At 39.6% G+C, this 131,937-nt stretch overlaps 3 protein-coding genes across 10 annotated transcripts; all 3 read right to left on the reverse strand.

Moving 5' to 3' along the window:
- Positions 1-14,289: 14,289 nt before the first annotated feature.
- On the reverse strand, positions 14,290-54,191 carry tmem8b (transmembrane protein 8B). 2 transcript variants are annotated; one of them, XM_020652246.3, is made up of 13 exons: positions 53,087-54,191; positions 48,417-48,606; positions 47,708-47,915; positions 43,564-43,697; positions 42,572-42,840; positions 39,205-39,587; positions 31,029-31,125; positions 30,424-30,547; positions 26,811-26,953; positions 25,259-25,437; positions 24,396-24,542; positions 18,527-18,643; positions 14,290-15,413 (listed from the first exon to the last, which is right to left on the reverse strand). In XM_020652246.3, exons 1-13 carry the CDS (start codon positions 53,169-53,171, stop codon positions 15,078-15,080), a joined length of 2,412 nt encoding a protein of 803 aa, XP_020507902.2. In that variant the 5' UTR covers positions 53,172-54,191; the 3' UTR covers positions 14,290-15,077. The 2 variants fall into 2 exon arrangements, with proteins under 2 accessions (XP_020507902.2, XP_065804820.1); XM_065948748.1 differs by lacking the exon at positions 53,087-54,191 and adding an exon at positions 48,855-49,005.
- Positions 54,192-57,515: 3,324 nt separating this feature from the next.
- mccc2 (methylcrotonyl-CoA carboxylase subunit 2) lies at positions 57,516-73,971 on the reverse strand. The gene is made up of 17 exons (XM_020652259.3): positions 73,757-73,971; positions 71,244-71,310; positions 71,007-71,091; positions 70,582-70,683; positions 69,874-70,001; positions 69,445-69,557; positions 68,443-68,556; positions 68,134-68,198; positions 67,493-67,592; positions 67,297-67,392; positions 65,918-65,990; positions 65,740-65,816; positions 63,024-63,090; positions 62,071-62,227; positions 60,156-60,270; positions 59,187-59,272; positions 57,516-57,962 (listed from the first exon to the last, which is right to left on the reverse strand). Exons 1-17 carry the CDS (start codon positions 73,886-73,888, stop codon positions 57,845-57,847), a joined length of 1,695 nt encoding a protein of 564 aa, XP_020507915.1. The 5' UTR covers positions 73,889-73,971; the 3' UTR covers positions 57,516-57,844.
- Positions 73,972-81,913: 7,942 nt separating this feature from the next.
- On the reverse strand, positions 81,914-119,960 carry LOC109997670 (TLE family member 4, transcriptional corepressor). Of its 7 annotated transcripts, none has more exons than XM_065948770.1 (20): positions 119,330-119,960; positions 118,863-118,960; positions 116,918-116,981; positions 116,716-116,760; positions 105,917-105,979; positions 102,673-102,714; positions 102,023-102,221; positions 100,516-100,532; positions 94,139-94,261; positions 92,770-92,823; positions 92,499-92,651; positions 90,589-90,721; positions 90,253-90,440; positions 89,727-89,803; positions 89,326-89,575; positions 88,982-89,229; positions 88,455-88,602; positions 87,228-87,378; positions 86,200-86,276; positions 81,914-85,288 (listed from the first exon to the last, which is right to left on the reverse strand). In XM_065948770.1, exons 1-20 carry the CDS (start codon positions 119,372-119,374, stop codon positions 85,181-85,183), a joined length of 2,283 nt encoding a protein of 760 aa, XP_065804842.1. In that variant the 5' UTR covers positions 119,375-119,960; the 3' UTR covers positions 81,914-85,180. The 7 variants fall into 7 exon arrangements, with proteins under 7 accessions (XP_065804842.1, XP_065804833.1, XP_020507888.2 ...); XM_065948761.1 differs by having other exon boundaries at positions 102,023-102,224; XM_020652232.3 differs by having other exon boundaries at positions 102,640-102,714.
- Positions 119,961-131,937: the final 11,977 nt, after the last annotated feature.

Raw genomic sequence — 131,937 nt, forward strand, 5'->3', positions numbered from 1 at the left:
TTAAATATCCGGTTTTATTTTTTTATCAACATTCGCAATATAAGATATTCAATTTAAGATACTGTGCATACATTACATTTTCAGAGTGATCTTACTTGTCTCTGTGTTTTTGCCTTTTGAATAATGAAACTGTCTTCCTGTTTTCATGAAATGACAAGAATACCTGAATAAACTAAGAGCAGAGACACATAAGAGGAAAACTAAATCTAACGGAAGGGAAACATAAAACAAGATAAAAAAGAAGATGAATCAAATTAAAGAAATACTTGAAGGTGAAATGCTTTCTAATTTATTGAAGTGCTGAAACAAATTCAAATGTGAGAGTATAAAGTGTTTTCAAATGATAACTGTTGGTACAAAATGCTTATCATATCTGTCTGAGTAGCACTTCCTGTGATTGCAACCATCCGATGAGAGCTCAGCTCACCCTGTTGGTTTTACATCTGTGACTATCTCTCCATCATGCCACCTTAATGACACTCACAGATGGTACCAGAGCTGTGTAATGTGCTGTTACCTCGACTTTGTCTACAATCCTCCCCTCTCATCAGGACAGCTTTCTCACTAGACAATAACATGGGGATCTTTTTTTAGTTGTTACAGAGCTTGTTTAAAGCAAAGACATGTCAGGTCAAAGGGTATTCAAACTCCCGATATACACCAGAACTTCCAACAATTATAGGCGCACGTGTTTCCCTTTCAGTCAGACATAAGCGCCTTAATCTTATGGCCACTGAAATCAACTTAGTTTTCACTCCACCACTCTTTAAGTCTCTCAAACTCGTCTATTTAAAACAGGACTCATCATTATTCTGAATTCACTCTATCCCATTTTCCGCTCACAAATTTAATAGTGTAGTCCCTATCATATTTTGAAATGCAGCCATGAGTGAAATGTGAATCTAGAAGTGGGAAAAAAGGAAACACCTCTGGGGTGCACCTGCGTTCATTACCGCTGCAGAAGAAGTGGAATTATCTTTTCCCACTGCTTAGTCTTTCCCAGTGAAAAAAAGAGAGGCTGATATCCAGGCAAACAAAATGTCTGTATTCTGTGATTACTAGTTAGATTTTAAAGCATACAATGATTGATAACTGTGTTTAATTATGTCTGGCTGTAAAGTAGGCAGTTTTAACAAAATGCTGTGTGCATCTAAATCAGTAACAGACATGTTTAGTAGAAGAACTCCCTGCTCAAACACATATTTTTCAAATACATCTCCATTCTCTAAAAGATGTTGCTGCATATTTTTCAACCCCCAACTTAAAATACATCACCGTTACATTTCTCATTGATGCTAGGAAGATAGATGCTGCAAAACGGTCTGAAAAACAAAAATTACTTTTCAGCTTGACAATAAGTAGAAGATACGATTTGGTCCGAGGCTTCATCATTTTTAAATTATCTCAAACTCTGACTGTAAATTACTCTTTCTGTCTGACGTGACTGGCACAATGCAGAGTGCTGAAGCGTCAGTATCAATATTGGGAGTGGTTACCTCTCTCTAATGTCTTCTTTTCAGACTAGATGTTCAGCTGGTGGGAACAGTAGCATGTATGCTTTAGACAAAGGGTCTCCAACATATTGCTTGTGAGCTGCCATTAAGCCGTGGCTGGGTTTTCCGTAGCTTGCCAAGAAGTACAAAAATCCGACAACAATAACCAACTGAAAGCCTCTTCCCACTTCAGTTCAATCAAATAAATAGATGTGCCACCCCTCCAATACAAAATAACAGGATAGACCTATCAGCTGTTAATAGGAAAAGGTGATGTCCTGTCATGTTGTTCAACAGCTGAATCTAACCAATCATAGCAATCCAATCAATGTAGCAGCAACCGCCATTGACATGTTGTGTCACCGTAAGCTAGCTGAGCTACAGTGAGGTGTTTGGTGCTATTTACAAGCCTGTTTAGGTTTGTGATGGACAATAAAGATGGCCAAGTGCCATCTTTATGGCAGTGGTTTACACAAATGAATGCCTCATTTGTGGTGCCAGTATTTCAGTCAAAACAATACGGAGCGTCATCATATTGAGTCCACAATAAATTTTAACAGGACTTTCCCGCAGGGAGCACAGTATAAAATCTTGCTGGAAGCAACTCTAAAAATAGAGCGATCTTTATCTATCAGACAAAAAAGGTCAATGCGGCAACAGAGGCATCAATTGAAGTGGCCCACAACCAATGGCAAGCCATTCACCTATAGTGGGATGGTTATAGGAAGCAATGGCAGCAATGGCTTAGAGTGAGACATTATTTAGGGACCATAAAAGTAAGACTGAAATAATGTCTGCTACTCTGATTTACAATTTGGTGCTAACATGGTGGCTTTGGAAATGCTTTGGGTATACATTTGACACGTGTATACAAAAAGTAGCTTAATTCAGCTGGTACTTTTGTTTTGTTACATAATGTGACTAAACATAAGCAATGTAACATACGTTGCTCTCAGCTACATTTTCAAAGTAGCTCGTATCTGAAAAAGGGTTAAAAAGAAAAAGGACCCCTGCAGTAGAGCTTGGTCCCTACCTTTAAATAACTACGTAGCATTACATACTGCGATACATCTGTCTGAAGAAATGTTTTTCCTGCTAAACAAAACAATGCCTATTTTTGTCTGATTCTTTTCTAAAATATATTTTCTTGCATGTTGCAGTGGCTTTGGCAAAGCTGACCACAGAAGCAGTCAGTACTTGTTAATGTAAAACAAATAGTAAAATGTAGACCTGCTCCTCTGTTGAAGCTTCTTAAGATAACATTTGTTTTGAAATGGCGCCTTAAGAATAAAGATTGATTAATATTTGTTTCTTTCTCTTTAGTCACCTCATTACTTAACCTTAAGCAAATTGTTATTATTCTAAACATGATGAAAACCATCACCTTGGCTTGGAGTTCTAAAGTTATCAATAGCCAACTTCATTAACTTCTCTTCTTCTTTTTGTCTAAATCTTAACCATAGCAGTAATGCACATCACAGAAAACAGATTTATTTATCATCAACTTTTCAGGACACAGATAAATACATGGCTATTTCGATAGGGGCATCTGATCAGAAAACAGTTTTTCTGCTCTGAAGGATAGTGACAGAAGGCATATTTTGCTGTTCGTACAAGTTTTGAGTGCTTGTTGTAATTCCTGGATAGTTTTAATTTTTTAAAAAGCTTCTTTAACTAAAATGTATTCATATGATTCTGCCCTGAAGATCACTCTTGAGCTGCTCTTAACGGACTGACATATGCACGTCCTTGTAAGTAGGGGTCTCTATCAGACTCTACTTTGATTTAAGGGCTCAAAATTGAAGAGGCTTCGAGTACTCCAAGAGAGAGGAGTTTGGCAAATTCATCAGCAAAGTCAAACATTTCAGACAAAAAAACTATAAGCATAGTTTGCAGGCTGACAAGCCAACTTTAAAAAAAAGAAATCACACAACTTCTTTCCCCTACAGCTTATCAGTTTCATGTAAGCCGTTGCATCATGTTGATAATTAACAGGTTTTGTCCTCATTTTACGTGTGCCAGTCAGTTTGACTTTTTTTTAGGCTGCAATCCAATATCCTTTCCACCTGCTCATCCAAACCAGATGTCTAACCCTGAGCAAATGTCTGCCACGAAACATGCTGAAAACCACAGGGAGCCAATTCCAGGTGAACAAGGTGATCAAAACCTGCATGGGATGATAATGTGGAATGGACTCGGTTCCCTTTTTTATTGCAGTTACTAAGCTCCACATTTCAGATCATTAAGCAAATGTTTTTCTGGCTCACCATTTTCATATTTCACTTTTTCCCAACCTGAAACTAACTGAGTATGAACAGCACATCCCTAAGTGTCAAAAACTAAGCGGAAATTTGCTTTACAAAACACTGTACACTTCCAGTGTAACATCTACACACCATCTTCCCCATGGAAGAGCACACTGACACAGCAACAAGCCAACCAGACTCGACCCGGTGATTGACCCAAACTTGCTGGGCTTCCTGTCCCTCAACTCCCAGAGTAATATAATTGGAAATACTGCAGGAATGAGCCAATCAGGATGTCTTCCTCTCCACAGGAGTGGAACTGCACGCTGGCTGTGCACCTTGTTATGGCATAGTTACTTGTGGCATCATTGAGCAACACACACACACACACACACACACACACACACACACACACACACACACACACACACACACACACACACACACACACACACACACACACACACACACACACACACACACACACACACACACACACACACACACACACACACACACACACACACACAGCTACACCGTTAGAAAGTTCCAGGTAGAAATGTAATGTCCTACATTTGAGGAAAGTACATATCATCATAGTCAAGTGTTTTGTAATTAATCTAATACCACTCAAATAAATGACATTTGTGGTAAGTTTTTTACATTACAAAGGGAGACGGCACAAATACAGACTTAGACATTTATGTTACACAAACAAAACAGGAAAATCTTGTGATCATAACAGAGTTCAAATGGTGCGAGCAGCTAAGAAAATATCCCTGTATAAAAAAATCCCCAAAAGTCCAGTTAACAGGTAAACCAACAGGTAGAGCCATAGGCAGCATGAGTTGAAGATATAAACAAAAAGAAAAGAAAGGAAAGACAAAGTTTATTTCAGAAATCACACACTTATTCCCTACTCCCTACAAAGGGAGCTCTCTGTAGTGGACTTTATAGTGAACATTTGGGACACTATTCGCTGTATCACCGGCTGACAATAATGACCTCATTGCACTTTTCATAGGTTATTTTAGCTATTTTCATTGTGGTAAGCATGTCATTGCTATTATTCTGTTAAGTCCAGGCTTACAGATCATAGTGCTGTGTGATTTGTTGTTCGGCATGGTGCTTCAAAAGATCAGATTTACTATTATTTGCGATGGACAAAGTTTTCTTTCCTGCACATAGACTACATTTCACATGTTGTTATTTAACACGCGCAGGGAAAAATTATGTTGGTAATTCCAAGATAGAAATTAATACTTTAAAAAAAGTTAACATGTACCAAATATGATCACTGTTTTCCATAAAGCATGGCACACTGTCCATTAAGGGGTTAATTATATCTGCAAACTTCACAAACTATATGATAAAGACATCAATCACTAATGTCTGACAACCTCAGCAGGTACAGAGTTTGTTAACAAAGTTTTTAAACGTAATTGAGTTTTTAATCATATAATTTAAAGTGATTTTCATAATTTCATGACACTCAGCAGCTGGCACAGGCCTGCATGTGGTAAGCTGATAAGTTTGAGTATTTAGCATAATGCAGAAGCCCCTGGAGGCGACTGGAAGGCCAGATGTGCCGGATGAATGCTTTTTTTGCTCTCTTAAAAATCATAAAGAGGAGAAACGTTTGGAAACCAGCAATCCAAAAGCAACACGCTTTACAAAGAAAGAAAGCTGAGGTGCCAAATTATATCTTACTGTGTAATAGCATGTTGCAACACAAGTGAGAGCTGGATTGTACATTTTGGCATGGAAGTTAGATTCGAAAACACAAGTTAAAAATATTTTTGGACCTTTGAATGGCCTCTTCATAAAAAGAAAACAAGGAAAACTGTGCCCTTTGCTCCACTTTCTGTAAACGTATATGAGTGATAGAGCGTAAGATAATGTGCCTTTTCAAAAACTGAGAGAAAATGAATGTTATTAGGAGATTTTAAAGACATTTGCAACCATTTTCCATTCGAGTCCCTGCCTCGCTCACTCTCAACATGTCACAGATAGTCTCTGCGAAGGCAAACCTGCAATCTTACACACAAAGAGATTTGAGGATGGTTGGGAGATTTAAAAAAAAACTTTTAGTCAATATGTTTAAGGCAACTTTGTCAAGAAAAACTGTAAAAAGTACAACTACATTATTTCCATGTTATATATTTTTTTAGAATTTTACTCAATGCATGTCAATTATAGCTACAAGTTCAACTTTAGATTTACAGTAGATTTATCCTAAACAATTTTCATCAGTGTTTAAATTAAGATTTAATTAGTAAATCAAACAAGCCAACACCGTTCAAAGTACTCGTGAAAAGCTCAACCATGGAACACAGTTATGTAACTGTTACTGTAATCCATTTATGGATCCAACAGGGAGTGAAAACCTTTTCAGAATCCCATTCCCATTGCATTATTTTGGGAACTTCCTTTAAAAAATATATAAGTGATTTTGTAAAGCCCTAACTGTGTTTCAAGTCATTAACTTGCAACATGCTGTATTTATTTTTGTATCATACCTCATATATATAAAAGTAATCTGGTTACACAGCAGTGTTTTGTTTTTTTATCATCCTTTCCTCTTTATTTCACGTTTGCCTTACTGTCCTGGAGAGCCCTTTAAACTGGACTCAGAATCCTTAGACGTAAACAACAATCTCGGCTAGGGCCCGACCGATACGAGTTTTTTGGGGCCAATACCGATATTTGGGTGGAGCAAAAATCCGATACCTATAAATTGTCCGATGTCTTTCTTAGATCTGTGTAAGATCTAAAGAGATTGATATAGATATTGACATTTATTATGTTGATCCCTCAAATTCAGTTATCAAAAACCTGTGGAAAAAATATATAACGAAGACAAGATGGTCACTCAACTGGAAAGTACTGAGCATGTATGTGCACCAGCAAAATCAGCAAATATCAGAGATAAAATTAGTCGATACAGATAGTCACTTCATATGCTAGTATCGGCCGAAATTATTGGCTGGCCGATTAATTGGTCGGGCTGTAATATCGGCCAATAAAGCTGATTCTGATATTAATTATGAAATTGCAGAAAATGTAACCCAAATGAGAGATTATTTCACTTATAACACTAACAACAGAGTGTGGACTTTGAGTGCTGATAATAAAGCCCTCGTCCCTCTGATCAGCTGCAGTCAAATCTGGGACTGAACTACAAGGACAAGAGCCCTTGGAATTGAACTTGTAACATCATTGCATCTTAACCAGCGAGCATCATTAGCGCTCTCCAACCCCCAAGGCCTTTCTCTGTTTCAATATCTTGTCATCATATAGTTCTGTTTATGACAGTTGTCTGAGTGGGGGATACACACTGTATCAAACACACGACAGACCTCATTAAATCTCCCAGCTCCAACATTCAGACGATCCCTCTCTACACGGCATCTGAAATGTAGCGTGACCTTTCGGGTCCCGTCAGACTGCCAGGCTGTCTACGTGATGTGTTTGGGTCCAGTGTGTGCTGACAGGAATCCGGAGGAGGATCAGATCGCAGCCAAATCAGAGATGTGAGGCGACTTACTCACATCTGCCCTGTTCTGACAGTTTTCATCTCTTTCTATAACTCTCTATTTAGGACTTAATTCAGAAACCTCCTTACTTCAAATTGCATCAGACATTGAAGGATCAACATTTAAAGATAAAGTCAGAACATACAGAACGCCTGGTACCATTACATATATGTTGATCTTAAGAGTCAGTTCATCAACACTCAGTATGCAAACATGTCAAATAAGAATACATACTAAGACCCCGGCTTTCTTTTTATGTGTAAATCTGATGGAAGAGAGCACACACACTTTATTTTACTTTCTAGTATTTGCAGATGTTAGCTCACTCCCCCCCCAAAAAATACTGTGGACTGATAATCTAATAAAATGCTGGTCGAGGAAACGTTTGTGCTTTAGTTCTGTGCAAACCTTTCTCCTCATTAGGACTTCTAGTGTAATGTCATGATGTCTGTAATAATTATAACATGGTTGTATATGTGGACCCGGCCTGCTTCCTGTACTAATAAACAAAATCCAGAGGCCATCTGAATTATTAATATCACAGCAGACAATGTTATTTGTAGAACAGTATCAGCTGAATAAGAATCCATGAGTAGAAAACCTTTCCTCCTTTGCTCCTTTTCAAACTTGCTAGTTTTCAGGTTCAGGCAGCCTTGTATGTTTATTAAATGTCAGCATTTAAATATTTGTTCTTTATTTCAACATAAAGTACTTTTTTTTTTCAGAACAAGGTCTACAAACAAGAATACAGCAACAGCATGTTTGCTAAACCTATAAGGCACAGCACAGTTAATGTTAGCATGCTATCATCTGTCATCACATCATGTTTTCACACTTGCAGAACATCGACTAGCTAGCACTAAACACATGTGTCTTAAGCTTTTCAGGTACTTGCATGCGCTCTGTAGCTCAGACCAAGGTGAAGGAGCAAAAACACTAAATGCCCTTTTACCAAAGACAGAGCGAGTTTGACTAATAACATACATGAAGTGACCACGAGAACACCTAATGGGCCTTCTCTTCTGGCTCTACTGCCCGGGTTCACACGAGTGCAGTGAACAGATAGCATCTTGTAGGAGAAGTCAGGTTAAACTGGCACATCACTCAGAGCGATGTGTAACCACATTTTACACAGGCATGTGGATGTTATGCTGCAGAGGATCAAAGTCTGGTGGTTAAAACCAGTGGTGCAGTGCAGTAGAGTATACCCACTTGTTTTTTTGTCTCCATAGGGTATACCCACTTTTAAATCCTCTCTGATTCAGACCATTGATTGGCTGACAATATGCGGTAGTTTGCTACAATTCTTTTTCCTATTCTGGTGAAGGGATGACCTTCCTACACTGCCTCTAATTGACTAGTACATACTAACTGAATATGCATGAGTAGTCTTACATGGCACTGTTTATAACAAAGGTCATTTTCCTCTGCTACATTGAGTATACCCACTTCTTCAGCCACCACTACACCACTGGTTATAACAATGCTAACGAGCTAGCCGGACTTATTACACTAAATAACATAGCTAACCTTAAGACACATTTAAAAAAACAGGTGCTCAATTTTGACTGTTTTCTGAGGGTTTTCTTACCAATGGACTGGACTGAATTTAAATGTCAATTTAACTTATTATGAAATTAGACACTATATGAGCATCCCTGTTAGCAGCAAAGACTCCTGAGAAACATGAGCACAGTGCAGACTGTGTGAGTGTGTGTGATCAAACCCGCAAGTAGCAGCTGTACAGTGTGAACTAGTTTCCATTAGATAGGTCAGATTTTGGTTAAACAGTCATGTTCCTGTGCAGTGTGTCCAAACTGTGACTAAACATAAATGTAAAGCCTTTTCTACGACAGGAGAGTTTGAATGTTTACTGTCACTCTTTCTTCCTCATTTACATTTACTTGTTGGTGAAAAATGTATTTGTTCTTTCTTGAAGGGTTTCATTGTACAGAACTTCCTACTCAAAACAAAAGTTATTTCTCCTTAAAATAACTACTGATACATTATTTTGAACGCCTGTACTGTCTACTAAGACGTCTTACGGCTACCTCTTTGATGACTCAAGGTGGATGGCAGCAGATTATCTCCAGAGCATGCACTGTCTGCCTGTGCTTGCAGACTCCATACAACAGGAAGTGGCATCATCATATGGCAAAATACAAACTTAAATGAATGAATGAATAAAGATATATTTTACAAAAAAGTTCCAAGATAATAACAGAAATGTAACAACACCACAGGTAAGTGAACCCAAAAGCACGACTCACGACGCAGTCTTTGATGGGGGAAAAAAAACAGTCTTTACTCTTGAAGAAGATACAATCCAAAAAAGTGATCAAAGGGGAAACAAAAGGCTTGAACGCTTCTCACAGGGGTCGAAGACGAACTGGCACAGAAGGAAGGGAAGCTACAGACTAAATAGTAGGGTGAGGGGGAAGACAACGAGATGCAGCTGGGAACAATCAGGGCGGGGCAGACAATCACACAGGTGGGAAACACATGAGGGCGGGAAGTGACGGATCTGAAACGAGAGGAGAAGTTAGTGACCCAAAACAGAAAATAAAACAAGATAGAAATAAAAACAACCTAAGACCCTGAGCTGGACATGACAAGAAATGGCAACACACACAAAGTTAATAGTTATACTTCTTGTACTTTCACCTTAAACACACTCAAAAACTCACTCAGTTTTAAATGCATATATCCGTTTAACAATTATATTCAAGGTTTGAAAATCATTAAACCTCCTCCTCCTCCTCCTCCTGTTATCTGCCCTGTTCACCGCTGGCCTTGTTCCCCTGTACAGTATTTAACCTGCAGCCCTCACTTTAGCAGCAGAGATAAACTCAAGAGTCTCCTCTTCCCCCTCGCTCTCAGTGCTGTTTGCTGCTGCACTTTAAAAAAAAAACATCTTCTCTGCATCCTTTAGCTGATAGAGCTACAGAAGCTGCAACAGCTTCATTTCTGGTTTTTATGCTCTCTTTCCTAATCTTCTTCATGGACTTTCACTAATCTCTCATTTATATTTAAATCACAACTTTATGCAGCATGTCTGGCTCATGAGGCAAATGAGGCTTGTTGCTTTTGCAACTTGATTCAAGCGAGAAAAAGATGGAGGAAAATGAGGAGAGACAAATTTTTGCCCTCTATGATTATGTGAGACACATTTGAGAGGTTTTGACCTCACGCTTAAAAATGTAATGAAGACTAAAAAGAAAAAAAGAAAATGAGAAATAAACAACCATCTGTGTTTCATTCCTCTAATTACATTGACCTGTCCGAGCTATAATTAATTATTCATTAACCTACTGCATCATTATGGACAATGTTTGCACCCTAGAGTCCATCTGGTCACATAAATACCCTGATATTTCCTGGTTGCTATGCAGTTGTGCAGAACAAACATTAGGACTGTGACTCTCACCAGCCGGATGCCCAAACCATTACAGATTGACCAACATGTCCAATAATGGGCAACGGACAATGAAGGTTAGACACATCCTTTGGCTTTCTTCAAATCCAAACTGTTCTCGTTGAGCAGAAGGGTGAAGGATGACTCATAGTTAATTTTCCATTAGCTCTTCAGCTCTCCCGCTCCTTGGACCACGTAATTCATGTTTGTGAGGTGACCTTCGATACAAGTAGTGCACAAAATGTTTTCATGTTAGAAGATCTAGCTTTGGGGGTACTTATGATGTGAATCTTTGTTGACATTGAGGTTAGAAATTAATTTCATATCAGAGTGAGCAGACAGTTTGTCAATATGTTTAATATGGTGTTTGTCATTTTCAAGAGCATTTTCACCAAAAGAGTCAATACTGTTTATGACAGATGCTGTACACCTTTTCATCTGTTCTTACTTTCATATACTGTCACCTTTTATCAGTAATATAACAAACATGACTAGTCTGTGGCTGTTTTAACTGGTTTCAGCCTACTTCCATTAAAAAGAACCTGGAAATTTAAAGCATTATGTTCACCCTTTTAACTTTTCAGCATCAAAAATATTCATTAAAGGGAAGCTTTCACTGTCTTTTTTATGTTATTATATCTTTTGTTTTTGGCATTGAACGTAGGCTATAACTTCATACAGCAAATCCTTTGTAGTGCACACACACACACACACACACACGCACGCACGCACACACACACACACACATGCACACACACACACACACACACACACACACACACACACAGTGTCTCCCACCTTACTAAAAAGGCTATTTTTAATTAGTCTGAAATCTGCAGGTGTTATACAGATGTTTGATACTATATGAATGTTAAGAATCACGGTTCGATCACAGTATCTTAATGAATGGTTTTGAGAATGTGAGTGCTTGAATTTCTATGCAACCTTCTTTTTACATCAAAACATCAAAATGTCTAATGTCCAGAACCATTGTTTTTTTCCAATACTTCCAATAAGCTATCTACTCTTCTGTAGGCCTCTGCTGAATTTTACTTTAAATTTAGCAACCTATCATTTAAACATATACTTGCCCATAGCATTGTTGCAAGTATGATTGCATATTGAAATTAGCATTAAGTTCAAACGACTGTATATTGGGACTAAGACAGTCTTGTGGAGATGCTTGCAAAGACTTATTTAAAAAAGGACTAAGACTTATTTATGACTGAGGTAGACCAGGAACATTTGGATGCCAGAATAAATACAGCAGGATTGCACTCAGACTGAAGGATTTACATAAAGAAAAACAGGCATGCAAATAAGCGGAGCTGAAATTGCTGGAGTGCTGTAGGTTATGATGTGTCAGACAGAGTAATAATCCTGTTATGTACGTTCACCAAGAATCTATGAATACAAAGACGTTACTTGCTTTGATTTCATGTGTGGTGGGCGAACAGGAATATCCACTGTTTGATATTTTAATATCTAAGACCTTGTCATTTTGGTCTAATTTGTCTCATTACGTACAGTCACAGTCCTTTTATTTCCGCCAAGGGGTGCACTCTGCACTTGGAATATTGAGTCCCATATTACATGAATTTCCATTACTTGGCTTTTCATTAAAGTGGTAGCGCAGTGACTTAGAAATGCCCTGAAATATATGGAGCCTCACAAAGTTTTGTGTTCATTTCATTTTGGATTTCAATGGCACTCCAATTATTTTTTTCAGCATCTACTGAATCTTTTCGAAAGGGTTCCTTTAATTATCTGCCTGCGTTGAAAAAGGACGAGACGAGAGACAATTTATTTTCTTTTGATAAGACGGAAAAAGCAACAAAATTATCCTTTTAATGTACAGGTTGATCAGTTTGTACTGTATAATCTTTAATTGTACAACATTATGTAATGGCCTATTATAAATTCAAGTATGATTCAACAAATGTAACATTAAACTGGAAGCATTTCACTGAGTATTAGTCATACAGCCGCTTGACTTAAGACATCTTTTTTTTCTTGTGTGTTTGCAATTGATGGCAGAGATTAGAAAAAAAAAAGATAGCAACGAAGAAAAGTTAATGTAAGGGCTTTGAATACCTTCATGTGACCTTCATGTGACCTTCTTTGACCGCTTTTTCAAAGCTCAATAGAAACACTGCAAGCTAAGAACTGATGCATAATAAGCTGCAGTAGGGCAGTTCTGGTCAAACTAAGGAATACATGTTTTTCTCTGTTATCTTACCCTATGAATAAATACTTTGCTCACAAACCTTGAATAATAAATGTTGATATAGTCCTCAGACTGAAGGTGTGGGTGTAAGCATTCTTACATATCACTACAATTGACCTGTTCTTTCCCTTTTTTAGATATAAAATGTCTGCCTCTTAAGTAATGTTTATGTGGATACCCTCAAATAGTAGTTGAAAATTCCCCTTTAAGCTTATAATGTTTTCACACTTGCAGAAATCTCCAGAAAAACTCAGGATATTTTCCGGAGGAGCTGTATCTGTGGACGCCCTGGCAGACCTCTACTGTTTTTTCTGCAGAAAGTCCTAGTGGGCTGATGGGAAAACGCCGCAGGATATTCTTGTTCGCCAGTATGTTGTTCTCTGCTCTTTTGTTGATGTTGTCGTTCTGTTGGACCACACATAGCATTCATATAAAGGCAAATATTGTCATTATAGCGTCGTGTAGCAGACTCTGTTGCTTCATCTGCTACTTCCACGTTGTTTTTTTACATCACGTCTTATCTTCTGAATAAATTGATGAGCACAAAGATTGGCACAGATATCCCAGATGCTGTGCGATGTTTCTTTCTGACCTTTACTTACTTTTAATGTGATTAAATATCTACTCAAAAATCTAAGGGGGGATATGAAGGCTGGTACACATATCCATGGTCCTCTGAAGATGAACTTTAATCACTTTGATGCTCATCCTGCCATCATCAGGTAACAGTATGATTCTATCTTTTGCTTTAGCTTATTTTTAAAAGTGCCTGAAAAACATGTCATTCCCATCAGACTCAGTTGTAGCCTGGGTTATGTTTATGCTAACTAGCTGATCAAATGTTAGCAAGCTAACATGTCAAGCTAAGACGTCAAACATTCTTCAAACATTTACATGTTAGCTTTATCACTGTGAGCCTTTCATTTCAGTTTTTGGCTTGAGTACAGCCAAACCTTCAAATCTTAGTGGTTTAGTGTACATCAAAAATAGAATGGAGTTATTCATCTATCTTTTTTTCAATAAATTGATAAGACAGTGACTGTCCACAGGATGAAAAATACTGAGCGCTTGCTAATGGATCCTGTCTAATACGGCACAAAGCAAGGAGTCTTAAAGGTCCCTCTTTCCTCATGTAAGAGAGACACCACAGATTCTCTGAAGCAACCTTCATACTGCTGCTCCTAAGGAGAATTATTTATCTCTCGCTCTATTCCTGGGAGGACGCTGTTGACAGCATTTCATCTCACTGTCTGAGTACCACACGCTTCCATTAGGGCAGGAATTGCAATATGATGTCTTTGTGGGAGGTTCAACAGTTGCACTATGTTTAAAAGCCCAGAAAGCAGAAGTTATACTGAAGCAAAAGGCATACTGAGGCAAAGAAAGAAAACATTTATTGTTTATGAATGTGGTGTCACACATGGTCCTGTCAGGAAAGAACAGGGAGGTGAGGTCTTGGTTTGAGGTCTCAGGAATAATCGTGCCTCCCCTTCTTCTCTTTCCACAGGCAGCTGGACTTTGGATTTGTTCCCCATGAGAAAAATCAGCACATTCGTGTAAAAGCGATACATTGCATTTGCAAAAAGACATGTCTAACATTCCACATAACAACTAGGTTTTACATTTGTGATGCCCACTGTTCATATTGTTATAAAAATGTACAGAATAACATTTTTGTGTCTCAGTGCAAAAGATATATATTTCAAAAGAATTTCAGAAAAGCCGTGCCCTTGATAACCCTCCCTCCCCTCCCACGTCTGCCCCTCCTCTGTGCCCCCACAGTAAAATAATTGGCCTGTTTACAAGACCACCAATAAATAACCAACAGAAGCAGTTTTACAGTCACCGTCAGATAGCAGCAGTGTTTCAGCTTTGACTTTAAATACATATTCACAAACATCAGTGTGTCACTGTACACCCACAATTCATCAGAACAACTTTAGATTATAATAATTACAGTTGTATTGATAGTAGTTACCATGACAAGTACAACCCAAAGAAGAAAGAAATCCAATGTGTCAGATCTGCAGTAAAGTATTTACATTGATATTTCAAGTTCTGTGGCTTAGTTTCCCGTGTGTGAATTTCCCAAGTAAAAGAAGGCAATGAAGTGTCCGTAAGGTAAAAGGCGGGGGGGGGGGGGGGGGGGTGTGGAGTTTATCAGCTGGTGCAGATGCTGTTGATGGAGATGATGGCAGGGTCCACCAGGCCCAGCTCCTCATGCTCGTTCACACACAGCTGATAGCCACAACCCCGCCTTCGCTTCAGCGGGGTCACCTTGGCGTCGGGTTTTGCGCGAGGCGGCAGAAGGAAGCCTACGCTTCCCGCTATCAGCATGTGCCAGATGCTGTGGATGTAGAAGTAGTTCTCCTCAGTCTCCACGAAGGCGTAGAGGGCCACGGCCGACGTGGCGATCATGGTGCCCGGGAAGAGGAAGAACACCCAGCGCTTCCAAGTGGGCGGGTAGCATCGCCGCCGGCGGATGGTGCGCACAGTCTGACAGGAAAACAGACGCGCAAAACAATGTTTTCAACTTCAACATTTAAGCTTGTTTATATAAAGTATGCAGAAAAAGAAAACTGTGGCTTAAATAACTCTGTTTTCAAGGAACCTTCACTTTTTTATTCAGCATGGAAATCAAACCATTGCCTTTAAGGAGGGTTCTTAAAAAAGCTCATTTTATGTATGAATTTCTGTTGGTAAATACATGGACAGTTAAATTTTCTACAGAAAGTTATTGTACCATTAAAAAGGGGAGTAAGCGAGGGGAATTGGTTTAAGAACAGAATAATTTTCCAGAAAAAAATACAGTACAGTGCCAGTAATTTAAAACACAGAGTTTAATTGACCTATTTGATCCATATTAACCTTATTTATGAGCACATAGAACCTGTTGTTCACTATAAAGTTAAGCTGGAAATAAACTCCTCTAGGCTGCAAACAGGAACATGTAAAAAGGTGATGTCCAGACATGTCGGGTGTTTCTTTTCGAGTCTGTACATTATAGCATAACTCTTCCTCTTGAGCTTTGTCTATTCAGATAAAATGTCGAAGTTAAGTGCAGAATAATACAGAAAAATGTCCCTAGGAGAAACTGTGAGATTCAGAAATGCTGTCTTTGCTATTATGACAAATTAAGATAAAATAAAAATCCAGTTGATTGGTTATGCAATAAGCCCTGTGATCAGTCTCAAATTAAACAGACTGTTCTATGAAACTTGATGAGAAAGACTTGGGTATCAATTTATCTCGATAAAGTTATTAAAGAGCTAAGGGACCCATTTAATAAAGCAGTATTCACTTTATTTCTTTTGCAATTAATCCCGAAGGCCTTGTGTTTAATGTTCTCATTTCTTTAATTTAATCAATGCATGTCATGTAGAAACAGGATATTGAAGTGGGCGATCATACAGGCAGCAGTCATTCACACATGCAGACTGATGGGATTTCAGTGAGGGAGCAGCAGGCGGTTTGCTTTGATTGCAGGAACAGAGGGACAGGATTCTTCATAAATCCACTTTTATTGTCTGAAATTTGTATTCATGCCTACTGCTACAGCATAAAAGTCCATCACAATGATCATAATCAGCTGATAGATGGTTTGAATTGGTCATCAGTGACTTGATAGCCATTGCTTTGGCTATTTTGCAATCTATGCTCATGTTGTGTTTGGCAGTAACTGGATATGATGTCTCTATTTGTTTAATACAGAGAATGAGCTTGTTTTTTTTTTCAGGAAGTGGCCTAGAGTTGCTGGCACAGAGAGACTTGGACATTTCATTTCCTCCTAAACAGTGTTCAGAGAGTGCTTCATTATTTCATTCAGTCTCTGTTTTCATCCCTTCATAAACACTGATTGCCTGGTTTATTTTGTCGCCCCCCCCCACCAAAAAAAACCCCCAAAAAACATTACAATATAGCATCCCAACGATGTCGGGGGAAATGTAAGCTGTTCATGAATGACAAAAATAATTACATGTACTCGAGCAAGAAAATAACTTTGATTGAGTTATTATGAGGAATACATTTTGGGTTAAGGACTAATAATCTATGTGAAGCCAAGTGAGGAAAAACATGAAATGTGCTTTTGCTCTTCAAATCCCTCTGGAGCTCCACAACAAACCGTTTCTGTGTGGGGTTGACTTTTAATGCATACGTCAGGAACCTCATTTAGTTTGAAGACTCAGGGATATTTGGCATTGACAGATTTGAACTTCTGCCCCTCTTCTCACTGTTCATGACACCCCTCCAAAGCGGCAGGCGCGCCGTGCCCTCCCGCTTGACTGATCTAATTCGGTTGTGTCTGGGAACATCCAGAATGCCAGGCTTTGTGGAAACATGACACTCTGAAATGAAAAGGGCTCTTGTAGGAAAACGTAAGACAGAGAAGAGAAAGCTTGAAACGCAGACCTACGCTATACTGAACGGCTGATAAATTATGGAGAGCGAAGTCATCAAAGCATGAACCCAGGGTTGTCTTTAAAACTGGGATTTGAAATGGAGAAGTTGCTGTGCAGAATTCACTTTTGTGGAAAGATAGTGTTTGGTTCATCTCCATAGGAAGTAACATTTAATCTGTCACGTGACACAAACGTCTATAAATGATTTACATATGCGTCAATGCCTTTGAAAAAACAGCTTTACATAAATCCTCACATACCTTCACATGTGTGTATGAATTCTGAAGCGCTGTTGTTGAGCTTAAAATAAACAAATCTCTTCCATAGTAACATATACCGTCTCCGCCTTTTGTTGCTAACTCTAGATGCTTTACATGGTGGCTTTAAAGCCTTTTTTTCCTATTCAACAGTTTCTCTAGGATCCTCCAGCTCACACAAAGATAAATCTCAGAGCGACTACTCCCACACTTTATTCAAAGCAAAGCCTTCTCTGAGGAAGCAACAAACCTTGTTTTTGAAACTCATGTCAGTGGTTTGGTGTTAAAGGTATTTTTTTTTTCCCCCCTCCAAGAACCTTGCCTGAAAGACTATTATTTTTTTATCTTCTCAGTTCAGGGAGCACATTATGACTGGGAGAAGAGTCAGTGAAAGTACAAGCTGACTTATAATGGAACTACAACCCATGACTAATACCCACAGGCTGCAAAACTTTTAAAGCTCCTTCCATGCTAATGTAAAATAGCTTTATTGGTCAGAAAGCCACAGTTTTTAGCCATGCACATGTTCCAGCCCCATGTTTCAGCCCTGAGCTTAAATGATGGATTAAGTCCTTTTTTACACTTAGTGGCACGAGGAACAATGGAGGGGAAGTGCTGACACATTTCATCTGCATGTTTGAACAAGCTTGTCGACATTATGTATTAAATTGAATTATCTTCTATCCTGTCCTGACCGGTTGTTCACACAGTGCAGGAATTAACATTTTGGGTAAAAAAGGGAGTTATAATCCTTGAAATACAGGATTAAGAAACTGAAATTGATATATTACTTAATTAAATTTGATCTTTCATGCTCATACATACTTCTTAACGAGGAATAAAAAGTGTAGAGGCTTCTTTTTTCCACTGCATATTAACTAAATATGGAATAGCACATGTTGAGCTGTAGATTTCTTGTCTTCCGTGCAGTAAATTTGTGTGTTTTCCTTACCCAGGCCACGGCCATGATGCCCAGAGCAAACAGACTGGGTCCCAGCAGGTTCCACAGACCGTGACGGTCGAGCTGCAGAGCCATGGACAGAGACATCGCCCCCAGCAGATACAGCACCTTGACAGGAAACAAACGGATCAATAACAGCCCCCCCATAAACACTGTCGGCGGAATTCAACCGCAGTAAATAACAAGATATCTTTGCGGTCAGGACAGAAAACATCACTGCTTTTTGGGGAGAAGAATGCTGTCAAAATTGTCCTTTTTTTTTCCTCAAGGCAAGAAAGATGAAAGAAATGGTGACAAAAAGCTTTGCAGTAACATCACAAATATTCTGTTTTGAAAGTGCCAGTTTCTACATGTGGAACTATTTTACTTTCATTTTATTCTGCACCTGTGTCCTGATTTTGGGGGGGATTTTAAAGTCATTCTTTTCTTAGCACAGCTGCTGCTTTTCAAGGATGAAATGTAACAAAAGCAGACGGCAGGAAAAAAAGAAAAGAATAATATTATTCATTGAAAACATAGTGTTGTAGTGTTGTGGGCGAATGTCAGCTCAGAAAGGTTAGGCAAGTTAGTAGTACAATGAGGAGGATTTGAAATATCTTTTTTAAGTTATTTGGCACTAGTTACTGTGATAATGCATCATGAACTCTAGCTTGAATGCTGTAAATAGTGTGATGTTTTTTTTTTTTAATGTAGACTAGCCAGAGAGTTAGTTTGGAAAATCATGTAAATGAATGGATACGGCTGGAGATATAAATCCCATTAAAGACATCAAATTAGTACTTCTAATATGTTCTAGTTTGTGTCTGATAAAACTGCACAGGAGCACCACATGTGTGTAAATATATGTGTGTAAATATGCAGCTGTAAATAGCCCCCTAATACACATTTTACTGTTGTTGTTAGACAAAGTACCCTGTTTTTAATGAATAATTATTCATTATTCATAAAAGTTATTTTTGGCCCTTATTGGAAAGAAAAGACAGGGATAGGGTTTGAAATCAGGGAGAGAGAAAGTGGCAAATGACATGCAGCAAAGGAGCCAAAGGTGAATTCAAACCTGGGCCGTCCGCTTGTAGGACAATAGCATCCGTACATGGGGAGCACACACTAACCACTAGGCCACCAGCGCCCCTCCTTAAAGATTTTTATCCTCTATATGGGATAAGATAAGATGGAAGAGTGAAGTCAAAAAGTAATGAGGCATCTTAACTCCTGGTTGTTTGTGTTTTGGTATTTGTTGACAATAAGATAAAGAAAAATAAACTGGAGTTTTGAAAAAATGTTAATCATTATGTGGACAATGAGTATTTTAGGTTTCCTGCAGAGTGATAGCATGAGCGAGCTTCAATATAACAATGGGGGGGGTCTATGCTATATATAAACCCATCTTAACTTTTTCTAATCGAGCTCACAATTTGACATAAAGCCACAGGATATAAAATAGATAGAGTGGGAAAAAAATCAATATGCTGTGCTCCACATGCTCTGGGAGAACTTTTGCCTACACAGGATGCCTGAGGTCTGCATTCTTCGGTTTGGCGGGGAGCGAGAGGAGGAATCTGGAATTTTTCCTGCAGGGAAGGGATGACCTGTCTGCAGGAGAACAGGACTAATTGGCAAGGAGCATAGAGGAGAGGAGCAGCGTGGTGCAGCCTGAGGACTCAGTGCAGCACCAGTCATCAGTCAAGCTACACCAACTGGATCACACAGCAGCAACCCAAAATGCATGTATACATGCTTGATAACATATGTATAATACACAGGAGTGAATGCATGGGTGCTCACAGGCAGGGTTCCGCTGTAATAAATCATTATGTGTCTTTGTGATGGATGAGCTGGTTGGAAAATTCTTAGGAAGTCTATTTTTATCTGACATATATTTTCACGCCTAACAATACACAGTGATATAGAATTATACTGTTTTTGTGCAGGGGCTGCAGTACAACATGCTGAACACCAATGTTACTACACAATGTCTTACAAGGGCTGTGCTGTGTTGAAAGTTGAATATTTAAAAAATATATTCTTTACTTTGGGAACAGTATGCACTGAATATACTAGCTTACAGTTTGTGCTAAATATGTGTGCTTTACAATCTATTGAAAATTGTGATTTATTCCTGTTTTGTGTTTGAGAAGTCAACATGTGCTTTCAAAGCTCTTTGCTCTGGTTTGATATGTTTGCACACTCTGCTAATTGGCTGTTGGAAGGTTGCTCCGAAATATAACGTCTACTTGCCTTCATGAAATATGGCTGTTCACATTTTAAGCATGCACTGTTAATTTTTTTTGTGCCTGTGATGATTTGTTGAACTCATGTCCAACTAATTAACAGGACTGTGTTAAATGCATAATTAGAGTTCCAATTCTGCAGCCCTGGAACATTTAAAGTATTATGTAAAAACATGGAATAACCCTCCATTTGAAAATAGTGACTGAATGCATTCTTTGTTACAAGCCATAGAAGTATTTAATGAACATACAAGCCAATCATTCTAGCATTTTGTTGCAATTTTCATGTGTGTTAAGGCATTTATTATTATCAGTAATTGTAACATTGGACTTGTAAATGTATTTGATTGGATCAAGGAAGGGTGCAGCATCTTTAAGCAGAAGTCTGTGGCGGCTGAGAAATAGTTTTTCACCACTAGGGAAGCCAAAGTTATTATTTATTCATTCATATTAAATGTTTTTTTATAAGTATCAACGATGTTTAAAAAAAAAAGCAAAAACTAAAACTAAATATGTCATGCCTGTTTTGACAATATGACAGCACCATAAGTGCATTAGAAACAAGCAAGTGAGGGAAAAAAAAAGTTAAAGAAACTTTATATACATCTATACTGTAATATAAAATAAATAATAAGAACACATCAAGTCTCAGGTTAATTCCCATTACTGTGCATTCATTTTCAAGAGTACCATTTACATTTTTCTTGGAATCTTTTACACTTACTTTAAATGTGCGTTACAGTCTCAAAGTTAAAGTCACACTTCAGGTGGCTCATGAGTAAGAAATGTGCAAATGAAATAAAAAAAGGAAAAATTATCCAAATAAACACTGGACTGTTCCCTTACTCACATACACAGGCCTCAGTTTCTAAAAACAGAACTTTATACATGAAGCAAGTAGAATGGATAAAGTTATTAATTGGCATATAATTAATTTAATACAACTTTCTGGTTAAAACTCAATCGTGTCTATTTGCTGTAGTTGTGAATCCAGTTTTTCTTTGTAACAGACATTTATAATTGGTCAATAAAAGAGGGCTAACGCTCAGATCCAAGTTAAAAGGAAAAAGTCTGTTATTCTGCTATTCATATAATTTTGATGTATGACCTTCAGCAATTTGAGATGACCAAATGTCCAAAAGCTCTTCTGTTTTTGAAACAAAAAAAGCTGTGAAGGACGTATTTCTGAGCACTACAAACCTTTGAAGGTCCAAAAGTCATGAACAAACACACAAACAGGTGTTATGGATCCTCCACTCTTTACTGCTGCTGTGGTGATGGACACACACAAACAGATTCACACAAAGACAAACATACACACACACACACACACACACACACACAAACACTCTGTCTCTTTCTAGTACACAAACACACACAATTCCACTTGCCAGTCCTGACATGTGCGATTTGATTAGTGACTGCGTACTGCAGTGCTCAGCAAAAATGAAAACTCTAGAGGACAGCAGATGTTCGTACACTCTCCCTCCCTCCCACTGCTCCACCCTCTCTTCTCCTCCTCCCTCACTCATTTATGGACATGGACACACATACTGACACACACACACTCTCTCTCTCCCTGAGACTGCTCCATCTTGGTGCTCAGCCAGGGAGTGACCCAGGGAGAAGGTGCATCTGTTAGTGTTTACCGCAATATGTCAACAACCGGAGAATTCAGCACCACGCACCGCTTATTCTAACACATTGATTTTTTTCATTTATGACCTAAAATTGAGGCTTAAGTGGAACTCATTTTTTAGCTCTTCTTCATGGCTCCACAGATCTTCTCCTCACTCCCTAAATCCCTCTTTGCTTCAGGGCTTATCTCAAGTTGTCGACCACCAACATGTCGGAGCTCTCGGCTGAGGTTCAGCCAGGCAGCAGCACATGGCGGTGGACACTCGTTATGGCCACAAGATGTCTGCTGATACCAGACGTCAGAGTCACTTATTACTCCAATTTGACAAACAAAGTAAGAATGGTCCGGAGTTGCTCCTGTGATTGGCTTTGTTTCCTCTTAAAATAGACAAGTGAGCCAATCAGAGCCTTTTATGGGTGGGGCTTTTTGTCGCGCTCTGCGTTTCTGTGACAGTATCGTGTGCAGGTAACATATACGTTGAAGATACAAGAATAAATCATGTCAGTTAATTATAAAACAGGAAGTGGAAATACTTTAAAATGATCTCACAGCTAAGTGTTTGCACTTTAGTACACCTATGTTTCAGTTTCACCCAAAAAGTGTTTGTGAGTTAGTGTGAAAAGGTGTTACAGCTTCACAGAAGACCTGAGAGATGTGAGAAAAGTCTGCAATGTGAGAAAACATTTTACAATATTTTTGATGAACATGAGAAGCGACATTCAAGCGTGCTATTAACCACGACTTACACGTCCACGTCTTTCTCCTGTTCAGCATGTGTACTTCCCATGTTCAATGTCTTTCTCTCCTCTCTGTAAAGTCATTTGAAAAACAGAAGTGCTGCTCGGTCTGCCCCCACATAGCGAGTGCCAGCTTTTGCTAGGTATTTTCACAATCAAATTGACACCAACTAACCTGAGGGTAGCTGACAACTACTGGCTGGAGACCGGTGCTGACATATTGAGCAGCACAGTGGAGAGCAGCTTGTGGAGCCACGTTATTGATGTCCTGCCCCTCCCCACTAACCCAAAAATACATTCAGTTTACAGATAAAAGAGCAAAGAACGCCCAGGTCGGAACAGTCAACAGCAGAATAGATTTTTTTGTGTCATTGTGAAGAAGATACTCAGTTTTAGGAAGTTCATTGACTCTTCAGTTTTCATTTCATTACATTTCCTCTCTTTGTTTGTGCTCTACACTGCTACGAGCCAGCGCTGTCAATCATTGTATAATACCCATTTTATACCATTAGATTATGAATTAAAAATAAACTTTTTAGAAAGAATTAACAGTAAAAAAATTAATCAGCATCATAAGAACTAACTTTAAAGACAGAAAAGAAGTTAAGAAAATGTTATTTGATGTGAATTTTGATTTTTTTATTTGACCCAAATGTTTTGGCTTCACTTCTTAGGAATTAGTCGTTTCATCCATAGTTTTTTTCCCGTTTGGCCCTGGATCCAGAGCTCCATGGGATTGGTCAAATGTTTACCTGATAAGTGTGAATGCATGACACTTAAACGTTCTTTCTAAATTGGTATTCAGGCAGTATTTACGATGGCTTTTTTGCACATGTTCACATGCCCCATCCCGCTCAGTACAATCCATTCAGGAGAGCACAACACAATCCTGTATTGTGACAGTCAGATTTTAAGTGCAGAAATTATTTATCTGTGTCCGATTGTGCTTTTATGTTGTGTCATGTACAACAGTGTTTTAAGAAAAGTTGTTTCAAACACATACTGACATGCTCACAGCTTTACAAGACGAGCTCCGACTTCCAAACATCTTCATGTCTTTAAACACTTCATTTATTCAGTGTTCTCACTGTCACCTTACATTTTGTTATAAAAGAAAACAAGCTCCCAAGTTTTGCTAAAGTAAAGATGTTGGTCCAACGGATCTTAAATAAACTACATTTTTGTAAGCTCTTAAAGGTTTGATTCTTTACCCTCCTTTCATGATTTAGAGTGGAGTGACTGTAGTTTCCTACCTGTTTGATGATGGACTTCAGCCTGGCCATGGCGATGACGGTGACCCATACTGACATGAGCGAGCCGAGGAAGTCGCAGAACTGCAGGACGTCGTACTCCATGATGCAAAAGACCACAATACCCGGCTGGTCACATGCATGGTAGAACTGTCAGAAGAGAGTGGAAAGGAAGTGGTTAGACCAACAATCAGAGGTATGAGAAAAATATTCCATATAGCTGACATAAAATAATAAATAGAGTTTGAAAATATTTCAAGTCTTTTTTCAAATCATTTCAAGTGATTTGTATTTTTGTTTCGATTTAAATGTAGCCAATAATTGGTCTTTTTATTATAACCACCAGTCTCACAGCGTAAAAAACATGTCCATGTTTGCATTTCCTTTTTTTATTTTTACATTTAACTTGTTCTTTCTTAAACAAAATTATAGTTAAAGTGTTTATCCAATATTTTAATTTCAACCAAAATTTAAAAAGTATAATAAGATGTCTGTTTTACAAGCCATCTTGAGAGTAACAGAAGAGTGCAAAACTGTTTTTGGCTTTTGTCATTAGGTAAACAGAACGGAAATGTTCTGACAGAAATAAAGATTTACCACGATACAAGTAATCTACTAAGAATCTGTATGTGCAAACACAGTACAAATGTCCTTGCAGCAAAAGTTGAGCCTGATGCACTGTTTTTGCAGTATCTGAAATGTCAGTGAAGTTGGCTGCAGATGAAGCAGGTTTGCAGCTTTCTGATTGTTTGTGCTGGCACCAGACCCAAAAATACTTTATAGGTCAACTCTGTTTTATTTTGGGTTTTTTTTTTAAAGTGGAGGATAAACCATACACCACTCTGTTTTGCGATGCAACCACTCACAGTGGAGAAAAACATGGTGAAGATGTAGACGGACGCCTCCAGCAGGTAGTGGCTTCGGATGGCAATGGCCACAGGAGGGACGAACATCAGGTTACTGAGACAGAGCAGCAGGGTGGAGAGGAGCTGGAAGCTGTAGGAGTAGGCCTCGGAGTTGTCTGTGCATCCCCAGCCTTCCCAGCCTAACAAACACAGACACACACACATATGAGTCCTGTACTGTGTGTTGAGCTAGGAACGTAGAGATCTAGAATAAATTATTTTTGTGTTGTGCAGACTTTGTAAGTTGGAAAACCTTTATGAGATGTTCGTCTTCCTTAAACCCTAAACAAACTTTCAGAAAGTCTTCTTAAACCTTGTGACTGAATGGATGAGAAGTATTTCTATGTTAGATGAATCAGTTTGTCTCCAAAGCTCAGCTCTTTACAATCTCAAACATCTCTTAAAATGGATAAAATATTTATCTCTTAACAAGATGAATGCTTTGTAAGCCCTTTCTTTTAAACACACATTTCACAGTGAAAAATAACTAAAAACAGATCTGTGTGAAGTTGTTTATCGCGGTCGATAAAGCCTCCTGGTGTGAGCTCCGTCCACTGTTAAAACATCCCCGTTTTTCCACTTGAATTGGATCCTTATCAAGTGCTATATTGGATGAGACAGTGTGCATTAAGCATTCGTGAGCACTACTGAACGGAGGGGTTTGCAAGTGTGAGACGGGCCAAGGGCAAACGGCTGAATGCAAAGCGCCTGCCAGGAAGCAGTCACACATGTGAAGTATGACAATGAATTTAACGGAAGAGAAAGCGGCTCCGATAAAAGAAGATCAAAGGCAGGATTTAAAAAAGCCTCAGAGGACGAGCTTTGTTTAGTTTCATAAGCTCATTTTTTATTGAAAAGCTGTTCATAATTACGAGCCTGTTTTATTGTCTTAATGAAATGGCTTCTATTAGAGGATTAATACCAGCCTACTGTATGAATCATTGAGCAGCTATACATACTCTTTCAATGCTATATTGTCAGCTCAGTTCTGTAGAACGACCTGTGCCATCACACCTCTCTCTCTTCCATTTCTCTTGTCACTGGGGGTGATGTATTCTCCCACAAATTAGACATTCTCAGCGGCAGTAATGACCCAATTTCCTCTGAGAAAGTTTTATCTTATCTCGTCTGCAAGAAGAGCTTTTGACTGCTGAAAGTCACTTCCAATTACTAATTCATGGTCACACTTTTGGTAATTATTAAATCCTGATTAATAATTAAGGCTTTGTTGTGTACAAACCATATTTATCCAATTATGTCTCCACTTCTAGCAAACAACTTGCCTTGTGAGTGACTGACTCCCTTACATCGGCTTTGTTAACGTGAATGCAATTTGAATATCAACATGGCACACAATAGGATTTTTTTTTTAAAAGACGCATGAAGATAACCTTATCTGAATCTAGTTCATATTTAGACGGTGGGTTAATTAAAAAAAAAAAAAAACAAAGAGGAAAAAAAATGTGTTCATGTGAGGCGGAAACATACGATGGTCTTGAAAGTGAACCGTTACCTGCTTTGCATTCACAAGCTGCATAAAGGTAGTTGTTGGTGCGCAGGAGCTTGCACTGTCCGTAAGTCCCACAGTCATTGATGCATGGAGTCAGGTATGAGCGCATATACACCTCAGCGGTGATGTTGGTGCAGGCTTCAAATCTGGAGAAGTCACAGACAGAGTTAACATTAGCATGGGGAAATCACACATAGGTACATTTGACTTCTGTTAGAGTAGACATTGGCTGGCTTGCTTTTATTTTGGGGTAGTTGTTTCAGCCAGGCTACAGGGATGGCTTAAAAGATAGCAGTCTTTCTTTGAGTTGAACCACTTTGCTCCAGTCTTAAATATCTTCAAAAACTTTATGCAGATTCATGTTGATGATGAATCCTTATGATCCTTTGTAAATGAAGACCACTTTTTGTGTGAGAAGCTTTTGACAGCTTTTGCTTTTTAACCATTTGAACAAGGTCAACACATTCATGGCCCCTTAAGGATGCACCAAAACAACACTTTTGAAACATTACTGTTCACTTAGCACCACTATTGGGTCAAAATCTAAAATTTGTGCAGCTCCTTTTATGGAAAAACACAAAAAAAAACGAATAACATTCACGTCTGCCTCAGCTGTTTTTGTGTTTATTGCTTTATGTCAAATTTTGCTCAAGCGCCTAATGGACATGTAAACACGCATGACTTTAAACTTATCAATAATTTTGTGAATGTCAGCTTGAGGACATTGATGTTTCAATCAAAGCCAATGGAATCGCACAGAGCAGCTACAGTAGTATTGGAGTAGTCTCTTATTCTCTTTTTTTTTTGATCTCCTCTATCTCTAATATCATCCCAGCACTCTGAAGATCAAACATTCATTTCAGACAACTTAACTTTGTTGCACTTGTTCAAGCTCTCAATTCATAAAGCAATTGTAAATGTAATTTTCAACTAATTATCTCTGTGCATTAGGAGTATAGCTTCATTATGTATCTCACTTATAGGTTCTCCGACTTGGAACTTTTCACAGTTCCCAACCTTCACAAAGATAGAACTCCATAATTAACCTTCCATGTCTATATCTTTTTTTATTTCTAGGGAATTCAACCACATGTTGGAATGAGTTCAGAATGCATGTTCCCATAGAGGTTGTTTTTTTATAAATAACAACTGTAGATTTACTTACACATAATCCATGTATAATTGACACTACAGTGAAGAAAAAAAACATGCATGTGTGTGCTTGGATTTGTATCTTTCCTAATTGCTATTGTATACAATCCGTCACAAAGTATGAAACTCCAGGAGGTAAAAGATGTCTTTATTCACCTTTTTTCCAGAGCGTTCCTTTTAATTGTCACAGCTGTTCACTTCTTTATTTTTAGATCATATCAATCAACTTAATTGTAGTGCTGAAGCGCATCTACCATTCACAGACCTGATTGATTTAAAGAGTGTGAAATGTGAGGGAATCTGACACGTCGCGATGTCTATGTTTTCCACATTTTCCTGCTTCAGCAGTGCTCTCATGTGAGGACGAGACCGTGTCCCACACCATCTGCTATTATTTGTTATTCAAATTCAATTGGGATTCCCAAGTGGTCAGAGGGAGAAAAAAAAAATTGGCTTAATTTCCTTCTGTTTAAATGTTGGTGCGATTAAAGATTCAGCAAACAGCTCAATCTGCTGCAGAGCTCATGAAGAACTTGTTGAAAAAAACTCTTGCTGAACGACTTCATGGACATGTTTTATCCACCTGGTGTATGTCTCACAATGTTTTAACGATTGTTAGAGGAGAAGGTCCAACTTATTGTTTGTGGAGGCAGATAGAGATAAGAATACCATATCTTATCTTTTACAAACAAGAGTAACAGAATGAATGGAATAACTACCATCTCACACAGCCTGTTTTACTAAATGTTTCTTCTTCTATGAATGGTTAACACTGACAAAAAATGAATGACAAAGGAAGCCCGGACGCAAAAGAATACTTTCACTATTCATCTTTTAGATGATACAATATCATTAACAAGATAAATACTGGACACATATAAAAGATATCCAGGTATTTAATATGCCCTACAAAATGATAAATTATATTTGAGGCCTTTTTTTCTTTTTCAGACTAGACTTATTTGTATAATTGTATTAAGATTGCATAATATGCAAATATTAAAACTACAAAAATCTGCTTCCTAAACCTAAAAATCTACCCCCCTCCCTTGTCATATGCTAGGTGTGAACCAGAAACACATTTATGGAGCCAATTCTAAATGAATCTGGTGCGTGACAGATGGGAGGGGATGTGTCTGAATGAGGAAGTCTGCTCTCTTTAAACAGCCAGCCTTCACTGCAGCACTCAATTATTAATTTTGGTAAACAAACTAGGGATTGTTATAAATAGAGGAGTTTTTGAGAAATATTGAATGTCCTATTTTGCAATTGTCTTGCTATAATTGACAGCAAATATTGTCTCAGAGAGGTTGATTTGGGGCGCTGGGACCAAGCCAAAGACTTGATTATGAGACTGTCAAAGATTTATGAGCAACACTCATTCAGCTGGTTTCAGTCAATTTGAGCTTGTAAATGATGTGTTGAAGTCTTTTTGGGTTAACTTCCCAAGAAAATGTACACCATACTTACATTTGTATAGAATAGTTTAAAACGTTGGGAATTACGCTGAACCATTTTCTTGATTAGAGTTAGGAGAATACAAATTAAGAAGATGGATGTAGACTGGCTTGTTCAGCGTAAGAAACTCAAGATGTAAGCATAGTTTACACTTTTGTTATTTAATCTCTAAATTGGTGATTGAGGTCAAATTCAAATTATCTTTGCTACATCATGTTTTTTTGTAAAAAAAAAAAAAAAAAAAAAAAAAAAGAAACCTCTGGCTCACTGATATCACTTCACACTTTGAAGAGGAACATAAATAATGTAGTGACTGACACAGGTGGTTTTTATTGTGAGGCCAATGATTATTTGAAAACCTGTTTCATATTGTGTGATTTCAAACTTGTTAAAGTTGATATTGAAAATGTTTAGAATTGTTTTACGGCTGATGGCTTGGCCAGGTCTGTCTTGTAAGAAAGGTTTTACTGTGGTCGGTAAGTCTCTGACAATTGCATATCCAAACACTTTGCAAAAAGGAAAACCCCAGCCGCATTAAAAAAGACAAACACAAAGGCCACAACATGAAAGCAAAGACCACAACACCATCTCATATAGCCACAAAACAAACACAAACACAAATAGTCCTACACAAACATTTGAAGAAGAAAAACGCTACTCTGTAGTTCACTAAGCAGAAACACATTTGAACAGATTTCTACGGGGCCATGCTAGTTTATGCTAAGCTAGCTCCTGACAGTAGCTTCATATTTAGCTCAGAGTCATGACAGTGGTGTCTACTAAAGTTCTTGTGAATATGTGAATACTATTTTTTCTCTGTACAGTAACTTTCAAAGTATTTATAACAACTTTAAGCCAGTAGTTTCTTTTGATGAATATTAATGATGAATAAGTAATTCAACTTCATGAGGTTCAGTGAAGTTCAACAGTGAAGCAGAGTCTGAGCTTGTACTGTAGGATAAAACCAAAGTCTGCAGAGCTGCAGAAATAGTATAATCTGTCTCACCCGTGTTCAGTGGCACACAGAGAGCGCAGGCTCAGGTACCAGGTGCCAGTTTGTGGGTAGGGAATCCTCAGTTTGGTGATATTGGCAGAGGCGTTCACAGTGAGGAAAAACCCAGACTCCGATTCTGAAACGTAAGGAAAAAATTTATTGATTGAAATTAAGACAGAATATTTGACGTTAAAATAGCTATAAACAAAGAAAATAAAAAACTAGAAAATGTTACATTAATAATGTTTTTGCTCAGGAGGTTTTGCAGGTAAAACAATTAAGGAGTAAGAGTAATGGTGAAGTATGATGTGTCAAAGATTTGCTTGAAGTTCAACCACTAAAGGGGTTTAAATGTCAGCCATGTGTAGATTATAGAATGACATAAACTGTTGGAGTGAGGTTAAGAAATCAGCGCTAATTCCCTGAAGGATTAATCTAAAAGATTTTTGTCAGTTGAACTGTGAGCTGAAGTTTAAGCAAAAGAATTGTAGTTGATTATGTATGATAGTCAAGGTTCATGGAGTTAAAACAGCTAAAAAGGGGTTTATGTTGTCAAAAAGAAAGCGTTTGCAACAGTTTGGAGTTCACACTTATAGTCCTGGTTAAGTTTGACGTACCTGATTCACATTTCAGTGATGAGTTCTCTCGTAAGAAAAGTGGCATCCCGTGGTTCAGGCAGCCAAACACTGTGACATTAGCTCCTCTAAGTGTAGACTGCAGGAGGAAACATAAGGGAATGTCATTCATCTGTCCAACCATCAACCATCTGCTGCCATCATACCGCAGAGCTAACACTGTCCATGATTACCTCGGCTCTTATTTCCCCTCAGCCGAGAGATAGTAAACTTTAAAACTAACAAATCAAGTGAAACTGCTCTCCCCCTGTCTGCCTCGGGCACCTAATGAAGATGTTGGCAGTTTATCTCCTTAAAGCATCAATTAAACATTAACACGCTCATGCATTAAAAAAAATAATAAAAAAAATCCTGGAGAATTATTCAAGCGTTGGGATCTGAATATGCTTATACAAATTAGCTCATTCTGCAGAGGGGTGAAAGGAGAGCACTACAGTCCAATTTGGTGTATCAGTAAAGAGAAACAGGAACACAAATGGAAGACAGAAATTACTGCAAGTGTTCAGAAAGCATCCGTGTTCACTCAGCCATCAAATTTGACACTTTCAAAACTCCTTCTAATTTATTCACAGTGTCTCTGTTTTGGGGAATGAGGAGGAGGAGGAGGAGGAGGAGGAGGAGGAGGTGCAGCAAAGCGTTTTCTACAACTATTGTGAAAAGTGTCCAATTAAGTTACCTGGAACTGCCAGTCAAAGACAGGAAAAGTCATCCTTCTTCAGATAGCAACTTTACAGAACACAGTGTAGCACATTATGGTCATCTGCGAACCGGCTAGAGGGAAATGTGCTCGGTGGTTCGGGGATAACTTTAGGCAATTATTTCTTGAATAAAGAAGACTTCTTTTGCACCTCCAGCGCAGAATGAACATAATGTATATGCACGGAGTTGGCAGTTGTTGATTAACAAACAGTTTGCCAGGTGCTGAGATTTCAGGCGTCCTAAACTCACCATCTGGTCTCCACTCTCCTGGTAGTAAGACTCAATCACGCCTACTGGCATTTCATGTTACTCCCTCCCTCCAACCTCCTCCACACTTTTGTCCATTTTGCCCTTCTACAGTTTGAAGATTGAAGTTTGAGTGAGTTATACTCATAGATGGATTACCAAGGCAACCCAGTCACTATGCCCAAATGCTGCAACAAGGTCAGGACTCAGGAGAGAGACTCATTCAATGCTGGAGTAACGGTCATAAAGAGTTTATGTCATAAAGTCAAAGAGTTCAGTCAAAGGTAGACATGCTAGCAACATGGCTCTGTCAGTTTGTTCATCCCTTTTGTTCTGACTGATGAAATATTACATTCATTTTTACAAAACGTGTATCCAATATTTTTAAAATACTCCAACTTTGATGACAGCAGGTCAAAGTTTCAAACCATTAATTATTATATCTCAACATTTCTTTGATGGAGATCATTTTGCATAGAGTCATAGTTCCCAATCAGATGATGTACCTGTTTACTTTGGTAAGCTTGTGATTTTTTTCTCTATTGTCGTTAAATGCTTTGTAATTTTCTGTTGATGTTTCTATATAACCATTGGATGGATTGCTGTGAAATATGGCACACACATTTATGGCCCTCAGAGCTGGAATACCTCTGATGTCCTGGCTGAGGTTCTCTGGCTATTTATTAAAGGACCACAATCAGGTTTCACAGTGTTTGTTGAAGCAAAATACAAAGTCTTAAGAAATAATGCCAAAGTAAGTAAGAAAGTAAAGAAATGCTCCTCAATATTCCTCAAATGGTCACTAGAAGCTGGTTACAAAAGTGAGTCAACCCTAATAGGCCTAATACAATGAAAACATGTTTACAGCCTGGTCAGAACCGGGTTAGGTCTCTACTGCTAATTTCCCACAGGGGGTTACATTTTTATATGTCTTAAGCTTTTTATTTTAATTAAGCTTAAACTGAATAATAAAAAGGTTGTTTTTTGACTGAGAGACATTCAATCTCAATTTATTCCCATCATAAAAACTTGACCTGTTTGGTGTTCACCTTTCGTCCAATCACGTTCACTTCTGTTTTCAAGAATGCGAGAATCTATTGTCTTGCAGTTGATTTAGATTTTCTAAATGTGGGTAAAGAGACACAAACACTTCTACCGTACAAGGTGGATTTTTGTCCATATGTAAAAACCAGGGAGCCTTCGTACCGTAATCTATCTCTGCAACAATCAAGCCCAGAATTCACAATGACAGAACTGTCGCTGACATTTTCAGAGACTTCCCTATCAAACCTGTATGATGGAGAAGGAACACAATGTGATGAGACAGGAGGAAATAAATTCCCTCAAAAACTGTCCCTCCTCCTTGCCCAGATAGAACTCTACAGAGTGACTCTTTTAGGACTAAATTCTGTTCTTTCCGGACTTGTAATGCGCTTTCTTGCCACCTATTTGAGAGCCGAGCCAAACAAAAAAACAAAAATAAGGAAACAGATTTTTCTTTTGCCGTTCTGCAAAAACTCATTACTTTTTCCTCCTGGCACACAGAAGATCATGTGTGATAAGATCACGATGCAAGAGTTGAGAACAGAGGGAGAAATCCAGCCAAAAATATCAATATACCAATAACAATAAATAAAACAGCATATTCTCACCTTAACTGATGTGCTGGGGGTATAAATAAAGGTGACACAAATATGATGTTATATCATTTCTCTCATAAAATCAACACAATAGAAAAGCCTGGGAACATTTTTACTTCAACCCACCCAAGAAAACTCCCCCAAGATGAGATTAAGTGCCACAGGGACATCAGGATCCTGAAATGGTTTACACAGATCACGACTTGAGGCTTTGTGTGTTTAAATGATGTGCAGCTTATAAATAAGGATTTAATAGGATGCTTTTTAAAATATTAAATCCCATGTCTTTGTAGAAATAGATAAACATTTACGTTGTGAAAATCCCCGGCTTGGATGAAGCCAGGAAATGTCTTATTTGCTAAGGGCTGAAAGAACAAATCAGTATGGGAAAGCTATATAGCCAAAATTTGAAAGTCTTTTTTCTAATACTTTAGCTCCATTAAATTATATTGTTCACTTTATTAATATCAATCCATCCATTATCTATCCCGCTTTTCCTGTTCGGGGTCACAGGGTGCACCCTGGACTGTTGACCAGTCAATCACAGGGCTGACATATAGAGACAGACAACCAGCCACACTCACACCTAAGTTACCAATTAGCCTAAAAATCATGTATTTGGACTGTGTGAGGAAGCCGGAGTACCTGAACAGGACCCATGTATGCACAGGGAGAACAACAATCTCCACACAGAGAGGCCCTGTCTGACAGGGATTCAAACCAGGAACCTGCTTTCTGTGAGGCAACAGCGCTAACCACTGCACCACCATGCAGCCCTTTATTAGAATTGTATTGACTAATATCCTGTACCTGCACAATTTCAATCTCTATCTAATCCTGTCTCCATGTCACATGTCCCCTACCACCTTGCTTCAGCAGAAAGCATGAAATTAAGAAATAAAGACGCTCTCAGGATAAAGATGATTATTATGTGATGTGTCTGGTTATTGCCAAATTTATCACTAAACCGTTCATGTGCTGGAGATAACAGGAAAATCCCTCTGTTCTCTGTGTGTAGAGCTGAAATTAAGATTTTACTGATAACTTTGCAGTCTCTATCTGACTTCCAGCCCTCGTGTAATTTCCTCTGACCATTCCTCTGCACTCTGCATCTCTGCCGTCTATTAACCTGCCATTAGTACCTCTCTGTTGTCAGGGCATTGTTGTTAAATTTATTCTTCTGGTACGTTCACGTCCTATTGTGGCCCCATTTTAAATTAATGTCTGCTACTTTAAAGTTAATCTTGTTTGGGGCTTTATTTATTGCTTTTACTTGGGAGCACTTTGTAACAATGTTGTGAATACTGCTGCATCAATCACATTTAATTTTGTGATTTATAAGCCTGATCCATTATGCAGCTGTTAGTCCTGGTTGTGGAACGTGAGTGGCAGAGGCGTTAATCAATCAGGAGTGCTATCTTCCAGAAATGTGATGCTCAAGGTTACCAACTGAAACAAAGAACTATAGAAAAATATCCGGACAAATATTTCTTAAGAAGCCTAACTTTTGTTTTTCTTTTCATTGTTTGGGGGTAAAAGCATCAACGGTACAGAGGTCCTTTTCTGTTTCGTTCGGAAAAGAGTTTATCCAGGTGTGCCCAATGAATCACATTTTTGAGGGTCTAAATCTGCTCAAAAGCTTAATTTTCACACACAGCAAAGTGGAGATAATTTCAGATCTAAATTCTATATGAGTCATGCATCATACAAAAGGGGTGATGCCAAATGCCTTTATTGTGCCTCTTTAATATTTTTCATCAATTACCCTGCACAGTGTGTTTCATCCAATGTATGCAGTTTGGCAGGCATTTGTACAGTATCATCTCCAGAGCTAAAAAAGTCTCACACAGCCACACACTAACATCAACAGAAACTCCACTGTTTACATTTAAAGTGGAAATGTAGGTGAATTTTGTCAATTTCCAGGGGTCATACATGGATAAAGTCCTCCTAGAGTATAAATCTGATCAAGCTCAAATTTAAACTAGAGCACCTCCTAAAAACCTTCAGAAATTCCCCGTCCATTTGGTATGCATGCCTCTTGAACCAACCAACCAAGAGGGTCAACCTTCCACTTAAATTTACAGGTAGAGGAGACCATAATGACGAAAAGATATTAGACATGTTTAAATCTTAAAGGACATGGCCATGGCAGCTGAGCATGTCATTCTCTGAACATATTAATGTTGCTAAGCTAACCCTAACTCTCACTTATTTTCATGATATGTGGGGCATCTGATTGCAGATACAAGCAGCCAAATGATTTTCCTCTTCAAGGTGGTTGGGCTCAGCCTTAGAGATAGAGTAGAGATAGACCAACCAAACAAAGCTTCTTCCCTTTGTCTAGTCATTTTTTTTAAAGTGCCAAGACATTGGGTAGAAGTGTTTAAATGTTGGGGCGCACTAAATGTATTTTTGGCATATTAAGAGGACTGCCTTTTGTTTAAAAACCTAATTAAACTTACAGACATTGCATGTATTGCCTATGAATGTGAAGCTTGTTGCATGTAATTTAATGGCATTGTGTTTTGAGGATAGAACAAAGTCAGGAGAGCTTTCACAGGGTTTCCTTGTGGCGATTGTTTCAGTTGTATGGTTTGTCTTCATTACTGTAGGAATATTAAACACACTCTGAAACAGTAAGAGTTTTTGGTAAGGCAACAAAACGAATGAGTTGTGAACAGATGATGTTTTTGCGTTAAAAGTCTTAGGTGCATCAGTTCAGTTCTGTTTGTAAGATAAATAACGTAACATATGTAATATACCATAAGTGAGAAGAGACTGCATGTTCACAATGTCACACAAAAAGCAGAAAAAGCATTGTGATCACACAAAATGACTGAATGCGTTTGGTGTAATTTAGATGCCATTTGATGAGACCAGTCTAGAGTCACTGTAAGCAAAAAAAACAAAAAAAAAATGTCAACAAGAAAGCTAAGGCAAACACTGATACTGTCTCAGTCTTACATCAAACACAGAGCGAGCATTTTCTGTCTCTGCATGAGGCCGACCTAAAGAAATCTTATAAAACAGATCTAAAGCGATTAAAGTGATCCACTGCCAGCTGAGGTATCAGTGTGAGAAAAAGCCATTTGCCTTCCTTTCTCCGTCTTTCACACAGAGTGATGCAAGGCAGACAAGCAGCTCCAGCTATTGTCTCCTAAAGCCCTGCAAATCTGCCACAGTCCCCCACCAGCAACGGCTGACTGGATTCTGCTCCTGTGACAAGCAAGTGACAGATCACCACAGAGAGGGGGGGGAGAAATCTGTTCGTAGAATAATGTAGGATGACAGAATCTCTGTAGAATACATCTAGCTGCTCATATGAAAAATCACAGAGACCAGGGTGCATCGCAGCAGACTGTCTCTGTAACATCATACAGGAATGCGCCAAGCCAAACTCTACCAACTACACACACTGATTGGGCTGCACACCTGTAAGAAAGAACACGAAAACTCAACAGAGTAAGGGTTGAAAGACAACCTTTCCATGAGGTGAGAGTTGCCTCTATTTAAAAATTGCCACAGCAACCAAGCAATCACTGAGAAAGCCATAAAAGAAGCTGTAGTCAATCATTTTCATTTCCTTAAAAGTCAAATATCTTTTCTCTTTTCTGACATTTTGGGAAACAAGGCTGTTTGCTATCTCACCTGCGGTTAGATGAGCAGATTGATTATCAATTTTCATCAGTGTGTGTTCAGTGGAGATGAAAGATGTGTTTAGCCCATCTTATCACAAAGTCTGGAAGCAGTAACCTTTCTCTCTCTACTGGATGTCAGAGTCTTATCCTGATGTTGATCTGGATCATCTTCCCCCAGGGGCTGCAACCTCCCCTATCTCTACCTAGTTTACATGTTATACTCTCTCTTTCTCTCTCTCTTTCTCTCTCTCTCTGTTTGTTTGTCTCACTTGTGTTTGTCTTTCCTGTGATTATCTGGCATGTCCTCTTTCCAAATACCCCTTAAAATCTACATCTATCTGTAAATTCTAAGTTTTAATACTTTTTTTTACTCTGTTTGCCTTTTTCTGTATACATGATAGTTCTATCTACTGCTTGTCTTTTTGTCCTGGGAGCTGTATCCTCCTCTGTTTCACCTCCTGAGGTTTTCTATTTTTCCCAGTGTGAAATATTTTTGGGGGGCCAAAAAGCTGACATCCTTTTCAAACGTTTTGTTCATGGACAGTCCAAACCTTGACCGGCTTAGGTACCAGAGAAATTGTAGAAACCAGCACATGTTCACAGTTTAAAGAGTGTAGTGGAACATCTTTGGATTTTTACAAACAATAAATAATCAAATCATTTCAGCTCTGCACATTTTCTGTATATTGATATCAGTATACGATTTAGTTTCAAATAAAGTAACTAACAAACTACAAGGTGGTTGAAGTTCTTCACAGAGCTTCATCAATCCTGTCTTTTCACATTTATCTGAATATGAGTAAATTCAGGAGATTCTTGGATAGAAATGGCCGGCTTGCTGGCAAACGATATAAAAAGTAACTGGGTCATTTTGAAAAGTGAGAGACAGTCGTCAACAAAACAGTCCCCTGACAAAGTCTGTTCAGAGGTTGTTTTGAAGCTTGTTTGTGGTGAGTATTTTCCTCCTTTTTTGGAGGCTAAAAATATCCCTGACCAATATGTTTTGTGAATGCAGGGAGATGAAACAGATCTCAATCCAACTCCCAGAGAGAGAGAGTGAAGAAAGCATATTTCCCAAAAATGTCAGGATTTTCCTTTGAACTGAACAATCAAAGAATCTTTAGAGTTTTAGATTTCACACTGAAGTAGTTTCAACATTGGCTGGCTCACTTTCTATTACGGGTGAAACATTTAAAAGCCCATCTGCCAGCCTTTAGCTCTTCAGTCTCTGGCTCCCAGTAGACCTGCCGAGTGGCTGCAGGTGCATCCTAATGCCATCACTTTCTGAAGGACAGCTTAACAAAGACATTTCCAATCCTGTCTGGCTGATTTTTGCATTCTATCCCCTCTCAATTAGAGACATATGACACAAGCCCAAACACTGGCGCCTGTTTCATTGTGAACTTTTTTCAGCTCCCACAGCAAAGCCTCTGACCATCAGAGCATCCATATTAAGCAGGTCTGCTCAGCCAGACGCTTTGTGAGCCCAATTATTCACCCTTTGTGGCAGGGGGTTTATCCTGCAATAACTTTTTCATATTTACTTTACAGATTACATTTATCTCCTTTTAAAAGGCTTTTCAAAGCTACAGGTGCAACAGACCACGGTCCAACATTTTGAAAGAGAATGTATCCATGTAGAACCCATTATGAATATTTTTTACTTATATAGGCAGCATTTGTACAAAATACTTAAATTCTGAAGCATTATCAAGATTTTGTATAAAATGGTTAATCCTGCATCTTCAGCTGAAGAACTGAAAGTAATGTATAGCTATTTCAAGCATCTTGATGACAAAAAATGTAATTTGTTTGTATTTGTGATTATGATTGAAAATGTCCCTTTTTTTATATAATTTGAAGAAATCATGATTTTTTTCGGATCATGGATAATCTTTTGAAAGCAGGAAGGATGCAGTTCGAGGGTCTCACCATGTTGAGTTTGAGCTCCATGTTGAGGACTCCTCCGCTGTCTAAAACGGGCATCAGGTTAATTGCAAACACGGCCGCTCTGTCGGGTGGAATCGATATATTCGGACCAAAGAAGACGTAGAAGTGCACAGAGAAGGTGTCCAGCTCATTGCGCAGAGTCGGGCGGATTGGCCAGCACTTGTTGGTGTCGGCGGTAGGAGCGAGGTAAATGATGCTGTCCTCGGAGCTGTGCAGGTGACTGGCATTCTGAGACAGGCCGGGCAGGGCGGCCATTGACATCGTGTCGGAGAGGGAGAAACCCATCGCTGTTCCAAAAGACTGAGGCATGTTCATGGAGGAGCCGGGCTGCGATTGGTCCTTTGACAGGTTGGACTTGGAGCAATCTAGTCGGAGGAGGAAGAAAGCAAAAAAAGGAAATCAATCAGACGGATTCCTGCATGAGCTAAACATTGTAGATTTAAAAACGTGCCTTCAACGTTTTGTGTTAATATTCCCTATTAAATAAAGCAAACTGGGGTGGGGGGGGAATAGTTATTTCAACTGTTTTATAAGAAGCTACATCTTCTGCAAATGTTTGGAATGATCCCCCTTGGCGGGCTCCTGTGCTGTAAACATAAAGGTTTCAGCTCTGTACACTGCTTTTTAATGAGACAGGATTCACAGTAATTGCAAACACTATGCTTTCACTCAACACAAAGCAACTCACTGCAAAATGGTCATTGATGGCAACTGGCAAAGTACTATCAAATATTCTCAATCCCCAAGGGGAAAGGATTTCAAAGGCTTCTCTTGCTCAGCCTGGTTTGCATAGAGTTGTCTCAGAAAAGGTTTGAAGTATTTTGATGTCCATTCAGGCAGTTGAAGCGCTCAAAATACTGGAACACCACATACTGGAGGCTCGCAGCAGATTTAACTTTGGTAGAGACAAAGAAATCTGTGTAATACCAGAAAGACTTATATATATAAAGCACATGCTACGTTTCACGACATACATAATCCAAAGAGTTAGTTTGCTTTTATATACAGCATGACACGTACAGTCTCTTTGATGCCCAGTGATCTATTTAGGGCAAGACACCTGCTGTGAAAATACTATTAGACAACAATAATAAATAATAAAGTGCAACCTAGTTTCCCCACTTCCTGTCTCGCCTGCTACTGTGATACCTGTAAATTAGATCAAATTCAATTGAAGAAACCTTTATCTGAGACAGTGCATAATAACAATAGCCAATAAGAGAAAGAAAGCTTGAGAAGGTTAGGACACCAGATGGTCCCTGAACCTGAGGTGTTCTTCAATTTAAATCCAGAAAAGGTCAAGGAAGATCTGCCTGGCAGGCAGGGAAGATAGTGTGCATAATTAGTCTGTGTTGCCATAGTGACAAAGTGCACTGTATAGTGTCCAACAGAAGGAGGGGGATCGCTACATGGGAGTAGACTTCCCGCAGATTTGTGAGCCCTCCCTGTGGAGTGGGCATAAAGAATATCTCAGCTCTCCACAACCTCCAAGCAGCATGCAGCACTTAAGCGTGGCATCACCAGCTCTCCGAGGAGACCCTGAACGCATCGCCTCAGTTTGGACTCTGCTTTTTTATGTACAAGCGTCTAAATGGGCTGGCAGCGTCTGGCCTCCCTTCTCCTATCGCAACACGGCCAAAATACAATTTCTGCCCCGCATATCCATAAGAAACATAAGAGTCTTGGATTGGATAAAAAGACAATTTAAAATGTTTGCTTTGATACAAGGACAACATTATACAAAGAATGACTCATTTTCTGAGAGCACCTGTGCAATTTGAAAACCAAAATCCTTTATACTTTGCCGGTGTGATTGATTTTCAAATATTGGATGCGAAGTGCTGCAGAGATTTACTCTGAGCTGTTGTTTGGCCTAATTTTTGAGTCCTCCGGTTTATAAAAGACACCCTTGTGTCATCTAAAATTACACATCAAAAGCAGCAAGAAGACAAATTATGAACATCGCTGGAAACAAGAACCCTGTAGTGAAAAGCATTATTACGATTTCCTTGAAAATCGCCAGGAAAGCAGAAAATGAAGAAAAAAAACCATTACCTATAATTAAATCATTAAATGATTCTACTTAATTTTCTAATTTTGTCAAACAATGTCATCTAAGAAAACCGATTGCACATCACAGTATGAAAAACTGCAGTGTAATGAAAAATATAGCGCTAAGCCCTGATGTCCTGCTGTTACGTTAAAAAATTGTATAAATTGTTGGATTATTTAAAAAAAAAACTTAAATTGGTTAACAGTAGCATAAAGTAAAAAGGCAGAGATCAAGTACACTTTAATGATTTAGTCTACCATTATTTAGAGACTTGCAGATGTAAGGTAAACCGATAAGGAGTGTTATTATCTTCCTCCCAACATCTCTGTGTTGATTTTGATATCTCAAAATTACTTTTCAATCCACAACTTGCAACTTGTTTGGTTAATAGTCAAAATGTTTAGCCGACCCTTCTCTCACCCTAAACATGCCCAAATAAGACAAAGTGCCAATGAAATAACCTACACAGGTTCAAATACACTGTGCATATAATCAAACAGCAATCCAGAGTATTATGTTGCATTTGCCACAAATGAATGATTTAGCCTTTGCCACATGGATCTATGCCATCTTGCACGAAGCCGCCAACTCTTTTTTTATCACCCCGGTGCTGTGATGTCTAAAGCACAGTACCTTTTGTAATTTGGACCCGGAGATGGGACATACAGCGGTTGTAATTGATTCATTGATTGTTAGTCATGATGCTATCAGAGGCCACTTTTTGTGAATTCTTGCATCTAATAGACAGCTTGCTTGATGACCATGTGCCATTGGTGGTTAGCTTATGTTATCAAACTTAAATGAGATATTTCATACTTCAGTTATTCTTCTATTATCACACTTTGTTGTTACATTTAACTATATTTCATTCTTCAGTCATTTTGAAATCTTTCAATAATTTCACAGACTCAATTGCTACAGTTGTTCTTTTTTTATATATATACTGTTTTGATTGTTTCTACTCGTGTGTCTATTGTTGCAGTCTTGTGTGGCTCTGTTGTCCAAGACAAATTTCCGTCAGGGGACAATAAAGCTTATCCATCCATCCATCCATCCATCATATAATTCATAAAATGTACTTCCACAAAACAACTAAGATGAAGAACAAATGATAAAAGGCCACTAGCTGCCTGGCCAGACTCTTAATGTCATATTAAAAGATTGAAGATTTGAAGATTGTGTTTTTGTTCATATTTTCTGATACAAGATGAAGCCATTTGCAGCGTTAGATCAGGAAAGCCTGCTTTACCAGTTAGAGTAAGTATACATCACACTCTGCCTGTAAAACAAACTCACCTGTGATCTGCACCCCGATGCGGAAGTAGACGTTGGAGTTACTGAGATATCTCTCCACCAAGATGTAGTACCATTGCTCCCAGGCAGGAACAAGGGTGTCTAATTCACATGGGTTCCACTCCCTGCAGTCGAGGGCACTTGAGTTATGCACAGGAGGCGCCCGCGCTCTTATCTTCAGCACCACGGGACAACTCTCACTACTCTTGTTCCTGGTGCTGCAGTTTACCAGCTGAACCTTCACCTTGGATATATAATTAGGGATGAACACTCTGCACAAGCACACACACACACACACACACACACACACACGCACAAACACCCAGATAAAAACACACACAGAGAAGCATGTTTAAGCAAGTTATTATATCAGCATAAGTTGTGCAATATATCTGATAGATAAAACATTTAAAGGTAATGTTCATTAGTGTTTTTCTAGTTTTATAAATGATTATTAGATACAAACAGTAAGAGCACTTTAGAAAAAGCAATGTCCTTCATAACTTCATAATTAATGTTAAAACTGTTAATTCATGTTATTGCTCTTATAAACTTCTAGAAAACTGTGCTTACACAAACTTTTGTTATGATGCAAAAACCATTGAAAAGTATTTAATGATATACATACACAAGGCTAATAAACTGACATTTCGATGCCATTCACATCATTTCCTATGCAGACACTTTCAAAAGATCATGAGAAAAATAAATATAAACCTTGAGCATTTCATAACGCTCTTGTTTACAATACCGTCGTGACTTTTCGAGAAGAGGAAAGAGATCAGACTAGAAGCACACTTCACACACAAATCTGCGGTTAGCTCATAAAGAAGACTGTATGAAAATCATAACCTGAGAGGCAGATGAGTGGGTGGGCTGGGGATGTAGAAATTAAAGTGTATTTCTCTTTCAGAAAGTGCACAAAAAAAAGAGTGTAATGTCAAAGCCTGCCCCACCCTCACTTGTGGATTTGGAAACTCATTTGAAAGATTTACTTATAAAGTGCAGATCTGTTATGGGCAGGGATCATCTGGTCGATGAAGTATCCTGGATAAAGCACCGAAATCCCAATCAGCTTCTGGACGATGAGCTGAGGCTGGAACAGATACTGGCATTCTTCAGACAGACCCTGCACAAGTAACACAGCAGGGGTTCAGATGGTGTTTAAGTGGTTAACTCAGCAATGTTTCTTAAAAGCCGGTAAGGAAGAGATTAGATATCATGCAGACTGGCTGAAAAATCCCTAATGGCCTGTGTGCGTAAAGCCTGTCGCCCTGCTGGATTAATATCACTCTGTCCTCACATTGACTGCCACACAGCGTAACATGCAACCGCTATTTCACTCGTGTTGTTCTGAACCATTAATGCTTGATGTGCATTACTCTGTGAGATGAGCCGAGCCGACGGAACGACCGAGAGGCACGAGCCGTGAATTGTTGATGTGCATGATCTGCTGTAAAATTTGTTTTAGAAAGAAACCGGGGCCCTTCTTGCGCTTCATTCAAAAGGACAGGTGTGAATGCCAAATGAGGTCCTTCATTTCTGTCAAGCAGTCTGCAACCCACCCTGCTTGAGTCACAATTACCGTGACATGTGGCATTAGTCGGGGAGCCGCCGAGGTGACCCTTTGATTTATTACAGCCTGTCAGTCTGACCTGCACATGTGTCATTGTAGAGCAAAATGGGTTTTAATTAACGTGCAGCCAATATGGGATTTTGAAGGCCAATATTTTTAAATTATAACTGCAGACAGATTTTGATGACATTCAAATGCTTTAAATATAAGAATGAATGTACTTCCCTTACATTTTTAGTCTTGGCAGGAAGTTGAAGCCTCTAAAAAATCTATTTAGGCTGCACTTCACCTCCCGAATAGAAACTCTGACTAATTGCTTTATTTAAGCTCCTTCAGTGACGCCCTGAGAAAATGAAATTTTAAGGAAAACTCTGGGGTTTACAATAAGTTTCTCCTTTATTAGTTCCACCTGAACAATCCATTGCAATAGTGCTGCTATATGCACAACCTTTGAGAGCTTATATCCAGCTTTGTTGAACTCTATAGCCATCTTTGAGTCAGTAATTAGAAGTGATAGATTTTGTTATATTAAGTCAATCAATCACTTATTTGTATAGCGGCAATTCATAACAAGTGTCATCTCGAGACGCTTTACAAAAGAGCATCTGTGATAAGTGAGGTTTAAGAGAATACACATTTATTTTTTAGCTCTCATGGATTTTGGCAAATATTATATAAGATTGTATATGATTGTTAGCATGTATTTATTAAGCTCACTTGTTGTCATTTTATTTTAGTTATAAAACCGACTGAAATGTCTTTATTTGACCTTCAAATGCAAAAGATGCCGTCTGGAGGAAAATTGTAGTTTCTATGTGGATATTTTCAATGCTTTTAAGCTCTGCAACGGGGTTGTTGTCAAAAAACGCAGTATACAAGACGATGCCAACACAGCGTCTTTTTATTTGATTTTTTTTACATTTTCCACATCAAAGATCCATGGTAAGCGATATGTTTGCCTATTAAAAGGAAGCAGGATGACATTTTCCACACAAAAAACAATACTTGTATGTACAAGACAAGAGCAGCTAAGAAATAAAGAGTGTCCAGAGGGGGCGCCAAAATCAGCATACAGCATAACCTCCTTACGGTAGTTTTAACTTTCCCACTAAATTCCCACAACCCTTGCTTTATAAATATGCTACCACAGCCTTAAATGACAGTCTCTTAAATTGGATATAAGTTTACTTAATGGACACTGATGAAGTTGTAACATCTTAGTCCAGAAGCACAAAGACGTTTGTTTGGATTGGTAAACGTGTGATATATTTAACTTCAATATATATACGTCCAATCAATGACCTCACTTCATCTAAGCTCTTTATGAATATGCATTGAATTTAAATTTAAGATGCAACTAGTTACTACAAGCAAGTGATTGAGCATGATCCGCATGTAAAATGTTGCTTTTTGTCTTCCTAAAACATAATGAGATTAAAAAAGAGTTAATTATAAAAACAAAACAATATCCTAAACATTGAGAAACCACAAAGAGGTAAACATGTCAAAGAATTCATAGTTGTAGTAGTAGATGTAGAAATATGTTCATATAGAAGGATTCATTTAAATGAATACATTTTTGTGAAGTGAAGAGAACCATGTAGTGTTTCTTGATTGCACTATGGGGATTTTTCAAAGAAATATGAAGTAAAAAGCCTCTTCTAAATCCTGTGTGCTTGGATCAGCTTTTGATTTGAGGTTTTTATAAATGCAGTGTGCATTCTCCCTGTTTTGCTTGCACTCCTTCCTCCCCGTGTTTCCTCTCTGAAATGAAAACATCACATCTTGGCTGCTGGAGAATTGCTTCAGGAAGCATAATTTGGAATAGGTATGTTATTTCCATCTTTACAGTGTGTCATTTGAGGCATGTCACAGTTTAGCAAAGGCAGCTTTTATTCCCAGTGCTGCCATCACAAACCCATTTTTTTTTTGTACATGCAATTTTGATAGCAACTTCTGATGATGTTTTTGATTGTTGTGAATTCCAGCTGCACCTTTGCCAGCCAGAGGAAATCACAAAGGAAGCACAACTGAACACCATGCCAGCGACATACAAATTGCCTGAAATGGAAATCAGCAGGTGTTTATGTGGCCAAACAGGAAAACGTGATGAGATGAAGAAAAACTCGGTGACTCTGTTCTGCCTCTTTGAGCTCTGCAGCACAAAGTGGAATACTAATCCCAGCAGATACTTACATCATTTTTCAGTTAAGTAACCATGAAGAAAATGTGTTGGCTGTAGATCTCATTTAAGATACATTACATAACACGTTCACACGAATAATTCTGTTTAACTAGCCTCTTTTACAGAATGATGTATAACAAAGCTGAGATCAAAGCTTTTCATTTGCTGCTTTAAACAGCTCAGGCTGGGTGAGATGTTCATCCTACATGTAGCTCATGCTCTAGTCAAGAAAAAGATGGTCTACAGTGATTGTCAGTCCATCTCTTTGTGTCCACACATTTCAACAGCTACTGGGTGGATTGTGAAGAAAAGAAATCCTGAATTACTTTTTTTTCTAACACCGTTTTTGTCACCATATACTTAACTTGTCTGATAATAAATCTTATAATAATCAGATAGATTAGCCCATTGCATGTCAATTTGGTAAGCATAGCTCCTGCACAATGTGCCCACATAATAGTGACTGTATATTAAGCACCACTATCATGTTAACATGTGGTTTTAAGTGTGATAATATGATCAGTATTGAATGAATAGCCATGAAACTGTGACATTAAAGCTTTTCACGTCATGATTTTATTATGTTTATTCAACCACTAATTTGTTTGGTTTACAACCGAATATCTGCAAAGTGTTACATTCCCAGCATCCTGAGGTGTACTGTTAGCAAACATTGTACCTGCTTGAATTTACATTGAGAACATGTTAACATGCTGATGTTTGAATTTAGTTCAGCGCTTTTCCTACAGCATCAAAGAGGTGCCATGCATTTTATGCAGTTGGCATGCAAACATACGCGACTAACATTATAAACACTCAACCTGATTTAATTTTCAATGAGAGCATTTTGGCATGCTGATGTTAGGCATGTTAACATAAAGCTAAAATCATTTTCTGTAGCATCCAAGAGCTGTGAGCCATGCTGTATAATGTTTGTCATTTGAGCTATAGCACAGGGAGTTGTGTGTATGATGTCTCTGGGGCACTTTTCTACCTCTCTGCATGTTAGCTCTGCAGCAGAGTCTGTTGCTAAAGTTTGTTAACCCAGATCCAAGTTAAAGATAGTTCTGTTATCTCTGTGTTCTTGTTTGTTCTATGATTACTCCAGTGCATTTGTTTGTACAACTTGTGCATGTGTTTATAGCCACATCTCGTCAGCAACATGCACAACCTGTCTGCAGTATCCAACATTCCACTATTGAAGCATGGAGGTACCTTCAGGAGGTTTACATAGTGAACACTGTTTGTATATGAGCTGATCTTTGTGAGCACAGCGTGAAAAAAAAACACTAAACGACTGATGTTTGAATCAAATACAAACTTTCAGATTCTATTTCCAAAACGATAGTAGGCTACGGTTATGACTGTTCAGGTTTACCTTGACTGAGATCTTGCCTTCGTCCTTGGGTAAATGTGCGGCTAGGAACCAGTCTCCAGGGAGCGGGCTGGTAACATTGAATGCTCCTGTTGTACGGTTTGGCAGAGTCCAAGTGAGAGTCACTGCAAAGGATCCTGGGACAACCGTATCCAGAGGGAAGCGGGTGTAAAGAGGATTTATTACTGGAGGAGCCCCGGACCTGAAGTACCTGTTCATCACAGATTACAAATACATCCCTGTAAGACCTAATATTTTCATCAACAACAGTGGCATCTGCTAAATTATGAGACACACACACACACACACACACACACACACACACACACACACACACACACAGCACAGATGGCTTGTTCTAATTCATATATGAAAAATTCAAATTTGAAACATTGATAATCATATCCAGCTCTCCACATTTGAATGTGATATTCGTGTCAGTGTTAATCACAACATCACAGGCACACCAGCTCTCCTGTATGATAAAAAATAGACGGGATGAATTCAAAGCTACATGATGGATGCTAATGTGTTTGAAAACAGCAAGTTGCTCCATATGTCAAGGATGCAAGCAAAAGCTGACACTGCTCACTGTTCACCAGAGGTAAACTGAATTATGATTCTTATCAATCGATTTTAACGAGACAAAGGGAGCAGACCGGAAGCTGGAGTGGAACTTCAACAAACAGGAAAAGGCAGCTCGGTGTCTTACACAGTCACATTGCGGTTCGGGCAGCTGTCTCCAAACGTGCCGCCTTGCTCCTTGAAGGTGATGAGGTTCCATACGGCCATCATGGTGTCATCAGGCACATTGAAGTGGAACAGTTCCACACTCGCAAAGGAGTTGAAAGCATTCAGCTTACGAGGCGTGCGGGTGAAGTATTCAGTCACGAAAAGGCAATCTGCAGGGAACAGAAAAGCAGGCAGTGCTCTTAATTATTTCTTATTATGTATAAGGATCATGTAATAAATTCTCATATAGGAATTGCATCTACATGTTGTACAAGCTCTAGGGGACGTGCTGATTTTATGTTATTTGAAGAATCGTGTTTTCATCTTAAGCATCTTCGTTAGATGTAAGAGATTGCCAATAAGTTAACGGGTACACTGCTGACATTATACTGCTAAGCAGTTGCATTATAATGTTTACCATTTGAACCATCTTCTTGAAGCATGTTGCAGCACGTTGTGGCCTGTCTTAGCACAGCGACCAGCCAATTGTTTTGTTTTCACGAACATCTCAACCTTATCTTATTATCACCAGAAATAAGAGCTTCGTTATCTCAAACTTTGATATTTCAAGATGACGATGTTGTTGTGACCTGATGAACACTCAGGTCGTTGACATAATTATTCTTCCACTTTTGAAACGATGACTATCTGTACAAAATACTATACCACTCGTCTTAATAAGTGTTGACATCTTTGACCTTCTTATTGAATAAAAATTCTGCTAACTTTACAATAATGCATGGCCAGGCCTCTTGCAGACTTTTCCTGAAAAAGGATAAATTCAGGGTACAAACATTTTCCTGTTTCTAAGCGCTGTCGTTCTTCGGAACAGAACAGATGCATCAGACTCTCCATCTTAAACCCATAAAGACAAGCTTCTCCTTGAACCCGGCCAACTGTTTGTAAAGAGCTAGATCATCTAATTATGTGATCACAGACTTAAAACTCCTTCTAAAGCAGCTGTGGGTGATGCATGCATGTATGCAGTCTCACTCGCGTCCTGCATAATGTCAAATCCTTGGATTACATCCACCAAAGGCTCTGCATATAAAAGCTGCAGAACATTTGACAGGTGTAATCTCCCATATTACCTACATGAGCCGGGCTGGCTCCGAGCGCAGCCAGCGGGTGGGCAAAATCTGGGGGAAATTGCGTGAGTCACATAATTGCTGCACTGGAACATACTGAATCCGTTAGACAAGTGTTATCACAACTGCAAACAAGTTGATAAGTAAGATGGCCGCAGTATTGCATGGGTGCAATAATGAAGCACTTTGATGTGTCACTCATTGAGAATGTTTTCAATTTGTAGCACTCCTTTTTGCTTGTAAGCCATTTCTAACATCTGTACTCGGAATACCTGTGGCTATGTCTTTCACTGTTGTCTTTCAGGGGATCATTAATCTCGCCTACAAATGGTGCAAAAATAGTAAAATGTCCCAAAACAGATTTTAGGATGCAATGAACAGCCTGTGCTCCTAAAAACAGCACGAAGCCAATTCATCTAAGAGTTATAGCCAGACAGTAAGCGGACTCACTGCACCAATGCTGTTGTTTACACCTTCTTTTATTGCTATTGCTTCTGCTTCTCACTTCAATGATGACATGGACAAAAAAAAAAGAATTGACCCTCTACAGTGACAAGGGTGCTGAGGCGTGGATGCGTAGAGCCAAAAGGTTTTCTTGAATGTGCAATGTGATCCAGTGTGTGTCAGGAAAGAGAGAAAAATGGCTCTGTTCTGCTCTTCTCCCCCCCCCACACGCTATTACCAGCACCTCAAAGCTTGCGCTGCCTCTCACCTATATGGAAGCAACCTTGAATACTAAAGGCGCAGAATAAGGAGGCAGAAAGTCAGAAGAATGAAGCAATCTTGCTGTCAAGAGCTAAAGCCTGATCCAACACAAAGCTCCCAGTCTTGATGTCACTCTCATCCCAGCCCTCCTCTGGCCAACTATCTGTGACATGTGTGTGCCTTTCCTTACATTTAGGGTCCTCTTGTATTACATGCATAGTTTAACTGGGGAGAAACTGCTCACATGCCATAGACGGAAATGGTATAACTCAATAGATGGAGGTGGCACAAACGCGGCTGTTATCTGCAGTGAGCTTCTGTGTTCTGTGAATCTGATTATAAAGAAACAAAGAAGGGGCAGATGTAATCTAAGATCTGGAGAAAGGACTGGTATTAGATAGTGACAACACAATTCAAACTCAGTCTGGGATATATTCTCCAGGCAATGTAACCTTACCAATAAGTAAGCCATCATAAATAACATCTTGGCGTTATAAAATCAGTTCATCAGGACCCCAATTAGGATAATGATACGATAACTTGGAGTAAAAACAAACAAAAAAAACTAAATTCCTGCTTCAAAATGGTTTGTTTTCCAAATATTTGCTCATTTACTTAATCGTTTTACCTCGTCCAGATTCAGATATTCTTCAAATATTTAGAATAGGGAAAATCTCTCTCGCTCACAGCGACAACCTGTTTGCAAGTAGACATTTTTTTTTGCATGAAAGCGCTGAATACAAATATTTACACAAATGTTCTAAATAGCTGTTTTGTTAAACTAGAACTATCTTAAGTATTTTTTCAGCATCATCTATCCTCCTACACATGTGTAGGTGATCATGCATGCAGAAATTCAGACAATGTCAATAGAGTTTAAATGCTCAACATTCAGGGATAATAACCCTGATTTAGTCATACTGATAATCAATGTTTTGTTATGTATAAGAGACGTATACATCAATACAGTTAGAATCAATTGACAGACTCGATTTCAAACACATTGACGTCTCAGGTTGCTGTCAACCTGAAAAGAAACTCAAACACACAAACCACGTAGTAATTAGAATAATAAACTTGCACATCTATTTTCAAACCCTCTATTTGTGAAAAGATTCTGCAAAGAAAATGCACCCACAAAAACAGCACATAAGCCTCAGTGTGAATCTAGCCTTCACACGCTAACTAGAGTTACTGTGAAGGTGTAAGTCCGCCTAATGATCTAAATATGCTTGTTTGTTTGTCTGCCAGCTAAATAAAAACATTTTAATTTAAAGATAAATGCTGCAGAATGACTACAGGCTCTTCCAGCATGTCTCTGAATTCAGTAATCTCTTCAATGAGCGCCTCCCAACCACTGTTTTACTCTGTGAGAGGCTTAATACAGACATAATCCTGCTTTTTGTCATCTCAAGTACAGATTCAGCATTCAATGCTTAACCGGATCGTCTTTATACTTTTTTTTTTTTTTTTTTTTTAGGGGGACAGTGTAGGTAAATGCTGTTTTTTTAAATCCCTGCTCTATTAACATAATGTAAACGTGAAAGAAAAAAAAAGGGGGGTTTAACAAAAAATGATGAAAAGGCAGCATTTAGCGCAAACTGGCCTTCAAATCCACTCCTTGTGAATGATCGGCTTCATGCTGTTCACAACCACAAACTGGATAAAAACACATCCAACACACAGCCATGAAAATTATAGACTTTCTTCATCCAAAGAGGTCAACAATAGAGCGGTCACGTGAAATACCAACAAATCAATACAAAATTGAGCACCATTCCTTTCTTCGAGTGGAGAAACTGGCTTCCAGCTGATCAATCAGAAAATGGTCATTCAAATAAACAATCCTTTGTCTGAAAAAAAAAAATCATTCAAACCAACATTTCCCTCTTATCAATATAACTTTGTTCCTCCTCATTGTGATGTTTACTACAAAAACATCCCCAGTAAGTGAGAGATAAGAGCTTAGCGGGAGAAATTGATCTGACTGACTTCATCCAAGTCTAAGAGATTTGCCAGGACTGATGTAGCAAGACAGCAACAAGTCTGTCAGGAGACATGACTGCAACATCCTCAGGCAAACCTTAAAGCTCCTCTGTGACCACAGCCAGAACAACGTGTGCTATATAGGTATAGATTCATTGTTGTCCCACAATTGATGGCTGAGGTTTATGTTTTCACGCCTCTGTGTTGAAGCAGCAAATGCTTCTCAGAGGATGGGAAACAAGAAAAATACTCCGAATGTCAGTCTACATGGGAATTTCTTGATTAACTGTTGAGTAAAAGAAAGAGATGTCCTACTTTTTGGTTGTATTTTTAGAACAAAAGGTGCTGATATCAAAAGGGTGTCTGTGGTTCCACTTCAGTGTTACAACATTTTTAATGAATTATGATCATTTTTTTTGTTAAAGTCAGTATTGAATTAAGCTACACCAAATACAGAACACAACAAAGGTAAACTCAAACATTCTCCCTTTAATTTGGTCCTATTTTGAATCACAGCAACTTGTCTTTGCATTCTCGAACAAAAGTAAAACAGCGACAAACAAATCCACAAACAACCAAAGGGCAACAGCATCGAGAGATCACCCAGCCTCACGGGTTTCCTCGTTGGCACAATCAGCCCCTCAGCATCACTACAAGGTGCATCTGACAGAGTGCTCTGCCTGCCATTATCAGCAGCAACCTTCCCCGCGCGTCACGTAAACTGAAGCTAGACGTTTTCTGTTCACAGAAGCAGCTGTGGGTATGTTTGCGGGACTCGATGCCGCGTCTTGCTAGTGGAGGATTTCAGCACCTCGACAAAAAGGAACAGCTCCCCGTGAATCACACTGAATTGGAAGAAAAAAAAACTCACCTCCGAGCGCGCACACAGAGGTGTAAACAAGCAAGAGGAGCCTCGGAGGGCTACATCCTGAGACCCGGCTCTCCAGCTGCCACATCGTTAAAAGACAAAATCCTCAGTGAAGGGGGCTCCAGCCCGGGTGTAGTTCTCCGTCGTTGTGCTGGTCTACATTTTTTCAGGATTTTTTTTTTTTTTTTTTTTTTTTCTTTGCCAACAACCAGCTGTTTGTGCATGACGTAATTTAGACGACGACCACGCAGCTCCTCCCCTTTGGCTTTGATTTGACAACCTCAATATGTCGACTGGTTTCATTGGACCCCCGGCCCTGTCAGTCCGCGGACGCTGCACCACGTAGATTGCACCACAAGGCTCCGTCACTTTGAGGTCCGAGCCACCAAACGACACGCGCACAGAGGCTGCAGCTGCACCCCCCCCCCCAACCCCCCTCCCCCCCGGGACAGAACCAGGACCCGGGACAGAAGAGATGCAGGGGGAAATAAGAGCATCTGACATGATCTGATCTGATCTGTGATACACATGTGCGCACAGAGAGATAGTACTGCTTATCTGCATTGCAGTGTGATTCATGTGCTACAAAACTGATAACCTACTTGTGCTTCCACCAAGATTCCTATCATGTAGCGTTTTCTTTGTTTTATCACAAGGCTGTATAAACCTCGAATTGCTTTCTTTTACAGTTTGAATATCGCACTGTTTCTCTACACTTGTGTACTAATGTGTGATAACTGCTAATAAACATGATGTTGGGACTCATGGCAAGTCTGCAACAGAAAATGATGCATGACCTCTGTGTGAACTCTCAGAGTCTGCAGTTTATTTGTTTTGTGATATTTTGTTCTTGTGTGCCCTACTTTAGAAATTGTTTACTAGAAGAACATGCTGCTTTAAAAAGGTGGTAACAATAAAATGTTGTTTCAGCACACACCTTTTCGCCCAGTAGTGCTCATCAACTCGCTCGTCACAGACACTTTGACATGCAAAGTTGAGGGGCCGGGGATCAAACAGCTCCAAATAATGGACAACTTGCTTTATCACCTGTGTTAAAAAAAAGTCAGTTGTACAAATTAAACATGAAATGTGTCCCTATCTGTTGTTCGAACAATGCTTCATGGTCCTTTTTTTTGTATTTTCTCACCTGAATTAAATATTAAATATTCACATCCACTGGGGATCACAGAGGTGGAAAAATGTGAAATATTTTGTCAACGATAATGATTATACACCGCACATATATATTTATATATGGCTTCGTTCACCTTCATTTGTTATTCACTCATTCACACCCTAACACACACACACACACTGGTCAAAGTGTGCTACCATGCAAGGTGCCTGATTGACCACCATTCATCAAGAGCAATTTAATGTTCAACGTCTTGTAAGATACTTGGTTTTGTGGAAAAGAAGAACAGCCAGTTCTGCCTCCTATCGACAAACCGGTCAACCTTTGAACCACAGCTGTCTTCTATCCCCCTCACCCATATTTCTAAACACACAGCAGTGTGGTCTGTGGAACCTAAAAATGCTAACTGCCCCATGGACTGATGATTACATCGTCGTAAGAACATTTTTACACGAGTATGAAAATCCTGCGTTTTGTTTTTTCAGCGTACTTCAAATTGAAAAGCAAAGCATAATAACCTTTTGATGAAATGAATGAACACACAAACATGTGTTTAGGAGAACTCGTACAGAAGTGGATGCCCTGTGTACAGCACGGTCAGTCATTGATGGCAGGAAACAACAAAAGTTGATCCTCCGCACACAAGAGGGCTGAATTACTTCTTCCTCTTATTTAGTCTTCATATTCAAACAAACAACGTGTTTCGCCGATGGCTTCATCAGGTTTTTTGCTCCGCAGATATCTACAGGACGTTGAACGTGTTCAGCAGGCGACAGAAATCTCATTTGGGAGGGAAAAAAGTGAATTTTGCACAAATCTCTGTATCAGCCAATAATCCACTTCCCTCCAGGTCCTGGACATTAAGACTGACCCAAATTCTCAGTGGTGATTATTTTTAGGCTCAACATGAGTCATAACTGTCCAAGCAGATCTGTCAGAGAGTGAATGAGCTTCTGAGTCAGGTTGGCTATAATTTATTTGGCATTAATGAATCATTAAACTGAAACATTGTCTTAAAACGAAGACATAATGTGTGTGTGTGGGCGGGGCGGGGGTGGGGGGTAGGAATTATCAGCAGGGTGAATTTACATTAGGGTAGTTTGTTGCTGATCTTAAACCTGACACGATACACTTCTTCTGTTTTTTCAAGTAAACAAGATCACTGATAATTTACCATATATGCCTGTAGTTTGTGCCATAAAGCTGCAACATTGGCTGCAGAATAAGTCAGGAGGTTTTCATGAAAAATGAAAACAATGAAGAAAGAAAAGCCTCTTCCACTTGTCATTAAAGATGCATAACAATCTTATTCAAGATTTGTTATTTGTTTGCTATAACTAGAGGGCGTATCGAGTTAAATCCATTTCAGTAAGATATGTATGCATGTCAGAAATGTTCAGTCAAAAATAATAGTGGTTGTAGTTGACTAAGGAAGTAAAAATCCTACCTGGTAAGATATGTGGAGCACTACATTCCAGTCTTTTTCTAAGTGGATGTGGAACAATGCAGCAAGTCTCCCTGAAATACATCCTTTGTTGTGTCTTTGTAACAAAGGGAATAGCTGACATTCTCTTGGCAGCAGTTGAAGTTTTATTAAAAGTTGTAAAGATTGCCAGATCCCCTGATCCTACGACCCACGCATAGCAACCCATGGTGTTCTGCTGGCAGCAATAGTCAGCTAAGCTAGAATGCAGTTTCACAGTGTCTTTCTCTTGTGTCCTTTTTAGCTGCAGACACAATCTGTCTCCAAATGAGATGCACAGCACTGGCACAACATGGACAAAGAAAGAATATTTCTGACAGGAAAAGGCTTCTTTGTGCCAGGTTTTACACCTTTAATTGTGGAATTAATGATTTGTTTTTGTTTTTTTTAATAGGATCTCTGCTTCCACTTAAGGGGTCAGAGACAGTCGGTTTGGCTGCACACAGCTGTTAATGTGAGTGTCTGTGTGTCTGGCAACATTTTCCAAATACCTTTTAATCCAGTGAATGCAGTGGAAGGCTGTCGTCCTCCAGGTCGAAATGTGTGCAGCGCTTCAAAGCCAAAAATACTTGACATCAAATGGAAAGGTTGCCAGATATTCTGTCCAGACAAAAGGACAAGCTCACCCCTCTGTGAAAAAGGAGACCTGGAAGCAGCCCAAAGTGTGATCATTACAGCAATTAAGAGCAATCTTGGTCAGAGAGAAAGTCTGGATCAGGTTTCACAAAAGAGAGAGAGAGCTGAAGCGTAACTCATCACAGAGACCTGATTGATCAACATGTTGCATTTCCATCTTTGCCTTTTCTTACCATGCAAAACTTTTCAGAAATCATTAGACCTCAGCATCTGTGGGAGATTTCACTTACTTCAATGAAATGTGAACTTTTTAAACGACTTCCTGCAGTTTTGGTAATGCCTCCCACGTTGACATTTGGAGGAAAAAGATGAAGGCAAAACCCGCAAACGGTTTGAAAAACGGGTGGTAGGAGGATGTGTGTGTGCGTGTGTGTGGGTGGTGCACACAAACATGAACATCACGGACAGAGTTATTTCTGCTCTCCCTAAGGTGAGGCTCTCCACCAGCTGCACGGTCATACACAGAACAGCATGAAGAGCTCCAGTTAAGCATTTTAACTTCATACGAGGACATTCAAAAATTCAAATCCACTGCTGCTCCTAATCCTCGGCCCTCCTAAATCCTACAGAGGAAAAAGTGTAACTTGTTACCAGAGTGAACACAGATGGTCTATACTCTGTGAGCGTATACCGTCTGTGTGCAACATGTTCGGTTAAAGAGCTGAACTGAAAAAGCCCCAAAATTTGAAGAGGGAGACATGCAGAGGAAAGAGTGAAGAGTGGCCAGCTGGTGAAGTTAAGCACTTTTTCCCTCTCCGGCTCAGCGTCGGTACACATCGCACTCTGTCTGCAGCATGCCATGAATTAGACTACATCCCATTCCCACCTGCTCAAACTAAATACACTGTATATAATCTGTATACTTCAAACATTTAAAGCAAACAGCAGACTGTCTCAAAGGACAAAATGAAACCTACCATTTCCACTAGATTTGACTTAAAGTGTGCATAAAGAAACGATCGCAGTGAGCTTTCACACATTTAGAAAAACTTATTTTCTAAAGATTTGATTCAAACTGCTTCAGTATCATCTGTGCCTCTACAATCCATTTGGACTGTGGTGGATATTTATAGCTAAACAGCGCCCCCCCCCATCCACCCCTTATCAGAGTCTTTTCTCTGTTATATTTCTTTCCCCGTTAATGTTGGAAGAACTCATGAAAGAAGACACAGAAAGCATTTATATGTTTTCACATTTTTATAATTCTCCATGTACAGTATTTGATTAAAAATCATCAAACAGGAAAGGGAAACAGTTCAGCACAGTTTGCATTTACACTGGAGTAGTAACAGTTAAGGCACAACGTTTATGTGGAAACATCCCACATCAACAGCACACCATCCAATCATGTGGATCTAATGTTGTGTCATCCTACTTTAGTGATCTTTTTTCTTTTTTTTTTTGCTGTTAATCTGTTTAGTGAAACTACAAAGACAAGTTAAAGTACCGAACACGTCTGGCTCTGACAAGCAGGTTTAAACTTACACCTGAACATGTTAAAGGAGCGTTACATCCGGAACACTCCGAACCGTGTCTTCTTCGTTGGTGCATTCAGCGCTGCACTGAGGCTCAGTCCCAAAACCAGTCGAGTATCAGCAGGATCGATAATCCCGTCATCCCACAGTCTGTTGAAAATAAATAAAAGCACATTACACTTCTTCTTGTTGCACCTGTGAAAGTTTGTGATCTGGATTTAGTGTCCCTGCCTCAGAATAACATCCTTGCTTATCTACTAGATTGAAAGCACTTGCAGAGGTTTAAAGAAGGGATTTTCTTCTTTTATTTTTGCAGCACAATTTATTCTGAGCAAACTTCTGTTGTCCAAACGGATAGATCGACAGTCTTCCCCATGTCAGTAGCTGCATTCCCTGTGAGCACAATCTCTTAGTACTCCTGTGGTGTTTTAACCTTATACGCTAATGCACAAAACGACCGGGTCATCTGCATGTGTGAACACAAACAGCCACATGTTTCACCCTGACTTTATTGGCTTTCAACTTTCCTGACGGCGAAAGAAGTCTAGGTTAGCAGGAAACATTCTGAGAAGGAGCGAGTGGGTGAGGATGATGATGTCTATATTATACCAGCTGTGAGGGACATGTGGGAATGAACAGGAAGATTCTAGAGGCAGACTGGGCTCTTGAGTGGGAAGTTATTCCTCTTAAGAACAACAACTAAGACGACCGTTAAAGAAAATGTTGGTACACAATTAGCAGAGTTGAGGTCATATTAAGTGGGAAATTAAATGAATTCAATTCAAGTATAATTTTTTTAAAATAATGTAAATTGTAATATGGTATCAGGAATAGGCTACAGTTTGTTAAGAGAGACTCAAATTATTGCTGATTTAATTGTTTTTTTATGTGACATCCTACCTGACAAAGTACATACCGGTACATCAAATCTGCTTCATTTTAAGAATGAAATCACTGCCCAGCACTGTAACACAAACCTCACATTCTCCGACATATAAGGAACTTTCTCTTTGAAAGGTTCCATCATGAGATGTGTGTTGTGCTCATCATACACCATACAAAATAGCACAGAGGACTAAATGGAAAGCAGGGATTGCTCATTCCAGCTGAACAACAATAAGACATCAATACGACATCACACACTGAAACCACTCACACTGCCCCTTCCAAGCATGAAGAGTGTTTGTTTGTGGTTTCTCAGTTCTTGGAAAAGCAGGATCACATGATGTATTGAAATGAATAATAAGCAAAGGCTGCAGGCTTCATATTTTCACTTCACAAAGAAAACTCGCAGCAGTGATGTTCAGGAAGTGAGCCCCTTTCTTACATACCCGTCTGAGACGTGGAGCGCAATGTGTCAACACAAAAGCTCACCTGGCACTCGAGTAGTACGGACTGCCTTCCTCTTCAAACCGCCGCACTATCGGCGCCTTCATGGCCGCCTCTTGTTCGGCTGTAAACTGTGAATAAGTTGTTGAAACAGAAGAGCTGACTTTGTATGTTTGCCAAGAACTGAAGAACTACATTCATGTACAATCAAAAAGAGATGTAGGCATTGAGGATTTTTACCAAATGAATTATAAAAGATGTCAGAACTTCACAAGAGAAGATGAACATTATAAAATAACCTTCATAAAGTTTGGATCCACTGCAGCTGGGTTGCATCAGCTCTATCTTAAGAGTATTTGATCCAATCATGTGAAAGATTGGATTTAAATCCTTCTTGTAACCCTCGAAACTCTAGCCTCCCTTGAATTTATCTCAGAAACACGTCCCATTATAGAGGATGAATACGCTCTTATAGCTGTTTTACTGTCACTTTTAATCCGGTTCTTCTATTGGCAGAAGAAATGAGAAATAATAGGAATTATCAACAATTTAATTAAGTGTAGTTTAGTTCTTTCTCTCTGTACCACTGACTATATTTAGGTTCTTATTAAATTTATTAAAAAACATGTTTTTTGCGATGATGATGTCATTTTGTTGTCTCGAGATAACAGTTGTTATGAATTGGCGCTATACAAATAATGACTGACTGATTTACATTTAAACCATCAACTGGAAACATCTCTGCTTAAAATGCCTGCTAGCAGGGCATTGATGAGAGGGGTCATTTTGACTACCTCATAATACTTTACACAGCTTAATTACAGTCATCTGCTGACTACATATGGCATATAAGTTCACTCTGAAGCTCTTAACAGGTATATCATTTAATTTATGCGTAAGTGCCATTTCATTCCGTCCATATAAAAAAGATCACAATATTTATATGTTTGGCAGAAAAGCAGATTGAAGCTGTTCCAGTGAAGCAGTAAACAGATGATAAATGGGAATCATTACCTCCTTTCCCTCGCGAGCCTTCTGATCCTTGGTGATGGTGGCCAGGACGGTGGCTGCCTGTTCACCGCCCATTACCGAGATACGGGAATTTGGCCACATGTACAGGAACCGAGGGCTGGGAGGGGAAAATTAAAGCTGCTGTGAGGAACTTTGCTGATTTTGTCTTGTACATTTGTTAGTAGTATTCTGCTGTGTTTAAACAGTCAAACACTCGTCAGCCCTTTATGGTTCCACAACAGCGCCATAACAAAGGTGTTTTTATTCACATTGCATAATGGCGTTGCAGAAGAGCAGGAAGCATGGCGTGTGAACACATATCGTGAGCTTTACATACACACACACACACTCTCAGACACACACAGCAGCCTGTTCTGCCTATCTGGCTCCGACACAACACATCGCCAGTCTTCCCAAGTTACTCCTCTAGCAGTAACTCTTAAGGGCCGATCAGGGACAACTTCACCCTGACATTCTGCCACTGTGCATTACACATTACACTGCGATGCAAATACATAAATGATACAAAAGGGTAGCATTAAAATGACTACAACAAGGACAACTAAAGCTAGTCTGGCCTTGACAGCTGAGCAGGTCCAGGATGCATGGAGCTAGATTAAGGTTAACTGAGCGCTGTGGCTAACCCACCCCCTTTAAAACATCGATCATTTGGTCTTTGGACCATCGGGAGGTGGGAGTTATACAACCCACCGGAGAGACGCAACCTATCCCGGTGTTCCATTACCCCTGAAACCACATAAATCCAGTTTGACTTTAGAGAAGACAGTAGTGTGGTGGTTTTTCCAGCTTTGCCTCCAGGCATCCTGAGGCTGCTCTCACCGAACCCCCGCTATGGAGATAGACACTAACATGGAAGGAGGAAGATGATTTATTATCACACCAGATAACAATAAAAACCAGAGCTGAGTGTATCCGGACTACTGCCCCAGTGTCTACTGTAAAAAAAAGAACAACATGTACAAAACCCATGTGGTCAAATGGTGTCTGATGGGCCGATAGCTCTGCTAAATTAGCCCAGGAGCTAACAGTACCGTTAACTCTATGCACTTTTGTCCGGAGGTTTGAGTCATACTGTAGAGCCTGCGACCTGTTGGATTGAGGGTGTTTTCGTTTTTGAAGTTATATCATTATTGAATTTACTGCATGTTTTTCCTAATATATGTATTATGTACGTCGATTCGGCCGTCGTTCTGGTCGGTTGCCCTAATTTTTAAATATGGTCATCAGTATCGATTTCACTACCTTTCATAACAAGCTAAAGAAAACTCTTCACAGGAGCCTTATGAAGCGCCAATAAACTTGTGTTTCCATCACAGACAACTTAAAACACACATCAATTAAAATCGTGATAGTGATAGTTTAAAAATCTGAAGATAACTGCAGCAAAATATTGAGTATGAAACATGTAGACATGGACAAACAGTCAGAAATACTAAATAAGAGAAAAAGTCCAACAAAAGGTGAGTAACAGCATTCCCCACAAAGCTACATCAGTTGTACCTATTTCAATTGTATGAGTTAATGCTGGGCACTAGTTTTCTAAATGTATGCAAATTGAAGGAAAACAAAAAGGAGAAGAGCTGAATAAGAGACAGATGAGGAAAGTTTAATTCAATTCAATCCTTCATTCTGTCAGCAGTGTTGTGTTGAGCTAGCTTTTGTTTCCAATTAAAAGGGATGTTGTGGTTATAAAATGTGTTTTTAGCTCTGAAAAGGATCCAAATTGAATATTTCCTGAGATATAATAAGGTCACTGTCATGTACAATATATTCTGAATACTTTAATTATTCAAAAACAACTAAGACACGAGGAATGATCCTCATATTTACACAACAGGTTTCTCCTCGAGATGTTGTCTCCGTATTCAACACAGACCGCTCATTAACCTCCTCATACCTGTAGGCTCTGCCACACATGCCGTAGTTTCCTGCACCGTAGGAGCCGCCAATGATGACTGTCATCTTGGGCACGTTGGCACAAGCCACTGCAGTGACCATCTTGGCTCCATCTTTGGCAATTCCTCCGGCTTCATACTCTCTGCCCACCATGAAGCCTGAGACGGAGAGGTAGAGGAGAGACGGCAAACAGAAACACGGCTCAGTGTGTTATTATCTTAGAGTCACACTGGGTCAACAGAAGTAGGTCTATGTTCACTAATATTCAGGTGTTGTACAGAATATTTCTGCATCACGTCATAAGTGGCTGATGTGAGCAGTGATATGGTGTAAAATACGGGGTATAGAAGGCGCCATTAAAAGCTACATCATTATGTGTTATTTGAAGTTATTAAGTGTCAAATAATATATACAAGCGCTCGAATGATATTGGATTTTTTGAAACAGATACGAATAACAATTACTGATATGGAGGCAGATACAGTGAATTACAGAGCTTGAAAAAGCCCATAATTGGATGTTGCACCTTGTTTGCAAAGCTATAGCTCACTGAGGCACGAGAAGGCTTTATTCTTTCTATCTTTATATAAGAATATACAACATTATTAACATGGTCAAACACTACCAGATTAGATTTCTGTCTCTATTCTGATGCTCAGCAGACAGCTTTTAGTGTATTGTGAACTGCGACGCTGGAGCCTGCTCCGCCAATCAAATGTGAAGAGAGCACTGACAGCATTGTTTTCTGCCTCATGCATTAAGATAAACATATACACCCATACTAATGTAACTGTGAAAGGCTTATGTCTTCCCTCCATACATATGTCAGCCTTTAATAAATACCCTCAAGCTGTAATTATTTACAAAACAAAAGAGCAAAATAAAAACACGATTAAACAAAAACTTTTAATATCACAAATCCCCAAACACGAGATATTAGACATTCACACTGACCTGTAATGTTTTGGAGGAAAATAAGCGGAATGTTTCGCTGGCAGCATAACTCGATGAAATGCGTCCCCTGAAAGGAAATGCAAATATTCAGTGAATGTGTCATATTCCAACTGCTAGAAATACAGCATGGAGGATAAAACACAGATCACTGCGTGGGGAAATGATGGGATGGGAATAACTTCTAATATACTACTCCTGTCAAGATATAAATATGTAAGGGAGACAATGATCAAAGCACACAGGCTGAACCTGCTCGGGGTACGAGTGTCTGGACTGTTGTACTCAAACAATACTGTCTGGATCACTGTTTGTGCTTTTAGAAGACACTTGAAACTTCTGGAGAAGCTGACTCAAATGATGACTCAAACTTTGCATACAATCTTATAAACAGTCAATAAGACCATTCATTAAAGGCTGGGTTGGTAATTTTGGAAAAACTATCTTGATTTTGAAAGTAGCATTACCTCAGTGCTCCGTCTACACTCTCCCCTCTGTGCAGCCTCAAAAGCCACGCCCCTCTACATGGAGCACCGTCGCCCCAGAAACGGACCTCAGCTCATCTTTTGCATTGGGTAGAAACTACGTCGTCTTGTGTCTCATTCAGACGTAAGTAAACACTAAACTTTATCATAATTCAAGACTTTAGCACTGCTCACAACAGCCGACGAAAAAACTTACAGTATAAACTTCTGACTTTGAGTGTGGGCTAGTGCACGCAGAGGGTAGAGAACGAGCAGGGAGACAGGGAGGCTGTTTGGTTCATCAGATTGGTACCTCGTGGAGGACATTGCTCAAAGTTTTTACAGGCTTACAACTGCTACAGATGACGTCGTTTTTTGGTTCCTTTTTCAGAGGACATGAATTATTAATGTCTGTCAGGACCTAAAGACAACTTCAACCAAATTCTTTTGAAAGAGTATCTGGAGAAAATTACCAACCCTGCCTTTAAGTAGTTTTTTTTAGCATCTGGTCTGACCTGAAAGACCAGTCACGACAGAAATAAATCAACTTTTGTATTCACTAGATTTGATTTTGAATATGAAGGAGCTGAATAGCCTGCAGCTTTGCCAAAAAAAAAAAAGAAGCATACTCCACAACAGAAAGCAGCACAAAAGCTGTGCTCTGTGTGGAGTCATCTCATTTCCATATACTTTGTATTGCAGAATTACTCAGGTGTTTTCTTCATTGTAGCAGTTAAAGTCTGCCGGCTTCCTCTCTACGTGTAGCATCCTGCCATGCATTGCAAAGTGAAAACAGAAGTTGGAGACATTGTATAAGACAGATGTTTATTGGAAGCTGTCGGTAGGTGAGAAATGATGCATCTATTCGCTTCCATGTTCATGCACAACAACAGAAATCTAATCTCCTCTCTATTAGCTTTCCCTTTCACTAACACAAATACCTGGGGAAGAGCTTTTTCAAGTTACCAGCCGTTTTTTAAGTGGTGATGACATGTCACAATAACACATCTGGAAAATCAGGTGATGAATTGATTTTTATTTAATACAATCTCCAAGCATGTCTGCTCCACATCTCCGTCTGTCTAATACCTTGCGTCAGTCCCTCTCAGATTAATTTCAATGCTCATACTGTAACATTGAGACCTTGAGAAAATGAATCACAGCAACCTTTTTCTTTTCAGGTCAAGCTTGTGATCTAATTCAAAATGTGTTTGAAAAAAATGGTATTAGTCCGTAATCAAAAATTCAGCTCCTCGTTTTGCAAAGCCTGTGTAAAGTTCAGCTCTGTTCACGGCAGATTGCCTCGCAAATTAAGTGAATTACATTGAATGAACATCAAGATCGTCTCTCGTTCATGGTTTCCAAATGCTACGTTATTACAATGCCATTCATCAGAGACGGTGCGACAAGTGCAATTTGAAAGCTGATTGTACGCAAGCACCTTCAATGTAGAAGGTCAGTAATAACCCCGTACAAAGACTAAAGCTCCCTCATGACGGAAATATGGGCTGCCAGTGTTGCACACAGCAAATCTCTAGGGAGAATAATTTGTGAACTGCTTCAGTAAAGTGCTTTAGTCCTTGACATCCAGAGAGACATATTGCCATTACAATTCATACTGCTCGGAATATTTAACATGACCGTGATTCTTAGCTTTTCACTCTTCTCACAGTTGTTGCCTGTCTGTCCTTAACATGGTAGGATTGAAACTGTACAGCAACACACATAACACTGAATAAACTGTGCACATGTTAATTATCCATAGGAGTTCTTTAAATACGAGTTTAGGGAAGCACAATGTTTGAGATTTGACAATAATTTCCAACACTGTCTTTTGTACTGATTATTGATACGTGCTTGTATTCTCTCACCACATTGCAGGAACCATCAACTCTCATGTTTTAGACTCAACATATTATTCTTGTTTATATTAACTTTTTTCATGATGGTAGAGAAAGGTGCAGACTTAAAATACCTGCTTTCCAATATATACACATTAACTTAGAAAAATCTAATAACCACTTTAACTAAAGTGACACATAAAACTAACATGTCATATGGAAAGGTGCATACTGCCCCCTACTGGATCAAAGTGAGAAGGTGTTGATATTAGATCACCTGAACAGTCAACAACTTATGTTAGTAGACATTCATCTAAGTGCAAACCTATCCGTCGGTCATATCTTCGGTCCAAAGTCTACATTTTTAACTCACTAATACCAGTGTAGTAATCTTCAGGTACATGTGATACTTACCTTTTTTGCCGACTCTGAAAACAAGACTCCATTGTTGCCAATGATTCCGACAGGATAACCAAATATTCTAGAAAATCCTGAACAAAACATATTGAAAATAACACTTTGAGGTGAGTGGATTTCATGAGATAAAACATGTAAGGGTTGTAAAAATGGAAAAAACTGTCGTATAACATACCTGTGACAAGTGTGTCTCCATAGAAAGCCTTAAACTCATCAAACTTACTGCCATCTACGATTCTGGCAATGACCTGCAACCAAAAAAAGATGAATTTATTTCTGATAGGTTACAGGATGTGCACAGGTTGTTTTAAGTCAATACACCCGAATAACTACATTTGTTTTTTCTTGTCCAAAGTGAGTAAGTAAGAAATGTCTGTGAGTTTTTAAAAAGAGGGTGTATTTGTTGGAGACAGTTTTTGGGTATGGTTTGGTGGTAGTACGTATGTAACACCAGAACGTTAAAAAAACTAAATCATCATGTTCATGGTCATAAACAAGCACATCACCAAGTGATCGGTGAGACTCACTGATCTTGTGTTAATCATTTTTAGCCTCAAATGGAGATCTGTTATGTAATTGTGATCGTTTATTTATCATCATGATGATTTTCAATTAAATAGGTCAAACATTTTATGGTTCCAGCTTCTAATATAAAACGAGGTTCTGCTTTTCTTTGCCATTTTTGAAAGGAAACAACGTGCATTTCAGAATGTGGGTCCGACCCAAAAAGAAAGGGGAGATGACACTGTGTTGGCAAACTGTGAGGAAATTGTAATTTCACAAATTTGTCAAATTTCATAGTCATGACAATTTATTGATTCATGATAAAAAAAATTAATTTAAAAACTGGTGTAAGGTGTAATAATCATGAGTAGCAGCCCTCGTCTCTTCATATGACATTAAAATATTTGTGAAGATTATATCAGCAGACTGATAATAACTTAGGTCATGTAGCTGGTGTGATCAAATGTCACCCTGTGTTGTCAACCCTTTACAGTTGAAAAGCTGTGCTGTCACAATGAGCAGCTGATCTATCATCCATAATGGACTGTCAATACTGTTGTACACTACAAACAGTAAACTGTCGTTCTAGCTCCTGGATTTACATCAGTAATCAAAGGCACAGGCTTCAAACCAAATGGAACATCTGGAGAGGCCTGCCAGAGAGGACAGAGTGACTGATGTTGACTGTCTATTATTGACTCAGCTCCTCAGAGAGAGAGAGACCTGACACGTCAAAACTATCTACAGTGCATTCTGAACCTGTTAAAGTAAGGTTTGCTTGTATCATTCATAAACCTAACACATAAAACAGAGGTGCAATGTATGTTTATGTTCAAATTAAATTGATTTCTGATGTAATGTATGAACAAATAAGTAATTTATGGGAATGCTTAGCTATACAGAAATTAAACATACCGGAACATTGTGAGGACATTTTGACTATTTGCTACTTGAATATTTTTTGGTTCTATAAAAGGATTTTTTCCTCAATACAGATTAAAACTTGTTTCTTGCCACTTAGAGACAAAGAACAGAAAACTGGGTTAATACCTCTCTGACGTCAAAGTTGCGTTTCAAATTATCTCCGACGATGCCGTAGAGTTCATCAGCGGGGTAAAGCGGCGCTTCAGTCGGTTCTGTAGTTACCTGAAAAAGAGAAAGTGCACGTCAACAGAAACCACAAACGGCTTTTCTTCACTTGGACGATGTAAATGTGACTGTTGATGATCGTCATCACTGAACTGACGTCGATATTTTTCCTGTAGTTCAGGCTTCTCACGGCCTTTCTCGCTAGATGGAGTGCGTGGTTATCATCTAAAGCGTAGTGGTCGGTCACACCAGATTTTCTGTGGAGAAAGAACAATGTTATTATCTATCTTGTTTTTATTAAATCATGAAAACAATATTAACAACTGTATTTAGAACTTTGCTCTCCTGTCTGTTTGTTTTGTTTTATAAAGATTTATGGATAATAAAAACAGATGTGAAATAGTCGGCCTGCACATTTACTCTGAACAACAAACTCAATTTAATGATTCAGCACCAGTCAGCTCTTTGCAGGTCAATATTAATTCATGCTGATTTCCAAAAATCTCCAACTTCAAACTCGTGCAAATAAATACTACCTTCCAAATTAAATCCTGATCCAAAAGAATATCTTCTCTTTGCCATTATACAATCTAAAGAACATATTCTCTACATAGGCCCAGCTATAAATGCTCTCACATACAAATATTTAAACAGCATTTTGGATTCCAGTATAGTAATCGCCCACATGTAGGCTGTGGGTAATGGTTTAGAACCAAACTTTTAAAAGTCATGTTTCTCCAAGAGTTTAGGCTTCAAACTCTTCAATTCAATGTAAATGAAAAAAAGACTGTTTCATACTTGCAGTGAAGATCAGCACCACCGAGGTCTTCTGCAGAAACTTCTTCCCCAGTGGCGGCTTTAACCTGCAAATAAAAAACATACTCTCTGAACAGCAGGACGAATCAGTTTACATCACAATAAATGTGGGATGATGGAACACAGATCAACTGTGATTAACCACTAGTTACTGTACAGTTTGAGTCAAATTACAAAAAGCACATGCCATTAATAGAGTTCACACTAACACCCTAATTAGATCATGGGCCAATATGATGCTCCAAACTTTCACGCTACACTCATGCAGTTCAACTACAGCAATTAACCAACCAATGGAGGTCCTCCAAGGAAAATGGTCCCTTGTTTCCGCACTATGATGCTCTCATCTGCCATGGCAGGGACATACGCTCCACCAGCGGTACACGAGCCCATCACAACGGCAATCTGAAAGAATGAGGGAAAGAGTCAGATAGGAACAGAAGTCCAAGGCTGGAAAGATGCAAAAGCTTAAATTCAACATTAAATGCTGCTTTTATGACCACAACAGCAAACTTATGACCACACTCATCTTAACTTCCAGAAGTTTTTAGTTCACCAAATAGAAGTTCAGATTGAGTAAGGTTTTTTTACCTCAGGCTTTTCCTTAAAGAAGCTTTGTAAATAAAAGATGTGAATTGCCAATGCAATTAACTACACAGAATGGCCACTCACAACTTGGACTTTAATTTGTAACACAGCAACCAGAAAGGTAAGTCCAGGGGTAATAATGAATCTGATTAGGAGGAAAAGAAATAAGAGAAAAAAGAAAAGAAGCCACAGAATGAGCAGCCTTGAATAATGAACCTTTTTAATAATCAGCAGAGACAATATTAGCATACATTAATGGGCTCTCAGTTTGATGAATATATTCAGCGGTGTTTATCACTCCTGGGTCTCCAGAAGAGATGTGAGATCAAGACCTGACTTCCCTACAGCACCCATCAGACTTATCAGCTCTCACATGGACTGACTTGTTTTCAAAACACAAGGAGGTCTCTTCTTCAGAAGTCAAAAACAAGATGGAGTTTTTGGGGGTTATTTTGCTGGCAGACACTGAAAAGATGAATAAGCCACAACAGTGCAGTTCATTTCAATTTACTATCTGTGCTCTCTGTGGTATCATTTTTCAGACAACCCTCTCAGCTTCTAAGAACTGATCCATGAATCAACCCAGAGTTACTGCAAATACAACAAATAAACCATAAAACCAAGGCTACGGAAAGCACTGACAAACTGTGTGATATATGGGCGCTGCATTAACTACAGTGTAATCAATCAGAACATTAACACCACCTGTGATAGCCCCTCTGAAGACAGCCTGGCCTGGTTGTAGAAAATCCGTCCAAAGTGATCTCTGTCTGGAAAGACGTCTGCCTGTCTGGGTAGATTGGCTCCTCCAGAATCCACTAAAGGAAGCAATCATCAGAATATTTAGAGAACTTAGAGATGAGTAACATCTGGCCTCTGGCTTGATTACAGAAACACTTTAATTCCTTTAATGATAAACTCAAGTCTACACGGACACTAGAGAAGTTCTCCCCCTGGTGCTTTATGACTTTGAAATAACTGCAGAGCTGAACTGAACTGAAAACCTGTTTTTTCTAAAACACTGTGCAAATACCATTTTTAGTGTCATTCATATTAAAGTGTTGATATTTGAGTTTAAAATGCCCCCCCCCCCTTACCCTTAAAGCACATTCCTTACAAATGTATAAAACTCACCTAAATAAATGCATGGCAGGTGGTTCTGCTGGGCAATTTCCTGTGCACGAAGGTGTTTCTTCACTGTCACCGGGTAGTACGTTCCCCCTTTGACAGTAGCATCATTTGCAACTATCACACATTCCACCCTATGAGAGAAAAAACACTGTGAAATGTGTCAGGTGCATCTGGAATACTCAAGTCAGTCTCATTTTCATATTTTAGCAAAGAGCTAATTCCATCATCATGCAGACAGACAAGAAGTAATCGCTTCTATTTTTAGAGCCAATTAAGGAAATGTGTTCATCATTAAAGGAAGCACAGAAAAGGCTTACAATCAATTTTTGTTTTGAAGGGCTTCAACTAATAAAAATAGTAATGCATTCAAACAAATGATTATTTTTATTGTACTTTCCTGAGACAATTTTTTCCTGGATTTATCAATTAGTTGTTTAGTTAATAAAATGTCAGAAAACTAAAGAACAAAAGTCCATCAGTTCACGGTACACTCTCTTTTAAGAGTTTTGTTGTGTCTGACCAGCAGCTTAAAACCCGCAGTGATTCAGTTTCACATGATTCAAGGCAGGAAAACGTTCTGTTTAAGAGGCTGACACAAGCATTTTCTGTATGCTATATTTCAATATAACTGCTTTAAACTAAAAAATATGTTGAATGAACTTCTCACACAAAGATCTCACACTGTGACAAGATGGAGATCATGTCGCTTACCCTGAAACTCGACCGATCCCCGTAATTATACCGCCTGCTGGGACTTCTTCTTTTCCATACAGTTCATACGCTGCAAACTGAGAGAATTCCAAAAAAGGAGCCCTGTGAGAAATAAAAACAAATTCAAAATGTTTTCATGTTGAGGCCAACACTTTTTGATTTTTGTTTTTACACCGCTTTATTTTTCTATTTTTCAGCATGAAAGTGTAGAGTGATGGATTATTTTAAGGTTCTGTAGTGAAGAGCAAGATGAAAGCAATTCTATTATCCTTTCACTGCCCTGAGTGTAGAGGGAAGTTTCTACAGCCCAAAACATTTTAACTACCCACACCCAGACATGGCTCTTTAAGTCTTATGCAGGATATGTGTTGGTTAGCCATTCAATTCTAATCCATCAGGAAACTAATGGAAGTAGATGGATCTACCCTGGATCCAGCAGTCTGTCTATGCGCTCTCTAGGTAGCAGTTTCCCACGTGAAGTATGAAGTCTTCTTGCTTTTTCTCCCCCACCTGGATTAATATAAAAAAAATAAGACAATCAGGCAACATTGTTAACGATGGTATGTCGATTTTTTTTTTCTTTTGTCAGAAATGCCACTGCCACCACTGTCATTGCAGTAAAACACAGTGATAACTACAAGTTAAGGGTGGGTTAAACTTACCCAGTTTAATCTTCTCTGTGCGGCTTTTCAGCTCATCAATAAGAACTGTCATTCGCTCATAATTCTCCTGAAAAACAAGAAAAGTACACAGAGATTTGTTTGTTTGTCATGTGATGTTGGGAACTTGTGGAAGGTTTAACTAAAACAAATAAGAATCTAATTGTAAAGTTAAGGTCATCTACTGTTAAACGGGCTGGTAAGAAAGTGTTAGTCATTGATTCAAAACAACAATCTGACAGTCTTGAAAGGCTTTATTCAACAACACACTGAAGGTGCTGTTTAAAGGCCAATAGCAGAAACAAATAGAGCATTAACGTTTACTCAGACAGCACTCGGCCCTTACAATAACCTGCCACGTAATCAAGCCGGTTTCATGTACGCAGTAAGGCAGCCACCTACTCACTAACATGATTAATTAAGAAAATATAAATGTCCAATCATTGACTGAGTGGGCGAGTATGATTGGCGGTGGACTGTTTTTGTTGTTGTTGTCCATTACACAAATGAAAGTTGTGATTATAGAGCTGAATACATTGTAAAAGTCAGCTCTTTGACCATTTAGCAGTAGAGCAGTGAAGTATCCTCTTCCTCACCAATCTTCTTTTGTCAACACAAAATTAAAAGGTGAAGATCATTGCTGTAATAACGCTGATTTAATGTGAGACAGGACACTTAATCTGCATGTTGTTTATGTTGGTGCATTGTGATCAAGTCAACTGAGCTGGTATTATAGAAAACACTATAATTAAAATGTGCCAGTGGTGCCATCCAGTGACATTTTTTGTTATTGCATCCTGCTATTTATTCCTAATGAGAACAAAAGTATCTATACTTACACTGATGCCCTATATGATTGGGACGATTCAATTATTACATCAACTTAACCCTCTTAAATCTAGCTTACTAACTAGGAAAATAGCCCTTATATGAATGTTCTGCTTCTACGTTACAGTCATAATAATGCATCGGTGATAACTAAGTAGATACCAAACTGGTCTTTAAAAGAAGTCACATAAAAACAGGCGTTTGTTTAACGAATTGTTTTCCTTACGATCATTTACACTTTAACGCTAGAGCAGGGGTCTATCAACTCTCAACGTGGCCCTCAGATAAATTTTTACATATCAATTAACTGAAAACATTAAGAAAAACATGACAAAATCTGCCATGAAATCATGAAAACCAGAAATATGTCCATAATAATATTTGATCACTGGCATATGTTGAGTTAAATTTGAGACATAATCGACTGTAATCGTTTTTGTATCCTACAATTTGGTCCTCTGGCAGTGAGAATCAAATGAATGTGGCCCTTGCTGTGACCAAAGTTGCCCATCCCTGCACTAGAGTATAGCTTTTAACTTTGATTACTCCATCAGCCTCAGCTCTGCAGGCTCAATTCTTTTAAATCCCTTCTTAAAACATACTTTTACAGACTTGCTTTCATGTGATGTCGTCTTCTTAACGTCTTTTCTTACTGGTTTTACTATTTTTACTTCTTACTGTTCCTTCATTTATGCTCTTATCTCGTATTCATGCTCATATCTTAACTCCTCTTGTGTTTTAACTTGGTAATTTCTTATCTTACTTACTTTGTTTATTTATGTTTCAAATTTATATTTACTTCGTATTTTTATCAATATTTTAGTTTGGGGTTTTTTGCTCCTTTAACCACTTCTTTCTATTTCTTTTACTGCTCTTACCTTCTTATAGCTGTTATCTTATTACTTTTTAAATCAGCTCTTTTAGTTTCTTACATCTTTTTAAATCTTTGGTTCCTCTTGGTCTCAGCTCGTGTTGTTATATTCTTACGATGGTTCTTGTGACGGTCAGGTTATATATGTGTGTTGGGTATCGTGCACTTTGGGTTCTTTTCTGTTGAATTGTATTTAATTATTTTTAGTATTTTTACACTTGTTATGTTCTTCTGTGTTTGATTTAGTTTGTTCTTGTTTGTCAAAGCACTTTGTAAACCTGTGTTTTTAAAAGGTGCTGTATAAATAAAGTTATTATTATTATTATTATTATTATTATTATTATTATCCATACCTACACCTGGGATTTACTTGACATGCCTGCTGTTTCAGTGGGAAGAGACAAATAAAGGAAGGATACAGCAGAGAGTCACAAACTGGATCAGGAGTGTTTAACATGACATGGAAAGTTCATGTTAATAATGTGACTCTACCAGCACAGTTAAAGCTGTGCTCTTAACTGGAGGTACCACCACAGGAACAATGATGATGATGATGATGAGGAGGAGGAGAAGACCTTGGTTGATGCTAAGGTACAGTAAAAAGCTCAAGGTTTTGACCTCCTGCAGCCTTTAAACGCAACAGAACAATCAAATAATTGCAAGAAGCTTCTGCATAAAAGCTCATAAACATTAGCTGACACCACCTGTGATTTAACTCCTGCCTCAGGTGAGCCACCAAATCTAATTCATCACACAGCAAACTTTGACATTAGCAGCGAGCAGAGGTGTTTGAGGATTAGCAAGAGGCTAGCCTAACCTGATATTCAGAAGACTGTTTATCGGGCTGAGAGCCGAGTCGAGCTACTTTGTCAGCGTAGTAAGATCTTGTTGCAGCCACAGGTAGACTCCTGCATCGTAATATCCACGGTCGGGCCGTCTGCAGAAGCATTTTGATACTCCCGTCTAGCTTAACATGCAGTTTGCTAGTTCGCTTGCTACCGTAGAGCGGTGTTCTTCTTCTACGGTGTGAAGCAGTAGAAGCGTAGAAGTCGATCTCTACAACCCCATCTGCTGTTCAGTCAGGGGAAGTAAAAGTTTTCTGAACCTGGTCAGGTCAGATGAGTTGAAGGCATAAAATTGCAAATTAATATTCACTGCAACAATGTAAAATGTATTGTGGTTAAAAATTATCAGCCAAAAATAACTGATGAAAAAACTCTTAAGGGTTTTAACACATATTAAAGGTGTTCCTTAATCAATTAGAGATGGAGGAAAACATATTAGCCTAAAAGCTGGAGAGGAAAATGAGAGAAAAAAGAAAGGATTACAACTTTTTCTACCACTGCATCACCAAAATGAAGGCAATGTGTGGCCAGAGGTTTCAAAAAGTTCCTTTACTTGAACATTCTCAGTAAAAATCAATGTTCATATAAGTTACAGGGTGAATGTTCAGCTAAGTTGGCTACATCCTTCATGCCATACATTAACAAATGAAATTCTACAATTCACTTAGCAGACGCTTTTATCCAAAGCGACGTACATCAGAGAGTAAGTACAACACAAGCAAGGATCTAGAAAAAAGGGAACAATGTCAGTAAGAGCAAACGATCAGCTTTGAGTCCGATTGGACACACAGGTGCTGACAGGCATTGCACAGAGGCAAAGCACAACATTGACGGCAGTTCTTGAGAGCTCTAATCAGTATAGAAACCATCTTATAAGTCGTCGTTATCAAACAAAAACAATCGTGACAACCATCATCATCACCAATGATGTCGAAACCATCATCATTAAGTTAGTAGGTATTCATGAAAGAGCTGGGTCTTTAGCTTTTTCAACCAATTTGTTTCTTCTAATATAATACAAATCAATGTATAAATCAATAAGTTACAGCTTCATTGACAAAATCAAAGCATGATGTTTAAGCATTAAAAAAGCAGGGTTTTTTGGTGGCCACAGAGGCTGTAGTCCTCGAAGTGGGCGGCCCGTGGTTCAAATCCGAACTGTGTATCCCTTCCAGCACGCCATTCCCCAATCTCTCCGTCCCTGATTTCTGACTCAACCCACAGTCCCATCACTACTATAAAAGCATTAAGAGCCCATAAATAAAAATAAAATGAATAAAAATGTATTTTTTTGTGTGATTTAACGCTATAAAATCGAGATGGCAATCAATAGAAAAGACCATTACTGAGATCCATGCTGCCATCCTGTGGACTTTACGAGCAATACACTCCCCAGAAAACATTGAGTCAAAATAAACTGTTTTCTGTCAAAGTTATACCCATTATTTTCTATAGAGCTTGGAAATAATAGAGAACAAATAATACGACTTAATTTGCTGGCAGAAAGTGTTCTATGGTCCATCATAAAGTTTGGAGCATTATTATTTGGCTAATGTTAAATTTTAGGGTTAAATATCTCATACAGTACTTGTATGTTCTATCAATTTCAAGTGTCTTGAAATGGGTAGATGAAAAAATTCTCTCTTACACTTAAACAGATAGAAATGAAGACTCTATGTCTCATAGAGAAATGGGTACTAAAGTGGGTTTTAAATGGGAATCAGAGTTACCCTAAAAGCTTTTGTAACCCTCTCTTCTGACCCAAGTGCTTTATTGGAGCTGGAGTATGTTTAGCAGAGTATGTGCTGAAGAGCATTCAAACCAAGAGCTTTCAGTTCATTTAGTTTTAAGAGGTCTTTCTCCTCCAACGCTTCCACCTATTCTATCAGCATGCATAGAAATGTCCATGACCTGCACTCAAATGGATGCTCCTGTTTTCTTAGGAAATATACAATCCACCACTCTCTGTGTGAACTTACACCCCTTTCACTCATCCGACTCTCTCTACTCTGCCGTGAGCTTTGAGCCCTTCTCAATGCAGCAGCTGTGAAGTGAGAGAATAGATAGAGGTAGAGGTATCAAAAGCCTCTCAAAGGTAAGTAAATAAATAAAATATGTGATGACTGGGAGTAAAGTGCAGGAAAGTGGTTGCAGGCACACATAGGTCGAATGACAAAGACGGACAGAGCAGCGATCATCATCACAAAATCTGTGGAGCGTCGTATAGGGTCAGGACAGGAATATAGCCAAATCTCTCTGAACATCCAGGAATTACAATGAGCTTCTTTACAACATTGATATCTTTCACTTTAGTATTTTCAAATTGCACACGTTTTATACATATTGGTGAAGACTGTTGTTGTCAATCAGAGCAATTAGTTAGTTTTATAGAACATTTATTAGTTTCAAAGCTTCCTTTCCTTTCAGTTAGAAATTGAAACATGAATAACCACACTTTCACGTCATGCTGAGTATCAAACCTCAAAGTATTTTCAGTATAAAGACTGAAATATGTCACTTGTACAAGTGTTTATTTGGTGTTATTCTAATTTTGATCTTTCTTATTTGTTGTTTTTAAGTTGGTTTTTTAAATGAGTTGTAGTTACTGTCTTTGTTCTTTGTGTCAATTTGACACATGAAAGAATTTAACTGAAAGAGAGTGTGACTTTTTAAAGTGTGAGAAAACATATGCCTTATGTTGGAAATACAAAGGCATTTTTGGAAGGGAAGATCTAAAAGATGCAACCATTTGGATTGTGGGAAATGTAGGATCCAGCTTTCCTTTGAGTGTCAACATATTACAAGTCAGGAACTCTCAAACTGCTGCTGTTGTATAAATTTGGGGTGTTTATAGTGCAAAAGAACATTCAAGCAATACTCTTGTAATCCAGTATAAAAAGACAATTTTAACGTTTAACGCTGAGAAACTGCATCCTCCATGCGTTTCAGAGGCAATTCTCAGGTGTGGTTCAGTTATATCCACACACATAGAAACCATTAACCCTCTCTCTCACACACACACACACACACACACACACACACACACACACACACACACACACACACACACACACACACACACACACACACACACACACACACAATGACCGATCCCTCCTGTGTCTTTATACAAGCAAGGCTGAAATCTCTTATCCTTCACTTTTTGAAAAGAGATAATGATGCTCGTTTCTCAGCTCAAAGAAATCATTAATGTGTGACACAGCCTTGAATGTGTGACACAGCCTTGAATGTAGGATATCAAAGCGCTTCAGAGTGCCCCCCCCCACCACCACCCACCCACCCACTAACGGGCACAACCACGTTAAGATGCCTGAGACATGAATTAATCAGCACACTGGCCTGCAACAAGGCAAGAAATTGTTGGCAGCATCAGTTTTTGTGAGAAATGTCTCATTTGAATCACTCCAGATTATAAATCTCCTTTCAAATCCTTCATCTCATTACAGGATCAGCATCTGATTAACTTCTGCAGATGTGCTGGTGGACGTGTTCCTTCTCTTTCACAGACGTGATAGGACTATCAGGGTGACATTAGTAAGTCAGATATGAAAAGGACAGGTTTGTGTAGTTCAAATGCAATACAATGTTGTAAAAAAGATTGCTATCAGCGTTTTAGCTATACAGATATTATCCCATTTAAAGAGTGTATCCTGAATACAAACCCATCCCTGGTAATATCAAAGGAACAAATCTCTATTTCATTGAATTTTACTTTTGTTCGTCAGACTCTCTATGTAGGGAGACATATCCCTGCAGCACAGGAAGCATCATTGTATTTCTTCTTGTTGGGTTATGGACCAAAATAAATGAACTGTTTTCCCATAGAGATCCAATAATGTGGAAATAGGTGGAAAAAAACTCTTGCACGAAGTCAAAACTTTACTGCACAATGCTGCACTGAGTTATTATCTTCTTGTTGGTTGGTTATTTTCTCCACCTCTATGTGAAAAATCCTTCTGGTGCATATTAGCAGTAGGTCCATGCCTTTTTTACTGCCAGAGAGCAGAGTTTCTCTGATGCTAGGTTATAGAAAAACCTCTGGTACTCAGCAGAGTTATTAAATGGCCTGCAATGTTCTCTTACAAGTAATACTTATGAGTAATACAAGAGTATAAAAGAGACCTATTATGGGTGATCAAATGTTCAGCAATTCATCTATGTTCACAATAGATGAATCCTAGCGTTTTCTGTTTTTACCACTTTGTGCAGAACGTGTCTTCTGAGGCAATAAATACTAATGACACACAGCAGCATGTCCCCCGCTGTCTCTCTGGCTTTTGTGTTTCCCATCAAAAGAATGAATGACCACTGATTTGAAGTTCAGCTGAGGTTTTTAGGATCAAAGCGCAGTACCCTGTGGAAAAAGGAACAATTTAGTTCACTAACTTTTTTCAGGTATTGAGATTTTGTTAAAGAAAAAAATATCCCAGCTGCCATACTGTTTCAGAAGAAATGAATGTTAGAGCAGTTTTATAAAGACTATGCTGATTAATTATTGAAGAAAACAAACTCTTAATGGGGGTCCCCAGCGAGGGCAGTTCTAGGCAATGCCCCCCCCCCACAAATGCTCAGCCTGCCCCACTGCCAAATATCCTCCTTTCACCTCAAGATTCAGAAATAAAAGTTTTATGTTTTTCCTCATTGATTCAACAGATCCCACTCTCTCTGTCCCTGATTTCTGACTCCACAGTCTTATCTCTCGAATAAAGGCATAAAAAGCCCAGAAATACTCATTTTAAAAACTCTTGACTTAGCATTCATTTAAATTGATATAATTTTTGGAATGTTTTAATTTTTGGTTCCACAAATGGCAGATGTTGTATTTGTATTTTGAATGATTATGAGGTTGACTAGTATTTTTGGATGAAATGTTTCAACAGCTACGTCTAGATTAATTGTTAAATACTCAAGATTTTAAACTATTATCAAGAAACCTTTCATCTCTCCACAAACCCTGACCCAAACTTTGTCAAAAACAAATAATATAAGAACCTTAGCTTTATTTTGTGTCGGACACTTCTCAAATGTTAGCAATGTATGCTAAACTCAGATAGTGCACATGGTAGATCTGGTAAAAAAAAATAGCAGTATCATGCCTTAGTTATAACAGGTTTTATCTCCTAAAATAAAACCCCCATAGTTCTGAAAATAGTCAGCCAAAGAAACAACAATGATTTACTATATCCTCTCTGTGATGAAAATTTACTTTTTTAACATTTTGTTGAACACTACACTGCCAACCCTGTCTGGTAGCTAGCTACAAGTCCCAAACATGCAGTAGCCAAACTCTCTCATACACTCAAACATGGAAGTTTATTCTTGTAAATATGATTCTTGTGGATTGGGGAATTTTGCAGAATATGAGGTGTCAGAAGGGGCAGGGAATACCCAGCTCCACATCATATGTTAACCTGACAACAATTCTAACATTGTTGACAAGTTAACATGCTGACATTAGAATTTAGCTTAACACCACAGTTTAGCCTCAAAGAGCCGCTAGCATGTCTTTTGGGATGCTTTGGTGTTGAACTGTGAACTAAAGAAGAGCTTCTTCACATTCTTTGTTTTGAACTGCAGTAAACACTTAGTCTGTTGTATCCCCTTCAGAAGTCTCTTGAGCTCTCTAAAATGAATTAATGAAGAGCGTTTGTGACAGTGCTCTGAAGTTAGCATTATAATGGTTCTGTAAAGTGGTACTTTGCAAACATTATGCCAGCAGACTGTGAGATGGATCACACCACCATGATGGCCAACACACGTGTCAGCTGTGGTCAACAACAAGTTTTTAACATCCAAGTGTTCAGTCTCATAATAAAGACAATTCATTCTATCCTTGCAGCCGTATGAGCCAGTTCTACCAGTAATGTGACGGAAAGCATGAATGCTAAAGCCATCTCTCAATTGTGTGGCCTGTTTGTTTAATCCATCTTCTGTGTCTGCCGGGAAAGTGGGCAATTTGCAAGTCACAAGTGCTCTTAATATAAAATGTTGAAGTAGGGTGGCTCATTCCCACATTGCATCCCCACCTTTCCTCCTTCTCTCCCACTTTTCTCAGTTTGAAGTGCTGGTCAGAGAGCTGTAACAGGAGTATCATTCACTGTAATGGTGGAGCGTCCTCCTCCACAGCCCTCACTTACATCACTTAATCCACTTCAGCAGTGCATCGCTGTGCTCTGTGTGAACACAGCACGTTCATGATGGGAAGTTAGACGGAGACCAACAGTGACCTGTCAGCTAACAGTAAAATGCGAGGCTAAGATATTTAGAGCCTTTGTTTCCCAGCTCACTTAATACGGATGTGGACTGAGCCTGCTTCAGTTTACAAGTCAAAATATAAAACCTCTTTTTTTTCAAGCTATACTTTAATGTGTGAACTGAGGACTTATTGCGATATTTGGAACCTTGTACATTTGTATAAATGCTGAACTTGTGATTCGTACATAAGATGTGGACTTTAACGTCATCATGACAACTTAGGCACAATGTCATTTAAACATCTTCTTTGAAGCCTCCTGTTTTGCATTAAATGTTCCATGTTAGTTTTATGGAGCCAGAAGTGACCATAATTGGGCTAGAGGGGTAAGCTTGAAAATGATTTAAGTGGAAATCTGAAAAAAGGAGCCTCCTCTCCAGCACCCTAGAATAAGCTTTCCCCAAAAGGCTGAGAAGTGTGATACCCTGATAATTGGAGCACACCCTCCGGTCCTCCTTTTTGAAAATGGGAACCACCACACCGGTCCGCCACTCCACAGGCACTGTCCCAGATTTCCATGCGACATTGAAAAGGCGTGTCAGCCAAGACAGCCCAACAATGTCCAGAGCCTTTAACATCTCAGGGCGAATCTCATCCATACCTGGCGCCTTGCCACTGAGAAGCTTTCTAACTGCCTCAGTGACCTCTGCCAAGGTTAGTGGTAAGGCTTCCCCTGGATCTTCAGACTGTGCCTCCTCTTCAGAGGACGTGTTGTCTGGGTTCCAGAGTTCCTCAAAGTATTCCTTCCACCGCCCAACAATGTCCCCAGTTTGGTTCAGCAGTTCTCCACCCCTGCTGATAACAGCCTGGGGCAAGCCCTGCTTTCCCTTCCTGAGCCGTCGTACGGTTTGCCAGAACCTCCTTGAGGCCTACCGAAAGTCCTTCTCCAAAGCCTCCCTGAACTCCTCCCACACCCGGGTTTTTGCTTCCTCAACCACTGAAGCCACAGCCCTCCGAGCCACCCGATACCTGTCAGCTGCTTCCAGAGACCCCTGGGCTAACCAAGCCTGAAAGGCCTCCTTCTTCAGCCTGATGGCTTCCTTCACCACTGGTCTCCACCAGCGGGTTCTAAGGTTGCCGCCACGACAGGAACCGACGGTCTTCTGGCTGCAACTCCTAGCCGCAGCTTCTACAATGGAGGCTTTGAACATGGACCACTCGGACTCCATGTCCCCAACCTCCCCCGGGATGAGGGAGAAGTTCAAGTTCAAGGTGGGAGTTGAAGACCCTATGGACAGGGGCCTCTGCCAGACGTTCCCAGTTCACCCACACTACACGTTTGGGTTTGCCAGGTCTGTCCGGCATTCCCCGCCATCTGATCCATCTCACCACCAGGTGGTGTCCCAGTATTGGATTGAGCCCAGATCTTTTATACAGACAGTGTATTTAGTAACATACTTTTGTCTGCTAAGACTTAAGATGATTCAGACACAAGTCTAAAATTCACAAGTAGGTTAAGACAATCAGAGGGGTACCTCAGTAGATTTTGATGTAAATCTGGAATTGAGAAGTAAACAAATCAAAGAACAAACTTAAATCTGTGGTTTTTAGTTGTTTTGCAAATGTTGAGAATTGGGGATTGAAATATGTCGATGACTGCAAACAGCTCATGTTCAGTCAGGAACATTTTGTGCCTTTCAATAGGGAGGAATCTTCCCTGCATCACTCCATCCGATCAACAGTCCACATTTAATGTCTGCTATACATGATCCCACTCAATAAATACAGTCATTTCATAGACTGAAGGAAATAAAAGCCCAGCAATATTTGTTGATACAATTAATACTTTATATTTAATCATTCAAATGTTTTGGATTATTATTTGGGTCGGAAATGAGTCTCGGACAAAGATAAATCCACACAATAATTTAATAAAATCAATCACAGACTAGAAAAAGAGAGCAAAGGCTTTTAGTATTGAAGAGGGGGGAAGCTCAGCTATCAACAGGAGGTTTCTATCCTCTTAAAGATGAATCATTACATGTTTAATCCAACACACCTTCATGAGTTCAGTCAAGCTAAATGCTCTATACATCGTTATTGTACATAATACCATTTGTCAGCTTATTTTAGCCAGCTAGCTGTTAGCAATCAGTGGAGATGAGTTACAGAGAGGTTGACTTTCGGAAATTATAGCAAGTGTAACCAAAGTGTTTATATTTTTCCATTATACGTGGGGATGCAGGTTGCACTATATGTAAGACTCATTCAGGAGCGGAAATCACAGCTGAGCGAGTCAGTGACAGCAACATGAATGAATTGTCATTTGAATTTGAAAGCTGCAGCTAACACACCAACACATAATAAGGCAAACACTGTGAGAAACAAACAAATATCATGACCTGTCCGTCAGAATGTACAACGTCAATGTGTGTAGCTGTCGAAGAAATGACAGAAATATCAGTCATAGCAGTGAAAACTGTCATGGAGTCCCTTGGAGGTTTTTCTTGCTTTGCTTTTCAATCTCTCCCTCTACAGTCACACTAGTGCAGTTATCGTCAACTCAAACAGAAATCTGTCTGTATGTTACAGACATTAAAAAAAGAGTGTTCAAAAGAACTGTCAACCTTTAACTATGCTTCTACTCGGCATTTGAACTTTCATTTCCAGTGTAAGACAATATCAAGCTTTAATTCAGCACAGAGCTTCCAGACATGTTCAACGAATAGAAAAGAGTGAGAAGTACTTCAAAGTGACCCAGACTAACCCAAATATCTAGAAGTATTAATACCTAACAGTACAATACAACAGGTAGGTAGGTGTCGGACAGATTAGTGCTCATCATTAGCATTTCTCCTCGGACACATTTAGAAGTGGTCCATTTGGTCCAGTTGATCATTAATAAGTCAGACAGATGGTGTCATAGTTAAAGCAAAGAGGAGGGAAGTACTATATTCAAGCATAGACCACGTTTAATCCTTTCAATGTTCAAATCACTGTCAGACATTGTTGTTGCCGTCTTTTCTTTCTGGAGTAAAAAAACAGCATGTCTTTAATCTCAAAGGCTCGCAAACTGAGAGTTGGAAAAGCAACTTCAGCGATTAAAATAATAATACGTGATCTTGGTTCATCACTAATCGCTACCAGCGATGACCAGTAATTCTGACTCACAAGATCAAGAAAATGTAGTAACACAGTTTCAAATGTTTGTATCTTTAACTTCCTGTAGATGAATGTCACTCGGGCGTGGGGTTGTAGATATTTACTGTAAGAGCAATTCAAAAGTAACAAGAACAAAGCTTGAAAGCAAAAACAGTGTGTGTTGAAGAAAGGTTGCTTCAGAATCTTCTTGCTAATGGCAACATGCTTCAAATAGTCAGATTAAAACAGCAGCTGCTATGAAAAGTGTGTTTCCCCTGCATGTGCTCAGAAAAGCAGGCCAACAAAGAGGAGTTTGGTCCCAATTTTTCTCAAGTAGACAACTGATGTCAACCTGACTGACTGGCATTTTTTTTAATTCACTGATAAATGAAAGTTTTTACTGTAATTCATCTTTGTCCAGCTATGTACATCTAAAAAACAAACAGAAGATTCCATCTTCGCCTCTGTGTCGTTTATGAAACGGAGCCAGAAGTAGCATAAAGGCACTGAGTTGTTTCTACAAGCCAACAGAATCAAATCCAGGAGAAATCATTAGCATATTGTCGACTGCTTGTTTTTGGTTTTGGTTTTTTTCCACATAGGATGTCAAAAAATTCCAGATAAAAAAAAATCCAGACTGGGAATGGGAGCTGGTTGACCTCCAAACACCAAACAGACAGCTTTAGAGAAACTTGTCAGACAGAATACAGTGAGCGTCCACAGGAGTCTGAGCTGAGGGCAGAACCAAGAGCAAAGGTCAGAGTGTAGTGAGGGCACCGAGGGCGATCCTGTTAGTTTGTTCCATACTCACAGAATCAAAACACACACACGCACAAACACACACACGCACACACACAAAGGAAGACTGAGCAAATGTCTTACTCGAATTATGACAAAAAAAAAACAAGTATTTCTGATTCAATACAGTAAGTAGAACATTGATACTAAAAGTAACAGAGGAATTGGTAAATAAAATGTCTGAATCACATCTGAGGAGTAAATGAGTATACAGCAAGTAGCATGTACACTTAGCTTAGCATAAAGACTAGAAACAAAGAAGAACAGCTAGCTTGACTCGGTTTTAGGTCAAACTCATCTTACCACTTTGGCCCATTAGTAAACATTTTATATCTGTAAAAAAAAAAGACAACTAATATGACAAACATTAAAAGAGATTTAATGTTTAGTTACCAAACCTATGTCTTGTAAATGTGTCTTAACTTGACAGCACAGATATGCTGAGTCATATTTTCTGGATAGATTCAGAAGTACTGATTTAAAGAAACACAACAAAGAAAAAAATGCAATGACATTTAAAAAAAGGCAGATTTGGTATGAGCAGAGGTATTAACATACAGTACCTGGAGACAGGACATGAATACAAAAATGGGCTTTACTGCCTTAAGATCACTTACGAATAAGAGCTGTTCAGCTCAAACAAAAAGCAGAAAAGGCAATCAATTGAACCCACATTTCCACAGGATATTGAATTTGGCCTCAGATAGATCTATTTTTGACCATATGGTAACAAGTTCATAATGGCTCTACATTTCTCAGTTAAGTTGTAATTAAGCACAATAATGGGAAGGGTATTATGTGAGGATGTAGAAGAAAACATTTTTGGAGGGAAATGACTAGAGCCCCTAACCACTGCAACTTATTCTCCATGATATTTAGATGAACCACATGGTAACACTGTAAAGCCTTTGTCTTTTTAGTTGAGTATTTATATGTAGTGTAAAAAAAAATGAGTATAGCAGAGGCTGAAACGTGTACAGGAATGCTACCTGGTAATACAGTTACAAGATTCAGTGCACATGTACTCATCCTCACAACAACAAAATGTCACTCTGTAAAAAAAAAAGAACAAAGAAAAATCTGTGTGCTTGATTCTGCTTGTTTGTTTTAGTCCACAGCTAGTTAAAACACCATAAGGTCATTGTCCCAAAGTCTGGTTAGTTCTGTTCGAATCCATTTTCACGTGTGATAAAAGCTGCACATAGGTAATGGAGTCATCAGCATTTAGATGATCAAAGCGCTCCTAGTAGTTGACCTCGTAGACCGTCGCTTTCTTGTCTCCAGAGCCCGTCACAATGTATTTATCATCGATAGAGATGTCACAGCTGAGCACTGACGATGACTCTTTAGACTGTAAAGAGAAGAAAAGTGGTGTTGAGAAGTGAAATGTGTTGTGGCGCTGTTGTAGCTCAGTCGGTAGAGCAGGCGCCCAAAGTACAGAGTCTTCAGTCCTCATCGCACTGGTCACAGGTTCAACTGTCGGCCCTGTTTGCTATTTTGTTCATTTCACCCCCCCTACTCGCTCCACCCACCTTTCCTGTCAATCTCAAAGATGTCCTTAAAAAATGATAAGCCAAAAAGATACACTCAAAAAGAATTTAAAAAATAAAATGACCTTTTGAATTTCGAAACGATAAAATCCTTAATTAGGGTCAAAATGTCACTCCATCTAGGATCTGATGTTTGATACATCTAGTTATAATTAAGAAACATACTGGGGCACCGGTGGCGTGGTGGTTGGTGCAGGCGCCCCAGTTGCAGAGGCTGTAGTCCTCCAAGCGGGCGGCCCAGGTTCTCTATTTTTCTGTGTTAATGTCTATCCCTAAACAAGTATACCATATTTACAACAACATTTAGATCAGGAACAGATTAGCTGCTCTGTTTTTCTAGTTTAAAAAGTAAAGTGCAGTCACACACTCTGTCCTCTTTTTTAGAGACCCTGCTGAAGACTCCTTGTTCACATTTCTGTGTCCTTGATACACAGTGATGTCCAAGAGGACTCAGCTACATTTATTCATTTCAAAAAATTTCTGATTTTGCTGTATTCACTCTTTTCTCCTCATGTTTGCAAACCTTTCACCATCTCCTGTCTAATAATTTCAACTTCTTTGGTGACCTTCCTCCCACAGATGTTCACAGTCAGAGAGGAGAAAGGTTTTCAATGTCTTGCTCTGAGTTATTTCAACAGAATTATTAGGCTGTGCACTGTTTGTCCTCTCAGCTGCATGTCATCCATGTTGATGTTTTGGGATGTCTGCTCACCTGGAATATGCTGGCTCCATATGGAGTTCTCCATGCGTTGAGCAGATTGTCTTTCCCCGTGCTAACAAACCACTTCCCTGCAGAGGAAGGAAAAACTTCCATTAAGAAAGGTTAGGGAAGAAAATTCGCCTCAGATTTCTAAACACAATCTGCCCACACTTGCTGCAATAAGAACTCAACGTTGACTGAGCTATTCACTCCCACATTCAAACAGATTATGGTACCAGATTAAAAAAGATACCCCAGTAAGTATTCTTTGTCTTTGTAAAGCTTCGGCTAAAACAGGAGTTATGCAAATTTTGGTGTATATACAGGTTTAGAGTTTTTGAAGGAGCGATATATTTACACACAAAAAAAAAGCTATTTGGATGTGATGTCACATAAGGGAACAAGCAGACAAGCTAAGTGGAGTTCATTCAATACATTTGGATCCCCATGCAGTTTATAAGAGGTTAAAAATGTACACTTGGCAGCTGAAGAAAGTAGTCACGGTTCATTAATTAAATATCATGACTTTACTCATTAAGGTGAAACTGTATACATTAAACAATTTATCTCTACCTTGATGTTATTAAAATGCTGCTTGTATAAATGCACAAGTAATACTTTAGAATACACAACACAACACTGAGAGGGGTTTATCTGGCAGAGGGAGTACTATTACTTCAGTTTACTCATGTTTTTTTAACAGAAAACTAATGCATTTAAGCAGCTTTCCCAGCTTTCTTTCTCTGTTTTATTGATTAGTCCTGTATGATCGCTGCCTTCTCTGGCAATAAATATCATATTTGACATTTTGTTTCTCCAGTCTCACTATCTACACACAAAAGCCTCATTGAGTCACATCCACATACTGTATCTTTTCACACTTAGAAACCTACTAGAGTATATTTTCATGCACAGTACCAGTCACCATGATTCTTTTGATCAACAAGCACATTTCTCAAAGACTTTGGAGTGTTTAAGAAAATGACTGGTCAGAACAAAATTGAAGACAGCGTTGTGTTAACTGATGGGTGAGCTCTTACCACAGTGAGCGAATCGGAGTGACAGCACGCAGCTTTCATGCAGGTGGAGCTGGTATTTGTCAGGTTTGGTGACATGCAGGACCTCCACGTTATTGTTCTCCATTCCCACCGCCAGCCACTCGCCCGTCGGACAGTATCCGAGAGAGAAGATCTGCGGCCCAATGAAACGGTCAATGCATTTATACAGCTTATAATTCATATAAATACAGCACATAATCAATTCTGACAGCATATCAGTCCCTTATCTTTATATGTGCATGAGGATTGTGTGTTTCTGTCTGGGTAGTGTCTGCTGTTATTAACATATATATGGATGCTTCCAAAAATTCACCGTATGCTATTATAAACATTTCAGTCCCTGACATACTTATCTGGGAAAAACAGGTTTGTAAATTGTATTAAATATGCAACACTACTTCCAGCATTACTGTTAAAAAAACTAATTATACACCATAATATGAGTTGGAGGTATAATTTAGTCACTTGTACTTTTTTGAAACAAGTAATAATGATATTTTCCAGATGAGAGCAAAAAGGGGAGGGGGGGGGGGGTTGTGAGCCTGTGAATGTGTGGAGGTGTTAGGGCAGAAATTATTGGATAGCCTAAGTACTCCTTTGGTCATTTTCTCTCTGTGTGCCCTGCCCTCTGTGATCCCTCTCTTTAATGCACACTCACCTCCCCCTGTGCACACTGAGATTGTGAAATGGTGCGTTTTAGGAAAAATTGCAGTAATGGTCTATTATTGCCATTGTCCTCCGCACCTGAAAACCCTGAATTCTAACTGCCAGTATTATATTTGTTCACGGGAATTTGAACATGAGGAAGAAAGCTAGAGCTCAGTCCGACCTTCATTGTGGGTTAAATGATCTGAACTGAGCTTGTAAATGACTGCAATCCAGGGAGAAAGTGAGAAATCACACAAACTGCAAATGACTGCAACTTGTCCTGAGACACACGTTTTAAAAGAATATGTCTTTTAATATGAACTTAAAATAATTACAAAAAGCCAAACCTGTTTGCAACTTACCCCTGCTGCAGACTACAAAAGGAACTTAACAAATTCATCACTACAGCTATTCTTAGACAAAGAAGCTGAAGCATACAGACGGTGACATCAGCAGGTCAAAGTGAAGCTGGTTGGTTGAAGTGTTTGAGCTTAAGAAGGTATGTGCAGTTGCAGTATTTATAGAAAGGATTTGTCTGGATGTAAGATGTGTGTTGTGCACCTGGGAGGTGAAGTCGTGCTGTTGCAGCTGCCGTCCCTCCCTCAGGTCCCAGGACCGCACGGTGTTATCCAGACCTCCAGTCCAAAGCTTGGTCCCATCATTAGAGATGTCTATGCAGCTGGCCCCATCGGTGTGGCCCTGGAACTGTCTGTGGAAAAACACAGTCAGACAAACCAAATAGATCAATGGACACATAACAACTGCACATTATGAAGAAAAATGTACAAATATCTGCACCATATATCTTCTAATGTAAGGTATATTTACTGCATCACTTGCACTTTGTATACTGTGCCAGCTGCAGGTTATAATTGCTAGATAATTTGGCTAATGCTCGTCTGCTTTACACTACCCCTGGCATACAAAAAATTTTGCCATTTCATCAGAATGTTTATTTTGAGTAAAAAAATTTATTGACGCATCACACAGCGGAGCGTCTTCTGAAGTAAAAATGTTTGTGGAATAAATCAGATCTTTCAATCATCACCAATCAAACCCGACACAAATCCCCATCCGCAGCTCCATACCTGACCAGAGTCTGGTTGTGAAGATCCCAAACGGCGATGTTTCCGTCGGAGCAGCAGGAAAAGCAGACCTTGGAGTCTGGGCTGATGGCCAGAGCGTAACACGCTGGTGCTGATGAGGTTAGTTCAGCTTTGATTCGCGGAGTTGGTGTGGCCAAATCCCAGATTGACAAAGTACTCGCCTCGCCCCCGACAATTAGAGTCCGCCCATCAGGAAGAAGTCGACAGGAACGGATGTAGTTGTCTCTGTTCTGATGTTGCGGTTACAAACATTATTATCGATACAATTTAAAAATAAAACATTTCATCTGTTCTGATGAGGTATTGTGTGGGGTCATTGCACTCACCAGGCAGTCCAGCTGGGATACGGGGGTCTTGTTGCCGGGGTGACTGATGTCCCACACCTTGACGCAGCCCTTGCCGCCAGTGTAGACGTGACGCGTGGGGTTACTGATGGTGACAGCACAGACCACCTCCCCGTGGCTCAGAGTATTGATCTGCCGAGCGTGGCGAGGAATGCCAGGGCCGATCAGCGAGTCGGGAGGAAAAGGCACCGGCTGCATTTGTCCATCAGCGCTCACATGAAAGGAGTATGCTCTAAGAGGAGGGTAAGGGTCATGGGGAGGGATGAAGGGTGGGTGGAAGAGGAGTGGTGGGAGTCAAATGTTACAAAGAAGAGGAATATGAGCATTGATTAATGAAACGTGGCTGTAACTGTGCTCTTTAGAAACAGGGAGAGGATACATACGGTTTTCCACCAGGAATGCCTGACAGGTTTGGAGGAAGTCCAGGGACACGTATGTGGTGGTGAGGATCAAAACCCACCTGGAGCACAGAAACAATCAAAGAATAAATACATTAGAAAAAAACACACCTTTGTAAGTAAAACTCTTATCTCTGTCTCATAGCAAAAAACGATTTATAAATAACAGAAATTCATGAAAATAAGACATGGACCAGCTTTTGCAGCCGTCATTATATGAGTCCTAATTAAATTCTCCATGTTTTTCTAATCTATTTATCAGTTCTTCTAACTACACCTAAAATATTGGTCCTTCTACACTTTACATTTCTGAAACAATTTCAAAATAACCAAATGATAAAAGCTCCATCAGAAGGCAAGGATAACAATGCTTTAACATGACATAAACTGTCATTTCATTTTAATCCACTTCAGTGTGAGGGCAGTTGTCTTGTGCATGGTTATCAGTATTGACCAGTTAGTTGCTTTATTTGTATACACAATATGTTAGTGCTGATGTGTGTTTGCATACCACTTGTGTGCGTCCATAAGCTGCCACAGCAGCAGCAGCTACTGCGCTCATCTGTGGAGAGATGCTGTGCAGACCGGTGTAGGCCGCTCCTGCTCCACTCAGCTCTCCATTCATACCCGGGTGGGGAACCATCCCAAACGGACTCGGGTATGAGCAGGGCACTGCCAGAGGTGTACGAAGACCAGGTGCTACAAGACAAAAGATTTTTTTTGAAACATGTGACATATGCATCAGATGTAAGAGTGCCTACTTTATCCATCTGCCTATGCTGGATTATAGTGAGTTTTTTAAGCGTCCAAAATAATACCATTGAGTTAACCTTTATCCAAAACTAACCAAGGGTCTCAATTCCTGCTGGTTTCACAGGTACAGTCCTCAGGCCTGGGGTGGAGGTGCTGCTGGGTGTCAGGGCATCCGAGCGGGAGGTGGGGGTGCTGGACTTGGACACAGGCGTTGTTGGCTTCTCGTTCTTAAAAACAAAACGGCAAAGTAATCACAAGAGGTGTCAAAACTGAAAATTATGGATCTATTGTCGCAAGAAAACTTTTGCAAATGCATTCACAGATCTATAGAGGGTATCCACGTGTCATCACAGTAGGCAGAGTCGCTGCAGTTTCAGCCACTGAGTGGCATGAAACTCGTATGGCTAACAGGCATCAGGAGGGAGGAAGCAGTAAACGTCTTTAATTCAGCTGAAAATTGTCGTCTTTTCACAAATTATTTATTGACAATGTTTTCTGCAGGCAATGTAGATCCTCAGCTGATGGAACATGTTTATGTTATCAAATCCACGGGACGACGCCTTGCAGTTACAGTAACACATAATATACATCACATCACAGAGCCTACAAACAGTCAGTGATGAATATAATCTGACCCCACCTCCATTCTCCCTCCCCTACCTATTTGTTTGATTCAAGGAAACTTATGAGCTTGAATTTCAGAAGATTAATCATATAGTAAAATAACAATGATGACTCTGCATCTAAAGACAACAGATAATGTACATTTGCTTAGACATATATCCTGCAAAGTTCCAACATGGCTGATTTTAGACCAACGTATAAAAAAATAGTTTAGTCCATATATATATTTATCACAGAATGAAATAAGTCAATTCCCTTGACTACTTTTTGTCCAAATAATTAAGTTGTATATTTTTCATGAAGTAAACATAGCCTACCCGTCTATACTACTCTATGTGTGTAGGTGTCATTTCAGAAATCAACAGGAGGCCATGACAGTTTATCAGATGGTGAAATCAAGCTAGCTTAAACTCAAAGAAAGTCTGGCTGAAGATGAATTGACTTTCTATACATCCCTCTGTTGTGCGATTGACTGTACAAACAGATTCAGCAAACACAGAATGATCTCTTTACAGGCCACCTGAAGCTAAAGCAAAGAGAAACGACTGGATCCCTACACCCTGACTACAAAGTTTACTCAGTTTCACTTCCATCACTAATCAAACTGGTCTGATCAATGCCTTTAAGCTTTGCTTTGTGTTCTTCCCCAGCTTTGAAATCAGGTACATATAAATGTCAGGAAACCAGATCTTTGGCCAAATGTCAATGTCCATTGTCCGCTGTGTCTTTAGTAAACTGTAGGGATCTCTGTCCGGTTTTGATGTCCCAATTTAAACACACATTCATTTTTACTCCTGTTTTTGTTGTTTTGACATCCAGTGCAACTGAGTGGGCGTGGTCCCTTTGGAAAAGTGACGTCAATGCATACCCTCTACAAATACAGATCAAGAAATGTGAACATGATTTACATATTTGCAGAGTTGCATACGTATTTGATCCTTGCATTCATTTGCTAATCTTTTGTGTAGATATCTGTACTGTGTAGATTCATGGGTCTATTTGCCCACGTTTTGGATCTATTTTTGCATCTTCGGCTAGTTTTGCAACTATAATTGCTCAATAAAACATTGACTTCAGCAGAAAGATTAAATGAATACAGGAACCACTCATGCTTTGACAGAGTTTATGACTCATAAGAGAACAATTCTCCAAAGATGTATTGATTGTTGCTTTCAGAACGTGATATGATGCAGTGTGTTTGACAACATGATGCACTTCAGTCACATTTGGTAACAGTTTGCTTCCTAACCTTCATTATTTTTCTATATATATACCGTACTAACCCTGGTGACATTTTAGAAATACGTTGAGATAGAAAAGCACTTTGAGATGAGCAAGAACAAGAAGATCAAAAGATCTAGAGTTGCCTAAATGACTCACCAAATTAATCTCTTTGGATTTGGATGAAGGTGTGCTGCTGGAGGAGGCAACGGAGGAAGGACTCAGAGGAGCATCCTTCTTCAACAGACGACGCTTGTCCAATCCATTCTCTCGAGGTGAGTGGGCGGGACTTCCTCTGGGAGATGTTGGATCCTGTGGTGGGTGAGCAAAAAGAAAAGACAAAGATAAGATAGAAAAATGGATTTATTTTTCTCCGTTTACAGGAATTACAAAACAAGAAACTTTTTCAATTAGTTGAACTGAACTCTACCTCATTGGAGACGTCTACGACGAGGTTGTCATCACTCTTCTCTCCATCGCTTTCCTACAAATGGACACAAAATGTAATAAACATCCGCGGTTCAAACTACGTATAAATAAAAATGCATGAAGATGTCATCTGCTGTGGATTTTGTTTGATTTGGAAATGAACAGACTTCAGTGTTTTTTTTTGTTGTCACAGGGGAAAAAAACCATCTCTTCTACGATAAGCACTGCTATCAAATTTAATATCCCATTTATTTGATCGACAATAAAACTAAATGAACATATAGTCATGAAAAGGGTCGTCATAAAAATCAATGATTTAATTAAAACCATAAAGACTGTTTTAAGCATTCCTCTGGCATCATTCCTTTTTGTATTTTACATTTTTAATTATAAGATAAAGCGATCAAAACGGTTCCATTGAGGGAAATCCAGATGGCTCTTCTGGCTGAGTTACAAGACATTAACTGGAACATAAGGAGTTCAATTCAGAGCTACAACCTTTGCCATGATAGATACCGTAGCTCTATTTGTCATCTCTGTAGTTTTATATGTGGCCTTTATGAATCCAAATGGTGCCTGTTAGGCTATCTTTGCTTTCTTGATTTCATATTAGAAATGTTACACTATTGTCTCTTTAAAGGGTACATATTATGAAAAATCCCTTTTACAGTGTTTTTGAACATATATTTGGGTAACCTGAGTGTCTACTGACCCACAACATATGAAATAAATCCATCCAGTCCTTTGTTTGTAGTCTGTATAAGTCTTACAACACATACTGTCTTACAACACAGAGAAAACTGCTGTTTCAAATTTTCTCAGGTTGTGATGTCACAAGTTCGATTATGGTAAAAAAAAAATCCCCTCCCCTCCCCTGATACCTCAACCCATGGACTCCACCCCCAGCCTAGAACAAAACTTTTGCACAGGTCTGCCAATTTTATTCTCGCTACAGAGGAGCGATGTCTACTGGGAATACTCAGGGGGGGCTTGTTGCATTTAAAGAGACACGCACACCTAAACAGAGCGTTCTGAGAGAGCTGGTTTATACAGGGTCACAAACCTCCTCTGGTGCTTGATTCATCTTATATTTTGACCAAAGCACAGCACAGATATTTCATTTAGACCACAGGGGACTGTTTGAAAAGGTAGAAAGGGGTAGAATATGTCCTCTTTAAATGGTGAAAATTTGACTCAATTATGACAAAAAGTGTTGCTACTGTAGCTATGACAATAAAAGAGCCGAATGCTCTCAAAACAATCAAATAAGTTATTCCTCTTCATGATTTTTTTAAGAAACAATATGTTCTAAAAAAAAAAAAAACATGTAAGGTTAGAAAGTCAGAAAGGTCAGATTTATTTGTACTCACAAATCGTGCGGAGGCCAGCTCCTTATCATCTGTCTTCAGTTTTTTGCTGTCGGAGGAGTAATCGTTTGAACTCCGGTGCTTCTCTCCAGCACGAAAACTTGCCGAGGGAGACACAGACGAGCTCTGCAATAAACAAGAATCATAGAATTTACAAGGCAATGAAAAAATATTCCACTCTCAGAAAGACAAGAGCTACAAACTGAGCTGGGTTAGCATTTTCAAATGTCTCTGAAGGAAAGACTCACTTTACCTGCACCATTGACATCTTTATTTCATAGAAACTCTTCCATAAAAAATGTTTTTCTGAACATTCATTTTCCAGAGAAAAAAAAATCCCACTGTCAACAGTTGACACTATATTCTGTGAATTATTCTGATGAAGGAGAATTTGATGCATCTTATAAAATTGAACATACATTTATTAAAGGAAATTCTGAGCAGAAACGGTTCAAAGCTCATTTGAGGAAATTACTGTTTGTGTCCAATGTCCCTGAAAACAAAGCAGTACCTTTGATTGTTTTGCTGATCTTGTCCTGTGCACGTGTTAGTAGTGTTGTTGTGACTAAAAAATCTGTATACTGCTCTCTTTCACCAGTGAAATACATCACTGGTTTTGAAGCTTTGCTGTGGAGAATACTTCTACAGTGTGCTGTACATTATCTTATCTGACACCTACCCTGTGTCATTGTTTACACACATACATAAACTACCATGTGGAAATAGTGAATCTTGTCACTGTTGGTCTTGGTTTGCATTTGTTGGTCATACAGAGGCATCACTATTCATTTCAGTGGGTTTAATAACCAGTTAAAAACTCCCCACAGGGGCTCAAATTGAAAATGTAATACAGTGAATCAAATACACAACTGGAAAAGTTTGAAATACCCAACGAGGAGCCGCTAAATTAATCTGTATAGTCTGTTGTAAATGAATGCAATCTGAGTAAAGAACCTGCATGACATGGTGAAGAACTGCTCAGATTTTTCTTTCCTTTTCAAAGACCTCTAAATGTCGAGGAGATTACTGATGTCTAATTCCCAGGACAAGGTTGAAAAAATGATAAGCTATAACTTAAACGCTTCAGATCTTTTGTATGTGTCAAGACTTCCACTTTGAGCTAAATTAGGACAAATCTGGCAATAAGTGAGCAGTCAGACAGAGAAATATCTGTGATCCACTCCTCCTCCGCTGGGTTTAAACATCACTTTAAAAACTCTTCTGCCTGTCAAAACCATTTTATTTTTCCTGTATTGCACAAAACCAAAGCTGTACTGCATCCTAGACAGCCTGATTACTCCACCGTGTGTTGAACTCAGCGGCATTATGTTGAAATCCGGCAAAGACAAGTTGCTGCATTGATGTCTCTCTTTGCTTAATCAAATATGGCACCCTTTAAATACCAATACTGAAGTATTAATCTTCTTTGAGGAGCAAAGATCAAAATAAGGTCAACTAACCATTTCCCCTCTTGGTCTGCTTGTCCCTGCTGATCTCTCTCCCCCCCCCCCCCAGCCCTCCCCTCCCTCCTCTCTCATTGGGAGGCGCTCCTTACCCCGCAGACGATGGACGGAGAGAAGAAAAAATATAGCAGGACCTTTAACTCGACCTTTCCTCTTACTCACGCTTGCAACCTTTCTACTGCCCTTTGCCGTGCTGCAAGTGTTGATGACAGAGATTCTGTGGGGGAGGAGGTTCACTTCTCAGTGTACGCGTGCGTGTGTGTGTGTGTGTGTGTGTGCGCGTGTGTGTGTGTGTGTGTGTGTGGTCGGGCAGCACTTATTCCTGTTTACATTTAAGTCCTGCGTATCTGCAAACAATGTTGGGGTGTTGGTGTGTTTACAGGTGTGTGTCTCTTCTTGAGTGAAATGAAGCAGGCTGATCCTCTCTCTCAGACTGATTAGGTTAATTAGCCTGCAAATTAGCTTTTTCAAAAACATCAAGGCAAATTAATTTGGCTGCAGAGACAAATGAAGGCTCCGCCGGCAGTACACGCATTATGGGTGTGAAGAAGCGTGCAGTGTCGCAGGGTGAAAGCATTCATTTAGCAGCACATCTTAATTATATTTACCTCCTGTTTCAAATTGATTCTGCGATTCCAGATAATGATCCCTGTAACCTCCTCTGTTGAACAAACAATCTGACTCTTTGGAGTCTCTGCAGTAATGAGAGGCCCAGACTGACCACAGCTTCTGATGTTTGTGTGAATGTTGTTGAGCAGCATGAAGTCAAGGCCAGCAATCCTCAAGGTAGAAGTTTGTGCTGCATTACAGATTAAAAACAAATGAGAGGAGCATCAGCTCATATAAATACCAATGACTGACTCAACCTGAATAGTAATTCTCTGCACTTCTGCTGTTTAGTTCCATGTTATTTCTAAGCACAAGAATTCTTCTAATGTTGTTATGTTTTTTTTTTTTAAAGATTCCTTTTTGGGGCTTTTTGGGCCTTTATTTGAGAGATAGGAGAGTGGATAGAGTTGGAAATCAGGGAGAGAGAGAGAGAGAGAGAGAGTGGGGAATGACATGTGGGAAAGGAGCCACAGGTAGGATTTGAACCTGGGCCGCCCGCTTGGCAGACTACAGCTCCCAACATGGGGCACGCGCACTAACCACTGCACCACTGCACCACCAGCACCCCTAAATTTAGGTTTAATTTGTTTCTCATTCAATTTAACTTTTAATCCAGCCGGTAATTCAAACGCTACAAGCCTGCTTTTCCAGCCATTCTGCACGAAAGGCGCTCTCGGTGATGATGTCACAGCCCCACCTTTCATCTGTTCTACTCACCACATGTTGTTTAAAGGAAGAATGTGTAACATTTAACACATAAATAAAGCAGAAATCAAGTATATTATCTGTAAATGTCTCTCTGAATCATGACTGTCTACAATGAGCGAGTAGCGTGACACATCACGATGACCATCACGGCCATCATGTTTACACGGACGGGACGGCCTTGAGTATAAAGCTGTTTTAGTCAAGGACTAGAGAAAAGAAGAATAGCCTACTCACTGCTTATTTGGATATCATAAAAGTGTGTTTAGATCACGGTCATTCCGTGTCAGAAATGTGCAATGTGAAGCTACAAGTAAACCAAAGTGTGCTAACATTATCCTGCTAACACAATAATGCAGGCCACGGGCAATTACAGCTCGAGCAAAAGACAGTTTTGTCCGCCGCATGTGCTTAATGGTGCTTTTATGGTGCGCTCTTAATGATTACTTTCGAGTTGGGGGGGGTTGGAGGTGTGCTGCTGGAGGAGAGCGGAGGCTTCAGAATAGCAGAGGCGTGGCCAAACAGCTGTTTATTTTGGTTTAATGCTGGTGCTCAAGGGCAACATCTACTGGATCATAAAGTCACACATTCTTCCTTTAAGCAATGTGAAGTTGTGTTTAAAGTAGGGTTAATTATAATAAATTATAACTATTAATCCCATTTTTAGTGGCATGTTTCTGGTGCTGACAGCCCTAGATTAGAGTTAACTGTTCATTGTTAACTAACCTGTCTGAGTCACCAGCTGTGTGTTGAGTGCTTCAATGTCCATACACAACAATAAAACCTCACACACGCAGCCGGTACAGATACACACACGCACTCAGCAAAGCCGGAAAAACTGCTTCACTGGTGTTCTTGGCATCACCAGAACAACACTCGCCATTCAAACCCAGCATTACTCTTCACCTGGTCCCCACCAACACTTTCGACAATAGCTGCCTCTAAACTTCTAACTTGTTTAAAAAACCCAACAGTCAGAATAATAAATCACAGTTCTTGAAGAAAACACAGAGAAATGCGATATGATATTGTGCATAGAAGTGAACATGTCTAGTTCTCACCCCTGCTTTTTTCTCAGGTTTGTGGTGCCAAGATGGCTGACAAGTGCCAAAAGTGCTCAAAAATTGACATGTGAACATCTTCATTACCATGTCAACAGGGCAAGAGACCGATAAGACTGAGTGGTTCCACGACAGCAAATTCAGCCTTTGAAGCAACATTTTCAACAGACAGCATTCACAACTCTTTTTTTTTGTTGCACATTACATTTTTACTTTGGTTCTATTCCACTTTTCTTTTCCTTCCCTTGTCGAGAAATCCCCAGTTTGCTTTATGTTGCTTGGAGTAAGATAGATTTGTCTCCTATTTGGAAATCCAGCATTTTATTCTCTTGGTTTCACAGCTTCTTGCGCTTGCTCACCCACAAATAAGATGCCTCTGTTCACACAACAAAAAAACTTTTTTCACTCTGTGTTTACAAGTCAGTTGGTCTGCTCTATAACCTCTGATCCCTCAGTCCGACTCAATTTTCTCTTATTATGCAGTCCACACAGCATGAGGGCCAGATTTGACACCATACAGAGTTTTTTTTAAAAAAGCATCCCAGCATTAACAGAGAGAATAACTGCGGCAGTAGCCAATAAAAACCCAAGACACACAAGAAGCCTGCTCGCTACTGCCACATTCATGCTGACAGTATGTTAACTTTCAACAGATGAATCATTTCAAAGCTCTCTATAAGATAGAAAGCAGCCTCATTTCTAAACAAACTGTGTATGAGCAAGGATGTAGATGTTTGATTTTTGCTTCAGTGATCAAATTTTAGGTCAATGCATTTTCCAAGTAAAATATCCTTGATAATTGAATTGAAATAAAACTGTGGCCTGAAAACTAGACTGACAACAGAAATGTAAAAATACACCAAACAGCACAAACCTATGACAGTCCTAACAGGCCAGAGGAGGCAGAGTCCTTGAACACACCACAACTCCATAACTGACTCTCTGTATTGGCATCAATAAGTATGTGGACACACATGTCCGTCTACACCCACATACCTTTATCAGTGTGTGAGGTGCTAATGCCAAGGCACAGATGTTCAAGCAAATAACACACACCAACAACACACACTGTAACCTGTGTGGACTGTTGCCAAGGCAACTGTAGACCACTGACAAGGGGCTTATTGGTTTTATGAAGTGACTGTTGGCCGCGCGTGTGTGTATGTGTGTGTGTTCTCACAGGGCGCTAATGAAAGGCATTCATCAATCTGCTCTCTGTATCTTTACCACTGTGTCGGATGATCAGACACATGCACACACACTCTCGACACACACACACACACACACACACACACACACACACACACACACACACACACGCACGCACACTGCTAATCGCTCCCATCATGGTGCCTTCAGCTGTGGTTGTGTGTGTGTGTGTATGTGTGTGTGTGTGTGTGTGTGTGTGTGTGTGTGTGTGTGTGTGTGTGTGTGTGTGTGTGTGTGGAGGAGGCTATACTGCATGGGGGTAGGAGATAACATATTAAACATTCCTCCTGTCTCCACCTAATCTAAAGCACCAGAGAACACACACAGCCGACCAAAGTCATGCATGTCTGTGTGTGGTTCTGTGTGTGTGTGTGTGTGTGTGTGTGTGTGTGTGTGTGTGTGTGTGTGTGTGTGTGTTCCTGGAATAAAGAAATGCTAATCTGCTCATTGAGTATTCAACAAACCAAATGTTTGCCTTGGGAAAAAAGCTCCGCTTAAGGGACTAATTACTACAAGTGCAGGATGTAATGTAGCTCTGCCGCTCTGCCTCTTTTTGCTTTCTCCTCCCTTCACTCGGCAGACATACGCCTTTTTTCTACGCTCATTTTGAGGTTTCTCTTTCATCAAATTCCTTCTTCCTCTTTGTTCCATTTCATAAATGTCAACTAGATCCGAGGATACTGAGGTTATTATTCTGGTTCTACTAAAATGATATTCAGGGGATGAGCAACATGTCGGAGCTCACACTATTTATGTGATAATCTCTTAAATTGTGAAGTAGATTAAATCAAATAGGTTTAATGTCTTAGCATATTTATATTATTTTACATCTTAAACTCTCTGTACAAACCAGTGATCTACACTGTGACTTTGTAATAACAAAAAGTGGATGTTGAGTTTGTTGAATAAATCAGAAACAGTATTTATTACTACAGTTAATGTATCAAATTATTTATGAACTCTTAAACTGAGATTGTGTTTTTAAATTGTTCGCTGCCGCCATGAAGACAGGTATCATATACCAGTCTTCATTTGTTTTCTTTGCACATGATATAAAATATCGGCCTTCACCCGCTGAGACGTGTGCTCAGAATGAATATGAATAAAGATGTCTGGTGTGGGATGTTGAAGACAGGAGATGAAATTTCTTCCTGTGAAATTAAATGATTCAAATTGTAATTTGTATCCCCTTTAATCTGAATCGAAAGTTGTGTACCTCATGTAAAAAAAAAAAGCTGATATCTTAAGAAACCCTGTTAGGCTAAAAAGTGTGAAAAAAGATACGATGCAGTCAACACATCAGTCCATCAAAGGAACAAAAGAAAAGTCTTACCTTGACTGAGTCTCTATCTGAGGGGGCGCAGAGAGGTGAGAAAGAAAAGACTGATTAAGACATTAAGTGTGTGTGCAATGAGCACAATAACGACAGACGAATGAAAATACACACACACTCTCACTCACACACACACACACACACACACACACACACACACACACACACACACACACACAAACAGAGAGACAGGGGAATACAGCTAATGACAAGTTGACACTGGCTTGATTACATCTGATTCCAGCTCAGACTTTCTTTTCCTGTTTGTCTTGTCAGCTACACTTTAATACTTTAAGTGAAATATGACACAGAATGGTCAGAATGCAGTAACTATATCTGCCATAACACCTATCTGCACATCACTAGCTTTGTATTTATTGCCTAATGCTTTGAAGGTAAACATATAAGCGCTCAATGTCACTGTTGAGAGTATTGTCCATAATGTATTTGTAAATGAAGAAGCCAGAGGCGTGAATGAGATAAAGAAAGTCACCAATATGAAAAGAAAACAAATCTATTTAAAAAAGAAAAATGTGAAACCAATTATTCTCCACATTTACTTCTTGACAGGAACTTAGAAAGAGTAGAAATTGATTTTTTTGTTATTGATCGAGCTCCTCATGGGGGAAGGTATTACAGGAGTTAGCGGCTGTTAGCTTTACTGCAGCTACAGGGCAAAGTTAACTACTCCTCTGCAGTGTAAACACTCACAGTCATGCTGCAACAGAGTAATTAAGAGCTGGCACACACTGTTTCTGTCGCACGCACGCACGCGCACACACACACACACACACACACACACACACACACACACACACACACACACACACACACACACACACACACACACACACACACACACACACACACACACACACACACACACACACACACACACACACACACACACACACACACACACACACAGTCTGTATGTGCTGTAATTAAACACTTGAACACAAAGTCAGCTCGGAATAAATAGAGGTGTACTGTGTGTAGCAGAGAGAAGTGGGCAGAAGTGGTGGTTGTGCAGCGCTCCTTATTAGGCCAATCAAACAGGCATAATGACAAATCAGGTTGTAATTACGTTGACTGCTGTTCATTAAAAGTATCATTAATAACTCTGAATGAGTTTTCTAGACATGTTGAATTAGTAGGGGGTCATTAAGTGAACAAAAAGCTTCCGTATGCATTTCTATTACTCATCTAACTGTGGATGATATAAGAAAGTTATTGACATGTCATTAAGGTTGGTTGTGTTGTACGATATAATGCAGAAAAATACATAACTTTTCTGTATTTTAATTCTCATTATCACGTTTTCTATTGCTCTCTTTTTTAAGGCCAGCATTAAAGGCAATGGATTATTACACACTATTTAATGCAAAAGTAAAGCAGAGACTTGTCACTGTTTCCACATGAACATGCGTCCTAAGAATCACTGCAGTAATGAAGATGCCAATACTTTCAAACACATAGCACGTCAACAAACAGAGAGCAGGCGTACCTCTCTGGTGTTCGCTGTTGTTGTCATGGTGTTTCCTATCGTCTTTGAGCGGCAGCTGGTGGCTCAGGGCCGAGGACAGAGCCAGCAAGCTGGCAGTGCTGGCCCCGGGGGGCAGGGGGGGCTGCAGTCCTGCTGGGTGAGGCGTGAGGGGGACAGGGATGGCGTGGCCATGGGAGAGGTGCTGAGCTTGGAGCTGCTGCTGCTGAACGACAGACGCAAATGTTAATTCATGTGAAGAAACGTTTCGGTGTGGAGGCAAACAGAAAGGAGAACTGAGGAGCAGAGTTGACAAAATAAGAGCTAGGAAAAGGGAACAATATTATCCATATCATAATATCAGATGATTTAATTTATTTTAATATATCTTGACAATTTATGAAGTGCCCTTAGATCTCAAAGCCTCTAGACACCTAAATATGTGACAGGCGTGATGAAGGCAAGTACTACAAATACAAAGGAAAAAAGTTTTCCTTTCCATTTACACTGTTTAGAGGCACCACAGTTTGCAGTAAAAGTGTGTGTGTGTGTGTGTGTGTGTGTGTGTGTGTGTGTGTGTGCGTGCGTGCGTGCGTGTGTGTGCGTTTGTATCTATGTCAGCATGTGTGTAATCCACCCACTCCTATGATGGCGTTAAGTTCAGCCATAGTGACCTGTTTGGCCCTCTCCACCGCCTGCACCACCTGCTGCTGATGCTGAAACACAGATAGACAGAGACAGAGTAAAGACATCTGAACAGAATGTGAGAAGGAGAAAAAACATCTGTTAAAAATGAGGATTACAACACCTGTGGAAAAACTCAAGAGTCTACAACAACAGTTGTACAAAATATATTCCTCATAAACAATTCTTTACGGTATATCAACGAAGACAACTTGCACCCCTGTTCACATCTGTTAGTATTTTGTTTTTTAACTCGACTGTATATAATCAAAGAGATGTTTTTCAGCCTTTTTTCATTTTATTTGTATTGAGGCTGAATAACTGCTAGATCAAAGCTGTCAGTGAGCCGCACACTATAACATTACAGAGATTTGGTACAATTATTTTTTTTAAACCTTAAAGGGTAAATTCTAATTACTAGTACTAGTTTGGTCATGTGTGACTTGAACAGAATATTTGGTTCCTTCTTTTGGGGGAGCTGAATTTGGAGGTCCTGTGGGGAAATCCATGTTGGCTAATATACTGAACAACAAGTGGCCAGACATGTTTTAAACACCGACAACATCTTACAGAGAAGCCCAGAACATGAGACATCCTTACAGTGATTATTCAAATGATGATGTACTCCATGCGGGGGATAAGACTATATTTTTTTTTACTAGTGGGATAATAAAACACTTTCCATTCTTCAGCTTTTTTTGCATAAACAGTAGTCATAAATTCAAAACTGCCTTGTCTTGTTTTTTCCCCCAAACATTTCAAATGAGTGCAGCTGCAAATGAATCCAACTGACTGAACTGACATACTCGTGGAGAGAGGTAGACAGGTACCCGGAGAGACAGACAGCAAACAGACAAAGTCATCCAAAGGGTACAGAGTGAGAGAGACAGATCCAGACAGTGAGCGAGAGCAGAAAGATTCATCCAGGAGCGCAAAAACATCAAAGTAGGGCAGAGATGAAAGAGCTTATCCGGTGTGGAAATGAACCTGAGCATCGAGTTCAGGTACAACCACTGCAGGCCGAGTCCAACCCGCCTGAACGTGACTCACACATGAAAAGATCCATGTGCCTGATGAGTATTGGTCAAAAGCTTTCATGTCTTCATCGTCAATTATTAGCATATTTGTAGAAAAAGGACGGAAATAAAAATCAATATCCAATGATTTTTTTTTTTTAATGTGTTTTATCTGTTTATAATTACAGGTGGGATTGGAAGGTTGTTAACCCCTTAATCTCTCCTTAAACGAGGTAAAACAACTGGTCAGCTAGGTTAGTAAAAGTTAATGAGTGTTCTTATCTGTTAAATTATAAAGCTGGACTATGATATCTCTAAATTCAAAGATTAGTTGAAAATCTTCTGCCTCACTGCCATCATTGCAGTGGGTTACTTATCAACACATACACATATTTCAAAGTTATTGCCTCAAATTATTTTATTATTATATGTCAATTTATTGCCTAATCCTTTTAAAGTAAACATACGAGCAAGTGGTGAAAGGGTCACTAATGTGCATAAGAAAAAAGAAAACCTATTTTAAAAAGACAAATGTGTAAACAATACAGGAAGATGCCTTCAGTAGGTTTAAACGTAAGAAGCTATCTATCTAAGTAGTTAAACAGACTCTCGTTCTTTTCCTCATTAGAGGTGTAGAATTAGAGTTTGTCAAATGTTATGGGATGAAAACAAACGTTAGATACTTTCTAACTTCGTTACTGCAATATGAGAGTGCTCCAAAAGGTTCAATTAAAAAATAAATAAAATAAAAAAAGTGATTGACTCTCGTTTAAACATTTACTCACCAAAATTGTAACATTCGTCTAGCTAAAGTATATAATATTTAATAGTACTGGTGCAATTACAAGAACATCTATATTTCCATATGACAGACTAGAAACTAAGTTTTTCTTCTAAAAAGGACAAAGGTGAATAACTATATATAACTACAAGCATGAGCATACTTTAGACACAATCATGTTCTTATTTAAGAATTATCCAGCCAAAGAATGAGCTTAACAACACTTTTACCCAGGTTTTAGGAACAACTTTGGTTATTTGAAATTATGATGCACTGTAAATGAGGCCACAATTTAAAAAGTATTTACTGTGATGATAAACAAATTTATGTATGAGACATAATTACCATACTTGTCCTTAAACAAAATCTGAATAATTACTGCCGACTGTAGGTTGACAGAACCATCACCATGTCAGTGACAACACTGCTACTGTCAAACACATTTCCCTGCTGCAAGAAAGAACAATGTCAGGAAATGACAGAAATAAAAATAAAACAGTGCTCTCCCACAAATATACACAAACATTGGATGTGATTTGCTGCGCAGTAACAAAATGATTTGTTACATTTCATATGCACAGGCAGTAAACGAGGCTGTGCATCAAAACAAAGCGGTGAGAGCTGTTTCCTCTCCCTGCCTCCCCTCTCTGCGGGCCTCAGGGCTGTGTAGCAGCACGGCAGTCTAATGCCATTATTCCTAATCCACCCTAAACCCTCCTAATCCATGGCTAATCTGGAGGAGAGCGCTGGAGTCCACACACACACCTTCCTGATGTTCCCACCCCTCAACACACACACACACACACACACACACACACACACAAACACACACACTCACACATGCACACTTTAAACTCCTCCAGAGGTAGGATTTATCTACAAAACACACACATACACACTAAAGATTCCTCAACAAACACATTTCATCGGACACACTTCCCACACCCTCTCCTGACTGTGCACACAGTTAAGGTGTATTTGATGTGTTTATGTTGTGCACATGCAGGTGGACAGGTATACACAAAAACACAAACACAAAAAAAGACTCAAACGGAAAGGAACTTTCACACATGCACACACAGGAACACACCCGCTGGCTCCTGCATATGTTAGAGGGATACATTTAATAAGTTCAGAGCATATCAGCCTATCCTGAGCAGGGGGGGATTAGCCCAGGATAATCTGTGTGTATGTGTGTGTGCTTTGCCTCTCAATCCACCACACACTTCTTCAACTTCTTTGGCTCCTATCTGTCTACTTTCCTCCCTTTCTCCTTCTTTCTCTCTCTCTCTCTCTCTCTCTCTCTCTCTCTCTCTCTCTCTCTCTCTCTCTCTCTCTCTCTCTCTCTCTCTCTCTCTCTCTCTCTCTCTCTCTCTCTCTCTCTCTCTCACCCACCACTGTCTTAACTCACAGTGACAGGCATATTTTGAGTCTTACCTCTTGAGAGAGGAAGGGGATGACTTGGGCGCAGATTGCATTCAGCCGTTTGACGATCTCCGCCTGCAAGACAGAGAGGTGGGCAAAGAAAAAAAACACAATTTCTCTTAAAGAAGAAGCATTTTTCAAGTCAATTTTTATGTATGTTTATGTATAGTTAAGTCAAAACCCTGCATTATGGTAACGTAATGAATGGCTATTCATGTGAATCCGATGGGTTTCACTATGTGGTGAAAGTACATTTGCTCAAAGAAACATCAAATATGTTGGGTGTTTATTTCGTGCAGGACGTTACCTGCACTTAAAGGTTCATTGAGGTGTTGCAGATGTCATGTTGCACTATTAGTTTCATTCTCTATGTGTTCTATCTTGTGTTTAAGGATGTACAAAAGAGTTTTCAATGGCATCATCTTTTTCCACTGATCAACAGGTGGCGTTAACATGCCAAAAAACGCGGCAACACGCCAGCTTCAAATTTTTCCTCACAAATGTTTTCGAAAGACAGTCGCAGGTTTGTTAATCCTCAAGGATATATCAAATAGTTCTTGGTGGGTGACATGAAGTGTCAACATAACTATGCTTGTTTAAAAGGAGAAACTTCACAAGGCCCTGTCAAACATTTTGATCAGAAAAAAAGACAGAAGTAGCAATGGCCATGAAAAGAACACTTTTACTTTTCCATGGAAAAGTGCAAGAAAAACGTCAAAGTAATGCCCTCCATCTTTCAGTTAAACTTTGTGATTGATCAGTGAAAAGAGAACAGACAACAAAGGAATGAGATACACTGTCACCAAAACAGAAAAAAGAACTTGTAGAGAGTGCTCTCTGAATTGACCGACAGTAAAACAGGTTGTATAGGCTAACCACAGAGGAAGACAAGCTTAGATCTCATTCACTAACTATTCTTAAACAGCAAAGGTGATGCTTGAATCTAAAGGTTCTGCTTAAAAAGATAATAGATATTAGATATATCGATTCAGTTCATCCTCGCAAACACCAATTATTTTCTGGTGTCTGGATCAGATTTTGCTGCTTTTGAAAAACGCTCAGAGAGATTACTGACTGAACAATGAACTTGGTTGTTTGGAAAATATTTAATATTTCCATGAATACTAAACATTAAACGTTAACTTCCAAGACAGATCATCTTTTGTATCTCACAATGACTTCACCACTATTTGGGCCGTCCAAGAGCCGATTATTGCAAACGGCTTCAGTGTTGAGGTAGGCCAATAATAAAATATACATTTTAGTAAAGGAATTCAATTAAACTAGAGAACAGATTAAGTTAAATTTAAACAATTATATTTCTAAGTTTAATTGTTTCACCATAACATCGTGAATGTACAAGAGAGGCCTGATGCCTGACTTTCTAAACTCATGTGTCAATATCAGTGTTGATTTTTAAATATGCTACTGAGCTTCACCTTTTATCCTTCAGTAACACTTAAATGTTACCTTAACTCTGCACTCTGTGAAAAATAAATCAGCATCACCATGGTGGATGATTTACAAACATAAAAGCAATAACAACTATTAAAAAGGGAAAACACGATGGATTGAACGCTCGCTACTCGCTTATAAAACAGCGACAAAAACGATCCTCCTTACCTAAACTTTCTCATCCAGGTCTACACTCCCTCCCTCCCACTACGCTCTGCCAATGTAAGACGTCTGATCCAACCTTCACAACAAGGCCCTAAGTCTCTGACTAGACTCTTCTCCTCTGTCGTCCCCCGGTGGTGAAACGAACTTCCAAACACCATTCGATCTGCAGAGTCCCCTTGCACCTTTAAGAAAAAGCTAAAGACCCTACTCTTTCATGAATAGCTATGATGATGATAATGATGATGATAATGATGGTCATTGTTTCATAATGACTTTATTTAGGATGGTTTAGATGCTGAGCTGTTGATGTTGTGCTTTGCCTCTGTGCACTGCCCGTCAGCACCCGTGTGTACGATTAGACTTAAAGCTGTTTGATTGCTCTTACTGACATTGTTTCTTCTTTTCTAGATCCTTGCCTGTGTTGTTCGTACTCTGATGTACATCGCTTTGGTTAAAAGCGTCTGCTAACTGAATTGTAGAATTGGATTGAAATAATTCCTCAAAGTCTGACACAAATGCAGAAGAAGCTTCATATGTAACCTCGCCTTGGGCTTATTTGTTTGTGTATAACCTTGACAGAGGTCAACTTAGCTCTGATATCAGAGGAACCAGACGACCCCAGAGGCTATAGGAGAAAACCCACCGATACAAACTTTTCAGACAGGAGCACAAGCAACACTGGATGCAGGTTGTTACACATAAACACAACCATGTGCACACACGCACAAGGACATACACACTTTCACAGGCCTCTCTGTATTCATCAGATGTATTTACTGAACCCAAGGGTTGGCTTTTAAAGATTATACGGCACTCTCTCTCCCCACATCAGGTAAGATTTTTTTTTTCTACAGGAAATTGCCTGATCCACTGTCCCAAAGGGAGTGCTAGTAGTTCAACTCAAATCCAAAGACAAACACAGACAAAAGACTGACTAACACAAACACAATTCATCAAACACAGGGAGGCAGTTCACCTGCTTTATGTTTAAGACTACAACATACATACATGCAGCTGTATGACACAAAGGGTTTCTTCGAGAGAGAGAGAGATCACACTAACTATAAAAGTGGTGGAAGACTAAGCTTTGCCTGCAGAACCCCCAACTCCACAAATTATTGACTTGCAACCCCCACAGCATATTTTCCCTTGAACACAAGAACTACACAAATGTAAAGCTACAGGAAACAATGTATTATGCTAGTATGCTCTCACTTGTTCAGCCACCTTACTTCCATTAAAGCAAACAATTAACACACGTCTTCAGCTGATGTAACACCATCAAAAATACATCCCTTTAATCCTAACGTGCCAGACACATGCTTCAAATGTTACAATGCTAAATGAACACCTTTTCAGTGTTTATGTGAAAGTATTTAAAAGATATTGGTAGGAGGTTTTTGTTGTGATTAACAAAATACAAACATTTCCCTGATATGCCGAAGCTGTGCTCTATGGAAAAGACTGAGCGCGCACTCATGAATTTACTTCTTCTAAAAAGCTCCAAGAGGAGTTAAGTTGCTATTTGTTATATAGGATAGAAAGATGTGAACAAAAAAAGATGATTCTTAATGAAGGACTGTACATTTATTTTTAGATTTAGGGCCGTTTAATGGGGTTTATAAAGTTGAATGTTGGAAACAATTAGCAAGATTAGGAATGTGGTGGGGCCACAGTTCAGCTTGGATAAGTTCATAAAAACAGTTTGTTCACTGTTTACCTGTCTTTTCATTTGATGGAACGATGTACTTGCTGTCAATCTGACCACTACAGTAACATGTGTTATAAATTAAAATTGCTAGTCAGCTACGAGCAGCTAATGTAGCCTTGAGCGGCTTGCTTCAAAGAGGAGAAAGCTACATGAGTCTGCTAAACTCAATTCTCACCAATTTATATTCCGTCAGTGAAGGGGGAGGGGGGGAACAGAAGGCCAACATCAACTATGTTAGCAAATAAGAGGATCAGTACTGAGCTGTAGCCAGAAGGCCTTTGTAATTCATACAAGAACAAAACTGTTAAAAACTTGAGAGAAATTTAGAGAAACCCTGAAATGAGTACAACCTGATACAAGGACAATGAAACTAACTCAAGCACTCAAAGGTTTTGACCTCCAAAAGCAAGAAATAGTTAATTTCAGGGGTTTCACCTAACTGAGACCGCTAAAACCCCATTTGCATTTCTTTTGGAATGCTCTCCCATTGGATATCATCATTATGTAACAAATGTCTTACCAGCAGACACTGTTCCAGGCCTGCTCAGGCATGGAGATTGCAACACACTCTGCCGAATGGTACCCACGATGCATCAAAAAAATGCCCTCATCCAAGACGCTGTCAGAACAACGCACGAAAGAAGAAATCTTGGTGGCTAGACCAGAAGCCTTTAACAACTTGGCCAAGCTCCCAGAGGCTATATTGTTGTCAGACGATAGCCAATGAGTTTAGAGATTGATAAAGCTCTAATCTTTTTGTAAGAAAAGCCAATCGATCGAGAGGACTGTAAACAAATAAAAGGTCACTGATACAGCGCACTTCGACCCGGTGTTTAAGATGACTGTTTTATTAGAGATTTGAATATCTGCAATAAAAATGTATTTCCTTTACATACAAGCATACACTCGAATTACACACACACACACACACACACACAAGCAGGGCCCTTCAACACCCTCTACATACAAAATTGCAAAACATTATTATTACTCCCTGCTTGCCTGTTTTGTCTTTGTCTATGCTGTGCATTGTATCGTCGTGTCTCCCCTGTCTCCTACATACTTTTGCTCTTGTCATGTCCCTCACTTGTCTTGTATTGTTCTGCATCACCTAATTAAAAAAATAAATAAATAAATAAAAATGTATTTCCTGGTCTTACTAACTGTACAGTCCACTCATAAAGTAGACTGTTAGGTCAAGGTTGATAAACCTCAGAGGTCATGAATGTCACTGAATTTCTTTTTTCAGCTTGTCTGAGCAACTATTCGTACAGTAAGGGAGCTATTTAGTGTCAAGCAGATGGTGAACTCAATGGAGCTTTGAAATTCAACTTACCTCTGATTAACAGTGCAGCAGCTGCTTCAACTCCCACAGACAACCTAAAACACTGACATTTTCATTTTATATTTAGCATTTATCCAGGGAAGACTTGCTCTGCACACATGCCCTTTTTCAGCATGGTTCTGCTTCACATTCATACACATCAGGGAGCTGCCTAGTACATATTAGCCTCCGAGAAAACTCCAGTGTACTGGCTAGCTGGGGTTTAAGTGCCTTGTTCATTGCACCTCAGTATTACAGGAGAGGAAAGGAAGCCATGTCCAGTATTATACAGCTGGGAAATGAGTTGGTGACCCTCCACTAACACCAAGCTTTAAGAAGTGAATGAATAAAAAAGCCTGCTTGCTCCGGTATGGAATAAGGAAATAAATGTTCAAGGACACTGAATAGACTGCAGAGCGCTATGATCAGGTTGTGGGGGATGTTGCAACATCCACTTGGACATAAGAGGGCTGCAGAACACCATCTTTCAAGCTCAAAAATGTTCCATGGACTTGGTCAGTGATGGTGTTTTTTGAAAGTTTAAGCCCTGCAAGAAGATTTGTGTTATTTTGTCTGACTTTTTCTCTGAAGACTGAACAGAAGAGAGCTGACAGGAGATGAGGAAAGAGATGGATGGAGAATAACATGCAACAGAAGTCTTTGGTCTGTCAAAAAGCCACTGTCGGACCATTTTCTCAGATCATTTTTAAATTCTTCACAGTTTCAATGTCTATCTGTACTTCTATTCTGCTTCAGCCAGGGAATTTCATTCAATTTTTGTTATTGCAAATTAGTGCTGGCTTTTCAAATCTACTTAAAACTAACATCCAACATCCAAAAATGTTGATAATTCATTCTTACATCATACAGAAGTTAACAAAAATGAACAGCTATTGGAAACTTAACTGCATGTACTTTTTTAATGGGTTATATAGACTTAAGACAACAGCTAAAGATCGTTAGCCACTTTTTCAATGAGCAAGGAAATGTGTATTTCCTTTTAAATGACACAAGCGTTGTTTTTTCAAGTGTGTAAAGATTATTTTCTTAATCCTCTGATAATAAATGGAAAATATTAAAAATTTTAAAAATATTTTCAGACATTTTGTGGACCACATGATTCATTAAGAACTTGAGGAAATATGCTTCAACAATTAACCGGTTAAGACAACAATCATTTCCTGCTACTGTGAGGCACTAAAATGAAAAATCCACCATTCTAATACTTTAGAACTTTCATGGCTTTATTTTTTAAACCATAAGACTACCTGATCAGTCAACAATCTTTTTTTTTTTTTGGAGAAAAGAACCTGATATGTTGGCACTGAAGTGGAAACAAAAGCATTAGAGCAGAACAGAAAATGGAGATGCTTTTCCATCAGGCAACACAACCAATTTCAGGTGACATTTTACATCAATGGCAGACAACCATGTCTATCTGCCAGGGTGCACAGATGTCATCCTGTTTGGCCAACGCACCTCTCCACGCTGCAGAAACCAAAGCGGAAAAAAACAGAGCTCTTTTTTTCTTGAAAAGTGTCCCGTGGCTGGTGCAAACCTGAAAAAAAAAGATTCTGTAGCGAGCAGACCTCAACTTTGACCTGGACCGTTCAATGTCTTGACAGTGAATAAAACATAAGAAAAGACTGGCGAGAGAGTCCTCTAAGGTTAGGGCTCACACCAGGTCGATCCATGGAGCTTATTGGTAGGTTAGAGAAGTCTGTGGTCACACAAAGCCCAGTACCCTCAGAGGTGAGATCATGTGTACAGAATTTATCTTTGAGCTTTAATGTGAGTCACTGGAGAAATGTTCCAGTAAAATAAAAAAAATGACAGCCTGGTAGCTGAAGAACAAACAAACGTATGTTATTTTATTTTGCCCATTGGGTCACATAAACAATATGACATAAATGTGTGACTCCTTAAGCCTTCTGTACGTTTAAAAGTCTCTATTTATGAACGCGTAGTTTTTGCCAGTGAATATTCTTTCACTATTAACCTGAGAACACCTACTTGGATATCAGTAACTCTCTTTGTTACATAAAGATGGCGCCCCCAGAAATGTCCACTTATCACAATGTAGCCCAAAAGAGTAAAATAGCAGCTGAAATACTCCCACTTTAGCTCCTAACAACAAAGAAATGAGATCAGGCAGGAGCCCTGAAGTCAGATTGGGTCAGATAGAAGATCAAATGTCCATCTCCCCTGTGGAGCTTTGCAAGCAGCACATCAGCACCACTTTTCACCACCGGCTAATTCACCTAATGGACACCGCTGTATAAAGTCTGTTTTCCCCTGTGACTGCATGTGTGTGTGTGTGTGTGTGTGTGTGTGTGTGTGTGTGTGTGTGTGTGTGTGTGTGCATGTGTGTGTGTGTGTCAAAAACACATCTAATGAGTAAAAAGAGAAGGAGGAAAAAACAAAAGGCTGCTATACAGACAAAGTGTGCTAGATATAAAAATGCTGCATCGTGATAAAAAAAAATGTTTTTTTTTTAACAACGCAGCTCTTCAGTATTTGTCCACCTTACAAAGTTGTATCCCTTGCTTCGTCCAAACGAAAGAGTTGCTTTAAAAAACTTGTCCTGCTTGACATATCCCATGTTCAGTCTTGATATAGAGATATATTCTGGATTCGTTCAGATTATAATTCCTTTAGAAATTAAGCAAATAGGCACAGTTGCATATGAGAATGATCAACATGTAAGCTTCAGTTTTTAACATAGTTATTATCTCTCCTGACTATTTTGTGTTTTACTAAATTATAGGTTACAGTGATACATGAGAAGAAATGATCTGCATTCTTTTATATCAGTTCTATGTATAACATGAGGTTATCCATATTTATATATTCCACAAATCATTTTCATGTTTTGTTTTTTTTAATTTTGCAGAATGCTGTGCGGCTGCTCCAGTCTGTTAGCACATGCACCAAGAAGAAACGGGACTAAGCTAAGATAACCACCTCCTGGTTGAAACCTAAAGTCTGCTGGACAGATACACAAGTTGTGTATTAAATGTATTGTCTGTATCAGTCATTTTGTGACTTGTCACTTAGATTCATATTGTTGCCGTGTTTTTGGGTCTTGAACAGAGTGTTGGGAACCACTAAAATGTCACTGTCACAGTTTCACCCAGCTACCATTTTTCCCCAGTGCAATACAGAAGGAAATTATTTAGATTTTGTTCGATTATAAATATTTCAATGCCAGATAATAAAATATTACGTGACCAGAATATGTCAAATAAAACAAATGGCTCCCTCGCGGCTCAGTTAAATGACTTGTCAGACCTTGTAGAGAACACTGCCAGTCTTCAGTATCAAAACGTCTCATTGCTTCCGCCTTTCACCACTCTCCCCCCCCATCCCCTTCTTCTCCCGATCCTTCGCTTGCTTTATTTCTCTTTCAGCCTCACTAATTTGCAATTGATTAGCTGTCCTCACGCAGCTCAGTCCCATGCTCTACACCCCTCACACCCTCCTCCTCTACACCTCCCTCCTTCCTCTCCTCCATCTACGAGTCAATTTCTCTTTAACGAGGGCACCAGAGCCCTTCTGTGTAAATAAAACAGAGAGCAGAGCCAAAAATCAATGGGCTTATTACCCTCAGAAAATGCTAAACAAGCAATATCAGTAATACGCTTGGTAGCTGAGGCCTCTGGTCTTAATGGGACTGCTCGACACCCCTGAAAACATCACCACCACCACCACCTCCAACCTACCAACCCCCTCTTCAATCTTGGCATACATTCAAAGAGCCACGCACATCGTACCGTCATTTTGAATGCCGTAGATAGAAGAAATACATTTACGCTCATGCTCACTGGCGTACAAGTGCACACAAACACAGCTTGCACATGAAAATGCTTCCAAAATGTACACACACACACACACATACACACAATAACACACACACATACGCACAATAACACACATGCTCACACACACTGCTGGCAGAAATTAAGGATTCACTCTCCAAAACGGTTTCCTGACAGAAATCATTGGGCACCACACAGAGCCACAGGCCACATTTCACCTCTTGTTATTTTTTCTCCCATTCCCCAAGTAAACCCACAAACAAGCAAGCACACACACAGATAAACACACCACACACACACACACACACACACACACACACACACACATCCAGAGCAGCAGAAGACAGCAGGATTTATAGAAGACAACTCAAATATTATCAGATCAAGTCTGATTAATGTACCAACGGAAAGCTGTGTGTGTGCAACATAAACACACAGAGATTCCACACACACACAACCACAGAAATGAGCAAAAGTCTAACACAGACACACCCCAAAGTAAATGTCTACAATATATGAGACACACACACACACACACACACACACACACACACACACACACACACACACACACACACACAATGCACACAAAACAAACACCTACAGTGTGCATGCAGACAAACACACACAGCATGCTAAGTAAACATGTAGAGTATACGTAGGGGCTGTAATACACACACGCACACATACACACACTATATATCGAATAAACAGACAATCACACACACACAGCAAGACAGAGGCCAAGTATTTATCATTTCCCGTCGTCCCCACACACATACATTGGCACACACGCACGCACAGTATACACACACCATTTGCCTGGAAATGAGTGTGTTGCTGCTTTAGCTGTGGCCCATTTAGTCTGGCAGCTCATGTGTGGTTAACACAGACATTTATGCTAATGATCCTCCGTGTTTAAAAAAGGCAGCAGTAATGTAAAGGCTCGTTAAAGGCCAAATCCTCCTTCACTCGAGTCATTTTTCAGCCATTTTCTCATTCAGCTACACTGACGACATCATTATTCACATGTGGGATTAATGCTCTGCCTTACCAGGGCAACCATACTGCTGCTTTTACATTCAGTAAATATATCACATTCCTGTTATGAATGTATTTCCTCCAAAATGAATTCTGGGATTATATTACATTTAGGTCACAGCTACTCTTCAGACTCGTCTAATCATCTGGACGATAAAGTATCATCTATGCTGCACTTTTGACCCTTTTAATCTTATACTGTTTTGTTAATTTAAGTATTTATGTCATGTTATTGTTTTTACCGATGCTATGAATATGGTGTCCAATGTTTTCAATTTCTGTTCTCATCTTTGATTTCTTTGTTTCTATGTGAAGCACTTTGGGATTCTGTTTGTATGAAATGTGTTTTATAAATAAAGTGAGTAAATCACTGCCTGCATATGTTCAAAGACTTGATTTAGAGGACATAAAACACTACATTTATGTACTATTCTAGACGCCGTTTTGGTCCGTTTACACAAATGGATCTGAAGTTAGCATTAACACTATGGTTGTATAAATCTGTCAATAAAACAACTTTGGTTAAGATTAGAGGAAAGATGGTGTCTTTGGTTACATGTTAATAATGTGAAGTCAATACTCTCTTCTTCTGTGTTGAACAGAAACAAGTGTGGCTCAGAGGTCTGTCGTCTCTTAACCAGAAGGTCGGGGGTTCAATCCCCAGCTCCTGCAGCAATATGTCTACGTGTCCTTGGGTAAGACACTTAAACCCCAAGTTGCTCCCACCGCTATGGCAGCGGTTTATGAATATGAGTGAATGGGATTAGTTACTTCTCATGGTTGCTTAGGGTTTCACAGCAGCCTCTCACACCAGTGTGTAAATGGGTGTAAATGTGTAGGTGTGACCTGTGATGTAAACTGCTTTGAGGAGTCAGAAGACTAGAAAAGTGCTATAGCCTACAAGCTCAAGTCCATTTACTATTTACCAACAAAAACGTGTTCTCATAATTTACAAGTATTCTTAGAAAGAAAGATCCATACATTACAATACTGACATTAGAGCTTCTTCTTTTGGACAATGTAAAAACTTACTCTGTAGTTCAACCTTTCTGTTGAAAACTTAAAAGCACTTGTGGTATTAAAAAAATATCCCCATAATCACCAGTCAGTATAATAACTTTTAAGTATAACTTTAAGTGTATGTAATTTTGTATCATTCGAAAAATTTGCATTAAAGTCATTGAAACTCATGTTGGTCTTTTTGACCATGTGCATTCCTCTGACAGCTGCACGCACTGCAGTGTGGTTTATACCATGAGTACTTCTCTTTGACATTCAAGAAAAAAAAGTCTCCCACCTGCTTGTGCATCTCGATGTTCAGTCCATATGACATTTCGTAGTACTGAAAAAAACAAAGATCAAAACAAGGTCAAACAGACGTGTGTTCTCTGTTCCTGTTTCTGCACACACCGAAAATACAAATGCATTCATGCAAACGCACACACACACACACACACACACACCAGTGCACATACAAAGCTGTAGTCAATGAGACTCACCATCACATAGTGTCTCTGCATCTCTGTCTTATCACTGGCCAGTTTCTCACACTCCAATTTCAAACTGTGAGGCAGACGCAAAACAGTTTGTTAGTAAAATACAAGTTAATACATTCAGTCCATCTATGAACATATGCACAACTATATACATGCCCTCTACACAAACAGACATGTTAGAAATACAAGAAGAAAAAAATCAGACTCGTAAAAAACGAAATTGAAAACAACCCTTACAGAATACTGAGACTAAATGCCCACATCCTGCCCTTTTAAATTTGCATTGCTAAACTTAAGTGCATGAGAGAAATAAAAATGAACACAAAAAGTTTCTGGGGTCACAGCAGCTTCCCCTGCAGACACTTACTCAGCAGGTACAGAGCTGTAATTAATGGATCAATAGACAACCACACCAACCTCATCATATATTCTTACAGTGTGAGTGGATGCACAAACTGCACCATCAACAAAAAAAGAGACTATATCATGAGGATCCATTTTACAGCTAGACTAGTAACACAAAAACTTAACTCTTTAGATATTGTGTGTTACTGAAAAGCCTCCACTTATTGCTACACGCTTTTGTACGTATATTTTAGGATGAAATGAGCAGGTATTCAAGGTTGATGGTGAAATGAAGACACTGATCGACCAGAAAAAACAAAGTAGGGCATTTTGTATGTTACTTAAATGGTACTGAAGAATTATGAGAGATTTCTGTAAATGTCAGACTATGTTAAGACATTCAATTTATTTTGTGTTAACACTTAGCCTACATTTCATGCTTTAAACTGAGGCACATAATTCTGCATTCTCATAGTTTTAAGTTGCATTAACTAACCCAGATGTCTGGATAATTTACCCTCCAAAAATGAAAACTAAATTCAAAATAAACAATGATGAAGAAGCAGGTTTTCACACAGTGTAAGCAAAGCTTTTCATGCTGGTATCATTTCGGTACGTGTGACTGAAGATAGGAAAATACATTTGACAAATTTCTGAAGCTCAAGGAAAGTTTCAGAAGACTTTCAGTTTCAGAAGTAATTGATGGAATATATATGCAGCATTTATATCTTCTGATTTAGACTGCAGAGTCTCCCTGCAGTCAGGATTTCACGCGCATGCAGCAGTTTGATCACAGTATCACACATGCAGCAGACACTATCCCTGGTTCAGCTCATTCAGATCCAGGTTTGGGCAGCAGACTGGGCCACTGGTTCATCTCACCAGGTGATTGGGCAATAATTACCAGGCAGCCAGGGCTGGGCCATTATTATGCATTGGTATCGTGCTTATGGTTCTGCCCCCAAGCGATGTATTTCACACTTCATCATGTTAGCTAAAAAAGTATTTCACACCACTTGAGCTCGCAGAGAGAGACGTGCATACCAAGGTTGATGGAGTTTACCTGCAGCTAGGCATCAGATGGATCTGAGACAAAGGTACCAACAGCTCTTTAGAGGCTCTGAGCAGAGTCTTTATACGGGATCTCCTGAGGGATATTTGACTTTAAACTAAAAATGTCTACATTTCTCAATTAAGTCCTTAACATAAATCATTTTCTCTTGTATTTCACGCCATTGCATCATATGATTCTCAAAAAGCATAGGTCCTGGCCTGTGGTCTGATTCATTCATGACTGGTGTCAGGCAGGTGAACATCACAGAAACCTTCCCTTAAACTGGGGCTTAGACTGAGTAATGATTTCTTGATATATAAAGCTACTTTCTCCATTGATAGCGTCAGATTAATGATGAAAATAAATAAACATTACATCATTTTAATCCACTGATGTTTTGCAGCTCTAACATAAACCCAGAATACATGAAGTCACATTTACAATCTCTCCAACCTCAAGCAGTAAATTTTGCACTATTTTTGTCACTGCTTTTCAGATGAACAGATGTTTCCATGCATTTTTGATGTACTGCTCCATAAAAACTCTCACCTGTGATACTGCGCTTGCAGGAAGTGGAACTCCTCCTTGATCCGGTCGCAGGACTCAGTGACAGTGAACTTTAACGGCTGGCCCGGCTGGTGGGGGACCTCAACCCAAACCAAAGACCGTGTGTGTGGGGGGAGAGAGAGAGGAAGAACTGAGCCACCAAAGTTTAGTGTCACGACACACACAGTCTCGCTTTCTTTCTCTCACACACCAAATACACACAGGCGAGACTGTAGATGACAATAGGCCTCTGTGATACGGGTGGCCTTTTGGTTTCACTTGGACTGCTTACACGTTAACCCACGCACACTCACGCACACGCACATGCAGCTGCGGCATTGAAACAATGAGCGCAATTGTCCGTGCGAGCGCGCGGTGGCACGGAAACTTGATCTAAACTGATTACGCATCAGGCGCGCGGCTGTTAATCTGCGCTGCTTTGACATATTGCCTTTCTGCTTTCTACTTACCGGATGCCGGGCCGGGGGGTACATCTTGCTCAGATCTCGAATCATTGAAAATGTGTTGCAAAGTTCGTTCGGATAAACGCAAAAAATAACCCCAAATAATGAGGGAGCACGGCGCTCTCCCCGTGCGTAAAAAGGTCTGTCAGTGGCCGGTTTTGTTAACTACGTGCAGGTGCCACGAAGAGTGAAAACATCCTCGGACCTTTTGCTGGCCGTCATTCTTTCAGGCAGTGTTGAAAAAAAAGTCCATTCAGTTTGATATTTACAGCAGGAGTTGCCTCAGTCTTCTCCAAAATCTCCAACGCTTTAATTTAGGCGCACAAAGCTTAATTTCCTCCCACCTAACTAACAATGATCCTCTTAAATGTCTAATTTTTTCCTAAAAAGCATCGACTTCTGGCACATCATGACCTCTCTGCTCCTCGGCTAAGCTCCTCCGCGTCGTCCCGTCGTCACGCATTTATCGGTTAATTTCCTGCAGCCTCCGTGAACGTTCACATCCCCACACAGCACCGGCGGAGCGACCACCTCACCGACTGTTAACAACCTGCCCCTCAGAAGCCAAATTTAGAAGCAACCAGTCGCACGAGCGCAATTACATATTCACAACAATTATGGGAGCCTGTACCGTGACGTCGGGACGTGTAGTTTAATTCAAATTAGTCGACAATAAGCACTACAGATGTGCGTCTGCCGTAAAGAACTACAACTTCCGGGCTCCTCCGCGGAGCTGCCCCCCCCCCGAAGCCAATGGTGTGTGGTCTGGAGGAGGAGCGACCATTAGAGTCAGCCAATAGCGACGAACAAGTGAGTATACTGCGCCGTGTCCTCCTGTCAATCACTGATATTTTGTCCAATCACCTCCATCAGGATGCACTCTATGCAGACTCCCCACGTGGGGGCTCGGTCTAGAAGATGTCACCGGGATTAATCTGGAAACTATATCTGTTGATTTATGTGTCGTATTTTGTGGACACTTCTAGGCAGAAGCGAACATATGGCCCTGAGGTGTCTCATGTTTATCCTGTTTTTCATTGAATCGCCAATTAAAACAATCTGCTATTCTGTCCACAGATTGCACTCACAACCCTGCAATTAAATTCTCATTTTGAGCTCCCTTGTAGGCACTTCGGCATGTGTGTATAGGATGCAAATCATATAGGGGAAGACAAAATATTATTGTAAATGCTTAATGAACTTGAGTTAATTGTATAATTACTGGTATGGAGGTCGACTATGCTGCGTGCCAAGTGGCCCATTCGGATCCTATTAAATTCTGTTTTGAGGACGTGTGGGAAAATGTTTCAGGGGTTTTTTCGAAATGGAGAGAGGGAAATTGGAGTTTTGACTGATTGACCTGCATTTTGGCTTTGTTGGAGGTACAAAAAAGACTTGTGCATTTAAAATATTAATCAGGAAAGGTAAAAAATTACGAGCATTACATTTTCTCAAAGTACAAAAGGGAATTACTCGAACAGATTGTCCAATTCAGAACAGTAAATAGTTCTTAGAACTTCTAAGCAAATCATTTGCACAGTTGCAGCAGGTTAGCATTGATCTAATTTTAGTTCCTTTACAAAGTGCTGTATACTGTATCTTGTATTTGACCTCTTAACCTTTAACATCTATGATTTACTTGGTGATCATATTTGAATCAATTACCAAAAGCCGCAAATTGTAGAGGACGGAAAGGAACAATGTTTCATCCTGAATGATAGTGGAGCGGTTTAATAAAATCTGATATACAACCTTAATATTGTGCAATAAGTACTACAGTAAATACAAAAATATACTTTTCACAAGGATACTGTTTTTTGTTTTTCAAAGGGGATCGCAGATTCAGGTGGTTCATTTTCTGCATTTTCATAACTGTGAGTAACATTTTTCATATTGTAACACTATTTAAAAATCCTCATTTAATACACTGTTATTCTATATGTAAATTATAGCCACTTTAAGTCATGTTGATGTCAACGATATAAAGAAGCATGAATCAGAAATTACTTAGATTCAATTTTTTTTTAGCTATTATACCACTCTGGACAGCCAATGGAGCCTTTCATTCTGAGTTAACTGAAATATGATGATAATAATTAGGACTTAATCTTTCTTCCCCCCAAGGAGAAACTCCCTTCAGTCTTAGGGATGAGTGTATGCACTCAGCCTACATTTGCTGCTGTGAGTAGCTGCTTAGTGTGTATGTGACTGACACACACTGACACACTGTTGCTGGGTCAGCAGCTCTCATAACCACTGAGTTCAATCATTTAACTGCACTAACTGCATGTGTTAGTTGGACATCTTAATCATCTTCTGCTGAGTTACACTTCATATTTCTTCTCTCTCTCTCTCTCTGTGAATGTCTTATCATTTCTACGTGTGACATGATAGAAGAGGAGTTCTATCATTGTTATATATTACTTTTATTTTTCTCAAACACACACACACACACACACACACACACACACACACACACACACAGAGGCGTAGCAATGCTTATCCACGATATGACACCACATCAATCTTGTCTGCTCTAGTCAGTCTGTCTGCCTCTGTCTCTCTGCCGGTCCTGTTGTCTCTGCTTCTCCCTCACACATACACAGGACTGTGCACACATACACACGGCCTCAGCCATTCAAATACACATCTCTATCTACCGCACATACAAACTAATATCTCAGGTAAGCACAGGGCCTAAAGTGACCTGCTGTCGTGGTGCGTGAATCCACTAAGGCTCAGAAAAGGTAATATCATGCCCTCCCTCGTTCCCCTCCAAGGGTTGAGCTGTGATGTGGGCGAGCATGGGGGGGGATGCAGAGGTGAGGGAGGGGGGCAGGTGAAGAGGAATAAACAGATTTATTTGCCTGCGCCCCTCTCTGATTATTTTGCCCCTGCCTTTTGTTCCAGACCTTATGAAACCCAAATGTCAAGTGAGGCGAGGGCCTCATATCGAGCCCTGTCAATCACATCCCTCTACGCACCTGAAGCCCTGACGCTGGATTATTGGCTTCAACACAAGGGCTGCCTTTGCCGCCAGCCACAACGCCTCAGACCATTCGACAGCCAAGGTTTTTTTTTTTTTCTAAAGAGGAACTTCATTTGGCAGCTGATGCGCGGGAGATTGCATAGGGGCCAATTCTGAGGGAAGGATTCATGTGTGTGTAGGGGGGGGGGGGGGTGAATGGCTTATCGAGGGAGGTGGATTAAGGTGGAGGGTGGGGGTCGGGGGGTGGGTTTGATTCAGGTTGAGGTGGCGAAAAACCCCAGCCTTAACATCTTGCTCAGAGCACTGATCCCAACCAGCTATCAGCACCTACATGTCTCTTAATCTCACACTGCAGCTCTCCCTGTCAAGTTCTCCCTCCTTTTACTCACACACACACACACACACACACACACACACACACACACACACGCACACACGCACACACGCACACACGCACACACGCACACACGCACACACGCACACACGCACACACGCACACACGCGCACACGCGCACACACACACACGTGCACACACACACACACACACACACACACCCACACACCCACACACACAAACGCACACACATCTATATCACTTCCTACGCGATCTTTTTATCTCTATAAATATTGCACTCCCTCACAATAACTCACTTTGACATAAATGCACTCACACACAAACAGCCCACTGGACAAAGCATTAACTTTCAGCCCGGCTTTAGAAGAAATTGAGAAGATATTTTAATGCTTCAGAATCCTGATACATTGTTGAATAATTTTAGAAAAATATAATTTTTCTTGTCAAGATCTGGGCTCTACCCACAATCAAATGTGCTACTCGCTTGTGTGTACATTTTTAAACTGTATGAAGACTATTTTTTTTCTCTTTTAAAAAAAAAGAGTCTATATTAGCTTGTGAGCATTCTCCCGAAGGAGAGAGTTTATGACAAGCAGAATCAGCAACATCCACAGAGGTGCACTAAACTCAACATGTGCATTCACACTCAGTTGAAACAGGGCTACAGAATGCTGGTTGCAAGTAGTAACTTCATTTTTCACAGGACATGTGGAGGTCTGTTCAAATTGTTGGAAAGACCAGGATAACAAAACCTTGTTGAACCAACCGTATCATGGTGATTTTTTTCTAAATGTGGAACAGGACTCTTTTTATTAACAGAGAGCGTGAACTCGGTCAGCAGACAAGAATTACACGACAGTAATGGACAATTCTGTCACACCCTGGGTCATATTTAGTTACATTCGTTTTAAATTATCTCTTTCTGTGAGACTAGTTCATGGTAACTGAGTTCCAGTTTATGTACATTGCTGTGGTTAATAAGTTGATAATTGTTAAGTGCAGGACTCCGGTCTCCTTGAGGAAAGTTTTCTGTGTCCCTTTCCCACCCAGACCTCAACACCATTGATTTCTGCATTCGGCTACTTAAATGTTTGACCACTCCCTGCATCTGTGCTGAATTCTTCCATTTGATTTTAAATATGAGATGTAAAATCCTTCAATACTGAAATGACCCTGAGGGATAGCAGGCTGATACACTTCAAGCAAACTTGTTGAAACATAAACGTTATTTGTTGTTTTAAAACCGGAAAGCAATATCACAAATAAACATCCTCAGTCTTCATTTCATTGATTGATTTGATAGTGATGTTTAAAGTAAAACATGTGAATGTTTTCAGAACGATGAATGTTTCTGAAGTCAATATGTTTAGACAGATGAGTTAGCAAGCCTATGGCTCACTGATAACAGCCCCTGCATTAGCAGTACATTTTCATTGTATGAAGTGTCAATGTCAAGTTGTGTGTCGACAAGTCCATGTTACCGTTTTTCCTTTGTCTCTGCTGAGTAGCAAGTCAATGGGTGCTTTGGTTAAAAACAAACATTGAAAAGATGGCGATGATTAGATGAAGAGACAAGTCAAAACTATTGAACTCTTAGGTCCTAATCTTTGCACTCATTCTATCCCTTAATAATTACCCCCAACTGTAGATCATATGCATCTAAACCTCACTAGATGTAGCACTAAGGATCCAGAAAATACATTTTACAGCCTCATACCAGGTAAGGCAAGGCAAGTAAATGTATATCGGCTTAGCACATAGTACACACTAAGGTAACATAATCTGCTTTTAGTGATGGGGAAATCTGGTTTTAGACTCTTAATTTAAATCTATGGACAGAAAAATTTTAGATGTAAAATTCATCTAAATCATGAAGTAGACATTCTTATTACTGTGAAAAATTATCCTGCAGTCTGCTGCTGTCCCATAGGGTCAGCAAAGCTACAGGGGTACAGCATATTTACTATAAGACAAGCACAGGTATTGTCCTTTCACCACCCCACCATCCTCTGAGTTTATGGAATGATAATATAGCACCTGCCTGTCATTGTCTCTGTATGTGTGAATGTGTGTGTGTGTGTGTGTGTGTGTGTGTGTGTGTGTGGGGATACACTGTCTAACTAATCATACTTCAATGATCACTAACCACTGGTCCATGTTCCTAAATCTCCTGTCCTTACAGCAAGCTGCGTCTAAATCCCCCATGCTCGCCCCCTTAACACGTCATTAATCCCCGGCGGCCACCCCTTTGAACACGGAGCTCGTGTGAAGGGATAACCAGGCCTCCTCAGACACAGAGACAGGGAGGCGGAGGCAGTGCAGGATTTACCCCGCTACCAGCAGGTTAATCCTGCCTCCACACTGGGTGAGCGAAGGGAGGTGGTACGTGAGTATGAGTGTGCGCGTCTTTATTGGAGACAGTTAAGGATCGGCTGCATCCCAGTAATGACTCTGGGGAAACATCAGCATCTGGTGCTCAAAGTCATCCAGTCCCCCCAAAAAAGGAACACGCAGATTGCTGCCATTTCTTTATTAGATTACAAATGGATGAAGCAAGTGTTTGTGCTGATAGAAACCGAAATAGCACGGAGCGACCAGATAACAAACAGACCGAGACACTGAAAGCAGAAAAGGGGCGAGACAGTCCCAGATGAGGAACAATTAATTATCAGAGAAGTGATGACATCGAGAAGGGCTGAAAAGGAAAGAAATCCTCAGGGTCCAAATAATGCAGCAAACCAATCAGTGTAACAGCATCCCACAATGTAAATAACACACACAAAAAACTGACACTATAGGTTTTAATGAAATCTCAAAGTAGTTTTGGTGATAAATAATTGCAAGAACAGGGGGTCAGATAACTGCTGTTATGTAAAAACAACGACTTCAACCCTGATCACCTGGATGAAAGTTCTGTTGTTGTTTAAAATATCCATCCACCACAACTAACCTCCAATGTTGACTTTCTCACTCTTTACTTCACCTGACTTCATCCTACACCATGCTCATGTCACAATCATACATTAAGGGAAGTTAACAATTGAATCTTCTGGTTTAGTGTAAAATGGTTTTAAAACATTATAACTTTTCCTATTAAAACATATTCTTTATTGTTGCAGGCAGCGCTTTACTATTTTGTCAGTTATTATGTACCAAAGCATTATTTCAATAGAGGATAAGTTGGACTTTTTTTATTTTTGAAAAATCAAACCTCAAATCCTCGACGTTTCCGCCATCAATTCCCTAATTACCAAAATAACATGTATAACCCTGGTATAAGTCATTATTGTTCAGTTTAGTGTATCGCATTTAAAAGGCAACAAGGAGGCCGCTAACTTTTCTTTAAAAAATAAAAAGGTCTTTGTCTGGTGTGCAGAGGAGTCCAGGATAGGCAGTCAGACTTTTAACATTCTGCCTCCTCCTCAGTCTAAAAGACTAATCAGCCACTCAGCGGGGCTCTGGCTGCTAACCAGGACTAATTCTGCTTCCTGCTGGCTGGCGACACACACTGGGACAGCCATGATTGGCTGTTTAGCACCAGGGGGTACACCTCTGATTGTCTGCTTAGCATATTTTCTCCCCTCATTCTGGTGGCACACAGTCCCTCTTATGCTCATTGCACAGCACAAACACAGGGACGTTATAGAGGGCTGTGTGCATGTCTGTGAGTGTATGTGTACGTTTGACATCAAATGCTACAAGAGTTTGTTTGGATAAACAAAAAACCCCAAATTCATCACCATGCTGAAACCTCCCTCCTCCCTTTTCTTGTCTCCTTTATTGTTAACATCCCCTTTTCTTCTTCTTCTCCACTGTGGCACAGATCAGATAGAATGTCACCTCTACAAACTGCCGCGAGCTAATTAGCTGTTAGCCATGTTTGTGTTCTTGACTGATGACAGGATCATTTACGCTGGTCTCCAGCTGGCTGTGTTTGTCTGAGCCATCTCATTAGCATGGCAAATTAGTCCCACTCAGTCAGGGTTCTGCCTCGCCCTATGAGAAGTGATTGGAATGCAAATCAATCAGGAGGGCGGGGAAATGGAAACCATAAAAATTGTGTTGAGGAGGGGAGGATGAGAATATGGTGTAAACTTTTATTATGATGGAGTTAAGAAATCCCAATGGCTATGTTGCAGGAAATTAGACAAAAGTGGTTAAGATCAAGATTGTTCCCATTTTTAGATAGATTTTTTTTAAGAGCAGAGGAGGGAGGTCAGGAGTGTTTTCAGCCTGTCAGCTGCCTTCGTCTTGAGAAAAAGCATTCAAGGGCAATGCCCTGTGCTTCTGTAAGCGATTGTGATTATTCCAGGAAAAAAAGGCTGTGAATAATTAAAACATTACTCTGAATTTGTGAGTTTAATTCCCCTAAAAGCTTATCTTTTATACCAAAGCCCAGATTTAAACAGCAGCATTCATCAAATCAGCGCCAAACCAACCAGGTAGGTCATTTCTGTGATTGAAATAAAGTGAACCAATCCTAGAGGGGATATATCAATAATAAACAAGGTTCAGCGTACTAACAAGCAGCTTTGCATGGCTAAGGAACCTTTGTCATCATTGCTTTGCAATTCTGCTAAGTGAGCCGTTAATATGTTTCCCAGTGCAAAACAACCTCTTTAATTTAATATTCTGTCAACAGGTTTTTCTCCTCATCAGCACAAAGTTATTGATCACGCTCAGGAGCTGCTTTCACAAAAGGCGGCTGCATTTTCTCTGCGTCATTCCAATTATTCGGTGCACATAAATTTCCCTGCTCATACGTACACCTTGGATTTACTTTTCCACTAAAGTGAAGGAAACTTCGTAAAAAACGTAAAGCACTTGAAGGAACCTGCATGAAATAGATTTTTTTTTTTTATCCAGCAAAGAACAACAGATGTCAAAGCCACCTGGGTTTTCAGGGTACATTTATGTTGTTAGAGGTAAAGGAGGTCTCTGTCTCACCCTCTCTCTCTTCTGTGTGTGTTTAACTCCTTCAAGTCAATCTCTGTGAAGCTGCCGCTATCTAGTTTCATTTGTCGACAGGTCTGGCAGCGGGGAGGAAAGGAGGAAGAAGAGGGGGGAGGATCGAGGAGGAGAGGAGGGGCAGCAGTAATGTAAGAAAATTGGAGGATTAGACGGCGAGCCCTCTTCCTGTCTGCTGCACCCCCCCCCCCCCCTCCCCCTCCTCATCTTCCTCCTTCTCATGCCTCCATCCAACCCTCAGACTATAATAACACAGCCTGACATACTGACGACCCCTCCATCTCTCCCGCTCCTCCCCTCTCTCCCTCATCCCTAACAGACCTGTCATCCTTCCTCTTTCTCACTGGTTTGGGTTTTATTCCTCTTTTTGAAATCATGCAGGGCTTTCTTCCTCTTAATTCATCTTTTATCAGTTAAAAGCTGGTTCACTCTATCTGTGTCCCCTCTATCCATAATCAGCTCCTGTAATCTTTACCAAGACCTGTCCTTTTTTCATTGTCACTGTGTTTTTGAATGCGAGTAACTGAGCGTAGGGATGTGGCACTGACACGACACAAGGCTGAGAGTTCTTTTGGGTAGTAGTTGAGTGAGGTAAAGTGTGTGTCATGGGGGGGGGGGGGGGGGGAGGGGCTATGTGTGTGAGCTATGTGAAAAGGCCTAAATGGATCTGTGATTGGACTCTCTGAGGTCGTCATCAGCCCAGATTGGAGGCCATTAGGGCCTATTTAAAAGAATTACTTCCAGGATGCAATCAAAAACCTTGATAGGTAATCAATGGCAACTCGATCAGGGCACAAAGGCAGTCCATGCGTCTCAATCAGCCACCATTCAGCAGGACAGGGAGATCAGTACTGGCCAGAACCTATACAGTCACTTTTTGGAATGCATGCATCCACACACACACACACACACATTCAATACAATCACAAATACCTGAGAGACATGCATGCAGCCAAATACATACTGTCATAAAAGTGTAAAATCACTGGGAAAACACAATGCATGGATAGAGAATATCCAAGTGCACACACACACATCCACACAAATGACAGTAAGTTGATCTGCAGATGGCAATGTTCCCCTGACCTGCTCCAAGACAGTGATTTATCAGGAGGCGTGTAATGCCTCGAACACCACCCCCTGAGCTTTAAAAGAAGAATTACAGGACATAAAGGAGAAGGATAGAGCGAGTGATGGAGCGGGAAAGAGAGAAGAGGATGAGTAGGAAGGAAAAAGGAGGAGGACAGAGCCATAAAAAAACATAAATAAAGAACCATGCAAGAGGCAAATGAAGGGAAGAGGTAGTGAACAGGCAGGTTGATTTATAAGACCTTCTAGTTAACCAAGCCTTTTACCGTAGAGTACACACATGTACACACACACACACACACACACACACACACACACACACACACACACACACACACACACACACACACACACACCTGCAGCATCTAGTGAGAGTGATGAGCAGGGAGAAGTTGGTAATGCTGTTCAATGATGCGTGTGGCGTTTAGTTCAGTCTGAATGCGCCTGTTTCTACAGCTGTGCAGGCTCACAAAATGCCCCAGCAGGTGGACAAAGAAAGACAGACAGAGTGAACGAGGAGAGAGAGAGAGAGAGAGAGTGGGGGAAGTGGGAGGGGGTGGCGGATCCAAGGCCACAAATTGGGTCAATATGCCCTGTTCATAAACAGAGCATAACCCTCAAAGCAGCCCAACACACTGAGGGGCCAAAATTAGCACCCACATCCAAGCTGGAGGGACTCCAGGGTGCACACAAACATGCACACGTACATATGCAAACAGAAAGAGAAACTCAAGAATGTGCAATAACTTGATTTATTGGGTTATATACACCAGCGCATATAAATGCAGAATCACACACCAATAGCAACAATAATAGTCCTGACATGATAAAACACCATCAAGAAGGGATAAAACACCATCAAGAAGGGGATATGAAACACAGCCCGCTCCTTGCAATAAGATTACAGGCTATCAGCCCTCAGTAGATTTGCCAGCGGGAGTCCCCAGTATAATAAAATCAGATTAAAGGACAATCATATTTATTTCTAGTATATACAATATATCAAGGTTGCTCAGCAGCTCTTATTGTGATAGGCTGTGAAAAGGCGAGGCCTCTGTGTACTCTCCTTCTTCTAAGTTGACGTTAGGCTGTGTTTAATGAGCTTCTGGTGTCAAGGAGTCGCGGATGTAACAGGATATGTTGGCGAGGCTTATTGATTTATTGTTTTTCAAAGAAGTTTTTGTACTTTTGTTATTGCCTGGCTGTCACCGGTAATGTCGTTTCAGAATCATTTCAGGTGAATAAAAGTTGAGGGACGGTGTGTAAATGTGAGCGTGTGATTGCTCTGCAGCAGGGGTAAAATATTAGAAAATAAGATGACTTGGAGAGGTTAATATGACTTGTGACATGTAAACAGATCTGCTGCTCTGAGGATGGGAACATATATGTGATTATATGCAAATATTCTAATTTAGATGTAGTCAGAAAGGAGACAAAGAATGACAAAAATAAATGGAAATAATGAGTCTAAATTACTAATAACATCGAAAATCACACCTATCACTACAACCAGCACATATACAAAGAGCACACACATGTGGGATTGCAAATTATATCATAAAACTCAATTGATTTATATAATAATCTGTCACATCAGTCTCGCAATAGCTGAAAGTAAGAAACCTAGCTGATTTAGACGCACATATTTTCACATGCTGAAGAAACTGAAAGCAGAAGCTGACTTTTGCCTCCACTGAATAGAAGCTTGGTGCTCTCTGCCCCCAGCCAGCTAGTGCTTATGCAACCAGCTGTTTGTCTGCTCTGATCGTCCTGTCCAGGGGAAACAACTGTCTAAACAGTACCTGTATCACTGGATCGTAGAGCCTGTTATCAGAGCTGGGTAATACAAAGGGGGGGGGGGGAGCCCAAATAGATCAGATTGATTCCACCAGAGGTAAAGTTTCTATTAATGTTGTTTAAGGTTGTTAAAAAGGAGGTATATCTGCTGTAACTGCAACATGTCAGATTTTACTATCTGGATGGAGGTGTGCTAGAACAACAGTCTCAAGGAAGATGAAACACAAATGGATCTCATTGTATCCTTACACAGAATTCTTAGAGTTTACATGTAACTTAAATCTCTTTCATTTGATCCTACGTGTCAGCATTAAAATAAGCCTTTTGCTTTTAAAGGGTCAAGTGTGTTGTCTCTCCAATGTCCATAAATCACCTCATACAGTTAGAAGACTGTTTAGATTAACAAATTGAGCATTAAACTCTTTACAATGAACACCTTATACACATTTTTGTCAGATAGGGAGCATTAGAGACAAGTTTAAGCCAAATATTTTTAGCCATGCTTTGGGACTCCACCAACTCTGAAAAAAAAATGTAAAGCCTTTATCTGCTTGATCCTTTATATACAGTTGCAGGAAAAAGTATGTGAACCCTTTGGAATTTCTTAGTTTTCTGATTAAATTGGTCACAAAATGTGTTCTGATCTTCATCTAAGTCTCAACAATAGACAAACACAGTCTGCTTAAACTAATACCACACAAACAGTTATATGTTTTCATGTTTTTGTTGAACGCAACATGTAAACAGTCACAGTGCAGGGTGGAAAAAGTATGTGAACCCCTAGGCTAATGACTTCTCACCGAGCTAATTGGAGTCAGGAGTCAGCCAACCTGCAGTCCAATCAATGAGACGAGATTGGAGGTGTTGGTTAAAGCTGCCCTGCCCTGTAAAAAACATACTCCAGCTTTGAGTTTGCTACTCTCAAGAAGCATTGACTGATGTGAACCATGCCTCGCACAAAAGAGCTCTCAGAAGACCTACGATTAAGAATTGTTGACTTGCATAAAGCTGGAAAGGGTTATAAAAGAATCTCTAAAAGCCTTGATGTTCATCAGTCCACGGTAAGACAGATTGTCTATAAATGGAGAAAGTTCAGCACTGTTGCTACTCTCCCTAGAAGTGGCCGTCCTGTAAAGATGACTGCAAGAGCACAGTGCAGAATGCTCAATGAGGTGAAGAAGAATCCTAGAGTGTCAGCTAAAGACTTACACAAATCTCTGGCACATGCTAACATCTCTGTTGACGAATCTACAATACGTAAAACACGAAACAAGAATGGAGTTCATGGTGAGGACACCACGGAGAAAGCCACTGCTGTCCAAGAAAAACATTGCTGCACACTTGATGTTTGCAGAAGAGCACCTGGATGTTCCACAGCACTACTGGCAAAACATCCCGTGGACGGATGAAACCAAA

The sequence above is a fragment of the Labrus bergylta genome, chromosome 2, assembly GCF_963930695.1.
Source record: "Labrus bergylta chromosome 2, fLabBer1.1, whole genome shotgun sequence".
Lineage (NCBI taxonomy): Eukaryota > Metazoa > Chordata > Actinopteri > Labriformes > Labridae > Labrus > Labrus bergylta.

What these genes read in the sequence shown, in the direction of transcription:
- mccc2 (XM_020652259.3), bottom strand. Translation starts at nt 73,888, where the DNA reads ATGCTTCTGCAGACGGCCCGACCGTGGATATTACGATGCAGGAGTCTA. An exon ending in CACAGAGAAGATTAAACTGG is followed by an intron (nt 71,092 to 71,243) that starts GTAAGTTTAACC and finishes ATATTAATCCAG; the next exon opens with GTGGGGGAGAAAAAGCAAGA. An exon ending in GGTGCTGATCTTCACTGCAA is followed by an intron (nt 67,593 to 68,133) that starts GTATGAAACAGT and finishes CTTTCTCCACAG; the next exon opens with AAAATCTGGTGTGACCGACC.
- tmem8b (XM_020652246.3), bottom strand. Translation starts at nt 53,171, where the DNA reads ATGTGGCAGCTGGAGAGCCGGGTCTCAGGATGTAGCCCTCCGAGGCTC. An exon ending in AGCTTGTGAATGCAAAGCAG is followed by an intron (nt 25,438 to 26,810) that starts GTAACGGTTCAC and finishes TGTGTTTGTTAG; the next exon opens with GCTGGGAAGGCTGGGGATGC. An exon ending in TGAAGTCCATCATCAAACAG is followed by an intron (nt 18,644 to 24,395) that starts GTAGGAAACTAC and finishes TTTCCTGTCAAG; the next exon opens with GTGCTGTATCTGCTGGGGGC.
- LOC109997670 (XM_020652231.3), bottom strand. Translation starts at nt 119,374, where the DNA reads ATGATTCGAGATCTGAGCAAGATGTACCCCCCGGCCCGGCATCCG. An exon ending in AATCCAAAGAGATTAATTTG is followed by an intron (nt 90,722 to 92,498) that starts GTGAGTCATTTA and finishes TTTGTTTTTAAG; the next exon opens with AACGAGAAGCCAACAACGCC. An exon ending in CACAACCAGACTCTGGTCAG is followed by an intron (nt 88,603 to 88,981) that starts GTATGGAGCTGC and finishes GTTTTTCCACAG; the next exon opens with ACAGTTCCAGGGCCACACCG.